The sequence below is a fragment of the Ixodes scapularis genome, unplaced genomic scaffold (genome assembly GCF_016920785.2).
Source record: "Ixodes scapularis isolate PalLabHiFi unplaced genomic scaffold, ASM1692078v2 PGA_scaffold1__304_contigs__length_218370807, whole genome shotgun sequence".
NCBI lineage: Eukaryota > Metazoa > Arthropoda > Arachnida > Ixodida > Ixodidae > Ixodes > Ixodes scapularis.
In genome coordinates, this window is record NW_024609846.1 from 39,510,431 (window position 1) to 39,654,609 (window position 144,179).

The 144,179-nt window shown below is 43.6% G+C and overlaps 2 protein-coding genes and 2 pseudogenes across 2 annotated transcripts; 1 reads left to right on the top strand and 3 right to left on the bottom strand.

Annotated features, from left to right (window-relative positions):
- The first annotated feature begins 51,144 nt into the window (after positions 1–51,144).
- Positions 51,145–66,961, top strand: LOC115317414. The gene is made up of 7 exons (XM_040214431.1): positions 51,145–51,187; positions 51,261–51,325; positions 58,205–58,303; positions 60,705–60,783; positions 63,636–63,709; positions 64,608–64,697; positions 66,857–66,961. The coding sequence occupies exons 1-7, from the start codon at positions 51,145–51,147 to the stop codon at positions 66,947–66,949; spliced, it is 543 nt and encodes a 180-aa protein (XP_040070365.1). The 3' UTR covers positions 66,950–66,961.
- A 14,699-nt stretch (positions 66,962–81,660) lies between these two features.
- Positions 81,661–100,861, bottom strand: LOC115317924 (annotated as a pseudogene).
- A 38,800-nt stretch (positions 100,862–139,661) lies between these two features.
- LOC115314038 lies at positions 139,662–140,486 on the bottom strand. Its single transcript, XM_040214430.1, has one exon. It carries the CDS (start codon positions 140,484–140,486, stop codon positions 139,662–139,664), a length of 825 nt encoding a protein of 274 aa, XP_040070364.1.
- A 30-nt stretch (positions 140,487–140,516) lies between these two features.
- The window catches only part of LOC115314036, a 19,943-nt pseudogene continuing 16,280 nt past the window's right edge, over positions 140,517–144,179 (bottom strand).

Below are 144,179 nucleotides of genomic sequence, written 5' to 3' on the forward strand. Positions count from 1 at the left end.
GCGATACACGAAATGTCCCTAATAAATTAGACCTCCCAGTTCTTTGTGCAAGGCTGTTGCAAGGAGGAGCACGAGAATTCCTTTTTAACGCGCTGCCTTTTTTCGTTAAAACGGCTTCAGGCATCAAGGCCAACAGTTCCAGCCACCGTTTCCGCGCCGCCGTCGCCGCTGCCGTCCCCGCTCCCCTGGTTCTCCGTTCGTCCGCGGGAGGGCGAGTGGCGCGCTGGAGTTGCGAATAGAGAATTCCATGAAGCAAATCGCCTGTTGTTGGGAACGCAGGTGTCACTGCCTAGCGTAAACAATATATTCGGCAAAAGCATGGGTCGCGTTACGAAGAATGGTCATTGTGTATCTCTTACAGTCGTGTAACTTTTTTTAATAAAAAAAATTGCTTATGTTACGTGTCACCGCGGCCTTCGCGTGTGCTTGGATTGCATGGATTGCACAAGAATACATGACTGTTTCACTTGCTGTAAACATGTTTCAAATGAAAGCAAGTTATGTTTGCTCAGGTTAAAGCAAATAGCTGAAAAATGCCTTGCGAGGAAAAAGCCTGTTTACTTATTTTCGTTTTTGATGAAAGGTTTAAGTTTAGTTGCACTATCTTACGTTGCCAATACTTGAATAAAAACATCCCACTCTTCCAACATCAGGCGTTTTCTTGCAGGCATGCAGGCATAGTTTCACTTGAGCCCCGTGAAAAATGAAAATGATGATGTACCATCGATCAGAATTGATAACGGAACAAGTTGCGTTTCAATTAATCGGGCCATAAGTGAGCTAAAGATATAATTAAAAAGGAAATGGGTTGTCAAAGTCCAACAGTTTGTTGCACTAAATTGCTCATTTACAGCATAGAGAGGCTCGTCACCAATTGAGGCAGACTAACTTAAGGATGTATGAACATGCACACAAACACACAGACACACACAAACACACAGACATACACCAATTACTGATTTGCATGTTCAATGTATAATGAATAAGTTTCTAACAAACCTGTCCTTGTGCCTCGGAACTCAAACAAATAAGTGTGAAACTTGTAACACTGTGAGAATACCGTTTCGAGTCGAATAGCACAGCGTCATTCCTATCTTTATCACAGTTAATAAGACCGGGTGTCGGGGCAGTCTTTTAAACTGGGATTTAAAAAAAAACAAAAAAACATGCAGTGCAATTTGATTCGAACCGGTAAAACCTTAGAGAATTGGCAAAGCGAAGTGTCCCTGTTTGGGCTCTTTGTATTACTTGTTTCCCATTTCATAAACATTTCTTTATTTTTTTTAGCTCAGGCATTGTCGAGTATCGCTTAGAGGGAATTATCGGCAGTTCGTCCTTCTTTCCCGTTATTTTTTTAATGTGGAAGAGAAATCATACTGGGAATCATTTCAAATCTAGGTTCCATCTTTTTTATACCCTTTCTGTCAGAAAAGAACGTCAGTTCTGCGATCGAAGAAACGCGAACAAGGACGGAATATCCCCACGTCGTTTGACTATAATACCGGGTTTCGGCTCGATTGTATCTGTGTTGTCCTTAAACGACTCTACTATTTAAAGATAATAACGTATCTTCACGGTGCGACTTAGTGCCGCGTAATAAGATGCCACTTGTTTTAATAAAAACTGGCAAAGTATGAGACGGGGAGAGAAGGCAAGAAAAGTAGTCCTTCGCCCTACAGATTATTGATCATATGTTTTTCATGCGCGAAAAGTAAATAAATCTCTCGAACTTTTTATGAAAAAAATGCGTGCGTGTGCTTGGAAAACGTTCTGAATGCAATTGAAGAACTATATATTAGGGTGATTTCATCTCAAATCGGGCAGGCTAAAAGTGTCTAATTTTTAATTTTCACGAAAAAAAATGTATGTTTTGGCGGCATTTTTCAAATGAAGGAGGGCGCAAACCGCATGTTCTCCCAATTTTTTGTTCTCGAGGTACGAGCCGTAGAAGCCGCAGTGGCAGAAACTAGTGTTTTTGCCTGCCGTCGCAGGTCGCGTGTTTGACACCCTCTGCTGAGGCTATTGTTTTCTCTACACCCTTTTAACTTTCCCCCCTCATTTAATAGGTATTATAAAGATACGTTGATGTATTCAAATATTTTCAGGAATTCGATTGTTTTTAAAACACATGTCAAACTCGTCACTCCGGTCGCTTTTTGCTCAAATTTGACAGGTCATTACTTTGTCTGTACTTAAGGTAAATTTTCTTTCTTTGGCTCTACCGAAAGCCCAAAGCAAGCCGATTATAGATATAATAATACCATTATGATCTGTCGACTAGCCGCTACGTTACCTTCACGTAAACGTTGTAAGAAATAACAAAAGTTGAAAGTTTGAGGTCGATTTTCTCAAAAACCCCATTTTTGTAAATTTCTATTTTTCAAATTCTTTCAGACATATTGGTCGACTACAAAAAAAAAATCTAGAAATGTAATATTTTGGTTGTATGTTCTCTGTTTGAGCCGCAATCGCGTGAAATGTGCGAACATTTGTTATTTTTTACAACGTTTACGTGAAGGTAGCGGAGCGGCTACTCGGCAGATAATAATGATATTATTATATCTACAATGGGCTTGCTTTGGGCTTTTTGTAGAGCCAAAGAAAGAAAATTTACCTTAAGTGCAGACAAAGTAATGACCTGTCAAATTTGACCGAAAAGCGACCGCAGTGACGAGTTTGACATGTTTTTTAGAAAACAATAAAATTCCTAAAAATATTTTAATACATCAAGGTATTTTTATAATACCTCTTAAATGAGGGGTAAAAGTTAAAAGGGTGTAGAGAAACCAATAGCGCCAGCAGAGGGTGTCAAACACGCGACCTCCGACGGCAGGCAAAAACACTAGTTTCTGCCACTGCGGCTTCTACGCTTCGTAACTGAAGAACAAAAAATCTGGGAAACATGAGGTTTGCGCCCTCCTTCATTTGAGAATTGCCACCAAAACATATATTTTTGTCGTGAAAATTAAAAATCAGACTTTTTTAGTCTGCCCGATTTCAGATAAAAGCACCCATATCGGGCAGGCTGAAAGGGTCCAGTTTTTAATTTTCACGAAAAAAATATATGTTTTAGGAGCTTTTCTCAAATGAATGAAAGCGCAAACCGCATGTTCCCCAGATTTTTTGTTCTCGAGTTACAAAGCGTAGAAGCCGCAGTGGCAGAAACTAGTGTTTTTGCCTCCCGTCGCAGGTCGCGTGTTTAACACCCTCTGCTGGCGCGAGTGTTTTTTCTACACCATTTTAACTTGTCCTCCTCGCTTAATAGGTACTATAGAAATACATTCACGTGTTTAAATATCTCTAATAGTTTGATTGTTGTCTAAAGAAAATGTCAAACTCGTCACTCAGGTCGATTTTTGGTCAACTTTGACAGGTCATTACTTTGTCTGTACTTAAGGTACATTTTATTTCTCGGGGTCTATAGAAAGCCCCAAGCATACCTAGTATAGATATAGTAATATCATTTTGATATAATGAGTAGCCGCTCCGCTACCTTCACGTAAACGTTGTAAAAAATAACAAGTGTTCACACATTTCACGCGATTGCGGCTCAACTAGAGGACATACAACCAAAATAGTACATTTCTAGATTGTTTTTCCTTGTAGTCGACTAAAATGTCTAAAAGAATTTAAAAAATAAAAATTTACAAAAATGGGGTTTTTGAGAAAATCGATCTCAAACTTTCAACATTTGTTATATCTTACAAAGTTTACGTGAAGGTAGCGGAGCGGCCAGTCGACAGATCACAATGATATTAGTATATCTATAATGGGCTTGCTTTGGGCTTTCCGAAGAACTAAAGAGAGAAAATTTACCTTAAGTACAGACAAAGTAATGACCTGTCAAAGTTGACCAAAAAGCGACCGGAGTGACGAGTTTTACACGTATTTTAGAAAACAATCAAATTCCTAAAAATACTTGAATACGTCAAGGTATCTTTATAATACCTATTAAATGAGGCGAAAATGTTAAAATGGTGTAGAAAAAAACACTGGCGCCAACAGAGGGTGTCAAACAGGCGACCTACGACGGCAGGCAAAAACACTAGTTTCTGCCACTGCGGCTTCTACGGCTTGTAACTCGAGAACAAAAAATCGGGAGAACATACGGTTTGCGCCCTCCTTCATTTGAAAAATGCCCCCCAAAACATATATTTTTTCGTGAAAATTAAAAATTAGACCCTTTTAGCCTGCCCGATTTGAGATGAAATCACCCATTAATGAAATTAGAGAAAAGCATAATAGACTAGGAAATACCTGGCCTCTAAAAGTAACTCCGAAGTAGAATCCGGGTTTAAGCGTTTTGACTATATTCATATCAATAAAAAACAAGATTGTTTTTTTACAATTCGTGGGTCATTAGGTCCTGCTTTTTGAAGTCATCTGTATTCAAACAAACGCTCTTTTATTTGAAAAAAAAAAGCTTCAGCCTAAATTGTTATTTAGATGATTTTTGTTTGGCGATATAAAGCACAAAAGTGTGCAATTAAAAACGAAAGGAATATATTTAACACAAAATCGCAAATATTTGTTTGTGCTGTTTAAAAAAAAATATATCAACTACTCACTTGAAAGGGAAGCTGAAACACTTCTTGAAAAAAAACGAGTTAGAGGTGAATTGTGGCGTATTTTTATCCCGTGAATCTGAATATCACTTTTGTTTTCCCCGAAGATGCAACTAAAAGCGAGAAAAAGCGAAAAAACATTCGACCAGTCGTGACGTCATACTAGGATCTTCGGGCCTCCAAGCGCGTGTCGCTCGTGTGTTCAGCGCGTGCAACGGCAAGCTTGCCAGGTATATTTCCCCGCACTGACACCAGTCGTGACGTCTCTTTCTAACCTTTCTGAAAATAGCAAGAGTGCGGGTGCATAGCTTTGACAGGCGCTGAAGATGCGCGAGAGCAGATATTCCGAACGCTCCTAGTGTGACGTCACGCCCCGGGAAGGAGGGGCTTCGGCGGTACTTTAAAAATTAATTTCTGAAGCCTCCGTGCACCAAATTGAAAAATAATCTTGATATTCCTGATCCTGGAGGTAGAATGAAGGCCATTGAAATGTTTTTTCTCAAATAGAGAACCGCTTCAGTTTCCCTTTGAAGAAGGGCGTCCGCCCGAAACGTCGTGTATACTTTCCTGTCCAAGTATGTTTTGAGTAGTACAACTATATATTTGCGATTTCGTGTTTAAGGTCGTTGTGCTCGGCAGCGCCGCATTCTCTTGGATAATATTATGAGCCAAGTAGTTAAAGATGCAGAATGAAAAAAAAGCTAGTTAAATTAGTAGGTTTACCCTTGCATTTAAAACATTGGCAAGAATAGAACCAGCAACTTAGCCTGCGCTGAACATACCTTGCATGGAAATGGATCAGCCACGTTTTAGAAGCAGGGTGAATATTTCGTGCGAAAATCGCCCACACCACAGGCATCAAAGTGCATTTGCTCCTCCACTCGCAAGCATCAGCCTCTTTCTGTATCCCGCGTTTTGTACATAAACTTTATGAGAAGGAGCTCGTACCGTTGTTCAGGTTTAATACCTATGCAGGAGACGAACATATCCGCTACTCCGAGGATAGATTTGGCGTCTACACCAATGGTCATTGCATGACCATTTCCTGTACAAAAAAAGTGGCATGAACAGTAGAGCTGCACACTACGAAGACAATGATTGTGTTTGCTGTAGCGCTTTGGTCAGCCATCTCTTGAACAGAAAGTAAAATCAACACTCGCTTCCACTTCTGGTAGAGCGTGCCTGCCGTGCCCTGAACGGATTTGGACAGGCGCACTGTTTTACCATTACGATTCGTCTGTCCTCCGTCTCTCTGCTAGAAGACGCCGCAGTTTCTTCAAGAGTATGACCACTTTTAAAACAAGAATATGGCGAGGACAAACACGAATGTTACGATGTGGGGACTGGTTTTTTGCGCTTAGGTGGGCGATGCCCTGTAGAATTTCGGCTCGATAATTTTTGGGGGTGCCTCGTTTTGAGGTTTGCAGGGCCGTTTAGCAGCATAGAGTTGACTGCACACTTGGTAACGCACGGACGATGTCCTGAGATTTCAATAACCCCTCCTTTGCTCACTTAGACGAGACCTTACGATTGGTGTTTTTGCTCTGTGGATTTCACAAACCATTAATTGGTGACCGATGTTTGGCAGCAGCCGCAAAGCACTATGGGTATTCTGCTTTCCTCTTTATAGCTACAGGCCGGAGCATGAACCTAGCGGCTATGGCAGCGTGTGCGGGTATTAAACCCCATCAATTCGAGCTACCCTATTTTTCTGCTGCCAGGCGAGTTACGAATTTTTGAGCGTCCGAAGTGGCTTCTACGGATATGTTAGGTAGGAATACGTACGCAGAAGCATCCAGAACGACCACGAAAGCGCCGAGTGCGGCCGGCAGCTAGCTGCGCTAGGGTCGCACTTTCCGTATCGTCGTATGACCATTGAAGCTAGCTTAGCTATTTTGTTTTCCTTTTAATCCAGCTTTCTTCATTGGGCTTCGCTTATTTTTGATGGTTAAGTTAGATCAGATCTTTGAATTAAATAGGTGTGACTGCGAATGCACGCCGTGGGACTCGGCTAGCTGAAATACTCGATTGGAGCATTGGCGTACATTTCTCGCGCGAACGAAACGGCACTTTCGTACTGAGGTTCGTTTGGACGACGGTGTGTCTGTACTCCGCGTAAGTCGTACCCCGTGTACCATGAACCGTATTGAAACATCTCAGTTGTAGGAGACATTTTTGTGTCGAATTCACACATATGAATCATACAAGATATATGAGAACATATAAGAACCATATAAGAACCATTTAAGAACTAAATAAGAACTATATAAGATATATAAGAACCCTTTAAGAAACTTGTGAAAAGTTACATATAAGTTTCTTGTATGGTTCTATATGTTCTAAAATATTTTATATAGTTATTATCTTGTTCTTATATGTTCTTATATATCTTGTATGATTCATAGGTGTTTATTGGACGCAAGAAAGTTCTCATACAAATGGCTTTTTCTCTGGGAAACCTCTTCCTGTACTTTTTTAAGGATGTCAAGTAAGATAACATGCATAAACGCACACAGATTTTGCCATGGGCTACGGAGGGTCACGCAGTGCATATAAACGAAATATTTTGCTTGAAGAGTCGCATTTGCTTGGGCCCCTATCATTTCTTCGACACTGACGTTTCATGGACACTCGTTACGGAAACCGCGCGGTGTTGCGACGTTTTGTCGCGCGTGTCTCACTTGGGCGCGAGCGTACAATGCAGCTCTGATCAGGCCCACACTTTACACCGCTTCGGGGCAACAGTCTCAGACAGCTCCTTACAGAAAAAGATAATCTGAGCTGTTGATGTAGGGAACTATAGATCATTAAATAGTCTGTCAATGAAACGGTCTGTCGACGAAACGTCGTGCTTTAAACTGATGGCCTGCGAGATCGCAGGCAATTTGACGTCTGCTCATTCCCTGTTCTTGCGGTTGCTTTGTACGAGAAGCAGTGCTCACCCCTTCGCAGGTTAGTCGATTCCTTTTTCATGTTGACATGAGATTTTGTTAGAAATTTTAATTTCGCGCGGCCCTTACCTGAAGAAAGCGAGAACACGTTGTACTGACCAGTTATAAATTGTGCCGGCCCTAAACCGGTACCGACGCTTGCTGAACCAGGACACCTCGCTTTGTTTTTCGTTCCAGGGAAACCCGAACATCTTATGTCGTAAATTGCTTGCATTAGAACAATGTACCCCGGAGCAGTGAACCATTTTCAAAGCGAATACTGCACGGCTGCCACATTTAGAAGTGCTCTCGATGCAGCTGAACGTACCATGACCGGCATTAGACGAACCGGAAGCCTCACGTGACGCCTCGTTTCGGATGACAAAACTTCCGTCTAAAACCCTGGTAACCTTTAGAGCAGGGGTGAGCAAACTTTTCCTGCAGCGGGACAAATCTCCGCTAAGCGGGGGCGTAGCAGGCCGGGCGGAGAAACGGAGATTGGGGGAGGGAAGGTGGGGGGTTATTTAGGAATTGAATTTAAGGAAACTATCAGATTCTAAGCGTGATATGGAAATATAAATATTGCTTGAGCCCCCTCACAATAAGATTTTTGGTGATCAATATTGCTTACCATGCTGAAAAATTCCCAATAAAATGCTTAACTAAAAGTTGTAGATCATTTTAGAGAAGCATATTTGTCATTTGCAAGACCCAGGTTTGCCTCCCCATCTTTTTCTTTAAGAAGTTCGCAGAAATATAGGCACTTGCTGTAGCAAATGCCTCGAGCAAGGCCACTCCGAGATTTTGCATATTTAAACAGTTTAATTCCGGGAGGCCAGCAGAAAACTCAGCAAAGTCGTTCGCTGTAAATGTATTCTTCAGGTTATTTTCTGTATCGAGACCCTCTGGTTAGTGAACTCTCTGAAATATTTCTTGATCTTGTTCAAAGTTACTACGTCCGGTTGCACCGAGTTCGCAAACAAAGATACCCTTGCAAAAACAACATTAACAATGAAAACAATGATGCCGCCAAACTCGGGGCGGTTTTGGGTAGCGTCCACAAGAGGCAAAGACACCGGCATGAGTGTCCCCAGGCTCCCTTTACCGAAATGTGTTTTTTTTTTTCTTTTCAAACCCATGGAGAGAAATACACTCATATTGTTTGGGGGGGGGGGGGGGGGGGGGGAGAGAAGGAGGTGAGGTGCGGTCGTTTCACTCAACAATTGGGTATTAATGAAAATCAGCAAAACAGATTATTCAATTAATTATTCAATCACAGCGCGACTATTATTCAGATTAAAATGTCATTCGACGCCTAACCCTTATATAAATATGTTTGTGAAACGTTGCTCAAACGTATCGCTTTGTCCATAGTGACACGTCCGAAGCAACTTAATTTTGATGTGCTTTGGACGTATCGTAGCTTGATGTCAATATCGTAACAGTGGATACCAGTGAATATACGAGTACACAAACATGCAGGTTTCAAAACTAAAAATAAAGATATCTTCATATCGAAAAGGAAGCAACACCCTAGATTCTACCTCTCTCTACCTCGCCATACCCCATATCCTTGAAGCGATATTACTAGAACGCAGACATGTCGATGTAAGTTTGTGTGTGCATTTTCATCACTCCGGTGCCCGGGGGCCTACCTTCCCACACCTCCAACATTCGGGGAACAGCTTCCAGTTCCGTGGCCTGCGGAGAGGCAGACAATGGTGTATGAAACGAACCCGTCGCCGGGAATATACAACTTAGCTCTTGAGAAAGTTGACATGTGAAACTCGTGTAGCGATAACCAACCTTGAGTGCCTTATGCACCAGGCCTCTGAGCAGGACGCAGTTCTGTCGGCGGTTTCCATGCCTAGGAGGAGGAAGCGAATCTGTAATGATAATAACAGTGACAACACTCTCCCTGATGACTACCTTAACGAAATACTTTCCTTTCTTTAATCCAATAAATCAAAGAATTAAAGTTTTCACGAATTGCCGGATGCCAAAATAACGGCGGAGCCAGGATTTGAACTCTGGGCTTCCCAATGTCCGGTCGGGTGTGCTAACCTCTACACAACTCCACCTTGACTTTCTGGCGTTTTCTATCTGTCTTATTAATGCACAAGAAACGAATTGTATCCAGTCTTGTACACGTTACTAAAAAAAGTAATTGATTGCAATTACTATTACTCTTGGCTAAAAGATATTCGATTAGATTACTTGATTACTCGACGGCAAAAGTAATCAATCAATCAATCAATCAATCAATCAATCAATGTTTATTAAAGTGTCCAGGAACAACCAATCGGTCTTAGTGCTGGCACACTAAAAAAAATTGAGCAAAAACGCACATACAAACACGCATACTCACGAGTGCAAAAGGAGAGCGTAGTTTTCCAGTCTGAGAATAAAAATATTAACAAGTATGACAGACACTCAGATCAACAAGGGAAATCAAAAGCACAAAACAGACATCACCAGGTGTGAGAGCAAAAAGCAAATACTACATCAACGCTTCAACTGATCAGCCCTTTTCCTGCAAGAGGAAGATTCGAACAGCATTTCCTAACTTGCTCCCGTATGAGTTAAAAATATCAATTGTGTCAGAGTAGCGATTATAACACTCAGCCAATCTTTGGATCGGGTTTAAGTGGCTAAAATGTCGAGCTATATAAAAGGATGATTGGAGCCGTGTAGGCACACGTAGAACTCTAATAATAATAATATTAATAATAATAATCAATCAATCAATCAATCAATGTTTATTAAGTGTCCAGGAACAACCAATCGGTCTTAGTGCTGGCACACTAAAAAAGATAAGCAAAAACACACACATACAAACACGCATACACACGAATGCAGAAGGAGAACGTAGTTCTCCAGTCTGAGAATAAAAATATTAACAAGTATGAAAGACACTCAGATCAACAAGGGAAATTAAAAGCACAAAACAGACCTCACCAGGTAAGAGAGCAAAAAGCAAATACTACATCAACGCTTCAACGGATCAGCCCTTTTACTGCAAGTGGAAGATTCGAACAGCATTTCCGAACTTGCTCCCGCATGAGTTAAAAATATTAATTGTGTCAGAGTAGCGATTATAACACTCAGCCGATGTTTGGATCGGGTTTAATTGGCTAAAATGTCGAGCTATATAAAAAGATGATTGTAGCCGCGTAGGCACACGTGGAACTCTGAGGCTCACTTCGGAGAGAAGGCTGGGAGAGTTAATCGAGCCGTGCAGGGTCTTAAACAAAAACAAATCTGCCTTCACCCGACGCTGCTGCAGGCTCAGCAAGTTGACAAGTTGCGAGTTAGACACCGTTTAGACAAGGATCACATTTCTCAAGGTAACGATATTTAAAGATAGAAATAAATTTGTTTTGGACTCGTTCGACCGATAAACTGTTAGTTTCGGAAATGCCGTTCCAAACAACCGAGGCGTACTCTAGCTGGGATCTAACTAAGGAACAATACAGCGTAAAAAAAACGGACGGGCTTTTGAATTCCTTCGTTATGCGAGACACGGCACCTAACGTGCCCAAGGCCGATTGAACCACTCTGATAACGTGAGTGTCAAATCTCAAGGTTGAATCAGACAACTCCAAGGTCCCTCAGTTCACTTACACGTGACAGAAGTTCGCCATGATAACTATATGGAAAGAGTATATCATGGGTCTTGCGAGAATATGTCATTACTTTTGTTTTAGAATGATTCAAACGGAGGTCATTGTCTAAACACCAACGACTGAAGGAATATGCGTCATTCTGAAGCGCGATGCAAACCTCTAAGGTCGATAGTTTTTTGTAAAGTTTTATATCATCAGCGTACTGCAGAAATGAAGAATTTAATATAACTCGAGAGACATCATTTACAAAAATATTAAAAAGGAAGGGGCTCAAGACAGATCCCTGAGGCACTCCGGAGCTTGCCTTGTACAAGGACGAGGTAGTATTGTTGACGCGTACGTAGGCTTGCCTATCACACAAATAGCTTTTTAACAAATTGTATACCGAACCACATACTCCGTAAGAGGAAAGCTTGTATAGGAGGACGTTGTGGTTGACTACGTCGAATGTCTTACTCAGGTCGAAATAAAAAACGTCAAGCTGACCTCTATTACAAACTGCTTCAAAGGCAGTAGACGTAAAAAATACGAGATTGGTGGATGTCGATCTGCCGGACATGAAACCATGCTGATTAGGAATGACTATACTACGAAACTTGAAGGAGAGGAATTGATAGATTACCATTTCAAAGAGTTTGGAAAAAGACGAGAGAAGAGAAATCGGTCTGTAATTAAGAACATCACCACTATTCCCAGATTTCAGGACCGGAACAGCCACTGCCAGTTTCCAGTCGTCAGGGAATATCCCTGACGTCAACGAGTTATTGAAAATTGTGCACAGTATAGGCGTAAGTAATTCATGATAACCCTTAACAATTGCAGCGGGTATCCCGTCATGACCTGCAGACAATGTGGGTTTCATTTTCTCAATACATAGCCTAACACATTCCTCATCGACAGCCACAGAACCAAATGAGTCACCAGTGCGTCCGAGTGAGGCAAAAGAGTTGAGGAGCAGTTATTATTACTAATGTAAACTGACGCAAAGTGATCCGCAAACAACTCAGACATGCCCTTCGCACTGCCGCTATGCTGATTCAAGATGATTTCGGACTCAATATTCTTCCCCAAGCGCGATTTAGCGTACCTCCAAAATTTCTTGGGATTTTTAACAAGATCTGATTCTACCGAGTCAGAATGCGCCTGGCGATCACGGTTTAAAATTTTCTTACATCGCTTTCTGCAAATTTTAAATTCAACTTCCCACTTTGGAAGACCACTTTTCTTAAACCTTCTGTGCAAAAAATCTTTCCGTTTTAAAAGCGTTCTGAGTTCACGAGAGAACCAGATAGGGAAGCGAGATTTTTTAGACGTTTTAAGAGGGATATATATGTCCATAGCCTCCTGAACAACCGTTGTGAGGAGATATACTTGGTCGTTGATATCAGACGACTCCAAAATAGAAGCCCAGTCAACACCCGAAAGATGTTGATACATTCCAGTGTAGTCCCCCGCTGAATACTTATACGATGTGTGTGGGGAAGGAGCATTAGAGGGAATGAGGACCGGAGGATCAAAAACAGAAAGAACTACATCAAGAGCAGGGTGATAGCAATCGTCAGGAACCATAGAAAGTTCACTTCGGGCCACATGTATACCATCCGTGTTTGAAAAGCATAAATCTAAAGCATTACCTTGATCATTTAGAATGTTATTGTGCTGTCTAAGATCTAAAAAGGAAGTAAAGTTGAGGAGATAGTTGCACTTTTGTTTACAATAAAAGTTGCCAGTAAGGACATTGAACTGTGTCCAGTTAATACCTGGAGCGTTAAAATCCCCCAAGATTAAGATATTTCTCCCCCGTGAATCATTAATTGTACTTTCAATGTCAGCGAGACACCTTTGGAAATCATCTGGTGTCGTCTGAGGAGGAAGGTAGAACAGACCCATTAAAATACGTTCTCTCCTAGAACACTCAATTTCCACCCACAGAGACTCGGGAAATCTCTCCAGATCCTCTCGTCTTCGTGAACTATATTGTTTGTTAACCGCGACCAATACACCGCCTCCTACTCGGCCCCGGGAAGAGAAATCACCATCGTGACGTTAGACATCAAAACAAGGCGGAAAGTAGTCGGAGGAACTAACACTAGGACATAACCAAGTTTCCGTTAAGCAAACAATTGAGTAATTAGAGAGAGTTATGTTGGCAAAGAAACATTCAGCTTTCGTCCGCAGGCCACGGACATTCTGGTAAAACAAATCGACGTTACTCATCTTTGTATTTAGTGTTGGGCTTGTCGGCTTCTTCAGACGAGTGAAGGAGTTCTTGACGAAGAGCGCTCTGAAAGGTTTAAAAAGAAACTCCTTCGGCCACAAAGCAGGGTCAGAGAGTTTCTCAAAATCTTCGGCAGCTACAGAGACGTGAAAAGAGGCATAGGTATTGTAGCGAGTCTTCAGGCAGTGGCACTTCAAGTTTTCCACATCGAGTGAACACAAATGCCCAACGATGTCAGCAGAGGTGGTGACCGGATGCAGCTTGGTCACAAACAATGCCCTCCGGCGGGAAGATGAGGGGGATAGCTATCACCCTGCTCTTGATGTAGTTCTTTCTGTTTTTGATCCTCCGGTCCTCAGTCCCTCTAATGCTCCTTCCCCACACACATCGTATAAGTATTCAGCGGACATTCCTTAAAGAAGTAATTGTTACTTTTCCGATTACTTTATTGTGTGAAGACACATCTTTAGCGCTCATAACAATGAACTACTTCCAACCTATATTTCACATTTGCACAAGTAATGAAGAAGAAAAACTGGCTTCCTCTTCGTCTTCGTTGCACCTTCACAATGCGGACAAAAGTAAAGAATTCGTTTGAAGAAGTTTAATGATTTGGGCGTTCGCCAGTGTGTGTGTGGGGGGGAGGGGGGGGTAGCGGAGGGGGTTCTAGATCTTGTTAAGCTTGAGCAAGGGTTGTCGCTCAAAGTTTGCCTCGCTCATTTTATTATTCACACGTGGATGAGCTCGCATGTTAAACAAAAGAGCAGCAGCTCCATGATTTGAAACAGATCCTGTGCAGTATCCATTAGCAAAAGAGATCGCCCCGACCACTTCTCAACTCGAAACATTGCTTGTCACAAAGACTACGTAGGGGAAATGGGGAAATATTTCAACTGCCTTTGTTATATTTTGCATCCGCTTTAGGCATTCTTCGGTTCTGCTTCTCCTACGGGCTGGGAGTTGGTACCCTAAGCAGGATTTTTTTTATTTTTTTTATTTCTGTGTGTGTGTGTGTATTCGTGAGGGGGCTAGTTTGAACGAAGGACTCACAAAGCCACATTCTGCTTCCTCAAACATCGCCCTGAATGACCTTTGTCACGCACTGTGGCTTCCCACTCCCAGTCCCAGCTCGAAAGAAAACAAACAAAAAAAAAAAAAAAACGGACATTCCACAGAAACTCTTAATAGAAAGATATTGACCTCGTTTCCTACAGCTCCGCAAAAATCTTTCTTTTTTTCCGTTCGAAAAAAAAAGCAAATTTTATTTTTGTCATTTCATAAAAAAAAGGCGTGTGCGGGAGGGGGGGCGGGGGTCCCGTGGACAAATTGTAACGGTTACAAGTAATTTTATTACTTCAAAAAGTAGTCAGATTACTCTTGTGATTACTGCCTAATAAAAATAATCAACTCATTACGAAATTACTCCAAAAAGTAATTGATTACAAGTAATCTGATTACTTCTAATGCGTACGGTACAAGTATGAATGTGTCCAATCGGAGGTGTTCTGGAAACACACGCCAACGCGTGGAACGCGGTACGACGCTTGGTGTCACGTGGTACGTGCTCCTTTGGGCTCCAGAAATCCTCCCACTGTTCTGTCTCGTCCCGTGTACATGTAGCATTCTTTGTTTATAGGCTTTAGAGACGCGGTATCATCATCATCTGCGAGAATCAAGAGCCATGTTATTGAATATACAACACGGGCACTTCCCACCATCGTAGGTGGTCTTTGAGAAGGATATAAACGAACATATGCAGATGAATGAACCGTACTTAATCTAATAAATCAAAGAATTAAAGTTTTCACGAATTGCCGGAAGCCAAAATAACGGCGGAGCCAGGATATTAACTCTGGGCCTCCCAATGTCCGGTCGGGTGTGCTAACCTCTACACCACTCCACCTTGACTTTCTGGCGTTTCCTATCTGTCTCATTAATGCACAAGAAACGAAATGTATCCAATCGGAGGTGTCCTGGAAATACACGCCTACGCGTGGAACGCGGTACGACGCTTGGTGTCACGTGGTACGTGCTCCTTTGGGCTCCAGAAATCCTCCCACTGTTCTGTCTCGTCCCGCGTACATGTAGCATTCTTTGTTTATGGGCTTTAGTGACACGCTACCATCAACACCTGCGAGAATCAAGAGCCACGTTATTGAATATACAACACGGGCACTTCCATCCATCGTACGTGGTCTCCGAGGAGGATATAAACGAACATATGCAGATTGATGCATATGTCCAAAATCAAAGTCAAATTCAAAAAAAGAAAAAGAATTGCTCAGATAAGATGTAGCAGACAATTGGTTTTGAGCTACATCCAGCTGAGTGATCAAGTAATTTTGGTTTTGTGTGTCAGCAAACGTCGACAACTTGACTCTAAAAAAAAGGGCTGTAGTCTTGCATCCTTGTGCACATATACCACCCTAAAAATCTCAGTTTTTCGTACAGCGCACTGACGTTTAACTAGCGGTACCAGCTTTTACGAGCGGCTTGATGACCGAGTAGGACAACTTGTCAAAATAGCATATTTAGTTGTTCCTCACTATACAAAACATATAATCGGGGTTTTCTTGGCCCTGCTCTAAATGCTCAGTTTTTGTTTTTCTAGTCTTTGCTACATGCTTTAGCTGTTTAATAAGTTATATCGCACCGTTATAAATCCCCTTGCAAATTTCGGGGCCGTCAGTTCGACGTCATTGCGCTGGACATCGAACGGAACTTTTGGGTGTTGGAAATGTGGCAAAAGGTGTAAAGCTACACCGTTTTATTAGAGTGACAATAAACAATCGGATGCTGGAGTTTAGGTAAAACTTACTCAACACTGTGGACAACTGTTTTCGCCAAAAGACCGCTAGAGGTTCGAAGAGCGTACATTGTATAAAATACGGTGGTACCTCGATTATTTATTTAGCAAAACAATCCACGTAGCTTCACTGTTGGTGTACTAACAATGCTTCCGCGATACATGTTGTCTCAGCCAGATATACAATGAAGATTGTTTATTTCACAGTCTTAAAATAAACAACTTACGTATGGAAGTGACGCTTGCTTGAACGTCAGTAAAATACTAAAACTCAAGAACAAGTATAAGACTCAAACAATGATCTCTCCTTACTCGACAATAGAAATGGATAGTAAAGCTCAGAACAAAATGGGATTTCATTCGTGGCAAAACAATACTTTTCCTTCTGGTGCATGTGTTCAGTTATCAAAAGTCGCGAATGTGGAAAATCTTCTTACATCTAACAATAAACAGAAAGAAAAGTTCCGAGTGCGGGAGGCTCCGTGTCCTGCGAAAGTATGACCTGCGACGTATGTTACTTTTTTTTTGTCTTTTTTTTATGTTTTTTGGTGTGAGGAATAACTTTGAAATAAACCCCTGCTGAGAATCGTTAGTTCGCCAATTATTAAGAAAATGCATACCCTAACCGTAACTTGAATTGGAAACATAATCTAAACATCATTTCATACAGAAAACAAAATCTTTTAAAGTCATACTAAAGGTGATTACAAAACAAATAAATTTATTCCTGATTCAGAAAACTAGAAATTGCTGGTAACGTTGCTTTCTGTTTAGTATAAATTACTAACTTTTAAAGCATGAAATGTTTTCAAACGCACCACCCTCCCCCCCCCCCCCCCTAGAAAAAAGATAAAAAAGTCTGTTTGTCGTATTGTTCGTTCATATTTTTGAAACATTTAGCGGGGAAATTGATTGCACGTGACAATTAGACTTTTAACGTTCCGTGACATCGGCGCTGCCATCTTGAAATTACGTGACGCGGCCACCATAATGTGGCTTCAACTCGTCGCTCCTCTGCCCTCTCCGCGCCTTGGAAAAATTGTTGTAATCGTGTTTTTACCTGCTTTACGAAGTTTGACTATTTTAACCGTCGGCGTACCGGATGCGTGTGAGGAATTGGGTCATGCAGCATTAGCACCGGCACACATTGACCATGTTGACGACTCTGAGAAACACGAGGGTTGAGATGCCAATTATTTATGACAGCGCGAATTTGCTTAGCTTGTAGTGGCTAAGTTATAGTGACGTAATAAAAAGCGCAAGCTATATTTATGTAGTATCACGAATTTATGATCTGAGATATCATAAGTGCCGTTTCTTGAAAGCATCGTGCTCTGCCTTTATAACAAATCCAACACAGTTGCTTTTGATTATATTGGGGAATTAATTTTGCAGTACAGATATTAGCTTCATTTGTTTATTGATGCATTTAATAATACAAAGTATGTGCTTGGGCTTAAGTCTGCTGTAATTCATTTTTTTCTAATATATCCAATTCAATTTATTTATTTGGACACAAAGCGTTAGGTTTCTCCGGGTGAAAAACGAGATACATACAGCTTTTGGGGGCATGACAAAAGCTCCTGATGCACGCAATGTGTGACGACGGAAAGATGTCGTCTGCATGAAAATATTTGTGTGGAGTGTTGTCGATGCCAAAATTACTCTCGACGCCGCAAAAAGTAAAAAAAAACAACTTGAAACGAAGAAATTTATGTTTACCCAAATCTATGAAGTGGTGACTGGCATTCTCCTTGAGCCAATCTTGATGGACGTCAATGCTCTTGCGCCATTTAGTTTTATTTTGCAAATTATACGGACACGGACGTCAGATTTCAATTAACGGCTTTGTCACTTATCTCATATTCTCAATATGTCGTAAAGAAATGTCCGTATAACAAACCGTTTGCTCAGCTCAACATTGTGAGATTATGCTAATAAATACTCCAGTATTGCTGATAGTTGAAAACGATTTAATGCTTGGCCAAGGTTGCACCACCAAAGCATACCTCGAGTACTTAATTTATTCAAAGAAACCGATGGAGACAAGATCGCTTCTTCTTTTATTGCATCCCTCTGCATCAATATACGAGAGTTTTCCGGTCGGGAATTTTGACAAAAGTTTGGAGGCCTGGAAAACCGAAAAGAGAGCATAAAACTAAGCGAATTCATGTGTTCTCTGCTATTCAGCACATTGTCAGTCAGGTCGTGGACCTGCTTTTCCCTCTGAATCTATGCCCTCGTCTCTTCATTAGTTTATTTTTATGAAAACAAACATCGGCGGATACGTCCAGTGAGGAGGTAGACATCCGTAAATCTCCCCCGGCATCACGTCAGTCATTTCGTCGCCGAACCTGAACGAACGAAGAACATAATCAAATGAAAGTGTTCGTAAGAACGTCCAGGGTTTAGGCTCGTAGCTACGTCGGAGTTCTCAAGAGGCCCCTTTACCACTGTATCATTGGTTCTGTACCACAAGAGATTCATTTATATGACAATTCAAAGGAAAACGACCGAACACACCAACGTAGCTGCGAGCCGGTGAAACCGAAACCTAGCAAATTAAAACCACTTTATGGTGGCTTCAATGCGCCTCGTGTGGCAACGCCCTCTATCCACCGGTCAACTACTGAGATGGTAATATTTATAAGCGAATTCAGATTCCCCTCTAAATTTAGTGTCAACTTGATGTTCACAGGCATAATGTGAACTTCTGCCATGTTTGTGTGTGGGCTCAATGTATATATTCAGCTGGTGCTAGTGGTATCTGTAATATATCTAGATATGTGTATAATAAAGGTGCCCGATGGACCCGAAACGCAATGGGGACGTGAGCAAATAAAAATATTTTTGTAGCAATTGAAATGGGCGGTACCTAGTTCCACCTAGACTAGCTACTTGCAAATACTCTTCCTGCCCCTTATCTGGTGGCAAGCGATTTAAACTTCTTTCACGCATCGCGATCATTTCCGGTTACAGCCAAGTAGGCTGCCTCACATTTGCTATTTTAAAAAGCAAAGTCGCGAATGTCCTACCACTTCTTCGTGATGTGCGGTTGACAAATGAATTGTGTATCGAGGAATTGCAAACGTAAGACGTAAAGTTCGCGAAGATGTAAAGTTCCCCAGCTCCGACGCATTTTCCCTCAACGGCTCCACGTATTTCCTGAAATACCGCAGGTCAAGAACCCGCCTCTCTTTGTAAACAGTCACGATAGACGGACAACGACACTGGGAACCCGATGAACCAAAGTCAGCCCAAGGTGGGCCAATATTTTCCGCTTTCTGGGTCTAAATTCATGAGGACCGACAGATAAGCCTAACGCTGAGGGCCGAGCCAAGCGCTGTGCGGCGCATCGGCGGCGGCGCTCCTTTAACGCGCCACTACCGGGGCAAAAACGAAAAGGCAACGCTCCGATTGTCTAGCCTAACAATGCAACCGCACGCCGAAACCGAAAAATTAATGACCATTTACCGTAAGACGAATAAGACGACTACCCCCCTCCCCCCCACTATTATTATACGACCCTCTGGACTGCAAATACTCACTGTTATGCCCTCTCAAGTTATGCATGCCATCGCCACAGCCGCTAGACTCACCCTCACCGAAACCAACGACACCATGGTGCCGACGTTCTGATGCGCCATCTTATAACAACTGGAGCCCCGACCATAACCGCCAGAATGATAGGACAGTCCTTATCCGCTATATTCACCTTTGAGGGAACGTACATTCCATACTACGTTCTCTACCAGCAAGCAGAGTACCGATGTCGTCCCCATCGCCCAAAGGCCCAAATATGCCAGCGATGCCACGGCATCGGACACCGGGCAGATATCTGCGCCAAACAAAGTGCACCACCCTTTATATGTGAAAAATGATGAACATTTCTTGAAGAGCAGAACCAACCACACGACTGCGATGCAAAATGCAAAAACTGCAGAGAGGCCGCACTCGCCATTGGACCCAACCTGGCCCACCCGCGTACAGGCGAACACTGCCGTGACGCAAGCCGCATACTGGAGGCGCCTCCGAACCCGACAGGACACAACACCACTCCAACAAGATCGGCGAGGATCGAGAACCCCGCGAAGATCTCGGTCCAGGAACCCGACGAGGTCTCGCTCAGGAACACCGGAATCGAGAAAGCAACCCTTGCCTCTACCTCCATGGTCGGAAGTCCGTATAATGCAACGCCCAACCTACGACCGAAGGAAACTACCCCCTGCCTCCCCCCCCCCCCCCGCCACCCAAGGTGAGCCAGCCATTTTGCAGTTCCACAACCCATTCTAACCCCATAACAACATCCCCATCATATCGCAATGCCCTAGCCCCCTCATTTATACCCTCAGACATTCCACAAACCATCCCTGAACTTTTTCACTTCATCAAAAATAAACTCGACCGCATGATGTCGATCCTTCAGGACCATAGTCACATAATCGAAGCCTTAGAACGGGCAATTCAGTCCCGACCACGTAAAATACCCAACCGGGTTATCAAACCGCAAGACACTTTTATCGCTGGCCAATCAATGGACGCGCAATGCCGCGACGCCGACAACGACGTGCTAAGAGCAAGCCCAGCCTCATAGCCTGGCAATGGAATTGCAGAGGAATCAAAACAATACTCGAGTCACTTAAAACCCTAGTCAACGTATCGCACAATCAACCTGACTTCATTATCTTAAAGGAAGGACGCCTCATACCGAGCATTCCAGGATGCGAACCACATTACAACATTTCAGCAAACAACCGCCCCACCGTAGTAACACTAATTAAAAAGCTCATAGCATGTTCGATCCTCGAAGACCAATCCAAGAAACACGAAAAGCTCGAAACATTAAGTCTAAAAATAAAACCACACCCGATGAAAAAGAAAGAAGTGGTGGTATCAAACATATACCACCGGCCCAACAAACCTACACCCGAGGTTTCAAATTTATTCGCCCAACAATCTCGCAAAAATACGGAATATTTAGTATTGGAGGATTTCAATTGCCAACGCGTAGCCTGGGGGTATCACAATACCACCACCGCAGGTAGGAAGCTGGAAGAGGCACAACATCAGGCTAAATACTAACTACTTAACGACATAACTCGACCCACCCGTTCTGGAAACTCCGTGCAGTGGCACACGAACCCAGACTTAGCTTTCTACAGAGATACGGCTAACCCGACGTGGGACAATATGGAGGAAAACCTAGGTAGCGATCACAATATCATAGCCATCTCAATACCCCTTAACACAACGGAAACTCACAAACCCCAACCAACAGCTATCACCGACTGGCACAAAAGCCGCCAGGAACCATCCCCAGCACTGAACCTTGACGACCCGGACAAATGGGCACAAGAAATCTTCGCACAGACCGAAAAACACACTACCTACATCAATACAACTCCAGATATCCCCTACGTTGACCACCACATCCTAACCGTATGGGAAACGAGACGGGCAGTTACCAAGAGATGGAAAAAAAGGAAAGCAGATCGGAATCTGAAGAAATGCATACGCCTCCTGACCGAACAGGCGCAAGAGTATGCCATACAATTAGCGTACCAAAACTGGTGGCCACTATGCGACTCATTAAATCCCCACATGTCAACCAAAAGAGCTTGGTCCCTACTCCGAAGCATGATTCAACCGACAATTCACCAAGACCCGTTAACTAAGATCAAAATCAACCAGTATTTATCAGCAAAACACCTAGAACTAAAACTCAGGGAGACTTACTTTCCGGAAAGCACAACAACCCCCCCAACCGTAACCGAGTCATCCTATCCTCCAACCACACGAAATGGATAGCCCGTTCACTCCAATGGAACTCCGCAAGGCACTGGCATCCATAAAACCCAGCACGACCCCAGGAAAAGACCTGATGACATACGAAGTTCTCAAAAATCTGAATGACGAAAACCTCACCAAACTCCTCGACATATACAATCACGTGTGGTCGATCGGAAAACTACCAAACCAATGGAAACAGGCCGAAATTTCTTTCATCCCCAAAGCCGGCGAAACCCCAACAATTGAGGGTCTGAGACCCATCTCCCTAACTTTCTGCCCTGGGAAGCTTATGGAAAAAATGGTCTTAACTCGCTTGGATTGGCACCACGAATCAAGAAACGACCTGGCCTCAACACAAACTGGTTTCAGAAAGCACATTTGCATGCAAGATACACTTATAGCCATACAACACGACGTATACAATCCCAACACAGTTTCACTCAGAGGCATGGTAGCACTCGACAATCACAAATCATAAGATAACCTGAAACACGAAACCATCCTGTCCAAGCTCGCCAAGCGTGGATGGGGACAACGCATGCGCAGCTATGTGCAGGATTTCCTCACAAACCGGACGGCCTCCATAAACAAGCACAACGAAACAACTCCCACCTTCTTTCTCAATAGGGGAACACCGCAAGGGTCAATTATATCGCCCACAGTTTTCAACCTCGACATGGCAGATCTACCAAGATACCTAAACGAAATTCCCGATCTCCATCACTCAATTTATGCGGACGATAGTACGTTATAGACAGCACAAAGAACCCCGGACAAATCGAAGCAACTCTTCAACGGGCCTGTGATGCGGTCGAAGTCTACACCTCCACAATAGGACTCACCTTATCTCCCTCCAAAATTCAACTACTGGTCACATCCTCCAAGAGAGGACCCGACCCCGACCGAAAACTTATAAAAATCAAGCTACAGGATAAGAAAATTCAAAAAGTTGATCAAATCAAAATTCTAGGAGTAGTATTCCAATTCAACGGTAAACCGGAAGGATCACTCAACCGCCTTGACGCCCAAATCAATCAGATCGCAGACCTGATACGACGAACCACAAATCACAGAACCGGACTCAAAGACCATAATCTACTCATATCATCGACGCCTTCGTCATATCTCGTCTCCCATACACACAACCGTACCTCACGACAATATGTACCCAAATCAAAAAGCTCGAAGCCAGTCTCCGTAAACTGTACCGACTCGCCTTGGGGGTGCCGCGCCACGCGTCCAGCGAACGCCTTCTCAACACGGGAACTTTCAACACCATTACAGAACGCATACAAATGCACAAAGACGGACAGATATTACGACTCTCTACCTCAAACCAAGGGCGAACAATTTTGCACACACTAGATATCAGCACAGATTCACTTCCCCCAATCTCCATACCTCCCCCTCCATGGAAAAGTGCCAACCCAAATGTTACAGTGTAACCCCTACCGAAAAACATGAACCCCGACAACAACCCCGAGAGACGAAAACTCCGCGCCAAAGCCCACGAAAAGCGAATACACTACCTACATGAGACGGATCACGATACGTATTTTGCTGATGCCAGTCACAAGGTCACGCATGGCAAAATAGCTTTCGTCAACACACTCACTAAAACACATTACTCCGAAACCTTTACAGAACCCCCAACGATTGACGATTTGGAAGAATACGCCATCGCCAAAGCCATGGAACACGCAGCCTAACAACCTAACACTAATCCCAGGCTAATCTTCACGGACCCACAGCGCGCCCTGCGAAACTACACCGACAACACCTAACACTTTATGACGGATAACCTAGTCCGCGAAATACATGTCCGCTACCCGGACAAAAAATTCCGCCTCGTATGTACGCCTGGCCACCAAGGCGTGAAGGGAAATAAGACAGCCCATCATCTCACCCGCGAAAACTCCCCGGGTCCCGTCACGCCATAGCCGGCTATCTACTCGGTAGGCGCAACCAGGAACGCTCACCGAGCCCTGCGGAAGTCGAGGTTAAAAGAAAAACGTGAAGAGCGGACCATTTAGCCTCACCCTCCAAAGACCATGATTAGGCAACAATCCTCCCTCGTCCAGGCAAGCCCAGACCAACTCTCTTCCATCGCACCACATCTTCCACCACATCTACAAACGACCCGACTCCCCCACCTGCCCAAAATGCGGAAAATACCCTTCCATCCCTCACACATACTGGTCTTGTAACCCACCCACACTTCCCCCAACCTTCTCACACATCATTTCTTGGGAGGAATGGATGGCTCCCCCCATGGGCACCGACATACCCACCGCACTAGAAGCACTAATTAATCACTCCGGTCCCCTTGCGGAATCCATCCGCGAGACGTGGGCCGGACGGGCCGTCCGGACCAGGACGTAGGCCCTTACACAAAATAAAGTTCTGCTTGCTTGCTTGATCACAGTGGGGCAATAATGCTTAGCGTTTCTGAAGTTGAAGAGTTGGAGGAAGTGGTAAGATATCTAAGTCAGTCACCCGACATAATAGAGGTCTAGCTGACTTAAGAAAAACCAGAATCGAGTTGTTTAGTTTGCCGAACCCATGAAAAACTGTAAACGCGTAGCTGACGTTGCCTAGAATCAGTCTCGTACTTTTACGAAATGTATTACGCTATTTGCTAGCCATGTATAATGATGATTTTTGATTGGGTCGTATGTACATCATAAATAATGGTATATGAAATGCAAAGAAAAATTCTTGATAAAAGAACACTTCAGCGTAGCTTTGTGCTAACGCGCTCACTTTACACACAGTGAACCCAAGTTCGAATCCCGGGAACACCGCAGTGGCCGGCGATTTGTTAAAAGCATTTGGCGATATCGACGACGGTTGCTTACGCCCATTTACACAAACTAAAACATCATCTAGAACAAAAAGCAGATATGATAGCCAGTGAAGAGAAGAGCGCCACACTGTAAAACAAGGCAGGAAAACAAGTAAGGTTCCGCTCGAGAAGTCTCGGTCTCGAAGTGCGTCCTGCACGCGTACGCGGCCTACGAGGAGCTCTTGTGGCCTGCTGTCTCAAGCAAAGCCCTTCAGTACAGAATGAATACCGAGGAGAGGCTTCAGGCCACTCCACTTCGAGCAAACATTAACCGGTATTCCGACCACAACATCACTTTTGTCGTCATGAAGCGGCATCACACGGAACTACCCAAGAACGCAAAGCGCGGGGAACACCTGCCGCTATAGCTATCCTAGTAGAGAAATCTCTACTTTAAATGGATCATTAGCTGATTTTTTACCTTATTTCTTCTCACAAATCCTCAACTCAAGGGGGTACACGCATCACGTACCGGGTTTTGAAACTTAAACATACGACTGTCAGCCGTTCTCAGAGCAAACCGAATGTTCGGAGGCATATGAGAGAACCATACCTGCTTCCATAAAAATCTATGAAATATTTTAGAAAGAATACATCAGCTTCTTAACGTTCTAAACAATATAAAACAAGATCAATTAAGGTTTCGTAACATACGTATCGCCTTATTTATGATTTGTATGCGATATGTGTGTAACCGATCATTATTGCATAGGAGGTTGCATCCGAGGGTGTTATTGCAATCATAGATTACCGTGCAGCTGATTGCGACGCAGAAACTAGACAAAGGTGCCACGCTTCAAAACTAAATACATACTGCTTCGAAGGCGTCATTTCAGTAGACAAACTATTCATTAACGCCAGCGAAATCGGGTGAAGACACTGTAGGGCCAGCATGAAGGAGAAGAAGAAGAACCGGGGGCTTGAGACAGAGAGCTCGAGACCGAGGACACGATCACGAACTGCCGATGGAGATTGAATGTACATATAAGTAAATATATAAAGGGCAGATGAACACCCTTCATATGGTGACCCGGACGTGATCGGGACCTCAGCAAACTGAAATACACACCTCACAGGACTACGCAACGGGAAGTCACCGTCGTTTTCTCCTCACAGTTCTTCCCACAGTACCCGACATAGCTGACGCTAACGCCGGAGGTGAACAGCCGACCACCGTACAATTGGTCCACCGACTCGGCATTGTCAGCCGCCGACTACCCACATTCTGGCCTGCGGATACGGAATTGTGGTTCGCGCAAGTAGAGCAGGTGTTTGCCCGTAGAAACATCACCGCACAAATGACAAAAGTTCGTGAGATCGTCACGTCCTTGTCGTCTGCAGAGGCAATGGAAGTGAGAGACATCGTGATTTCACCGCCAGAACAAGAGCCCTATGAGCACCTGAAACGAGAGTTGATCCGGATAACCACCGCGGCTGAACAGCGACGCCTGCAACAATTGCTCACGGCTGAGGAACTTGGAGACCGCAAGTCGTCGCAGCTCCTACGACGCATGACACCACTTTTTGGGCAGTCAAGCCTCAAGCCTTCTACGAGAATTCTTTTTGCAGCGTCTGCCTTCGGATGTCCGCAGGATCCTGGCAACATCCAGCAATATTCCTCCCGACGACCTCGCCGAACTCGCTGACAAGATTCTAGATACGGCCCCACCTATGATGCAGGCGACCACTTACCCCACAAGTGGCCACCCGCTACCTGCGACAGAGGCATCTCCCTTTGATTGCAAAGGCTGCACGATGACGTAGCCCATTTGATAACTGAGGTGGCTGCTCTTCGACAAAATCGTCTTAACCTGCCTGAACCACATCACATGAGACGCTGTTTTTCAAAAGGCCGAGCAGACACACCACCCGTTTGCTGGTACCACCGTACCTACGGACCCCGTGCGCACAACTGCTCTCCCCCTTGCAGCTGGCCGAAGGAAAACCCCAGAAGCACTTACTGAAGGTGACAAGTCAAGTGCTTCCTCCCTCTCCAGGTCCCCTTTCCTTTATCGTAAAACAGAACACAAAAGTGAAATTTGAAATTGGCACCGGAGCCCAAGTAAGCGTAGTACCACAGTCTCCCACAGAACGGTAATCTAAAAATGTCACTTCGAGCTTAAAGCAATAAATGGATCCGGCATAGCTACATACGGACAGAAGTCGCTCACTCTGAATCTTGGGTTTCCTCGAATTTTTCGCTGGATTTTTCTTATTGCTGATGTCCACCATTCCATCTTGGGAGCAGATTTTTTGTCATATTTTGGCCTCTGCGTCGATGTACGTCATTCACGTCTTTTTGACACCACAACCCGACAAACCGTTACAAGGGCCATCACAAAGGCATCTCTGTCACCCTCACCGGCTCTTCACAGCACCACTTCTATCTATGATAACTTACTGAGAGAATTTCCAGACCTGGCTAGACCAAGCAACATTATGCGGCCTTTAAAGCATAATGTTACACACCATATTGTAACCTCCGGGCCACCGGTTTACGCTCGAGCTCGAAGACTAGCTCTGGAACGCCTTCAGATCGCCCGTCAAGAATTTGACCACATGCTGGAACTTGGCATCATCCGACCATCTTCGATTTCGTGGTCTTCTCCACTTCACGTGGTGCCTAAGGTGACTCCAGGTGATTGGCGTCCTTGTGGCGATTATCGCGCTTTAAACAACGTAGCACAAGCTAATCAATACCCCGTGCCTGACATTCAAGACTTCTCAAGCAAACTCCACGGGATGAAAGTGTTCTCTAAAATAGATTTAATCAAGGCTTACCACCAAATTCCCATCGAACCAAGTGGCATTCCCAAAACGGCTAATACCACTCCATTTGAACTTTACGAATTTATCCGTATGCCATTTGGACTTCGAAACGCTGCACAAACATTCCAGCGATTTATTGACCAGGTTACAAGAGGACTCGATTTTTGTTTTCCCTACCTGGACGATCTCCTCGTTGCAAGCAGAAATCAAGAAGAACACCTGGAGCACCTCGGCCTTCTCATGACACGTCTGGAGGAGAACGGCGTCATCATCAACCTAAAGAAATGCCAGTTCGGCGTTCAGGAATTGATTTTCCTTGGGCATCGCCTTGACACCAACGGCATTGGACCACTACCGGATAAAGTAGACGCGATTATTCGTTTTCCGAAGCCCCAGAATCTCAAGAAATTGAGAGAATTCCTGGGATTCATAAATTTTTTCCGCCGTTTCCTTCCTAACTGTGCGACTACTATCCAGCCTCTTACAGAGACCCTGTCTCCTAAGAACAGCAAAGACCAAGACATCATCTGGATGGATCGCAGAGTCCTCGCATTTGAGAAGATTAAGAACGACGTCGCGAGTGCCACGATGTTGGTTCAACCGGTGCCTAACGCTCCAACGCGTGTCTGAAGAAGGCGTCGGGGCTGTTTTAAAACAGAACATTGAAATGGCAACCTCTCTCCTTCTTTTCTCAGAAACTACGCCAATCAGAAAAGAAGTATAGTACTTTTGGAAGAGAACTCTTGGCAATACATCTCGCACTGAAACATTTTCGATACTTCCTCGAAGGACGCTCCTTTCACATAGTCACCGATCACAAGCCCTTGACTTATGCCTTAACAACCAGTGGACATACATACTCTCCTCAAGAAATCAGGCAAATGGCGTTCATTATAGAATTCGCAACCGATATCAGATACGTCAAAGGTTCTCGCAACAACGCAGCCGACGCTCTCTCCCGCGTTGATATACAGTCGTTGGAAGGAACCTTCTTTAATACCGTCGATTTTCATCAGATGGCGCGATCCCAACAGTCAGACCAAGAACTTCAAAATCTACGCTCTGGACACACCGCGCTCAGGTTCGAAGATCTTCATCTTCCATGGTGCAGTGCCACTCTAACGTGCGACATCTCTACAGGCACACCACGGCCGTTTGTTCCTCAGCAGTTCCGTCGTCAAAACTTCACGGCTCTGCACTCACTCGCACATCCTGGCATTCGGGCCACACAACGCCTAGTCGCATCACGATTTGTCTGGCCCAAAATGAATGTCGACGTTCGCACATGAACACGTACTTGTCAGCAGTGCCAAAGGCAAAGATTAATTGCCATACCGTTGCGCCAGTCGCCAGGTTCTAGCTCCCAGATACCAGATTTTCCGAAGTTCATATCGACCTCGTTAGACCATTACCACCTTCTGATGGATTTACGTACGTTCTCACGTGCGTTGGTCGAGTTATACGCTGGCCAGAAGCAACACCGCCAACCAATATCACAGCAGAAGGGGTCGCCCAAGCCTTCATGACAATATGGGTCTCACGCTTCGGCGTACCAGAAAAAATCACAACTGACAGAGGCCGTCAGTTTGAGTCCCGCCTTTTTGCACAACTCCTACGGATTTTAGGAGCAACGCGAATTCGCACCACGTCCTATCACCCGACCTCATATGGTCTAGTGGAACGGTTTCATCGGCAACTGAAGACATCGCTAAAGGCCTGCAAAAATCCAACAAACTGGTCAGAAGCACTCCCACTTGTTCTACTGGGTCTTCGTTCGGTCTACAAATCAGACCTCTCCTCCACACCGGCTGAACTCGTTTATGGTACGACCCTAATGCTGCCAGACGAGTTTTTCCATACTCTCGAAGAAGAAGCGGTGCCAGACATGCAGAACTATGTATCAAGACTCAAGACGACGATGAAAGCTTTGCTCCGACCACCTACACGACAACCGCTTAACATGAAAGTTTTCATGAGCAAAGGCTTTGATACGTGTACACACGTTTTTGTTCGCAGAGATGCAGTGCGGACACCTCTGCAGGCCCCTTATGACGGACCATTTTCCGTCATTCAACGGGGCCCCAAGGCTTTCCTTTTAGACCTAGGAAACAGACGCGACATGGTGTCTGTTGATCGCATGAAACCCGCGTACATTGAGAGGGTACAGGTTTCGCCACAGACATCATTGAACTCATCATTCCGACACCCTCCACGACTTCCGACCAAGTCATCAATTTGCCGACATGTGCATTGGCAAACCGCTTCTTGGCCTTCCCGGAGGGGGGAGTAATGTAGGGCCAACATGAAGGAGAAGAAAAAGAACCGGGGGCTTGAGACAGAGAGCTCGAGACCGAGGACACGATCACGAACTGCCGATGGAGGTCGAATGTACATATAAGTAAATATATGAAGGGCAGATGAACACCCTTCAACACTAACTATGCTGATGGTTCACTCATGCCCATCCCGTACATACTACTACATTTATAAAGATGATTTTGGTGACTCCTGCATTTTAACGTTGATCCACGGAAATCAACACGCATTAAAACCGATGCCGTCACACTGTTGAGACGTAATCTGAGGCAGACAGAAGCAGACGGCGTCCGAAGTACGATGATAAGCCTTACGCCCACATCGAACTTTTAGATTTCAATATCATCGCTGGATTCTCAAGCGGTCGCACAGAACCAAAATCGAAAAAAAAAGTGGACGAGGGTACCACCTAGCGATGTACGCTCGTGTAAGTGTAAAACAGCGGTAAACTGCAGAATAAATGCTGCAAGAAGCTGGAGTCGCAGAAAATGTGCCCGGCGGCGATACTGAAAATATTCCTTGGAAAGAAGAAGATTGGTTGCGGAGGAAGATTTCTTTTCAGGTGCATTTTCCATTGCATTTTTGACTGGTAACCGACCATAGCGACGATTACGACCGGAGCGGGATGAAAACAATGATGCCACAAAACTCGGGGCGTTTTTGGGCGGCGTCCGCAAGAGGCAAGGACGCCGACACGAGTGTCCCCAGGTCCCTAGTTCGCTCACGAAGCTTGATCTGACTCACTTTTCCAAAATGTTTTGTTGAATTTTTTTTTTTTTTTCAATTCCAAGGAGAGAAGTACACGAATATTGTCTGGGGGGGGGGGGGGGGGGAGGGGAGAGAAACAGGAGGAGGTGAGGTGGCGTTCGTTTCAATCAACAATTGGGTTTTAGAGGAAAATCAGCAAAACAGAATAATCAATTAATTTTTCAATCAAAGTGCGCCGATTATTCAGATTGAAATGTCACTCGACGCCGAACCCTTCAATACACATTTTTTTGAAACGTTGCTCAAACGTATCGCTTTGTCCATAGTGAAAATTCCGAAGCAGATTAATTTTGATGTGCTTTGGACGCATCGTAACTTGATGTGAATATCGTAACAGTGGAACCCAATGAATCTACGAGTACACATACATGCACGTTCGAAAACTAAAAATCAAGATATCTTCATATCGAAAAGGAAGCAACACCACAGATTCTACCTCTCTCTACCTCGCCATACCCCATATCTTTGAAGCGATATCACTAGAACGCTGATACGTTGATGTAAGTTCGTGTGTGCATTTTCATCACTCCGGTGCCGGGAGGCCTGCCTTCCCGCGCCTCCAACCTTCGGGGTACAGCTTCCAGTGCCGTGGCCTGTGGAGAAGCAGACAATGGTGTATGAAAGAAACCCGTCGCCGGGTAGATACAACCTCGCACTTAAGAAAGTTGACATGTGACACTCGTGTACCGATTACCAACCTTGAGTGCATTATGCACCAGGCCTCTGAGCAGGACGCAGTTCTGACGGCGGTTCCCGTGCCTAGGTGGAGGAAGCGAATCTGTAATGATAGTAACAGTGACAACCCTCTCCCTGATGACTAGCGTAACGAAATACTTTCCTTTCTTTGAAGACAAACTGCTTATCATGAGTTTGAAGAAACACCTTCTAAAAAATGCTACCACGTTAAGCTACCACGGGCCCTCGAGATGCTACCACGGGCCCTCGAGACTAATCGGGCCCGTTTGTATTGAATTATAGGATAACTGTCATAAGCACTTGGAACAGGAAAGAATAAAACACATAGGGACGAACACGCACAGACAGGACAGTTCTTTCATCTCCTGTTTGTGTGTGTCCGTCCCCATGTGTTGCAATATTTCTGTTTTAAAGTCACCTGTTCCAACCTGCTCTGGGTTCATGTTGTCATAAGCAGCTAGCCGGCGAAGTTTTTAAAAGAAACTCTCAAACAGCATGTTTTTTTGTTGATTGGAGAACAGTTTGAATGTTCCTGGTGTTAAGGTAAATTTTATTGTAGCCGGAACCAATTTTTTAAGAGTAAAAGATAAACTTTATTACATATATAAATCTATCTATCTATCTATCTATCTATCTATATATATATATATATATATATATATATATATATATATATATATATACTAGCTATTACAGTAATATTAGTACATGGTAGGGTACTCTAAAATCCCATTCCATTATCTTGTGCTGTAGCAATACGATATTCTCGTCTGGTAAATCGTATGGTTTGAAAATTTACTCCATATGATTTCATTCAGTGATCCTCAAGTGCACCCTTTTGAGAGGAATCACTAAAAGAAAGCAATTACATAGGTTACAGTCTAATAAAACAAAGTGCGGAAAATGACGTAAAATATTCGCACTCCCGTAGAAAATAACATAACACACTATAAGCGTCATTATAAATAGCTAAATGCAGGATAATCACATTTTAAAAATCACTTAATGAGTAAATAAACGATTGACCCGGACAGTAATTTCTGCACAAAATTTCGAATGTTATGGAATGATTTTTCTTTTGTGTGTCTGTAGAGTCGGAGATGCCTTTGATATTAAAATAGTTCTTGAAGCGACAAAATGATTGCGGGGCATATACAACAGATCAAGGAGCAAGAAATGACTATTACAGTGACAACTGTAACAAGTGTGCGTAAGCAGAGACGCGCTGCTCCTTCGAGTGCTTTAAAAAATATTTGTTTCAGATCGTTATCGCTGAGGCGAATCTAGCGGTATAATGGTACTCAGATAAGATGTAGCAGACAATTGGTTTTGGGCTACATCAAGCTGAGTGATCAAGTAATTTTGGTTTTTGATTAAAGAGTGTGTCAGAAAATGTCGACAACTTATGACTCTAAAACTAGGGGTGTAGTCTTACATCCTTTGCCACATATACCACCCTAAAAACTTCAGTTTTTCGTACAGCGCACTGACGTTTAACTTGTGGTACCAGCTTTTACGAGCGGCTTGATAACCAAGTGGGACAACCTATCAGAATAGCATATGTACTTGTTCCTGACTACAAAACAAATAATCTGAGTTTTTTTGGCCCACCTGCAAATGCTCAGTTTTTTCTTCTAGCCTTTGCTACATACTTTAGCTGTTTAATAAGTTATATCGCACTGTTATCAATCCCCTCGAAAATTTTGCGGCCGTCAGTTTGACGTCATTGCGCTGGACGTCGAAAGGAATCTTTCGGTGTTGTAAATGTGGCAAAAGGTGTAAAGCTACACCTTTTTATTAGAGTGACAATAAACAATCAGATGCCACGGTTTAGGTAAAGCTTACTCAACACTGTGGGCAACTGTTTTCAAAAAAGACTGCTAGAGGTTCGAAGAACGTTCATTGTACAAAGTACGGTGGTACCACGATTATTGTTTTAGCAAAGCAATCCGCGCTTGCTTCACTGTAGGTGTACGAACAATGCTTCCACGATACATGTTGTCTCAGCCAGATATACAATGAACATTGTTTATTTTACAGTCTTGCAATAAACAACTTACGTATGGAAGTGACGCTTGCTTGAACGTCAGTAAAATAATGGAACTCAAGAACAAGTTTAAGACTCAAAATTTAAACTCTCCTTACTGAACAATAGAAATGGATAGGAAGGCTCAGAACAAAATGGGATTTCATTCGTGGCAAAACAAAACGTTTCCTTCTGGTGCATGTGTTCAGTTATCAAAAGTCGCGAATTTGGAAAAGCTTCTTACATCTAACAATAACCAGAAAGAAAAGTTCCAAGTGCCGGAGTCTCCATGTCCTGCGAAAGTATGACCTGCAATGAACTCGCAGGTCGTACTTTTCTGGTGTGAGGAATAACTTCGAAATTAACCCCTGTTGAGAATCGTTAATTCCCCTATTATTAAGAAAGAGCATACCCTAACCGTAACCTGATTTGGGAACATAATCTCAACATCATTCCATACAGAAAAAAAAGAACCTGTGAAGTCATATTAAAGGTGATTACAAAGCAAATAAATTTATTCCTGATTCAACAAACCAGAAATTGCTGGTAACGTTGCTTTCTGTTTAGTATTAATTTCTGACTTTTAAAGCATGAAATGTTTTTAAACGCACCACCCTCCCCCCCCCCAAAAAAAAAAAAAAAAAAAAAGATAAAAAATCTGTCCGTTTGTTCGTTCATTTTTTTAAACATTAAGCTGGGAAATTGATTGCACGTGGCAAATAGACTTTTAACGTTCCGTGGCATCGGCGCTGCCATCTTGGAATCACGTGACGTGGCCACCATAATGTGGCCTCAACTCGTCGCTCCTCTCTCCCTTTCGCGCCTTGGTAGAATTGTTGTAATCGTGTTTTTACCTGCTTTACGAAGTTTAGTCTGTTGGCTCTTTTTGCTACCTAACTGCTTGCCATTATTATGTGCACAACGCCTTCATTTGGTTTTATAAAATGTTTTGACTATTTGCACCGTCGGCGTACCGGATGCGTGTGAGGAATTGGGTCATGCAGCATTAAAGGCACCGGCACACGTTGAGCATGTTGACGACTCTAAGACACACGAGGGCTGATACGCCAATTATTTATGACAGCGCGAATTTGCTTTGGTTGTAGTGGTTAAGTGATAGTGAAGCAATAAAAAGCGCAAGGTATATTTATGTAGTATAAGGAATTTATGATCTGAGAGATCCTAAGTGCCCGTTTCTTGAAAGCATCGTGCTGTGCCTCTATAAGAAATCCAACACAGTTGCTTTTGATTACATTGGGGAATTAATTTTGCAGTATAGATATTCACTTGATTTGTTTATTCATAGATTTATAAATACAAAATATATGCTCGGTCTCGTGTCTGCAGTAATTCCATATTTTTAACATATCCAATTCAATTTATTTATTTAGACACAAAGCGTTAGGTTTCTCCGGGTGAAAAACGTGATATATACAGCTTTTGGGGGCCTGACAAAAGCTCCCCAGCACGCAATGTGAGACGCCGGAAAAAAACCGTCTGCATGGAAATATTTTGAGTGGAGCGTTGTCGATGCCAAATTTACTCTGGACGCCGCTAAAGTAAAAAAAAAAAAAAATATTGAACAAAAGAAATATATGTTTACCCAAATCCATGAAGTGGTGACTGGCATTCTCCATGAGCCGAGCTTGTTGGAGGTCAATGCTCTTGAGCCATTTAGTTTTATTTCGCAAATTATACTGAACACGGACGTCAGATTTCAATTGACGGCTTTATCACTCAAATGATATTCTCAATACGTCGTAAAGAAATAACTGTGTAACAAACCGTTTTCTCAGCTCAACATTGTGAGATTCTGCTAATAAATACTCCAGTATTGCTGATAGTAGAAAACGATTTGATACTTGGCCAAGGTTGCACCTCCAAGCAAACCCGAGTACTTAATTTATTCAAAGATAACGATGGAGACAAGATCGCTTCTTCTTCTTTTGCATTCCTCCGCATCAATATACGACAGTTTCCCGGTCGGCAATTTTCACAAAACTTTGGAATCCTGGAAAACCGAATAGTGAGCACAAAACTTGCGAAAAAATGTGTTGTTTGAAGAAATGACTTATGTTGATGTTTGTGGTGGTCGAAAATTATTTGGATTTATTGTCGAACGGTATGGTTCCGTGTTTTCGGATATAACCTAACAACACTCGCGGGTTAATCTTTTTTACATGAACTCTTATTTTGAGGTCACGATAGCAATTAAGAAATGAAGACAATAAAGCTTAAAAAACAGGGCTAAGTGTACTTAAAAAAAGACTTACTTTGTTAATATTGTCAAATGAGGATTTTTTTTCTTTTTTACTGAATATACTAAAACCCGAGATGGGGGCAAACAAAAAAACATACACAACTTAAGATGTTTTGTTAGTCCTTTTTTTGGGTTGTCTTTCGGAAGTTGTATGAATTATGCTGCGACTCCTATTCTGAAGGCATTCACTACAGAAAGGTATGAACTTGGGCGAGCTGGTGGTATATTATAGATAATTAAAAGCTCTAAAAGCACGAAGTACGAGTAGACGAAGGAGGTACACGACAAAGCGCTGCTTTCAACTGGCTTAATTTTTTTCTAAAAAAAAAAAGACATACGTACCGCAATAAAAAAACAACACATCGTTTAATCTTTACCACCCAATCGTGTATCACTGCTCCTTTAAACCTTGAACAACCGCAAAATGGCAACTCTTAATCAAACAAATTTATCCAGGGGGCACTTACAAATGTACCTTGCTTCAGATTACAAAAAGGAAGCCCTTTTCCTGCATGTAAACTGGAGGAAAGGGGCTTCTCTCTTATGTGTGTATTAGGCGACAGTAGATAGCCAGAAAAAATAATCTTCGGGATGAAAGGAGAACGGGGGAGCGTGAAAAGGCAAAAGTCCAAACAGTCGTTACGCCGAATGTGCCTAACATCAGCCAAAGCTTAAGAAACGTGGAAAACAAAAACATGAAATTCCGGTTCTGCTCTCTGCTCCACAAGAACTGAGTGAATTATGTGGGAGGATAAAACGGGGATATCAACGAGTAGGCGTATTTCAGAAAAAATTGGCAAATTGCTCGGCAATTCTGTTGGATGCGCGAAACGTTCTAGCATCAAAAGCTTTTAGGGATAGCAGCACCTCGTGGCTGCACCGATATGCAATCGGTGTCACTATATGTATATTTCCCTCCTAAATTTGGCGGGAATGCTGAAATTGTGTATAAGTCGCGTGACATCAGTTCACGTGACGTAAATTTCCCAACTAAATTCAGCGGGGAAACTGAACGTATGTGTAGGTGAAGTGACATCATTTTTCCCGCTAAATCTATCGAAGAAACCGAATTGATGTTAAGATCACTTGACCTCAATTTTCCTGCTAAATCTACCGGGAAATTTAATCCGGATTTATGAAATCCGGAACGACTATTCTTTGTCTCACCGAAAACCGTGCAGTGCAGCCAAAACTACAGCGGAGAGAGCTAGTGTGCCTCGGCCTGCTCAAGAAGAGGGAAAAGAGGAACGGAGGAGTCCCAGCCATCTTCTACCCTTTTTCCTTTCCCTTCTTTTGAACAGGTTGGCCTACGCTCTCTCCGTGTAACTTTGGATGCGCTGCATGGTTTTAGTGAGACTGAGTTTAGCGACGTGACATGAAGTCATCTGACATAATTGTCCCCGCTATATTTAGCGGGTGAATCGAATTGGCAATCAGTATGCATAACGTGAATTTTTCCGCTAAATATAGCAGAAAAACTGATTTTGTGAAGAGGTCACGTGAAATCAGATCACGTAACGTCAAACTTCCCCGCTAAATATAACAGGTAAAGTGAATTTGTGAAGGTCCTGTGACGTGAATTTTCTCGCTAAATCTAGCGGTGAATCTGAATCTGTGTATAAGTTGCGTAACACGAAGAAATCTGACATAAGAGACTTATACGAATTCAACTTTCCCACTAAATTTAGCGGAGAACCTGAATTGGAGTTTAGGTCTCTGACGTCAAATTATGCAACATTGTGCTTTGCATTATAGGCTGACTTGGTGTTGAGGTCTCTTGACCTCAATTTTCCCGCTAAATCTAGTAGCGAAATTTAATCCGGAATCATTTAATCTGGTTTCGCTTAATCCGAATTCGCGTAATCCAGCTTCACTTAAAGAGAGACTCCAGCAATCTTTTGTAATCTTCGATTTTGCTATAAATTGGAAGTCCCCATCAATAGCAAATTTTCAACTGAAAGCCAAAATATCTTATAAAAATAAAATGCTTACGTGAAGTTATTATATTTTCAAGGTACGCCGGCCACGAAGGTTCCAGGAGGCGAACCTCTACTGGCAACAATGAAAAACCCCTACTTTCTTTCCCTACCCGTGTATGTCACCGGCGGGCGGGCGGACGAGCGACACGGGCAGCCGCAAAGCGCTTTTTCCGGGCACCAACGATCAAGACTCTTTTTTCATAGGTTCATGGCTGAAAGTTCCTTTACAACGGGTAGCAATCTGTGCTTCGTGGGGCTACAAAGGGTACTGGGGACTGCTTCTTTTTTACCCTTGGTTTCGTGGCACAAACAAATGCGGTCTTCGGCAGCAGTGGAGCCTAGCCATGTCGAGGTGCTTTCGCGCGAGCAGTGTGCCGAGAGATCTAGTGCTACATGGAACATTCTCCTGTAAGCTCGGAATACTTTATATCCGCGTGCTGCAACTTGAGTATCCTTTTGGAGCTCGAACAGCTTCAAGCTCAGACTCAAGCCGGCTTTGGCCACTACAATAGCCGTCCAAACAAGAACGCTAACAATATCTTGAAAAAAAAAAGGTTACCTTTCTAGTACTACAGTCGACACTTGGCGCAGTCGAATTTGTTGCTCACAATCGCTTCAAGGATTTTTTTTTTTTCAGAAACATTATTTTTTTTTGATGACATCAAATTTAGTTCGGGCTACTCTTAGAGTTCCACTCACGCTCCCGATCCGTTGAAGACGAGAAGTGAAACCTCTAAACAAAGTTCAAATCTGAGTTTATACCTGATTTTTGACTTAGTGCTCTTCGTGTCTGATATTAAAGAGGTTTAGGGAGAAGATGTTGAGGCTCCGTTCAGCGTCTTTAATATAGGATAGAGTAATGGCCTGGTGTGTCAACTCACAAAAGAGGTGAAAACGTTCTTATTTTAATGCGAAAGAACTAACTGTTCCATTAAGCGAACCGACGTCATCGGCTTTGAAGCCGCGCCAAGCGGCACCCTCCCTTGTCCCAATGAAGCGAAGCCTGTCGTTTGTAGCTGGAATCTGATGGATAGGCTCCCATTGGCTGGCGCGCGTCATCAAGAATCGAAGCTCCCATTGGTTCTCGTAGTTCCAAGGACGCCACCAGAGAAGCCCTCTCCATGGCGGCTCAGCCCACGCAGCGGCCCGGCCGTCGGTAAGAGGTGTGGCGGTGCGAGCCTTGGCGCACAGCCCGTTCGTGCAAACTCCGGAGAGGCTGAACGGCGGAGATCAGCACGGCGCGGCCACTTCACGAGAGCCCGCGCTCGGACGTCCACGCCACGACGCCAGAGACGTACTAAGGGAGCGGAACAACAACATTCATGCTTTCGCATTCACAACTCGTATGATGTGCTTATCTGTCCTCGGACTTCAATTTCATTGCGGGGATATTATATAGGACTCAACAGTTTTAAAACCATGAAAATATTAATGTCGTCCAGGAAAGAGGCGTACAAATTTACAGCTGATGGAAGCTGTTCAAAATCAAAACATAATTAGTAAAAACAAATCTTATATAGATTATCCCCCCTTCCATGTGCACTCGTGGATAAGTGTTTGAGCACGCTGCGCTCTACTCCAAACGTAAAAAAGAATGTTACCTTATTTTGAATTTAACATTTTATCAGACATTTTTGTACTTTAGGCATTATTTCAAGCAAAATATTCTTTTTCTTCTTCGTCTTCAATATGCGTTAAAAATGATAAATGGAGATGTTAGTCATTCTAAGGCTTGACCGACTACTCCATTAACCAAATATTCTTTATTTGAAGATTAATATTGTATTTGTGTATTTCATATGCCTTTCACTGCACCTTCTGAATGGCTTGGCGTTTGCGGAGTTTTTTTTTTAAATTTTAGCACGATCTTCGTAAATAGTAACCTGCCATTTGGCCTACACGTTTGCAGTTCATTCCATTCTATGCATTCCAATGTTTACGAGGATCACAGCCTACATGTGTTAGGTCTCAACCCAGCTCGTGCATGTTCGTCGCTTTGAAGGCGAGCAAAGTACGCACCCCACGCAGGGACACTGAAAGTGACACCGACCTCAAGCGCTTTTCTGGAAAGATTTATAGATATTTTGCTGAATAACAAAGCACCAAGGACAAAATGCATACTACAAGGGTAGTTACACGTGCAATCGTCTCCAGCAGTAACTTTTCTAAATAAATTTTAAAACAGTTGGCACGCTCTTTCCGGTAAGTCGAGTATGTGGGGCAGCTGTCACCACATTCCCAACATTCTCTTTGGTGCTTAGGTAATTTGCAAAAAATGTATTGCGCGACTCTTCGGCTCTTCTTTGCCAGGGTTACTGCCAGCTTGTGATAGAATGAAATCACATTTTCTAGTGATTTCAAGAAACTAGCGAGCCGCGGCTTGAGCGTGCCGAATTGCAAAAACGATTTTCTTAAATCCCAATTACTTCCGTCTTTTTCTTTTTTTAAACTTTTTTATAGTTTCGCACGTAGGCCACGGTCATACTTTGTGCAGAAAAGGATTATTATGAACTTCAAATAGTACGAACGTCCCTGTTTTCTCGCTTTTAGACGCGAGAAAGGCATGTGCGAGCGTACCCGATTGACGGCCGCACGCATCGCTGCCCGCCGGTAACGTCACGTTTTGGGTGGCGGAAAAAACTGGGGATAAACTAGGGAGAACGGTGTTTCGGTTTCGGCAGGGAACAAAATATCACTTTTTTATTTAACTAGAGTGAGTCTGGAGGAACGAGATAGCATTTTGAAATCAAGGAGCAATGCGCATTCAGATGATGCCTTTGAATTTGGTAGCTCAGAATACCTGCGAAGTTACCCTTTAATCCGGAAAAACTAGCCAAAGCACGTTTCCCGTTAAAAGCACGCGAAAATGCATGTAGGTTGCAAGGTGGGCATGGTATACAGAATGCCATAAACCAAATGGCACGTTGTTGGGAACGCAGGTGTAACAGCTTCGCGTAAACAATATATTCGGCACAAACAAGGGTCGGGTTAGGAAGAATGGCCATTGTGTATATCTTACGATCCTGTAACTTTCGCTATTAAAAAAAAAAAGAAAAAGCTTATTGTTACGTCAAAACGCAGCCTTTGCGTGTGCTCGGATTCGGTACTCACGAAAACACATGATTGTTTCACTTGGTGGAAACATATTTTATGAAAAGCAAGCTATGCTTGCTCAGATTTAAAAAAAAAATAGCTAAGAAAAATCTTGCGACGAATGGGACTTTCCACTTATGCATGTTTTTCTTAATGATTTAAGTTTAGTTGCACTACCTTACGTCGCAAATCGCTGAATAAAAACATTCCACCCTTCCAACATCATGCGTTTATTTATTTATTTATTTAAATACCGTCAAGACCAATCGGCACTAAAAGGGGGGGGGGGGGGTGGGATTAACGAAATAAGACACAAAAAGAAATAAAAGGGCAGAGTTTTAGGGACGAAAGGATAGTAGAAATGTGTTGGTATTACATTTACAAATTCCAACTTGGAGCGGATGAACGATGCGAGGTGAAATGGTAGAACGGTGGGATGAACAAACGTTGCCTTAAGTACGGGTTAGCATATTAGATCTTGTGAAAAAGACACAAACGAGCAACTTTACTTCGGAGAGAGAGGTTAGGCAGGGTCAAAATGAGTTTCATGGAGCTTACACTGGCATGCAGGCAAAGTTTCACTGCAGCACTCTGAAGAACAAAAATTAAAAAGTACCATCTATCGCTCTTGCTAACGGAACAAGAAGCGTTTAAATTAATCGTGCCATAAGTGAGCTAAAGATATATTTATGAATGGAAATTCTTGGTGCAAGTGCAACAGTTAGTTCCACTAAATTGCTCATCTACGACTAAGAGACTCGTTGTCAAATGAGGTGACTAACTTAAGGCTGTATGAACATCCACACAAACACACACACACACACACACACACCAATTACTGATTTGCATGTTCAATAGATAATATTTAAGTGGCTAAGAAACTTGTCATTGTGCCTCGGCACTCAAACAACGGAGTGTGGAAATTGTAACACAGTGGGAATACCGGTTTGAGACAAATTGCGTCGCGTCATTCTTATCTTTAGAGTTAAGAAGACCGGTTGTGGTGGCTGTCTTTTCCACTATTGCTATTTTATTGTAACCGTGCTATTTGATCAAACCCGGGACTCTCACACCATTAGAGAATTGGCGAAACGAAGGAGTACACCCGTTTGGGCCCATTTTATTACTTGTTTCATATTTCATAAACATTGCTGTATTTTTCTGCACTCATGCTTTGTTCAATATCGCTTAGACGGAATTCTTGGCAGGTCGTCCTTCTTTATGAGCCTTCTCTTTATTAGAATGAATATAGAAGATAATTGATACTGGGAATTGTTTTAAAACTAGTTTCCAGCCTTTTAATAGAGTTTCTGTCGAAACAGAAGGTCAGTTTTGCGATCGAAGAGACGCGAACGAGAACGGAATGTCCGCACGTCGTTGGACTATAATACCGGGTTTCAGTTCGATTGTTTCTGGGTTGTCCCTAAACGGCTCAACTATTTTGAGGAAGTAGCGTATCTTTCCAACACGACTGATTGGGGCGTAATAGAATGGCATTTTTAATAAAAAAATGGCAATATATGAGACGTGGAAAGCAGGCGGGAAAAGTAGTCCATCGCCCTACAGAGCATTGGCCATAGGTTTTTTCATGAACGTAGAGTAAAGAAAACTCTCGATATTTTTCTGAAAATATGCGTGCGTGTGCTTGCAAAACGTTCATAATGTAATTAGATAACTATTTTTTAAATAAAATTATAAACAGCATAGTATGTTAGGAATTACTTGGCCTCTAAAAGTAACTCCTAAGTAGATTCAGGATTCAAGCGTTTTAAATATATTCATATCAGCAAAAAACAAGAATTTTTTAACAATTGGCGGGCCATTAGGTCGTGCGTTATGAAAGGATCTGTATTCAAACAAAACGAATTTTTATTTTAGAGAAAAAACACTTCAGGCTAAAATGTTATTTCGATGAATTTTGTTTGGCGATATAAAGCACAAAAAAGCGAAATAAAAATAAGAGAATGGGATAGTATAGGAGCTAAGTAGCTAAAGACGCAGAATGAAAATAATGAAGTTAAATTAGTATGTGCACCCTTGCATTTAAAACATTGGCAAGAATAGAACCAGCACATTAGGCTGCTGTGGATATCCCTTTCATAAAAAATATCAGTCACGTTTTAGAAACAGGGTAGATATTTCGGGAAAATGTCGCCCACACCCCAGGCATCAAAGTGCATGCGCTCCTCCACTAGCAGGCATCCACTTTTTTCTGTACCCCGCGTTTTGTACATAACCTTTGTGAGAAGCAGCTCGTACCGTTGTTCAGCTTCAATTCCCATGCACGAGACGAGCATATCCGCTATTCCGAGGATAGAATTGGCCTCTACACCAGTGTCAGGTGCATTGCAGTTCCTTGTACAAAAAGTGTCGTGAATAGTAGAGCTGCACACTACGAACAAAAGGATTCTGTTTGCTGTGAACGCCTGGCCAGGCATCTTTTGAACGGAAAGTAAAAGCACCACTCGCTTCCGACCCTGGCAGAGCATGCAAGCAGTGCCAAGAACGCATTTGGACAGGCGCACTGTTTTACCATTGTGATCAGTCTGTTCTCTGTCTCTCTGCTAGAAGACGCCACAGTTTCTTTAAAAGTATAACCATTTTTCAACGAAGACTATGGCGGTGACGAACACGTGCTGCGATGTGAAGTCTACTTTTTAGCGTTTAAGTGGCCGATGCCCTGTAGAATTCACACTCGATATTTTTGTGGGGTGCCTCGTTCTGAGGTATGCAGGGCCGTTTAGCAGCATGCTGGGGACAGCACCTTTGGAAAAGCACGGACTATTTCTTGAGACTTCTATAACCTCTCCATTGTTCGCCTGGGCGAGACCTTACGCTTGATATGTTTTTCTCTGTGGAATTCACAAACCACCAATTGGTGAGCGGCGTTTGGCAGCAGCCGCGAAATACTATGGGTATTCTCACTTCCGGTTCGCAGCGAGCAGCCGGCACAGCACCATGGCGACCATGGAAGCGTGTGCGGTTGTTGTATTCGATCAATTCAAGCCACCTTCCTCTGCTGCTGGGCGAGTCACGAATGTCTGAGCGTCTGAAGTTTCTTCTACGGATATGTTAAGTAGGAATAGGTACGCAGAAGCCTTCCTCTGCTGCTGGGCGAGTCACGAATGTCTGAGCGTCCGAAGTTACTTCTACGGATATGTTAAGTAGGAATAGGTACGCAGAAGCATTGAGAACGGCCATGAAAGCCAGGAACACGGTCGGCCGCAAGCTGCACTCGCGTCGCACTCTCCGTAACGACTTATGAAAATTCAGTCTAGGTTAGCTATTTTGTTTTCCTTTTAAGCCAGCGTTCTTCATTCGGAGTGTCTATTTTTAATGGTTACGTTAAATGGCGCGACTGGCTGAAATAGGCGCGACTGCGAATCTAGGGATGGGACTTGGCTAGCTGAAATGCCCGATCGGAGCGTTAGCGTACATTTCTCCCGCGATCGAAACGCCCCTTTCTTACAAAGGTTAGCTTGGACAACATTGGAATACGCGAGAGCCCTTGGTTTTAAACAATCACTTTTTTATACTTCAAGTAGGTTGTCCCCCATGTACCATGACCCTCTTCCCGCACTTTTTTTTCAAGAATGTCGGGTAAGAATTAATGCATAAATGTGCACAGATTTTAATAAGGCTACACAGGTTGGTGTAGTGCATGTAATATAAATATTTTCCGTAAAGAATAGCCTTTACGTAGACCCCTTCTGTTTTTTCGACACGCGTTTTGTCAACACTGACATTTCACGGACACTCGTTACGGAAACCGCACGCTGTGATCGGTTCGGCAGCTCTGATCCGGCCAACCCGTTCACGCCGTGTCGCGGCAAATTACTCTGGCGGCTTCTTACAAAAAAAGCTCACCTGAGCTTCTCGATGTAACAAACTATCGATAAAACGGTCTGTCGACGAATTTCCTGCGAGTTTGCAGGAAATTCGACGTCTACTCATTTATGATATTTATCGAACGTGATTCTTCCAACTACTAGCAACCTTCATTCTTGATTTAATTAAGATTATCTCGACACAAGAAATTAAACATACGAGTTCGACATACGAATTCGAACAACAAATTGAACATAGACGAGTTCGAATATTTCCGTGTCGCTCATATTTCATGCGTGCCGCGCACGTGGACCAGCTGCATTCTCTCCCTGTCGCGCATGTGAAGTTTGTGTAGCGCAGTAGCTGTGTCCCACTCCTGGAACTTTTATAATCTATGCTTCCAAGGTTAACTAAAATGTTTCCCCGCCAAAAAAGACCAACGCTTTCTTAAGAGGACACTACGCAGAAGCTGAATAACAAAGGTGACCGAACGGTAAGAAAGATTGTACGCGGAAAACAAGATCTTCAATCCTTATCACCGATTTTTCGACAAGTTGTCCCAGTGACGGATCGCGCTATGTGACGAATGGCCCTGCTACAGTTTGCCCTATTACAAAGTGTCTTTCACAGAACGGCCCGCATTCCCTTTTGGATGACGTATGAGCAGTGTGACCCCAGCTTAACACGCACAAAGGTTGAGAGGCCAATTATTCATGGCAGCGCAAGTTTACTTATGTGAAAGTGGCGGAATAAAAAGAGCAAGGTATGTTTTTGATCACGCATTTATGATATAGGCAAATGTAGTCAACGCAATGAGTTACCATGTGTGCTTCTTGAAATCATCATGCCCTGACTTCATAACAAATAAAAATCACTTGATATTGATTATATGGGGGAATAATTGTTGTGTTCTGAACATTCGCTTTATATGTTTATTTAGAAATTTAAATTAACGATACATTGTGCTCGGTCTCACGTCTTCTGTCATTCAATTTTCTTAAGATATGCGAGTCTACGATTTATTTAGACACAAAGGGTTGGGCTTTCCGGGTAAAAAACGTGTCAAATTTAGCTTATGAGGGACGCCATATGTGACGCCGGAGAGAAGCCGTCCGCATTGAAGTAACTAGAGCACTGGTTCTTAAGTGGGGATCCGCGAAGTCATTTAAGGGGTCCGAGAAGCGCTGTCTCATTCGTGAAAACCGGCAATAAAAGTTGTCTTTTTGCAGATTGAGAAGAAACGTTGCAATTTTTGGCTGCTTTTTATCATGTGTATGCCAATGAGAGAAGTGTACTTCACACTAGCACTGTTATATTAAATTATTAAATTTTTTGTCATAAGTAATCGATACACTTCTCTTCCACCTCCCACTTCCACAAACGGGGGCCTCCATCATTTCCGCCGATCTACAAGGGGTCCGCGAAACATCAATAGGTGAGAACTAGTGCAGTAGAGTGTAGCGTTTTCAATGGCGGATATACTCTCGAGGCTGCTGAAAGTAACACGCGAATCTGTTCAAGCAAATAAAGATATGTCTACACAAATCCATGAAGTGATGCCTTGCATGTGACTTGAGCCAAACTTGCTGGAGGTCAATCCTCTTGCTACATCTAATTTTATTTTGAAAGTCGTATGGAAGGCAGACCTCAGACTTCATTTAACGGGTTTGTCCCTTATCTCACACTCGGAATACGTTTTAAGGAAATGTTCGTACAACAAATAGTTTTTGGGGTGAACTTGGTAAAATACTGATAATAAATATTTCTACCGGGCTGATAGTTGGAAAAAATTTCCTAGGCGGCCTAGGCTGGACCATTAAACCATCTCCCGAGTGCTTAATTTCGATAAAGGGGTCATGAAACAATATCGGGTTGAAATATTTATTACTTTACAGAGGCGTGCTGGTCCTAGTCTGGCTCAAGTATACACGCTCAGACCGTCACTGATTCAGAAGCTTCTTTGTCGCGGTGAAGTTGCGAGGATGAAAGGGGACTATTTCTCTCAGGCTTGCCTTCGCAAAGCTTGAAGACTAACTGTGGGACCGAAACCACCCGTCTGACGACTGTCGAGCATGGCTCATGGTTTGGGCACGAGAACTGCATGAGCACTCGGTTTCGGCTCGCAACAATGAAATCCTCGGTGGATACTCTTGTAGTGAGTACCTTGTGTTTAACCACTGCGGTGATGAGAATAGCCGAATTCTAACGATACCTGGAGCTCCTCGCACGTGTTCTACTTTGCCAACCCAAGGGCGTGACTATGATAGACCCCCTTCGAAACTGGGCCCTTTATTGGATGTTGCGTAATCCACGCACAATGAGAGACAACAGGGAGAGCTTCTTGGGTTCGAATGCGTCCCGGGTTACGAGTCTTCGTGCAGTGGCAACCCAAGTCGACGCTACCCGCTCACTCTACTTGCACGTTCAGCGATGTCGGTTGTTTTACCATTGTGCAGTAGATCTGATTTATTTTTATGAATTGGCACGCGACTTCTGAAAGGCACCAGGCCACGTGGCCGCTAGTTCTGGCTACCAGTTGAGTGGACGAACGACGCTCATATTGCTCGGATTTTCTTGGCGACTGCCATCGCCTCGAACGAAAAACTAAGGCAAGTTTTTTTCAGTTCGTAAGGTTAGAGAGTGATTGTAAGTAGTATTTAGCGAAAATAGAAAAATCGTTTCTTGGCAGCTTGAAAGAAACAGAATGAAACAATATTGAAACAATTGACGATCGATGAGGCGACGAATCACTGAATAAAACTGACACCCGTATTCACCAAGCGCGAGTAGCGCCTGTTTAACCACTGACTACCGACGTCATCGACAAAAAGGATCACGCGGAGGGCGATAGTCGCCGCTAAGTGAGCGATTGGTTTTCACCGCTCGTGTTTAGGGCCTAGTCGCCCCACGCGACTAAGAAGTCGACTAGCAAACCTTAATCATGGGATAAGGCTAGTTTAGCCCGTGTTTAGCGGGTGACTGACGGCTCAACGACATGGCCGACTTGTATCACCGCTGACCGTCAGCGGTAACAAAACACTTACTGTCTCGGCACGCTAGGGGAAACATGCAGAAAGAATTCGAGGAGCAAATATTGTGTAAACAGCCATATTCAACGGTCAGAGATACCGCTAAAAAGATCTCGGCAAGGTGCTGGACGACGAGAAAAAAAAACGCATTTACGGGCGCTTCCAGACTTGTTTATGTCACTGGCAACGTGGCTGCCGTGTTTCTCTCTTGCGTTTTTTTAAGTTCTTCTTTGTAAAATCCTCCCTCGGACAATTAGACTCTCATTGTAACTTTTTTATCCTGATATACATGTAAATATTAGTTTTGATGCGATAAAATACCCATTTATGCGGCGGCGTTTAAGTACGCGTAAGCGTGACCCATCTTTTTATTTCACATACGCTTGTTAGTTCTGATTAGATAGTCACCAGCTCACTTCGCGCTCGTGAATACCGCGGAACTAGTCGATCCTTAGTCGCTGAATTTTTCTCTTCGTTCGCGACTACTTAGAGGCGGTACTAACTTTAAAACAGCACTAGTTAGTCACGACTTTTGAATACGGCTGTGAATCTTTAATGGGGCGAACATGTGCCAAGACAAAATAAACCTTAGCGGGAATAACAGTCGTCGATGGCGGCGTATCTGGAGGACCAAGCGCAGTCGAAAGACTGACTCCCGACCGCCACGCGGAGCACCTTCTGTACCCGAAAGGGTTTCTGGAACATTCGACGTATAACCCTGGACCCGTAGAACATCTGTAATTCGATCAGACGGCAGGATTCTCCAACTTACGAGAACTCTGAATTGAAAGAATGAATGAAAGAATCGTCCTTTCTCCTGGGATCAAACCTAGGGCCTCCGCGCAAAAGCCAAGCCCTGAATCCATACTGCCACGTACCATTTTTTTTTTAATATCTTTATTCAGAATACGAACTCATGCCTGCATGTATTTACGCATTATTTACACTTCTAAAATGAGGAAGCACAGTGCACATGGGCGGCGGTGATTAAAGTTCCTTCATGCGTGAGAGGCTATCATACAATCCAATCCACTGAGGCGGGTATTCGCTCTGTCCATTAACACTATTTCCCTGTACAACATAATCAGTAAAGAAAATACGCGCTGACTTGCAGAAATGCTCTGCGTGTCTCACCATCATCCGCGACTTTCCACACGCTAAATAACCCAAGAACCATAATCATATCTAGCGGACGAGTCTCGTTCGCCCCGATGGGTAGAAAACGGAAAGAATGGGGTGTTCGGCGTAGGTCTTATTTTAATGTTCGCTGCACGATATCCAAAAAAAAGGACACTTTGTCCCAGCAGTATAGAAAGCTATGTTCGATAGTTTCGGAGATTCGGCCACGCACAAGCTCGGTCGGTGATGCGCGTGGCAATATCGCTTCCTTTTTGCCTTCCATCGTCATTACAGGAGGATTTCCCTATCGGCAATTTTAGCAAAACTTTGGCGTCCTCGAAAACCGAACAGTGAGCGCTAAATTTGCCAGTTCACCTGTTCTCTGTGATTCAGCACATTGTCAGTCAGGTCGTTGACCTGCATTATGTCTGTGCCTCCATATACTAGTCTTAGTTTATTTTTTTTTTTAAACAGGTATCAGCAGACACGTCCAGTACGGCCGCAGGCATACGTAACCTTCCCCCGGTATTATGCCAGTTCTTTCACCGGCGAACCTGACCGAACGAAGAACATAATCAAATAAAGGTGTTCGTAAGAACGTCCAAAATTTAGGCTCGTAACAACGTTTTTAGTTCACAAGGTGGCCCATTGCCTCTATATTATTGGGTGTGTACAACGAGGGACACATATGTATTACAAAGCTAAGCGAATACGACCAACCGAATTGAAGCCACGTTATGTGTCAACGCCCTCTGTCCACCGGCCAGGTAACTACAGAGATGGAAAAGTCTATAGACATGGTTCAATTAAAAACTTGCTAAGCGTCATCGAAAACCACTAAATAAATCAATTTTAGAAATAGTTCGAGCGCGTGGGAAGCGTAGTACTGCACTAAAAGTACTACTTCTACAACAGGTACCAAGGCTTCTTACATCTGCAACAGGTTACCAAGGTATGATAAGAAACGGAAAACGTCGCGCAGACACGTCATCGCTCCGGCAGCTGTGATCCTGCTGCACGAACGATTACTTTAGCGCACAACTGCGCCTCTCACCCGCTCAAAATATGTCTCAAAATTATTGATACAGTGGAGTTTGATGCCGCTCAGCTAGTTTTCTTTTTATTGGAGCCATGTGTCTATTTTCACGAATTACGAGCTAATTAACCAACGAATTTCACCTAATTAGCCGACCGATCGCTACGATTAGCCTTCATATTATGTCCCCCTGGAAGTATAACTCGCCTGAACAAATCGCATAAGTGTAACTTTCAAGGATATCTTTAAAACAAATATGTTAATCTTACAAAGACACGCTGTGCAAAGGAGACGCGTCCAAATAAAATTTGCAGCCGAGTTTTGTAGACGTTATTTTGTTTCCCCCTTTTGTATCTTAAATGCCAGTTGTTGTTTTTTTTTCACTATGTTCGTTAGACAAGTAAATCTTTAAATATTTCATACATGTCAGATAGAAAAAAAAGTAGCTTTTACACTAACTGCCTCCATTTGTTAGCCCGCATGAGTCGTGTTTGGCGCTATTTTAATAGCCAACTCCGTACGCGGTTACAATCTAAAACATTGGTCACTGTTCCAAACAGGATAGCAAGAGCTGCTTCTTCGCCGACAGGTCAGTTCCCGAGTTGCGGAAAATTGTTCAATACTGTTGGTGGTCCGTTAGAGCATTACGTTTGACGGAGACTGTACACCATGGTACCTTGTACTTGAATTGCAATATTTTACACAGAAATCCGTAGGCTTCAGTATTGCCAAAATTAGGGTGTGAATTCTGCAAATATAAGAATTGATTATATTCATAAGAATTCTACAATAAATGCTCATCGTACATTCTTTCACGAATGATAGCATGGCTAAAATAATAGACCAAACAATCAATCCTTTCCATCGCTTTTGTAGGAAAAAATGTTCTTCCTTACGATATTTCTAGAACGCTGTTTCGACAGGTACTATTGCAAAGCGTATATTCTACATGTTTTTTTTTTCTTTACGTAATAGTGTTAAAGTTCCTCATACAAGGAATTTCGCTTGGCACAAGGTCTTTTTACAAACTTAGCTCTTGCTACAGTGTTTTCTATTTTTTTTTCCTTTTTTTTTTGAGCGTGCATGTTTTTCAGGCACATTTCTTTAGCTTCACAAACAACCATTGTTGTCGTGCCTTTCAACAGGTCCAAGTGTCCGAGCTGAATTGTTCGGAGTAAGATCACGCATAGCAGGTGTTGGAACGTCAACCCATTACAGATCTCTTCACTTTCGCAAGTCATATTATAAGGCGAACGACGCGCTCTCTTTGTCCATTGTTGTTATAGGTACACGCGTCTTCACTCACATAACCTCATATATAAAAAGGGGGATTACCTACCACTTGCAGACAGAGACAGCGTTAGCCTTTTCCTCAGCACGTACCTCAGGCTGATATCGAGCTAGTTTACCGTTCTTTATATTTCAATTCCTTGCGAGAACTGATAATGCCGGCCGCAAGTCTTTTCATCGTAATCGTCGCTTGTTTAGGTAAGCCCTCAAATATTATAACTTATTGCTTCACGTGAGTTTTATCTTGGCATATTTGTGCTCCACTCAGCAGGGAAAATAACGTGCGCTGAACTCGATCCTAATTTGAAGAGATGTCCAGACGACCATTTCCAGGATGTAAGTGATTTCTCACTGCCTATGAGTAATCGCAGTGTAGTCAATTTCTTGTTTTAATGAGCTGTGTTTCTACATCGTTAAGCGCAGTTTTCTGCGTAAGCTACAACTTCGTGTTTAATTGTTGTAGATATTGTACACTGAGCGGCAAAGTTATCATAAAGGACAGTATGAGCACGGTGTATTTTTTTTAGAGAAAAAAGAAACAACGTCAATGGGACGACTTTATCACTCTCGATAGAGCAAAAGAAATGAACTGACGGAACTTCACTGCTTGTTTATGGCAGATTTTTCGATGTAAGGGAAACTTAAAAACCATTGCAGTATTCTCTCAATAACTGAATATGGTTCAAGATATCAGAGGTAAAGCACAGTGTCAAAGCCCATCGCACTTTTATTTGAACCGTCTGGAATAATCTGAAACTAGAAACAAACTGGCCTAAGGGTTCGTGTTTATTACTCAAAACTGCCTCTAATCTCAAACGTAGCACAGAGCGATCGCAGTCCATAGGCATTTAGAAACTTCTGAAACTTATTTTTAGTGTTTCTGAAACCTATTTTCGTTAGTATCAAAAGATGTGGGTGTGTTGCCCTGTTTTAATTGTTTTATTCTTTCTTCATCCATGACCTAAACCAACACGCTCTTCTCCCAAGCATCTATACTATGTTGTGTGAATTAAAGCGCCGAAAAAGAACCGGCAAGCAATCCGATAAAGCGCCTAAAAAGCACCGGCATGCAGTCCTTTATGGCGTAATTTCTTTTGGCGGTTTAATCTCTACAGCTTGCAGTTACAAATAGCCCAAAAGCATACCCTTCTAGACAGTTCTTGTCCCTTTTTTATGAAAATATAATTAATGTAAAGCTACACCTCATGCTTTTTTTTCTGGATATTTTCAAACATTGCTATATTTCTTTTACATTGCTTTGCATTCTTCGTTTCTCTTTTTCTTTTTTTTTACGCGACAATCATCAAATGATTTTCAAGGCAGATTTTATTTTGTCCAATGATGTTTTGTTTTCAAAGGCACAGTCTAATAACGAGTGGACGTCTGATACCAATGCCTTGCTGTTATTAATTTATAACTTTTGTTATTCTTTTGGCATCAGGTAGAAATTAAACATTTATTTTCTTTATGTGACTCACATTAATTGAACGCTCAAATACCGCTGTCTCTTAACGCTTTCTCCACTAAATTTGATTTTTATTTCAGAATTAGCGTAAATATATATATATATTTTTTATACAATAGCTTCCACCGACCCTGGAAAAGATACGTCTGCTGCTTGAATGTAACCCGTACAGCTACAGTGACCACGCCCTCAACGTTTTCTTTTATTTATTGTTCTCTAAAATATGCCTGGCGTTTTGCGTTTTAAGATGTTTTATCCTCTATATCCTGACGTACACAAAGAGGATCAAAGGGTGATTCGTAATCTAGGCACTCTCATCGACTTGGAAGAACGGTTCTAGAATAAGCATCAATTAACTTAACAACCGCACTATATGTTTCTACGAATACGAACTAAAGTAGAATGAAAAGATGCCTTTCGAAAACATTGGCATAGAAAAAAAAAAAAAATCAAGAGCAAAATATATTGTTTGTGTGGACCAAGCGGTGGCCATTTTTGAGAGCATGACTTGAATACAAATTAATATCAGATAATACACATTACCTCCAAAATCCAATATAACTGTTCACTATTTGGATTATGGAACAAGAAATCTAACTCGCAATGTTTTTGGAAACATAAAGTCCAGATAGAATCCAATAATATTTCTTCTTCTACAATCTAAATAGAGAAAGTTTGTAATGTGCTTTGCCAGATTATTCCCTTTTTTTCTGGCAAGAGGCGGAACTAAGTTATTAAAAGTTAGAGGGAAAAGCGATGCGGCGTACGATAAAGGACCTAAACTGTTGTCGAGATAAAAGATAGGGATCTTTATTTCTTTATTCGTCTATACTGCCAGCATCTTTATTTAAACGCCAATGCAGAAAGAACCGAAAAAAAATGACTAAAACAGAACACACCAATGCAATACAGGGAGACTAACTGACTAAAAAAATTTGAGTAGCGCGTTGTTATAGATGGTCAGTAATTCTGATTCGAAAACACTTTTAGGAAGATTATTCTATTCGCCCATTGTGTTAGGGAAGAAGGACGGTTTAAAGAAAGTTCATGTTTTGATAAAGAAAGTTCGTATACTGATCAAAAACGGTTAATCGTCATTAACGTCCTATTTTGACAATTTTTTTTTGTAAATATAGTAATATCAGAGTGACTATCGATGACAAAGCTGCATATCTCTTTCTTTTATGGCATGAAGCATCGAACGTTTCCAAAACTAAAAATATGACGCTGCTATTTTTTAGTTTAGCTAGAACAGCAGGTTGGAGGTGGGTTCCGGGCCTTCTTATAATCATTTAGCTATGCGCTAAGATTCATTGCGTATTCTTTTACCGGACCGTCGACGTAACGCTTCTTATTGATGAGGAGCTTGTCTCAGCAAATCTTGAAGGGTGTGTGAAAATCGAAATAGCTTTCCACACGTAAGGCCGAGATGATTTGGTATATTTCTTTATCATCACGAATGCGTTGTGTTTCATTGTGTGACCAGACGCCAAAATATGTTCCGTAATTTTAAATCAAAACAAATTTGCGACAATTCGGCTTTTTTTTAGCGACCTATACTATATGATATTCTGAGTTTCGAGGGGTTAAAATCAACTCGAAATTGTGCGAGAAAAATCTAATTATATTCCTTTCGCATCTCACCCACGTTTATGACTGAGATTAGACTGATATTTTAGATCGCACACTTAGTTGTGTTCGGAGATTAGTGTTTGTCCTTTCTGCACCTTGTTTTGGTTCTCCAGATATCTGTATCCAGGCCGATAGAAGAACGGCGGTCTGGCAGGTAGGGCCACCGCATGGATAGATACTGGAGTACCTGAAGTAGAGAGGTTGATCGCTTGGCAGTTCCGACATGCTGTGCCTAAACTGGAAGACGGATCACGCGGGCTTCTGTAGATCCTGACGCGAGTCACATCCCATACCTAGTTGCCAGACGCCAATGAAGTTGCGTACTAGGTGCTACTGCTTGCAGTGTGGGCCGGCTTGTAGAAGCCTTCTACTCAGTAGATCCAGCAATGGAACAATCCAGTCAGCTCGGTATACAGGGAAATCTATATCGAGACTGATAGAAGAACAGAGGGCTGTCAGATGGGGCCACCTCGAGGATTGCAGCCAGGAGTACCTGAAGTGGAAATGTGCATGGCTTGACAGTTCCTATGGTAATACCGTGCCCCAACTAGAAGATGGATTGGGTGGGCTCTAGAAGATCCTGATGCGTCACATGACGTCCCTAGTTGCCCTCTGGCAACTAGGTGAGGTTCCGTACTAAGCTCAGCTTGTCGCAAAGTGTGCTCGCTTATAGCTACCATATATCCAGTGCATCCCATAACGGAACAATCTAGGCAGGTCTGTATTCCACAGCCCAGCAGACAAAAATGGCAACGCACAGAAGGCGATTTTTGCAAAGGTGTGTACAGGCAGATCTGTATCCAGACTGGTAAAAGAACGGTGGGCTGGCAGGTACAGCCACCGCGAGAGTAGTAGACAGGAGTACCTCAAGTAGCAGGGTGAATTGCATGACATTTCAAACGTTAATGCCATGCCCCTTCCTCTGTAACCGTTGCCTTTACCACAGGCTTGACATAGGCAGTAGTTACGCAGACCGTGATGCGTTATTGAGAAGAAACTGTGTACACATGGGGAGAATGGTTGGCGCGAGAGGAAACGTCAGCAATTTATTTGTTTAAAATAACATGAAGGGGCTAAAGTGGTGTGCACCACTAATAACAGTGCAACTGAAACACTGCACCGTGGACAGAACCCAGGTGCCACCTCGCAACAAAAGTGAACCAAACAGCGTCCGCTTTCCCTTTTCTGATTTTCTGTCGTCACATGCGATATTTTTCTGTGAGGCGTGGAGCGTGCTTATTGCACGGAAAAGAGCACCGCTGTCTGCTTGAACACATAATATTTGATCCTCGCCTGGATTAACACGGATGTACACTTGGAAGGCGTTCGGCTTACATATATGTCCAATAAGTGAGACGAACGCTTCTCAACGTTCGGCAGCCAGTCGGCATTTTGACTTCCGTTCCTGGTTTCCGAACGCAAATGGTTACGTACCTGTCATATACCACATTCTGTATTAAATATATACCACTCTTAGAGTACCTGGAAAATCCTATTTTATCTCCGTTTAGATAGTCATCAAAGTCCTAAACGAAAGCATAAGCACCTCTACACATAGTTGAAACACACAAAAGAACAGACGTATTAAAACACCCTACGCATTGTGCTTTTTTTTTTTTGGCCGATAGTCTTCTGCGTTGAATATGTGAGAAAGTATGGCCACCTGTTTACTAATTTTTTCACTTTTTATCTTGCTTTCGAGGCCGGATCCCGCGTCTCGTTTGTTCCTCAGCGCGTCACCGCACGATAATCGCACTACTCTGCTGCGCATTAAAGATGCGCATTTGCACGCAGCCTTCTTTACTCATATTATAACTACATATCTTACGTCATTTGTCAATGCCACATACAATAAAATTAGCCAAGGAGCGAAAGAGCTACATTTTGCCTCTGCGCTACAAACGGATATGGCCCATTCGACTAATATCTATATTTCCGGGCGAAATGAAAAAGTGTCACTTGCGCTAACTACAAAATGCAATCACACGTCATCGTATCATGACTATTCCAAACCTCACATAACTAATCTTTGCATGTAAGTTTGAGCAGCCGGCGTCAGAGCGTCCTGGCAGGCGGCGAGCACTCCGGCGTCCGGCATGTAGAGGTGGACTAATTTCGAAACCCCATAAAGGCAGCCTGCCCTATCATTATTAAAGAACACCTCTAACCGGAATTTTCGCTCTTCTGAACTGGCTATGCCTGCGTCTCTATAACTTTTATCATTCAACCTGTTCTCACCATTTCTAGTGATCGGGCTTTTCAATGCGCATAGTTTTGTTCCTTTTAGAATTGTCTCCGAATGTCTTCTTCGTTTAGCTAAACCGCCAACAACAGCACCAACATTCTTGCTAAAGCGTGTTTAAAAAAAAAGTTAAACAAATGGGGGAGGCATAACTTTGCCTTATTTTTCCTCCAGCAAGTGCATAAATATAGCAGATATATCCCAAACATTGTTGTCTTCCATTACTTTACAGGAAATAGTGTACCCGTCTAAATTACAGTGTGTCTGACACCATTTTAACCGTCAATGTCTAATTTTCATGTTTTAATTTTTCAAAAAAACACCTCCATGAGTGCCATCCTAAGTAAAACACTTTTAGCTAACTGAACAGCCTCAGTTACACCAGTACAGGCATACAGATTCACGTTATATAGCCTGTTGCAAGCTTAACACTGCGCAGACGTACTATATTCGTGTATGCCTAAAATTACTAGAAATACTTCTCAATATTTTATTGAGGCTACTTCTTTCTTGAATACAATGTTTGTCACACCTTCTGTTTTACTGTGTATGTTTGTATACGCCAAGTAAGTTCGTCTGCTCCTTGGATCGGCAGTGCAGTGAAGTCACAGCGCAAGCTCTGATTTCAAGATACAGTTGGTGGCGTATGTTCTTATACGCGGCAAAAGCCTGTCAGCTGTTCGTGCAAACGCTGCAGCTGCGTCGGGGCTCTAAGCTCCCACATTCTCTGTTACCGTATTCATAGCTGCCTCGTCTTTTTGTAGCGTGAGCTACACTGGCCCAGGTTGAGCAGTTTTGCTTTGCTCGCATAATTAGCCGTGCTCAGTAAAGCGCATGCGCGAGGAGCAGTGACGTCACACGGCGCACAGCTGGCGCGCCGGAGCCACCACCTCCGCGCCCTCGGCCGCCGCCGCGCCCGCCTCGCCGGTCTGTGCATTCCAGAGGAGTGACGTCATAACCACGGCAAACGCACTGGCGCCGCAGCGTGCACAGCTGTGCGCCTCCGTTGCCCACTCGACAGGTCTGACGCTGCACCGGAGCCGCTTGATCGCGCCCCTCCTTTTTGTCCGCATAAGCTCACGCTACGTATATCCTGGCATAGCCGAGCTGAGCCACCGCAATTTTTTACGCCTGTCGCAAATTCGCCGATAGTCTGAGAACTTTCTGTTTCTGTTATCTGCACTCGAGAAGAGAAACAGAAACGGGTTCAAAGAGAATGTTGCTCTTTGCCAAAATGCAACCACCAGGAACGACGCGGAAAATCGAAGTCGAGGTGGTTGCTAAACAACCACAAATAATGACGTGAGGGGGCGGCGTTTTGTTGCACACGTGATCAGTGCCTCTTGTAGATTCTCGCCTCCTCTCTCACGCACAGAGAGACATGTCTTGTTTATTTTGCTAGCCCTATAGTTTCTGGTCTTTTGTGCTCATTTGCCTTATATTTAACAACGGATACGAATAGCTTTCATGGAGAACAAATAACTTTAGTAAACACAGGTGAATACCTGAATGCCATAATTATTCAAATTTCTGACCTTATATCGACAACAAATTTACCTTTATGGCAACTTCGCGTTAAACGTCAATCGAAATCTTGATAGCTTAATGTTAAAATTGTTAAAAGAACGGAGCTTCTAAAACAAAAGCTGTTTATTTAATCTCTGTACCTGTTTTTCTGGATTTCTGTTCACTGCACTTTTTTGCGTGGATTAATTAACAACTTCTCTCTTTCTTATTCCGCTAGATACTGAAGTATTAAGGCAAATACATATCAAGATTGTTTTATATAAATTAAAATGTTCTCTTTGTTTTTTCGATTTTTGTATAATTTCATTTTATAATATATTTATTAAACATTTTTTTTCATGTAAACTAGCCGGGATATTCGCCAGGCTGCACTTACACCTGCAAAAATGGAAAACCGGACGATGATAAAAATTATTGGGGTGATTATACAGATTCTACCCCCTGCGTTGTAAGTATAGCTTCACAATTACTATGATCTTGCTTACCCCTATCCCCTTCATTTGTAACCTGTAAACGCATGTACAAGGCATAACAGTGCCATACATATTTGAGTTCAAGATTACTGCATAACGTAATGGCATTTATTATCAAATTTATTGACTCGTTATTTATATTGCGAGTCACTTGTTCAAATGAGATTATACACTTCATTGATACGAACAAATAAAAATATTACTTAAATCAAACGTGTTGGCCCCTATTGGAGGCAGTGCGACAACTCATTTAACCTTTTTTGTAGTAATAATTTGGCATGAACACTTGAACCTATAAAATTGAAGTTTATTGTACAATCCTCAAGCATTGAGCGCAGCTCATTTAAACGAATAATTTTGTAATGTGGAGTGTATTATTATATTCTGACAGAAAAGTATACATATTTATGAGTATTATTTCTAATATGAGAAATTATCTTAATGGATGTCTTTGTTTGAGAATGTTACCTTGACGATCGTATGAAAAGTTACGGATTCATACGTTTCATATAACTGCTGACTAAAATGAGTTCCTCAATCTCGATAATACTTCAGCGCAAACATTTCTTAACTTACTTATTTGTTACATAAGACCAATGACCTCCGATGTATTTATTTCTTTAGAAGACTATAACTCGTCTCAAGAAAAGTTGTTCAGTTCTTCTTCCACGTTCATCACTGTTGTTGGAAAACATAAAATAATGTCGAGTCCAACAGAAAACTCCCAATGCACTGGAAATCGAAAATCCAGGGAATTCCTTATAAGCTCTCACTCAACATCAAGCAGTTTGCTGTAATTATTATCTGAGTGCTGTATTTTTGTAATCTTGCAAGCTGTCAAAAATATACCATGCGATGGCAAGGTAAAAACACGGTCATTGTTTCAACAAGCACGTTACTCAGTTTAAAACGGGCTCCACTTTTTCGTTTCCAAAATTCCGCTAAGTTGTGGGCAGGGGTACACAGTACAAAGCGGCGATGTTTCAATTAAAACAGTTTTGGAATTATAACTTTGGTTCGCACCTGCAATGCACGCAAGTTTGTCACAGAGTTGTCACAAACAGCTCGTCGACGGTCACGCATCTTTTAAAATTAAAAAGAAAAATCTTAAAGCGTTTTTATTTTTTTATGTCCTCACGAGTGCGTTGGCACGCCATAATTTTTTTCTATTTTTTTTATTACGAGTTTGTTTTATTTCTTGTTACTTTCTTTTTGAAACCGAGCGTTCTGAGATATCTATTGTTATGGGCGTAAATATGTTAGATTTTTACTGTTGTCAGTAGCAAAGTAGGCGGGTGTACAGCTTGAACAAAATTTCGATTAAACCAGCTGAATACTAGCATCCCTCCGTGTTGCGTGTGTCTGTTTCTCACCCGACTTTTTAGCTGTTCCAAAATAATTAAATGAAGCACCGTAACGTAGTTCCAAGCTACTTTTCTGAACTTTCTGTCTTTCTTTACAGGGCTACGGCTTCTTTATATGCTCGATAATAAATTTAGCTGCAGAAGACTGAAAAAAAAACGTTTCTGAGCCCTACTAAGTTAATAAGATATTTGGTCAAGAAGTAAACTTACCCTCGCACTAGGGTTGTGATATTCCATAACATTGAATGATATTCTTTCAAGAATTATAATTACGCAAGCTACTATCTATAGCTCATTTACGAAAAAAAAAGTTGCAACAGCACAAAGCAAATTATCCCCGACAGTTTTTTTTCTGCACCTGCGTATATGTTGATTCATAGGTTCTATATTCTTCCATAAAGCGTGACTCAATCAGAACTAAAGTGGTATTAACTAACGAATGAATAACTAGGTTCCTAGGCACAAGTATGTATAAAATAAAAATGTAAGCCCATGTTTCAGCGCCTAATTTACATCGCAAGCCGAGTAGGAATGCGTGCTAAAAAAAAATATCATGCTCCAATCGATTTCCCGTCGCTATAGTAAAAAAAAAATCTATATTTTGTAAAAATCAAGGTTGTTCAAGACAATCAAAGTTTTGTCTAAGCATATTCTAGAAAAACCTACCTGTTGATCAAATTTTCGGAAACTTTTAAGATAACGATTGCGATTCTCATTTTAATGAAGGTGCTCTATAAGCGTCAATCATAATACATCGCCTCTGAGCACTTTTAATCACGGTAGCCTAGACGTATTTCAGCAGCCATGTTTCCTACCCGTAATACGCTATTCCTTTATACAAAGGGACCGCGGTATATTATAATGTATTCGAATTACCCTGGTTTTCCAATACATGTGTGTTGCCGTACAAATTCAACCCCGGAAGCTTGGGTTTTTAGAATGTATATTTTTACTATATGAATCAATATTGTTGTGTTATATGTGAATTTAAGAGACAACGTTTTCATTGCAGGCTCTTACAAATGCTAACAGTACACAGTTCACACACATTGGGACTTGCAAGAACGGAAAATGCGTTCAATATAATGAATGTAAGAAGACTTGCATTTAATTTTTATATCTAAAATGTCGAGAATAACACAATTAGCGATTTTAATAATGATTTGTATTGCACTTAGCTCTTTGCCAAGTATTGTTACCCATCTAACATGCTGCATCGCCAATACCTCAAGAAGGCACTCGTTAACAGTTTTCGATCCGAGTTTTTGTGTAAACTTCCTTTATGCAGTCATCTTTGCACATTTTATATATTGGAGACCTTGTCAAGGTGTAGCACGATCAGCCAAAAAACGTGGCACAATATAAATGAACGACACAAAATACATTGTCCTAAGGCACGAAGTTCAGTGCTTTATATATCCTTATAACTACTGCTATACTATTAGTTGGAATGCTCCGCTGCGTGTTCCATTCGGAGGAAGGACAGAAAGCGATGATTTTAGCTTAGGAACAAATACTTTATTTCATTTGACGAGACGAGGAACGAAGCATTGTGGTAGGATGGATGTTTGGGCCAGTTAGTGAATCATACTCCACGGTAACAGCGCAGAGAAACAGTCACTTTCCCGTAACTCAGAAAGACAAGCACACGCGCTGAACTTACAACATTCGTGTATTCAACTACTTCGTTCTTCTATTAAACGTCTGGATTGGTTTTCTAGAACGTGATAAGCAGAAGATATAGCGCAAAATACAAAAAGACGAAAGGCAAGACAAAAAAGAAGAAAAAAGAAATAAACGTAAAAATAAGGATACAAAAAAAAAAGGATTCGATTTTCTCGTTTCGGTTTTTTTTCGTATTTATTGCTTTTCTTTTCTTTTGTCCGGTTTTTTTCCTTTTTTCTAGTATTTTGTGCTATTTCTTCTGCTTATCACCTTCTGGAAAGTCAACCGAGACGTTGAAGAGAAGAACAAAGTAGTCTAATACACGAGAGTGGTAAGTTTAGGGCGTGTGCTTGTCTTTCTGAGCATCTGGTGTGGGATTGTTTCTCTCCGCTGTCACCATAGAGTTTGCGAAGCATCAACATAAACAGAATGGCCATGGAGCGCGAAAGGAGCGCAAAATCGCTCGCGGGGAGCTGTCACCGGCCAGCAGGCACGTACACTCGTGAACCATTAGAAGGTGAAAAGCCCTCTTCTTGTTTTTGACGCTCCTGCAATTCTTGGAACGAGTTCTGTTCCAGAAGAGGACTATAAGGTAAAGTTTAGACACCAAGTCACCTACCATTTGAGACGTTCAGAGCAGAGCTAATATACCATTAGGGAGCTGTAAAACAGGCAATGAACCAGGTAAGGTGTTCACCTTCATATTGCCGGCAGGTGCGCATACGGTCATCTGGTTCCAAGTTTATAGGGCAACATTGGAAAATGCAAAACACAATTGCTTGGACTAGCAAAAGGGCTCTGCAACTGAAGCAACAAAAAATCACGTTTGTAACTCTCCTGAACTAAGGCCTTCGTGCAGTGCGTGGTAACTTCTGAATAAAGATTAAAGAAATTAAGAAAGGACAAGACTGAGAAGCAACACTGGTGGCTCCAGCAGTATCTCCTTCTCAGCTCTTGTTGTCGTTCCTTCGGACGGGACTTTGACCTGTTAGTGTGGAGGATTCCAGGCAAAGGTTTCCCTCGAGATGTATTTGATATTTGAGAAGGGTAAAAAAATAAGCACCTCCCCGAAGGTCCCATGGGGAGTCACAACAGTGTTTCACAACAAAACAAAGTTAAGCTGTAGCGCGTAACAATTCACGTAACATTGGTCCCAGAAGAATATCTGTTCAGATATGCTCATGACATGTACCCTCAGGAAAGTGAGAAAAACCATGTCAAAGGCTTTTTTCATTGCGTCAACCACACTCCAGTTAAGCCTGATGTAACACAATCACGATTATAAAGCATCATAGAGTTTCACCGCGTCGTCAAGATGATTGTGGTTGATAAGCAGCAGTAGTGCATAATGCCGGTATTGGTCAGGTGGAACTGAAGAAAGAAATATGAAAACTAATTCCTAATTAAGCTGGCTATCACTATATGAGAAACCTTATAAGTACCTTGTCTTATCCGTGGAGACCCGCAAATTAAATATTATGAGAAGATTGCGTGGTATGGCCTTATTAATTCACCAAAAACGTTTTTCTTGAGCAAAATTAACGGAACTTCGAATTTTAGTCCATTTATCAGGCGATGGGTACAGCATCGGATATTGTAGTTTTGTAGGAATCACATAACTTACGGTGTTCCACAATCAAGTAGGCGTGACGCAGAAAGATGCAGTGGAGTGCCAACGGAGCAGATGGCGTTTTATTTCGTAAAACCGCAATGCGGCAGCCGTTCGAAAGATACATTGGCAGCGGATTTTGTTTATCTCAGATAGTTGCTTTTGCTGAATGTCTACATTATCCCCGACAGTGGAAGTTTAGGGACCAATTTGTGTAACGTTCCACACACAACCATAAAACTATTAATTTGTATACAAACAACACCTTTCAAGTTTGGTTCTCAAACTACATAAAACAAATTCATATTCCGTTTTTAAGTTATTTATATTTGTACCTCGATTTTTCCCCTCGAGAAAACATTGCCATTTCAACAGGATCATAAAATACTGAAAGTTAATTTTTAGTACATAGAGTTATTTTCAAAGTAAAACATTTCTTAGACAGTGTTTCACTAGCCCAACCACTGAAAGGAACAAGCGACGTTAATAAACTGAGAATAATATCAATAAAACGATCCAGCTTTATGTTTCAATACCCGAGTTCCTCCAGCATACCATTTTTAATTCTTTTTTAAGGAATTTGTTATAAACTACACGTTCCAAGGGTTCCTCTTTAGCCATGTCTAATACCGCGCAAAACTGATATTTCATACATTTCCATTACGACAGCGAACATTCAACAAGTATGGAGCCAACTTCCTGAGTTGCAAGCCCAGTTTCATAATTGCGACACCATTTCAAGCGTGAGTTACGAAACATATAAATATAGTTATGAAACTTAATACAAGCCGGACGTACAGTAGAAATTATATTATTGTTTAACTTTCTTCCCCAATTTTCATATTTTGTTATTTAGGCACAACAGCTCATTGGCAAGTTAATAAAAATTCTACAGTGAACAGGCGACTCAATATTGAGCTATAAAACTAAGTGCATGGATTTGTTAAATCCTTTTTCATAGAAACCATAGGTAGTGCGTTTGAGGTAGTTTGTGGCAACGTATCAAAATATATGATGCACGCTACGCGTCTCGAACCAATGCAGAATTGTTCACAGACTTTTTAGGCGATCGCAGATATTTTGGCGATGTGCTTAAGTGCCTACTTAAAATAAATTAACTACCTAATCTTTGAAAACAAAGGTTTGTGTGCAAATTGTCCAATGCAAAGTATGTGGAGCACATTTAGAAACATATCGTGTCATTTTAGTTAGTTTTGAGGTGTTCTTAAACCTCGTAATTCTCGCGAGATACTTAAAAAGGTCCCACGTGCACATACAATTTGTTTTTTAGATGTCGCCATTTTATATGTTTAAAACCATTAGACAGAATAGGACCTTCAGTAAAAACGGCGCTATTTCATTATTTTAACGCGCTTTACAACTTCTGTATTAGATGGTGTGTGTACAAAAGTAATGTTTAATAGTTAGCGATTTATTGTTTGTTAATTAGCCACTTGTGTTTATCACAAAAGTTTCATGACTCCCTCAATAACACTGTAAGAACTACTTCGTTGTTTCGACATATGAAGCATGAAGAAGCTATTTTTATTTATTTGCGTTATTTACCTGAAACTCCCCGTATATCTATCCCATTGATGCTGTTGTTGTGAGTCATTGCGCATTGTAACATTCCTTCTTCAGAACAATTCTGTGGAAAACTGCCTGTATATTTGCAAGACAAATTCCTCTGGATATTCCTACGGAGTTTACCAGGATCGTAACAAATGCACAGTGAGTACTATTAAACATGCACCAGTAAGGGCCCAGATGCATTGTTTCAAATACATAATAGATTGGGTTAAGGCTAAGCTAGATAAACGCTGGTCTACATATTTGCGTCTAATTGTGGCTGACTGCGTTCCAATTGAATTTGACTGTTTACAACGAGTTATTACGCTTGCATGCTGGCGTGCAGGCGTGTAAGTAGACTGAAGGTTTGACCGTATCTAGGAGACCAAATCTATCCACTCTTCATGAGCACTGGTCGCTTAATACATTGTCAAGAATATTTAGGTACTAAACTAATGGTGACTAAGCAGAAACAAATATACGCAAAAGCACGTGACATTATCTCCAACAAAATTTCACTGCGAAAACAAAATTGTAAAATTATAGCGGGAGGAAGAGCCCGTAAAGAATCCACGTCCGCCTTCCCGAATCCGACTCTTTCTTGCTTAATTCATTTATTTGCGTGATAACGTAGAAGGTGACGGCATTTTTTTTAGATATCTAGAGATGTCGCAAGTTGCACATCTGTGTAACAATTGTTAGTAACGTTATACCGCTGAATTTGAAATGTAAAAACTTGTAGCCCGAAAGTAGTGCTGAAGAGTCATATGCCGTTCCTTGGTTTATATTGATAACGTGTTTAGAAAGTGCAGCGGAACACCACGGAAACCGCTACGAAATGCGTAACTTGTGCTTAAGATAATAATCTGTACGAAACAAAACATAATTAACAAGTGGTAATTATTGGATAAGAAAGAACAAAATCCTAAACGCCCCACGAAAGGAATCGAACCGACGACACTACGATTTTGGAACCGAAACTCAACGACTGCGCCGTGAAGATTTTTCTTTCACCTTATTTCGCGTTAAATAACTTTTATGTTTTTGGATACGCCAAAGGGGTAGGGCAGACTATTGGCGCCAAAGGAATTGTTGCGGACGTGAACGCGCAGTGTCCCACGCCGGCCTTCGGCGTTTTCACGCGTTAGAAAAACAAAGGCATAGAAAGATATAGCTTTACGTCCTTTCTTATTTATTGCCACAATGCTTGCAGAGCAGAGAAAAGCCATGCAGGCTAACATTTTGCTAACACACAAGCCGAGTTACGGCCAACACTGATTGACTAGAAGGATCTTAAAGCAACCAGCCTGTCGAGGACAGGAAACCAATCTGGGACATCTCCCAGAGCCTGATACACCTCTCGAATTTGTATGATACTCCAAAAAAAAGAAAAACGGCTTGCAGGTTGTACATTACACTGGCATGCCGCGCTACCCTACGGCTCTTACAGATACAGTGTAATCCGACCAACATAATGATATCATATGGTAGAGTGTCTGCTGAGTCAACGGGCAGAAAGCGTACCTCATGTGCAGTTTAAGGAAAGTCCTTCAGATAACAATGTAGTACATCCGAGTACCAACAATCTAAGAACTAGCTTTGCATTTATTCAATAATCTTTCTGATCAGAGTGTTGTGATTCTAAAATCCTCGCATGCTCTTATATCCTCCTCTTCCTTCCCTTGGCCGCATTCGAGCTGCAGCGACAAAGCGGGGATTCACAATCCAAAAAATTATTACAGAGATCACTGAGTGTCACTACGACAATTATATACTTTGGAAGCCTGGATACCTTATTAGGAAAAGCTAGAGAACCACCAATAACCTGTTTGTTTATTGTGATAAGGAGTAGTTGTTATATGCTTTTTTCTTTTATATGTAAACATGAGAAATGGTTGTTCCTCGGCTACAATTTGCCGTTTTATTGCTAAAGGCCTACGAAATAAGAGTAAATAATTTAATAATTAAGACTTTATACAATTTAAGACAAAATTGGGGGTGATAATAATATTTTCTTTCTGTAAAATATTACCTTGAAATTCAATATTTGCTAGTGCCTTAAGTATATTTTATGTATTGTAGTAAACACTGCAAACTAATATGATGATTTGCGGTTGGGGATGACCTATCTTTTAAGATATATTTTTTTTGTCACACATTTAATTATTTATTTAGCGAAAGATGCGAAGCAACGTATGTTCAGTTATGGCTCGTGCCGCAGAAAAGTGTCGTGTTAAACGTTATTTAGCTCTGTGTCCACCAATTTGTTACATTTTATTAAGGAACCAAATGTTCACCGAAACACGTCTCTTCTCTTTTAGCCCAAAAATGGCGGGGTCGGCATCTGCTTGAGTGGATTTTGCCACGGAAAAGAATACTTTCCGAAAATTGATGACGATTCCCTGAAACCTTAGTAAATAAAATAATCTTGGGCTCTAAATTGCGTTTACTGCTGCTAAGCACGAGACTTTGGGAATTGTATCTCCGGGTACTGCTTCTATTTCATGTACGGAATATTCATTTGTTCTTGTCCTCCAAATATTTGAAGATAAAAAAATTAACAATATAGTTCTATTTACTTTGTCACTATAAGTGACAACCAAATAACTTCCTATCCTGCAGGATCAACTATTTTCGAGGTTATGGGAGGGAGGTTGTATAAACAAGCATGTTTGATGCTTTAAGAAAAAAAAAGCTTTTTGCAATACGAAAAACTGCCAAAATGCCTTGGTGGAATTGGCTTTAATTTAAAACAACACCATGACTAGGACACACCTGTGTTTCTATAAATTTTGTCATACTTGGCTCAAGGTTTGCTTTTTTTTTAAATTTATCTTTCTGAAAGATCAGGTTGTAAAATCTCAAGATCGTAAGCTGAATCACACGATATACTGAAATTAGACATTTGAGTGTGTGGGACATCATTGTTTCCCTTTTATAAATACTTGAATACATAAGTGAATTCTTATATCAATCAATATATTAATTATATTTATTGTGCCCAGAAACAGCTTCAGGCTTAAGGAGGGCTGGAAGTTCATGATCAATACAAATGGCGCCCCTTAGCGAAAAACCGGGGCTCTTAAAGCATACCTTATTTGCAGTTCCAAAAGTATGCTTGATGCTCTAAATTGGCCGGTTTTTAGTATACTTTTCACGTACTTCATAAGTAACGTTTCGCCATCCTTGTAGGATACTTCTAAGCGTACCCGTAAGAGGCGTTTTAGTATACTTCTTACGCACTTCAAAAGTAACATTTTGCTATCCTTTTAGGATACTTCTAAGCATACCGGTAAAAGGCATTTTAGTACACTTCTTACGCACTTCAGAAGTAACATTTCGCCATCCTTTTAGGATACTTCTTCTAGTACACTTCTGAGCAGAATTTTAGTATGCTTTTATGCAGGCCTTTAGTACTATAAATTGTACCCCGAATTAAACTGGGAAGCAGGCTTCCAAATATAGTCGGGAGTACACTTAGTAAACCTTTTAATGCATTTCCCCAATTTATTCCTGACCAATTCCAGATAGGATATGTAGAAAATTATATCGATTTAGCAATTGCAGTGTTTTGCATTTATCGAAAATAAAATGCATTACGTTACAGGCTTTAATGCAGACGAGTTCAAAGTGATGACAAATTAAAGTAAGAACTTTTTATTAAACATTTTTCAATAGAACGAACACATGTTGGCTACAACGAACACACTTACGATGGAACCAAAAAAAACAATACTTTTACTGGCTTACAAATATCAAAGATGCACTTAAAGCTTTAAACATGCTCTTATTAGAAGAAAAAAAAATTACAAACTATCATGCTGAAGAAATACGAGTAAAAAGTATTGCACCTGTTAAAATCAAACCTACAATATTTATCATCGACCATGACTGAAGTAACATCAGCTACATGACTGAAGTAAAATGAATGAAAAAAGTTAATGCACTTGTTAATAAAATCTAAAATATTAATCGCTAGTGAAATTGGAGAGAGAAAAAAGAAGCGAATGTACAAAATGAATGAAACTGAAAGCTAATTTTTTCTCTCATCCTGCAGTTTTCTTCTGTGTGTTCGAGGCTTTCTTGTGAGTGTAGGAAGTACTGCTGCACTTCCTTCATTAGTATCATTTCACAGACTTCCGAGTTTCCCCAGGGAATTTGGCAATAACAATAGCTGAAAAGAGAAGACAATAGACAATTAAGAAACTTGCCTTGAAACTCCATATTTAGTTATTACTACTTAATTATACTTTATGTCCACATAATTTTAGAAAATTTCACAAAGAGGAACCAACAACAAAAAGTGAATCATCTAAATATATTGAGCACGGGGACCAATGACTAAGTTTATTGGCACTTGTGAAATATTGCTGCTGTGAACTAATCTAAAACGAGGCATTTCGGAAATTTGCAATTCGTTAAAGGGATCATGAAACAATTATACTGTGGAAAGAGTCTGGAGATCGTTAATTTTATTTCTCTTACCTTATCACAAGTACGAGAAAATACACCATGATCCGTCAAAATGTTGAGAGTGAGCTGCGTAATCAAAAAGGAAAGAAAGGTCAATTTTCCATCAGGCAGCTTATGGTGGCCACATGAACTACTGGCATGGCGCCAATAGTGGTTGAGTTTGCGAGTTGAGCAGGTATCTGCCCAATTTGAAGCTAAGGTTTTTATAAATGTTGTCATTCACTCATTTGGCCCCCATTCATGTCACACGCACGTGACCTGGATATGACTTTAAAGGATGAGGGGCCCCCCAAACATGAGTCTATTTTCTTAAATAAAACTAGTGCACCTTGTCAAAAATTGTTTTCTGATCTTCACTGCACATGTGACGGTGAGCCGCTGCCGCACTTAATTAGCCGAAGTCTGAAGACCACTTCATAACCCCCTAAAAGCCTGGAAACAAAACATTCCTTGCGGCAGAGACTCTCAAACTTTCTCATATCAGCGAACAAAAATTTATTGTTATTGTTAGGCGAGGAGCCCCTTCCACTGTTGGCATTGTTGCAATTGAGTGTATGACAATGGTGTATGAACGATTGAGGAAGTTCAGGTGCTGAGAGATCCCTAAAGATACTGTACTAGGAACCCTGTTTGAGAACCCATGCTTCAGGATATTTGGCTAGAAAGTCGGAGATAGCGTAGGCTAGACAATAATTTTAAACACACAGCTGACCACATTTTTTTAAATTTTGATTCTGACATCTATTTTACGTTATAATTCAGAGTTTACTGATGCAAAACCAATTGTGGCCATACTGTACCAAACAATAACTTTAAAAACAACTGAACAAGCTGAAGGTTTTGAAAGATTCAGCAGCCTAAGCTGGGGTAAAATGTCAGCTGTCTTCAGAAAATTGTACACAAATGTAAACAATACTGAAGGTTCGTTAAGTTTAATCGCTGATATTCATCGGCGATCAAAATTAAGCAGAAAGAACATCACAGTGAATTTTAGTCTAGGCAAAAATAAAGTATGCTAAAACCGGGGCACATTATTGGAAACCAGAGGTGTAGCGCAAGACATAATGCCACAAAAAGACAAATACCTCAACATAAGCAAAAAAAAAACATCTATGAGCACGGAGACACAAGTCCAATGGTAACCAGACAAAAGCTCACCGCAAAGCTCACCGAACAAAAGCTCGCCCGTTTTTTTTTTCGCACACCATTTTTTTTTTGGCTACCCGGTGAATCACGAGCTGGGCCAAAGTGCGGACGCAATGGACATTGCACTATTTTTAGAAGAAGTGGTACCCCATCTCATGCAACGGTATCAACAGGTAAGCCATAACAGGAACAGAAGCAACGAGTTGAGACCAAAGCTTAGGTCACCAAACTGAGTGGAGCTGAAGCTGATAAGATCGATCTGGGTTGACTCAAGGTATGCCAGAACCGTCTGGAAAATATTTTCACGGGGTTCCAGGTACATCGAGATCTACCAAGACAGCTGGAGGCAGTAGGAGTCTGCATTTGCTTCTAGCCAATCGATAAATAAACTTGTTTCCTCTAAAATCAACAAACCATGAGCCTATCAGATTTCATTCATCGTTGTGTTTTAGTGTTACACGCACGCACCTAAGTTGTCTGCGCTCGTTCTAAGACCAACATCAAATTTTTACCTGGTGAGCTTTTGACCGGTGAGCTTCTGTACGGTGAGCTTTTGTCCAGGATTTAAGTCAAAAAGAGTAGACTTAGCATTTGTTCCTGTTAAGTTTAATTGCAACAGTGCCTTGTCATTTCTTCTTTACTGCAATTTACTCACCCACCAAGTCCTTAACTCCCTCTTTAGGAAGCTTTTCTTTCATTGCCGACCCAGTAGGGCAGCCGTTTGTCAGGGCCTCAGTTCCAAATACCATGACCGCGAGTTCCTGGCCATAAATGAACGGCTGCTTCGTGTCGACATGCTTCAACTGCGCTTCAGGAACCGCAATGTCTCGAAAGGTTATCTAAAACATAAAAATAGAACCAAATACGGTGATTACATCCATATGAATGCCTTTTAGATGAGCGCATATGCACGAGTGGCTGTGACATGCTGGTGGTAAGGAAGTGTTTGATGAACAGAGATAGGTAATAGTAATACGGGTAATTAGGCTAGTTTGTTAATTGTATTAGAGGTTTAAAGGCACCAAAAACAACAACGACGAAGATGAAGGTAGACAACACAAGGTACATTCGCAACTCTTGTTTATTTGTAAAGAACATTTAGTATATAGGGTCCATCGGCCAGCCTAGTAATCACCACTTCGGCGCAAAGCATCTTTGTTTAATAGGGCGATTGACGCCTCACTTGCACACTCGTTTCCTTTTTCCCGAATTTCATATTCCTCATGCAGTTCTCTGCTTGTTTTGTCATTGCATCTGCGAGAATCTTAACATAATGCAATTCCGGGAACCAGGGGCATCTGCTGCAGCGAATGGCAAGGTGGCCAGACAGGCTGGCTCGCGTGGCAGCCACGTGCTCACGGGCACGGTCATTCACACACCTGCTCATCTGGCCAATATACATTGCTCCTCACAATATTGCAGCGATGTGATTGGCCTAAGTTGTTTTGGAGCACCTTTTGGAGCAGCCAAAACAGCATTTTGGAGCAGCAAAAGTGGCTTTTGGAGCAGCTAAAACAGTGTTTCAGAGCAGCAAAAGTGGCTTTTGAAGCAGATATTCTTACCAAAAAAAATTGTTTCAAGTGCAGGACAAACCAAGGGCACTTTCCTTGCCGCAATAAACAAATTATAGTCAAGTTAGACCACCTGGAAGTCTTTCAACACGTAACTGAAATGCCAATGACATGACACATTTTGCAAAGCTTCAGTTAAATGATACGTATATATGTACCCGCTGTAGGTAAATAAGTACCGAAGTGCACATATTAAAATTTATTTGAAAATGGCCAACTCAGTATAAATAGCACAGCATTAGGTTGCTAGTGATAAAATAAATGAAAGCAGTCTCCAACTGATGAAACACGTAACTACTTACTGCAGTGCAATGCGAAATTGTCGCGCGGGTGGAGATGGCTGTTCGATTAAAACCATGCCACTCTGCTCCGTCGCCAACTCGTTCCCAAAATTGTATGCAAAATGTAACTGTCCAGCATACCACAAAAAACAGTCCAGCGACACGTGCTTGCCAGGCCGGCAGGCGAGGTACAAGCTAAGCACGCAGAAAAGAAAAAAAAAAGAACCTGAGCACATCGATGCAAGACATCACGAGCGAGGGTCAAAAAGTTCTTGGAGCGCTTCGTGCAACGACTGAACTCGAGAGAAACATGCGCACTGTGCGGATTCAGCGTGCAGACATTGCCTTCTTTTTTCTTAGCTCACTTCTCTTCACCAAGTTTCTTTCGCGGCAGATTTTTTCACGTACCGGGGTCGCTCCCTGAAGGAAGCCTACCGAGAAAAGCCTAGGTAATCAATACTTCGACACAGAAGTCTTTGACCTAAAGAGGGATTCTTGTAGTAGTGAATTAAAAAAAGAACAGGAATGATGATGAACATGCGGCGGTATTTCGTTTCATTTTAGAAAGCGCCATATCTGCAGCGACGTGGGGACGTCAACACCCGACGGCAACGCCCGACGTCGCGCGACCATGGTGACTGGCAGGCAGGGACCAAATATAATTTTCCCACGGCCGGGGTACCAGCCATGCATAACGGCATGGCTGGTACCCCAGCACGTTAGCGTCGGAGCGCGGCACACGCCCGCGTCTATCGTTAAAAAAAAGTTAAAAATTAAAAAAAAGAACGCGAAACGATTAGGACGCGGAACAAGACATGACGGGATGAGACCGGATGAACGACTGATGCAGGCTACTTTGTGCCTGGCGGCCGCATGCGCCACCTAGCTCACCGCGTGCTCTATTACTGTACTCAGTTTAGTTTCGGTTTAGAAAGGCGACCAAAATTGGTCCTTCGGCGCAGGCTTGGCGCAGATTACCCATATCTTGGCAAAATGTAGCAGGATGCAGCTGGGTTAGCCTCTTGGCGCAGTTTGGCGCAATCGGCGCAGTAATCACATCACCGATATTGGTATCTGATGCACGTTGCCCAAGGCACACCCAGCAATTTTATCCTTGCGTTTTATGCTGCAAGGCTAAGACAGCGGCTTGGGCCTGTTGATTCTGTGGCAGAGCTGAGCCATCGTATTGTGTGCCGAGAACATGACAGTAATGCGGTACCGCTGACCGACTTCCTTGAATTGTGTGACATTGAGTGTAAGTATGGTAACACATCTGGTCTCACATTGAGCCTCTCACGAGCGGGTTTGTTTATGCCTCAACTTTTTTTAACAGGCTTTTGGCGACCTGAACAATACACATCTGCAGGTAGCTTGCCTCTGCATAAACAAACCCGCTCGTGAGAGGTCCAATGTAAGGCTAGCTGTGATACCATACTTACACTCAGTGTCACACAATTAAGGGAAGTCGGTCAGCGCTACCGCATTCCTGTGGTGTTCTTGGCACCCAAGAAGATAGCTCGGCTCTGCCACAGAATCAACAGCTCGGAGCAGCCGTCTGAGCCTTGCAGCATAAAACGCAAGAATAAATTTGTTGAGTGTGCCTTAGGCATTGTGTACCAGATACCGCTATTGTGAGGAGCAGTGTATATTGGCCAAATGGGCAGGCGTATGAATGAACGTGCCTGTAAGCACGCAGCTGCCACGCGAGCTAGCCTGTCTGGCCACCTCGCCATTCACTGCAAAAGATGCCCCTGTTCCTTGGTGTTGCACGATGCTAAGATTCTTGCCAGATAAAATCACAAAACAAGCAGAGAACTGCATGAGGAATATGATATTCAGGAAAAAGGAAAAGAGTGTGTAAGTGAGTCATCAATTGCCCTATTATACAAAAATGCTTTGCGCGAAGTGATGATGATTAGCCTGGCCGAAGGGGCTTATATAGTAGATTTTCTTTCCAAATAAACAACAGTCGCGAGTGTGCCAAGGCTAATAGTAATTAATGGTATTGATTCCCTATTGAAAATTCCATCAAGGTACGTACGTCATTTGGGACACTGACTACCAGTCAGCAGCCTTGGTGGAACGTGATGGACCATCAGACGTCATCTGATGGTCCATCAGATGACGTCTGACTGCCACTGCCAAGGGAATTTCATCAACAAGGGCAGTATTTATATAAGAGGAAAGCTATAAGCACTCATAAATATCGCCAAATGCCTCGATAAAACAAAATGTTCGAGAAAAAAAAAAAAAGAAAAAAGCAGGGCCACCGCGCATCGAACCCGCGACCACTTGCGTACAAATCGGGCACCTTAACCCCTCTGCTATGCCACCGTTATAGAATTTGACTATTCGTTTTATACGAGATGCTTCGGCTGCAAATGCAGTTAAGCCGTCAGCATGTTATGCAAAGCACTCGTACATCACTCGCCGTACTTCAGTTCTACTCACCTGCCATGTAGAGTACTTTCGCGTCGTAGAACGATCCTTTTGTTCGCGCGTCACCGGCCCAGTAGACCTGGTACACCTTGTCGTCTTCAACTACACCGCTAAGGTCCCTTACATCGTCGGAACTCACAACAGGCTGGGTCTTGTCGAGTAGAAATTCTACTAAAAAATAAGACATTGTAGAGCCCGGGCAGGATCGACAGGTTGGAGCAAGCGGGCAAACAAAACGAGTCGAGAGCGATCGTTTATGAAAGCTCGGCGAAGCCTCTATGGGCGAAGCGAAGTGCGAAGTGTCGTGTTCGGCGCTTCGGTGGGCTTCTGATCAAGGTTGTCGGTCGGTTGCGTGTCCTATCTCTAACGTCAGCGGTTTTATGGGCTCACGTCCCGAAATCGTTTTCTCGTGCATAGATTACTTTTCGTATTCATAGATTTGACGAAATAGTGGTATCCGAACGAACTTTACGTCCTTTGACCGTACGTCTGTCTGCACGTCAAAGCTTTTTGACGTACAGTCAGAGACAATCATACTTGGGTAGTAATTCAATTACAGTAATTAAATTACTGTAATTTAATTACTTTTCCTAGTAATTTGTATTTGTAATAATTACTTTTGGCTAAAAGGAATTGTAATTGTAATTTAATTACTTTCTAGCGTCAGTAATTGCTAAATTTCAGGCACAATTACAATTACTTTTGCAAGATCTTGCGGCGGTGGCGCTTTTCCCCCCTGGCCACGGAGACGAGAGCACAACCGAAGCAATAAAGGGAGAGTCTCCCAACCTGCTCAAAAAAAGGGGAAAAGAGGGATGGGAAAGAGAGGCTGGGATAGAACGGAATGAAGGATTTTGTAGACTGTAAAACGATTTAATGAAGAATTTGAGAAATAATTTGATAAATGAGGGCATCATTCGCGTCCGTTTTCGTTCCTGTCGTAGTTGAATCTGACTCTTCGTTTCGTTCGCTTCCTGTTGCTCCTGTTTCTAGGGGTCTTTCTTACTTCTCATTCCCACACGGGGGCATGGGGGTCAAAGTCGAGCTGGTTGGCTCCGATCACATCATCCGGTCGAGGCGGGGAGGTTCGAGGTTCTCCTTACGCGTCTTCGCCGCTAGCATATTCGCTTACATATTTCAGTCAAGTTTGGGGACTTTTTTGTTCATGAAATTATTCTCTTTTCTTTATGAGTTTTTCACGTCTTTCTCCTCTATCTCGTATGTTGGTACCACTAACAGCGGGTCGTGCTACTCTAACATCGAGGCGAAGAAGCGCAGTGTAGCAACAACAGTTGGAAGTAAGGCAGGGTGAGTCGTGTTAATGAGACCTGCTGCTTCTTTGCTTCTTCGCCTGACATGACGATCCTAAATTTATTATATATCTCAGGAGCTTTTTTTTTGGGTGTTAAGGCCTGTTCACACATACAGCGGAGCGCTAAGTTAGCGCTACGTGAGCGCTCCAAGGAGCGCTCATGTGGCGCTTCCTGGCGCGTGACTTAGTTCTAACACAGCGCGCGATTAGCGCTTCTGTAGCGCTTTGTTAGCGCTCCAGTAGCGCCTTGTTAGCGCTCCAGTAGCGCCTTGTTAGCGCTCCAGTAGCGCCTTGTTAGCGCTCCAGCAGCGCCTTGTTAGCGCTTCAGTAGCGCCGTGTTAGCGCTTTAGTAGCGCTTCTTGTACCGCGGTGCTGCGGATTAGCGCGTGCACTGCGGTTCCGGTTCCTGTGCTTGGGTGTGAATCAGCAGCACAACGGCGGACATGTGGGATGCTGAAATAGAAATGCGACCAATGCTCTTACATACGCGATTAGTGCATATGTGTGTGGACGGCTTAACGCCCAGAAGAGCCTTCTGGGTGCGCTACATCTTTCGCCACCGAGATACCGACAGGTATACCTAGTGAACCTTGTTCCTAGGCTGAGGGACCGAGACACAGAGCTCTTTCGAAGGCGATTATTTTTACCTGCATGTCTTTGAAACCAGGGTCACGCATATCGAATAGAAAGCGATGAGGTCGTACCCAATCAATTAGTCGCTCAAAGTCCGTGACACTGGGTCGCCTGCCCGACCCTTTGCTTGGGGAGCGGCTGTTTTACTTCCTCTTCTTTCAATGCCAAAGGAAAAACAACAACAAAGGAATTGCCGTGCACGCGCTGTTCCCCAGTAGCAAGCATGTCACAAGGAGCGTGCAGAGCGCTAACAGAGCGCTTCTGTAGCGCTAACAGAGCGCTAACAAAGCGCTTCTGTAGCGCTAACAGAGCGCTAACAAAGCGCTTCTGAAGCGCTAACAGAGCGCTACTGAAGCGCTAAGCGAGCGCTACTGAAGCGCTAACCGAGCGCTACATCACGCGCTAGGAAGCGCCACATGAGCGCTCCTTGGAGCGCTCACGTAGCGCTAACTTAGCGCTCCGCTGCATGTGTGAACCGGCCTTTACCGTGCACTGAATTAACCCAGAATCCCTGGCAAGAGAGTTGCTGCTATTGTGACACTAGCTTTGTGGGAGCGACAGCAGTTCGGTTACCCACATCCGGCATGTTACAAGTCCACAGACAGGGAGAGGCAGCGAATCATCGAGTTTTATGATGCCAGTACTGTCGCATATTTGTTTCCTTGTATTTTTTTTAAGTTTATTTTTTGTTGGTTTGACTTGAATACCATTTGCACAAGCTCTAAGGAGATTCACCTCGCACCTGTGAGTTTTGTCGCCATTTATTTTTATTTTTTGAGAATATAAGAAATCAGGAGTTCATTACTCCAAACTATTAAGTTCTATAATCCATTTAACAGATTTCATAAAAGGAAAGTACAATGCGTGACATTTATACAGCGGCCATATAACTCGTTTACAGTTATATGGCCCAAGGTGGGTAACTCTCAGAAATAAGTAATTGTAAAGTAATTGAATTACTTTTAAAAAGTAATTTGTAATTGCAATGAACTACTTTCGCGTAGTAGTAATTGTAATTGTAGTTAAACTACTTTGGGAGCTAAGTAATTGTAATTGTAATTAAATTACATTTTGAAAGTAATTTACCCATGTATGGAGACAATCGACGTACAGTCAGAATCGCCACCAAGACATCCTGATGACATTTCGCGGCGGCCGACTGCCACCCGGAAACCATCAAAAAGCCGACAAGCGGAGTCTGACTGGAGTTTGACTGTCGGTCAGAGTAACTTGTTGGCCAATCAGACATGATTGACGTACAGTCAGGCACAGTCAGCGGTCCACTAGAAAACATTGACTGCCAAACAGGGTTACATTGATGGATTTTTCCTTCGGGTTACTCTTAGCTATTAGAGGTGTAAAAGCGCCGAAAACAACAGACTAAGACGAAGGTAGACAATTGTCTACCTTCGCCTTAGTCTCCCAATAGCTAATAGTAATCAATATCTCCAACAGCCATGCAAGTGTCCCTTTAAGAGAACTTGCACATGGACTGTAGTATATGCCTCCCACTATAATTACGCTTCTCCACTCTGTAATTGCAGCCTCCGGAAGTTCTGAATCGGCAATCTTGCAACATGCAGCACTCTACTGGGGAAATATTATCGAAGCTGAAGAAAACATCCGCTGTCGAGCACATTCCAGGCTTGATCTGCGTCGTTTATTGAAGCAGTTTCCTGTTTTTTTTATTTTTAAATTGCTAGTCCTTAAAGGCAACGCCCAGAAATTTTTAAGAAACGTCTATACATTATGCGATCGAGCATGAAATGTGTCCCACAGTGGATACAGTTTACGCACGACTGGACGAGTCAGCAGAAACTTACTGATTTCTTTTGAAATTCCAAGGTGATAATAAAGATTGATTGGCACCTCTATTACACGATTTCTAGGTTGCATTCATATTTGTGTGAGGGTTCCAGCTTCTTCAGATTCCAGCAGATTAGCAGCTTAAAGGCTATTAAGAAGTTCTGTATATCTTTGTCACATGAGGCTGAGCATCGTAATTGTTTTTTTTTTTTTGGATTATCCAATGTTTTCGCGCAGTCTCCTGAAAGTCATATAATCGAGGCACCACTGTATCCTCCAGCTTTGAAAATGCCTCACCCGGTTGAATGCTGAGCGCCCTAAAGTGGCTGAATGAGGACTTCCGGTGGCCGCATTCGCGGAGTGCGGCTGCATCACTCGGAAAATAATCGAAAGATAGTCAACCTAATACACTATTTCCATCCAGTTCCCAGAATTCATAAGGCGTGCTTAGAGGCAAAATATTGGTTATGGGGGTATTTATACAGCGTGTAGTTGGTCAGCCATTAAAGTTGCGGCGAGACAGACGCTGGTGTTTAGAGGCAATGAGGGATATATCTCTGTTGCATATAATTGCTCCTTGGGTTCTAACAGAATTATATTTAGGTTACGAACATGATCAGCAGAAAGAAGTCCTGACATTGTTCGGATGGCCTAAGCCTGCATGAACAGACATATACAGCATTTAATAAAAAAAGATAACCTTTTAAAAAACAAAGATGGGCCTGCTGAAACCTTGCAAACCATTAAAAAAGCAAATCACAGAGATTGAAGGACAGGACAGAAACAGGGACAACACGACACAATTCATAAGTGAAACCAATGAAAGAGTTAGCACTGTTTAAAGAACCATTCCCTATCTATGCCTTAACAATTCTAAGTTTCTTTTATAGATTCGAATGCCTACCTCTTCACACATCCTGGTGGAATGTGGACACTTAGGTCTCACATTATAAGGGCAGTAAGTATAGCTATGGTTCTAATGATTGAACCTCTCTAATAGGCACATTTTTGCAAGAACTTATAGTTCGTTCACACTTCTAAAAAGCAGTCTTGCTGCCAACCGAATTTGCTCACCAAAAAAAGACCAAACTGTTCAGGCTTACTACCCCCTGTCCCGCCCGTATGATGTACCTGGGACATCAGTTTCCCTAGTACAACTCTGCCGTGCCAGTGCGCGTCGGCGGACGAAGTTAGGAGGTCAGCTTTTAACAAACACCATGTATTATTTAGAGTAGGTTATCTATGCTCATTGCTCAGTGACAACCAAGAAATATGCGAGCATCGAACGGAAGCCGTCCACAGCACGGTGTCTGATTTTCGTCTTTTCGAGAGTGAAGGAGCTAAAAGACTGTTTGCAAACATGCTGCCTGCCAGTGCGAGAAAAAGAAAAGTATGGGGAGTCAACGCACTGGATCTCCTGTGACCAAGGGGGGACCGAGCAGAGCACAGATTTGAAGATTAAACATTAGTGAAGCATCATATTTCAGGTGCGACTCGTGTTCTTACCTATTGGGCAGTCAAGGCTGACATGACACACGCGTTCAATCCGCGCTTCGCACTGTCTCCTTTTCGGTGACATGGAAAATCGGTGTAAGGCCACTAGTTCGTCTAGGTTTTGTTGGTTTCGCCTGCCATGAAGTGTCAATCACCGACGAAAACACAACAAAAAAGACATTGATGTATCGTCTGCTAAGCAATATTTATAATGATCTGTGAACGTCTGCTATATCACAAAGGATGCAATAGACCTTTTTTAAAAGCTGCACCTGCCTCCGCTGGCACCAAAAGGCAGTGTGCTGTCGCAAACCGGCTGTAGCTGACAGCAGAAAAAGGCCGAGCAAGGTAAGGGAAACAAGCGGCCAGGCCATTGCAAGCTGAGGAGGCACGTGACAGAGCCTTGCACGAGACTTCCTCGCGTTGCCGAAATTCGTTTTCCTGCTGTACATAAGCTGGCATTGCCGGGTGTGACATCTGGCAATACAATTGTTGCCTTCCGTTCTAATTAAAAAGTTCCCCCCCCCCCCCAGAAAAAAAAAAACGGTCAAAAAGGTTGTTGATCGATCCACTTGCCACCGGATATTTCACACACAGACTTCTGACGCCCAGCATCAAAGGTCTGCAATTGTGGTTCGAGCATCAAAATAATCTGCTCGAATTTCGGTGTGAATGGGTTAGGAAAACGACAAGATAAAAAATTCACACCTTTAGCCGCAATGTGAAGAAAGAAAATTGTTACATTCCATGTTCTCCAGAACATCCTCTTGAACCCCAGGGCCTGCCACTCCACGAGTCTCCATAGCCGCAACAAGGCGTGGCACACCTGCCGGTAGGAAGCATCAAATTATGAGCAAATTACTGGTTAACAACAGTCAACACTGGCATCATAGGCCCATTAAAGTTACACTCAAGTGACACCTCGTTTAACATTAAGGAAAATTGAAAGTGCACAAGATTGAAGCAGACACTGCACCAAACTTGCTCCTAGACTTCAAACTTTTAATGAATGGTGGGAAAGCATGAGGCTGTCAAATCCAAGCCTGAAATCTCATACTGGACATGTGTATACTCACCATAAAGAAACCATTTGTGAAATTATCCAAGCCCTTTAACTTGCACTAGAAATATTGCTCTCCCTTCAGACTGCTTCGCACCCCAATACCTCTCAAATCTCATTCCCTGACCTTAGTCAGCTCAGTTCAGTGACTGTCACTTTTGTTTTCAAACATTCTCTTCTAATGCACATTCAATATTTTTGCGCATATTTCACTGCTTTCGACACAGGCACTCACTGTCAACACTCCGCTTCGCAAACAGCTCCCAAATCGAGACGACTGCTGCTGCCACTCCATATCATACTATGAGCCGCCTCATTTCACCTATGTATAGCTGCAACTTTAAAGAGCAATGCACATGCTATTCCTGTAAGCAGAACAGCAAATTGAGACATAAAATTGACACCGTGTGGAAACATAAAGACAGTAAAACTTCAAACCCAAGCAGGGTCGGCTCTCGCACCACAATTCAGTGCGTCACCGTCACAGGTATTGCCTATCCTGATTTCAAAGAAGTCTTTCCTGTATCAGCATTCAGTTTAAATAAAAAAAAAAACTAACAGAATCACAAAGAACGGTAGCAGCAGTAGCTCTCATTTCGGGATACGAAGAAGCTTGTTAACCATTTAACCCAGGAAATTAATGCAATGTGCTCATAAAAAATGTTTTAAACTTTATTTTTTGCTTTGTATACATGTTTGTAAGTACAGTCTACGGGTGCCGCCATCTTGCTTGCCGGTGGTATTTAAGTGCACTGTGGGCCACGCCATAATCCGACTTCAACGCCGTCTTAAGGCATCGTAATTGGATTATGGCGCAGCTCACGCGCTCTCCAGCTAGGAAGATGGCAGCGCCCAGAGGACGTACCTGCAAATGTGTATCTGTATTCGATTACTAAAGTTAGTTTTGGTGCAAATGAACTTCTAAGCAAGAAATCTTTTATGTCGCGAATTCGCGATATCGGGCAGTTAGGCCTGAACAAATAGGTTATACTGCTTGACATTACGTACGGATAGAGACGACGCTACTTTACAGCCTCGACTTCCTGTGCTCTGGCCTCGGCCGCCCTAGCCTCAGCGTCCCCCAGTCAGGTCTGTCCTGGTCTCAACCTGCTCCATCCTGGCTTCAGCCTCAGTGGCATTGGCTTCGGCCACGTTGGCCCTGGCTTCCACCTCATTGTCATGGCCCTGGCTTTAGCCTCGTTGACCCTGGCGTTGACCTTAGTGGCCCTGGCTTCGGCCCAAGCCTCAGGCTCGCTGGCCCTGGTCTTGACATTGTTGGCCAGGGTCTCGCTGGCCCTGGTCTTGCCCTCCTTTATCCGGGCCTCCTTGGACCTAGCTTCGGCCTCTTCAGCAGAAGCCAGGGCAGGTACAGCGAAGACAGGCCCTTGAGCTTGTGATGCAACGTCCTCAGGGTCCCCAGAAGATGCACCGAGCTATAAACAGCAAATATAAGCAGTAATGATAGATTATCAGAGATGTACAACAAAGTATAACATTGAAAGTCCTAAGCAACCGCTTCCCAGGAGTGACCTCTGACAAACCCGCAAAGTTGCATTCTCGTTGTCCACCCACTTTTTCTAATGCTGAGGAAGATAACATCATATGTCATCTGCCCTCACAGTATATCTGCAGTCTCCAATTACTTCAGTGGTCTGAACAGCTTGCAGTTGGCATGAATGAATAATTGATAAGTACACTTGAAAAAGCAACAATGACATTGATAAAAATATATCTAACCAAGCACCAAAATGGCAACATTATATTAATACTGATGTGCTCTCTATAAAACTAACGCTTTCTGAAGAAATCTTTTTATACAAACCCTGTGACCTTTCAACTCCTGGCAAAGCTTTTTCAGAAGCTTGTCCTCCATAGTTTTTTTTTTCTTGTGGGCTGCTTCTTCTGCAACGAGAGATTTCAAGAAAAAAAATCAGCAAGTTTTTTGCAAACTTTTGCAAGACATTGCGAGCGACGCTGCTTGAAGCCGCAGGATCACAGCGTGGTTCATGCTCCGAAGTTCCGCAATTATAAGACTGCGCCATTGTAAACTCATTTTCTTGACGTCACACTTCGAGCAGATGAAGCTCTTGTCGAAAAAATAATCAGCGACGGACTCACCCGGTCTGTGTCCGCCGGAGCATCATCTCGTAGAGTGCGAATCGTCGTCGTCGGAGTTCTTCCGCCCATTTCGACCAAGTTTCCAGTAGCTTCCGGGTCGTTGGATGCCACTCAAGCCGTCCCGCTCACCTTCGATGAGGCAACAGCGAGCGTCAATCCATCGCTCCACCCGGACTGCGCTGCGCCGCCAGCGTGTTCTGTTGATATATGTGTGATGCACTTCCCCCCGCGCACTTCCTCATGGCGCTCGCTGCCGACGACGAGTCAGAGGAGGCGGGAATGGACGCCGTCAAGTCCTGCAACGCGGTCACCGATGCGATGCCCGGTTGCGACGCTAGGGTCCGTACGAGCTCACGGTCCGTAGCCACGGCTGTGCTCCCTCGTCAAGTCAACGGGAACACTGGCTGTGCTTCCTCGATGGCGGAAGCAATGTACGCGCACCACCGCCCGTGAAGAAGACTCACGTTCGTCGGCGTGAACGTGGCTGTCACAGCCACCACTGTTCCGGGAAGGCTCAACGGTAATCCCACTTCTGAATGCTAAAGATTTCGAAGTAACATCATCGAACGTTCAGAAACAAACTAGTTTATTTGAAGACAACAAAACTGACGGCTGATCAAGCCGCCGCCATCTTGATGATTGAATGGATACTACACTCTAAGAAAAAAAGGGTGTATACGGATACTCCTCTCAGGGGAGTTAGACCGTGTCCCATATGTGACTCCCCTGGGGTGTTTGTGGTATCCTCTCAAGTTGAGGATTTCAAGTACTCCCCAGATAGACGGGATCACTTAGCACCCCCTCAAAGTCCACGGGCCTCAATCGACACCCCTTACTTCGGGTGCTGTTTGGCACCCTCTGTTACATTCAGCTACTTATGTTACACCGCTAATTAGAGGAATTATTTGGAACCATTTTCAACTCTCAGGGAGTCAACAGATCCCTTCTGAATAGGGTGCTTTTTGACGCCTTTTGTTACACCCAGGTACTCATGTGACACACGTAAATTCAGGCATTATTTAGTGCCACTTACAACTCTCAGGGAATCACTTGATCCCCCCTAAACTGGGTGCTTTTTGGTGCCATTTTTTACACCTAGAGGCTCGCGTGATCCCCATAATTACGAGTGCCGTCGGACACTATACACAACTCCCGAGATTTTCCGCGACTCCCCACTTTTGGGGTCGCTTTTGTACACCATGGATCTTGCGGAGCTCCAAATACCGAGGGCACTTTTTCAGAACCCGAGACTCAGCTAACTGGCTTGTTCAGGTGTGCTGGAGGACCGATGATTCCTGAGGTCAGCTGTCATGCGAGAGTGTTCTGAATTCTTTGCGTCTCAAGTTCCTTAAGGAGGCACTTCGAAGAGGTTTCAGGGATAAGAGAATAATACTCACGGGCAACGTGACGGCATCAAAATCTAACTGAAAACTTCTAGAAACACACAACCCAGAAATTAAAAAAAAGTCCTGCCAGTCATGTCAGCCAACAATATTGTCAACCACGTGTTTATTGTAAAATCAAAAACTTGAGACAGGTCAAAATCTTTAAAAAAAATAATTAGTAAAATCTTGTAGCCCGCCAAGAAGCTTCAGGCCAACCCTTTCCAGGGGTGTTTTTTTCAGCTCGATCGTGCGTTCAAAGAGAGCCAAGGCGGACTTGACCCCCTTGCATATTGAATATCAAAAGTCCAATAGATTATGAGGCTGAAGCCATGGATGAGTTTATCTTTCTCCTGGAACGTGCAATATAATCAAGTACCACAACTAAAAAAAAGTATGCAAACATGGGTCATGATTATACGTTCTATTATTTTTCATATTTAGATATAATATTCAGAGATTGCCTGCTTCCGTATGCTGTGTGAGTGCATAATTTTTCTTTTAATGTCACGTAATGATTTCGATGTTCGCAGCCATTAACTTTGCATAGACTATTGAGGCCTTTCACGAAATGGTCACATATCACAAGATGAAGTGAACAGGTAGTGTTTAAGTTATTTTAACATAAATGTGTCTAGTACGAAGCGAAGAAATGTTTAGGTGATGCATACATTCGAATAAGAATTTAGCTCAATTTGACCCAATTAGTGCAACGTCAATTCTCGAAACGCCGCACAAGATTTGGTCATGTACTAAGCTAGAAAACTGGGCCAGTTAAACTTCGTAATTTGTCAGGACTCATAAGGAACCCGCCCAGGCACGCGCAGGAAAAGAAAATAATGTCCTGCGCAGATCGCGTTTTCGATTTAAACAGTGCTATAAGCCGCGTCATTCGCTTGGAGAGCTTTGTAGATGAAAGTGATCAACCCACCACGTATTCTGTGAGGACGTCGACACAAATTTCGCTGCATTTTTGTGATGGGTAGGTTTTCTTGATCGGTTGCTTTAGCTACTCAGCTCCAGCTGCCCATGTCTGAGGAATAGCGGGACGTCCTTCGTGAGCCCACCTTCTCCATGTGCAGTTCGAGGATCTGCTAGGACTTTCGCTAGAAAAATACAGTGAGGCTTTCATTGGGCATCTTATCACTGCGCTGCTGAAATTTGTTGAGAATCTGTGGAAACAAAAATGATTGTCTGAAATTAATATTGTTCTTAGAAATAATTAGTATAAATTTGAAGAAGCGTAAAAGGTTGAATATAGTAGATGTTAAGCATAGAAAAAACAAGGACCCTAGTGAATAAAACAACAGCCTCTTCGCATTCCCTCAAAGTCCTGAAGAGGTCAACAATGATAGACACTTGTTTGCCGTAATGCAAGTGGAAGTTATACGTGTCCCAGCAACGTTCAGCCACTGGCGAGAGTCCGTTTAGCGCATAATCAAAGCACTTCGCTATTGCCGGAGAATATGAATGAACCTCTTTGCCTCCGTGGCTGGATTAAAGCGCGAAACACATATACGACGAAACCGTCCGATCCGACGTCCGACCGCGCAATACGACGGTCGGAGGCGAGGGTTTTCAACGCTCTCCGATGCTACGAAAACCCTCTCCCCCCAAGGTCATTCCGGCAGTCCGCACGTCGGATCGGAAGGTTTTCGTCGTACATGTTTCTCCCGCTTTATAAATTGGAAGTGTGAGAGCCTTTTGGCTGATCTCAACTACACATCAAGGTTGATTTAACATCCTGAATTGTATATTGCGCCGTTTATAACAATATTCAGCGAAAGCAAAATATATCATTTTGACTTTTTTAATCTATTATTCATGGTAATAAACGAAACCGATTAATCAATTAATAGAATAAGAAAATATTTAATCGTGTAAACATTTTTTATCGAAGTTTAGCCCTACTAGTAACTAAGCGATTGAGATGCTTTTAAAAACTAATGCATGAATTGTTTAATGAATTTCCCCTGAGAGCTCTTTCATTTTGTAGTCTTTTTATTTAAGCAAGAATTTTCTAGACAAGCCAATATCTATGTCAATATTCGGTATTTAACATTTGTCAACTTAAATAAATATTCCGGGAATATTCCTGCTTGCAACATGAGCTCGCCAATTTCGGCAAGCCGTTTACTATGTGACTTTTGCTTTCGAGCACGAATTATTCCACTATAACACCAGTCGACTGCAGACTATTCCGATGGCCTTAAATATAATTTGACAGGAAACAGCACGCTTTTAGCAATTTTCACTAAGAGAAATATGAAGCGCCACATCTTACCTGAATCATCAGTCTCGATGACGAGCTCCTTGAGGGCCGATTCTAAAAACGCTTGGCGTACTCCTTTCTCTGTTCGACTGTCACCAACAACGATAATTTTTTGACGATGTCTTGTAAGTCACGAACAAGTGACACTGGCGCACGCCATTGAAGGTAGGACGGGAGGAGGAAGCAGACGAATTGCTGGAGAAGAGAGGAGGGAACATCCCCTCTCTCTACCATTTCGCCTGCTTCCCCCTCCCCAGCGTACTTTTGCCTCGCCCTGAACCTCTAGTTGTTTTTTCTTTTATTTTTTATAAGCTTTTCGTTTTTTTTTACAACACCCGTCGCCGTACCACGTCGCCGGTGACGCCATTCGGGTACGGGATGATACGGCTGTGAACCGGACTTTAGAGGAAAGTAAATGGCCATCCAAGGGCAGAAGGGAACAACAAACCTGTCGAGTCCGTCCTTCCCCTAGCTTAGCGAAATCGGGTTAGAGGACGTAAGGGATTGTAAGGAGCGGCCGGGTGCTGGCGCACCTGCCTCCATTGTGAGCGTACGCTGGGAAGGCTTCACCGAAAACATTTTAGAGCCTCGGGAGAAATCACCTTGACGTTAATTAAGGCCGCGCTCTGTATTCTCGATCGCGATTTTATGGGAGAGCAGAGCAATTAATAAAACATTGACCAGACTTGTTCTGACGTCCTGCATATTTAACCCCGTCTTGTTTATAAAAAAAATTTTAAAAAGCTCCTGCTTCGAGAAACGAATATGTATGGAAGTTTTTAAAATTATTTTAAGCTTCTCACTTTAAGTCGTAATATTGCTGATATAATGGGAAGAAAGGTTCTTCAATTTTTCTAGAATTAGTGAGTTAGATCATGGCCACTGCCCGATTGGATTCGGATTATCATCGTACAGGAGTGCGATAAAGGGACAATAAAACTGTTCTCCTACTATCGTAAGATGCCCCCAGTTTATAACCTCCTATCAAACACTTATTATCGTTTCTGGCCACGCCCGAGTAGTCGCAGAAAATGTTTAATAAAAACAACTTGCTCTTGCACTTTGGACAGAAAAAGCGGCCACGAGATTGAGACTATGAGCAGTGCTGTCTGTTTTTTTTCTATTCTCTCCGTCCCAGGGTTTACAAATACAGCGTGTTATTTTTTCTACCAGCTCGCCTGCACTATGTATTTCTTGCTGATGATGTGCCGCGAATGATCATTACAGCAATGCGCAGTGGTTGTCAATGAACGGTGCACGCGCCGCACTCCGCACTCCGTACGCACTCCCCACTCCGTACATTTGGCTGTTCCGGCCGTCACTGCAGTGATTGAGCTCGAGCCAAAATTTGAATGTCCCGCAAGACATCGACTGTGGCTAAGTCTAAGTGCAGTGCCAACGCAGTGCTCGAGTCCAACACATGACCCCCATTCAAATATCAGTCACGACAGTTCAGAAGGTATACACGTGGTATATCAACATCGTGGTTTCCCGAAACTGCGTCAGCAGGCTTTGCGTAGGAGCGACTGCAAGAGGAGTTCGCTTGTACTTTGAAAACTATACGAAAAAAAAACCGCACAGTTCAGAGGCATTGCATGTGAGCATAAAGTTCACATACTTCTGTCAGCAATCTTTTTCGAAGTGCTTAATCTTTACATTCAGTATCGTTTCATGGCAAAATTTATTATTGATGAACGTTAAGATCCCACGTTAGCTTCCGCACTGCGGTGGCAAAACTATCCGTCTACAGTAGGGACAGTTTTAATCCAGAACAACTTTTGACTGCCTAGACCTCCTCACAGAAAATATGTACCTTTGAGTTTGTGACATGTCAAATAGAGTGAGTGCATTGCAGCAAACACCCTAAAACATAAACTGAATTTGTTAAACTTAATCACGGTGTTGTTTTTGTTTTGTTTTTGGAGCATGTGTTTCGAACTTTCGATGAATGCGTGGGATTAATAGATTGCTGTAAAACAAGCATCTGAATAACCGGTCATCGCACTAAAGCGATATGTTCTAAAAATAAAGGCGTAAAGCGCGCCGAAAACATTACGTCATCCAAATTGTTCCCTTTCAGCGAAAACATAAGAAGTCGTTTTTCTTATAATGAACGGCGTGTAAATATTCTGATATTTCCCATCTCTTTTGACAGCTTATACCACCAGAAATAATAGCCGAAATAAAGTAGTAGTGTATGAAACTCAGAAGTCGTACAAAATTAGGTGATTTTATTTGTATTTTAACATGGCTGTTTATGGGGTTCTTTGAGTAGCAGAAAGAAAGCATGGGACAGCCCAGTACCTCAGATGAAATAATAATCAATATATTGCCCACAAGCAGTGCCCATAATGGACGGAGTGACGTTGATCAGTCGCTACAGGCTGCATCTCTCCCGAAAGCAGTTCTCAAAAATGTGAGCTTGACCCACTTCGGCCTTTATGCTAAGCAGGTGCTGGACAGATGCGCAGTGCATTCTGCATTGTTCATAGAGGCTGGAGGGCCCCTCGCCCGTTCCCCCCAGGCGACGGGAGAATACAAGTCTGAGCCGAACGCTCACTCAGCGGTCGGGTATGTCATCCGAGCGCTGCGTCATTTTCGTTGTCCCCATCGGTGTAGTTCTAAAGTAAGCCACTAGGGAAAATACCCGCATTATTATTTACCCACACGGTAATTATATCGTGGTTGTAAACACATATGACCTTGAAATACCTTATCTGAGTCAAGAGGTGTCCTCACTGAACAGGACAGTCTTCAACTTTCCTCCGGATTTTTTTTTTCCTCTTCACTGGTGCGTACGCAAAGCGGAACGACGTCCAGGCTTGAAATCTTTTATGGCAAAAGTCAGAATAAACTGTATTCTGTGTCGACATTTTTTTTTTTTACGCGAGACACCAAATCCTAGTAAATACGACATGTAAAACTGTTTTCTTTTTTTTGCTTCGGGAAGATGCCATCGCTTGAGTATTTGTAGTAGATTGAGGTTTTATGGCGCAAAAGCAACATCGCTTGAGAGTTTGAGCAATTCAGACAAATGTGATATGTGCGAAAATCCTCCAATCTAGAAATAACTGGTGCAACCTGACCGAAAACGAGGTTCGGGGATTTTCAGGACGAAACAATGCTCTCATTAGAAAGGAGAAGAAAGAAGCGTCTTAGAACGACCTCGGGGGCCAAAGATAGCCAATAATAAGCACAAAGGGATGTTGGGGGTCACTGCAGCTCAATGGAGCCAATTGGATCTAGCTTTCATAATCGAGGGAGTGCCCGCGGTCGCTTGAACACGTACTTACATAGGTATCTCTTGAACCGGCGATTTTACAAAATGGTCTGCTGCGGAATACGTCTACAACTGTTGAAACCATTGCAATTTTCAATAATTAAAAATAATCATATTTCTTATCTTGGTTGCAACACCACAGCAAAGAGTTTGCCCGTTGTAGAGGTCAAACTTAGTGATGGGTTCCTAGTTAATGTGACTTGGAGATTATTCATGAGCAGCCTGCTCCCCGACTCGATGAGGAAGGGCGTTCTGCTAACGTTATAATATTGAACGGGACGCAGAAAAGACGGTGGGCGGACATGAACGCCAGAGAAGCGGGGAAAAGTGAACTTGCGGGACTCGGGCCCTTTGTTTCTCTTGGGGAATGTCTGCCTGCAGGCCACCTTCTATCGTTGAGGAGCGCCCTCCCTGTGCTGCATGCCGTGCCCCTTCCCGATAACTTGCGTCATTAAACCCTAAACCTAGTACAACACGTTGTAAGCCAATTTTCTAACCGTGACGCATCAAAAACTTAGAGAAACAAGCCCTAACAGACGCCGGAATCATGAAGCAAAAAAATAAAAACACAACCCTGCAGAAAAAAAAGTCATGTTTTGCATTTTGGACACTTTATTCCCTAACAAGAGCCCCAACTACAACTTCAGAGTTGTTCGTGAACACGTTTAGCTATTTCAGAGGTCGTTGTATTGGTGTTGGCATTCCTTTTATGCTCATTTAATCTGTCGTTAATGCGTCTTTATGTTTGAACTACATACGTAGACCCACAAGCTAGAGATGTTTCATACACGACACTGTTACAACAAACTGATTTTTCAAGATGAGCCTTTTGCACTCATTCGTACCCGTGTGGAATGGAGTCATCCTGTTCTACTTGAAAACCGAAATAGACAGAGGTATCTACACCAAAGTCATTCGCATAAAAGCGGGAGCACAGGTTTAACCTGTGTGTCTGGGTTCTGTAAATAGTATTTTTAAGGTCGAGCCCCCTTTCATCTTCCCTTTTGTGTCTGAACGTGTGTGTGTTCGCATTCTTTCACCGCAGCATCATAGGGAATGGTTTTGTGCGCCTCTTGCAGATGGCGTCACAAAAACTCACCCAGATGTACCCTCACACCGGCCGCCGCGCGTGGTTTAAAGACCCGAGATATTACCGTTCTTTGCTTTGCATTTTACGAAACGAAATCGCGATATTTATTAAAAAAAATAGACGTGATTTCTATCTCCTTTTTAAGATAAACGATACAAAAATTACAAGCTGCAAATTCCTCCAGGATTAAAATCATTGCATCGCCCCTTTGAATATTCTTGTTTTCGATCCACCGCCCAGCCCGTCACACGTTGTATTGTTACCTCTATTCGGTCGGATCTCTCGTATAACAGGGACATAATAAACGAAAACGACCTAAACTTCGCTCGCAGTTTACGCCAGGGGCGTAAGCTTGTCGAAACTGGAACACACAAAATTTAATCTACGGAATGGCGTCTCGGCCCACGAGGCAGTGCGCCAGCGCCGTACATGAAGCAGTCAAGAACTTTTCAAACTGACAAAATAAGAAAGAAAGATGGCTCCCAGAAGTTTTTACCCTAAAATACCCTAACGCGAACAGAGAGGGTCATCATACCAAGTGAAAAATTCCGACGATGTCCTGACTCCTCAGCACTAATATCTTCGGTTGAGCGAGTTAGGGCGCTGTGTAACAAAAACTTTGAGAAAAGTTGTGCCCTGAATGAGTATGTTCGCGGGCTTTTTATTTCGCAATTTATTTGTACAATATATAAAACGCGGCATAAATTTAATATTGGGTAAACTTTGAGAGTTCGCAAAACGTCGTGCCCGCGGAACTTCAAATGTAGAATAAATGCTGTCTTCACGCTTTCTCCACGATTTTATCTTTTTGCTATATATTTTTAAGTTAAAAGTTTTTCGGTCGCCAGTGCGTGCAGCTGACTAAATTGGTTGTCACCGGAATGCACCTTTCAGTGTGTTGCCACCGCTAAACAAAATAATGGCGAGATATTTTTATTATCGAGGACACAAACCAATGTGAGACAATCTGGGTAGCTAACCCAGATTGTCTCACAATGGTTTGTGTCCTCTATCTTACCGGAGCAGACCTGCTACAAAGACATTTGTATCAGAAGCGTAAACAAGACCGATCTAAACCTCCTTTGAAGGTTACATGCTCAACCGTAAGCTTGTAAAAACTCAATCTCGCAAAATGTAAGCCACGGCATGGTGTGTCGGTCTGTCGATCTGCCCGCAAGCGCCCTCCATGAAACAGTCAGGTAACTTTTCGAACTCGGAAGTAAATAGGAAAAACGTAAAGAAGAAAACGAATGAAAAGGGAACGTCAGCAATTTCAAAGAATCTGTGAAGCAAAAAAGAAAAAAGAAGTAAAGTAAAAGCATAAACTCCAGGATCGGATTTAACTTTCACAAGGCTAGTCATCCACGTTCCCCCTTCGCAAAGGAGGCCTGGCCCGAGGGCAGGCTTCCCCTTCCCATAATCCTTTCGAATCCCCAGGGGACTCTTGAAGCACCCCATTCTCTTTCCCCTTGCTCGCTCCTTCTATTTGAGAGAGGATATTCCTCCCGAAGGGGTGCTAGCGCACGCTGTAGGTGTTGTCACGCCGTCTAACTCCCTCGAACTCCCCTAATTTCTTAGAGTGTACTGCGGCACCTTGCAACGCACTTTGTAACGGGCGGTGGCTTGCGCCACCTAGCTTAACCCCTCAAGAGCCAAATATTTTTTTTTTCCAAAAGTGACCGAAAAGTGCTAGATTTTTTTTTATTTTGAATTCTTATGCTTCTAGTATTACACATAAAATTTGAAAAGATTATTACGCAAAAATCAGCAAAGGCGAAAAAAATATTTGCCAGCTAACACGAGTGCTGCCATCTATGATCAGCGCCGCAAAACTACTCGGACGAGCTGAGCTCGTCCGTGGAATTGAGGGCAATTAAAAAAAACACTGGACGAGCTGAGCTCGTCCACGGCATTTTTAGCCAGAAAGTGTCCGACGAGCTCGGGTCGTCCAAGGCACTTAAAGACCGACCAACGAAACCATTTTCCGCAAGGTGGGAAAATGCCCCTCGCGCCCTCCTCTTTTCACCCTCTCCCAAAAGTCACGTGACGGCAGGGGCTTCTTTTGTGTCGGCTTTTTCAGTAGGGACAATCCTAAAAAGCCGCGGAATGAGCGGCTAGCTGCAAGCGCCACAACGGCCTTGAGACGTCCAGGTGTCTTCCCTCGTTGACGCGTTCACGCGAGATTTAGGAAGCCAGCGCGACCGAACGCTTTTTTCCATGAGCTGCAGGTCCGAGGCCGCTCGGTCGGTGGAGATCGAGGGGTCGTGGTATGCTGGGTTCGTTCCAGCAGCCGCTCTCTGGCATCGCGAGGCTGCTGGAACCATTCCCGTGTCTGCACAAGGATTGGCTTGCGCAATAAACGGTTCAGGTCATCGATAATACATTTATTTCCTAAACTTATAAATCAAGTGGCTTTCCCTAATCTCTTCATTACTGTTTGAAACACATCTCCTCTCATATATATATATCTATAGGTTGTTCACCCCATCTTGGACTCTCTTACGTATTTATCCGTCCTTACCTCTGGTTGATGACTGCTTTATAACTTGATAAAAACCTTTAAATATTGGCGCGGGCTTGCGCGATCAACGATTTACCGAATTTATCCAAAATTGGAAAGATTGGCGCCAGGAGGGGCTGAAGAAGCAAACCGAAATTCTTGCTTCTAATGAAGACGGCACAATCGTAAGAGAGGTCTTTGCTTCACTTGCCTCCACAACGCCCCATTGTTTGCACTATCGCAACTTTTCAGTAACATAGCTGTGTACCACATTTTACTCATAGTTACTATAGATGTGGCCCCACAGGCTTTCCCGTTATGAGCGAGTCGACTTTTTAACGACCGGCGACTCTCCTGAGTGAGAATAAATATTACCACCTTCCCACAACATCCACACCTTTCTCTCCCCCCCCCTCCCCTCCCTTTCCCGAGTTGGGGAGATATCAGGCAACTCCAGGGAAGCAGCCTGCAGACTGCGCTTTTCGGCTACTCATTCTCAACACATTCGAACCTGGAAGTAAACACATCGCATGAACGACGCCCTGTTTACTTGCCATCTATATAATGGGGCTTTACTGTTGGGGTCCAATCAATTTCATCATCAATCATTATTTGTTACGAGTTCATGGTGAAAGTGTGTTCGTCGTGATGCCACAAAAATGTTCGATTCAAAGGGAGAAACAGATGATTTGCAATTTTCCCAAGCGCCCCGGCCCGCGCACGAGGAATTGTGGGAGAGACTGTCCCTCGCCTGGCCACTCTGCCTTGAGATCGCATTGCCTTTTCGCTTGCCTCTTAATCCTCTGTTTTTCGGTTCCATTACCTATTTTTATCTATTCCAGTGTATTTTTTATTGCTTCTAAGTGTTTCTATTTTATTCTGCGCGCGACATTTCTTGTATATTTGATGTGAAGGTGTACTTGGCTATGGCATTATTCGTTTAGGAATCAAGCGAAACTTTGTATCGGATCATTATACGTCTACGTTCACTCCCATTCGATGATTATCATGTTTTCGACTATGTACACGGGGTGGTTTTCAGCGGTAGGTTTTTAATCTGATTGCCCGCCGGAGCGCGAGCCAGAGCGCACTAGGGCCGCGGGCCGTCGCGCTCTTCTCCTTCTTCTCTGGATCAATATACAATCAAAGACGCGGGCGGAGCCGTCAATCGTGCTGGTGTTGGGAACCAGTAAGTCTGACCCTTGAAATGCAGGCGTGACGCAAAACCCAGAGGCGTCTCGTTCGCCCACTTACGTTCTTACCAGGCGGCGGACGGTGCCGTTTACAGGGGATTATCTTCTGAACGGATCCAAGTTACTCGAGCAAACTCGCATTCTGCTCCCAAAGCCCAGCCGCCACCTTCCCAACTACTTCTCCGCTTCCGTAAATTTTGAAAGTTGTAGGTTGGTCCAGTGGCTTAGAGCTCACTTTTTGAAAGGAACCGAAAAAAAACAACAAAAAAAAACGGACCAGTATGTGGCAAGTCGGGTCAATCGGATCATAATTTTTCATCCCTTTTTTAAAGGCTCCGGAAAAACAAGAAACCAGGAAAAGCTGAGTGACGCAAGGCGCCTTGTATTGTTCAGGTTGTCCCGGTTTTTTATGTCCTTTCGGCGCACCTCAAAACGCACAGTGTTCGGATTCTAAACGCGCTGTTTTTATTTTTGCACAGAAATAAAACAAAAATCCGTAATAATTTTACACACCAGTGCAATGTAATAGAGACTTCTATTTTCAGCAAGCTGCTTTCCGTCATGCTTCCATGTCATCCTCCAGGCCGCGAATGTTTGTACACACTGATCAAACTATTTACATGTAGATTGATATGCACTAGAAATCTGGCACTTTCTTTTAGAAGTAGCATGTTAGTGCACATAAATGTCCCCAGCGTCTTTCCTTCGAATGGCCTGGAAGGAAAATAGAAATATCCCGGGCATGATTCGTGCAGAAGGCTAGATTCAATGGTCGCCCATTATTTCTACAAACTCCTTCGCAGATTCACTACCCTAGAGCCTGGTGTCCTTTCTCCAAAAAGCGAGGTTTTGATAGAATTTCGTTGCTCGGCCGCTATTTTTTGAAGTGGCGCGAAAAAGAGAGAGAGAGGGGGAGGAGCAACAATGTTCGCAAGCTGTTTTTTTTTTTTTTTTTTTTTTTGCCATTGCGATATTTTGTTGTCTTTTGGTGTGCTTTTGTGGTGTAAACAATTTTACGCACTTCCCACAAATATTTCATCGTCTACGACAGTTTTAAAGTATTACGCACTGCCTCGGGTGCGTTGACCTCACGCACTAGAGCATCACAGGAGCGAGTATTTCCGCAAAATAAATACGAGGACCTATTTCTTTTTTTGAATCGACCACTTTTGTGGCATCACGACGAACACACTTTCACCATGAAATCATAAGAAATAATGATTGATGATGAAATTGATCGGGCCCCAACAGTAGAGCCACATTATTTAGGTTGCAAATAAACAGGGCGTCCTTCATGCGATGTGTTTACTTCCACGTTCGAATGTGTTGAGAATGAGTAGCCGAAAAGCGCAGTCTGCAGGCTGCTTCCTGGCTTGGAAGGTGATAATATTTATTCTCACTCAGGAGAGTCGCCGGTCGTTAAAATGTCGACTCGCTGGTAACGGGAAAGCCGGTGGGGCCCCATCTATAGTAACCATGAGTAAATAAAATGTGGTAAACAGCTATGTCACTCAGAAGTTGCGATAGTGCAAGCGATGGGGCGTTGTGGAGGCAAGTGAAGCAAAGACCTATCTTACGATTGTGCCGTCCTTATTAGAAGCAAGAATTTCGGTTTGCTTCTTCAACCCCTCCTGGAGCCAATCTTTCCAATTTTAAATAAATCCGGGACAGCGTTGATCGCGCAAGCCCGCGCCAATATTTAAATGTCTTTATCAAGTTATTTAACAGTCATCAAGCAGCGGTAAGGACGAATAAATACGTCAAAGAGTCCAAGATGGGATGAACAACCTATGAGAGGAGATGTGTTTCAAGAAGTAATGAAGAGATTAGGGAAAGCCACTTGATTTATAAGTTTCGGAAATAAATGTATTATCGACGACCTGAACTCTTTAGTGCGCAAGCCAATCCTTGTGCAGACACGGGAATGGTTCCAGCAGCCGCGCGATGCCAGAGGGCGGCTGCTGCAACGAACCCAACATACCACGACCCCTCGATCTCCACCGACCGAGCGGCCTCGGACCTGCAGCTCATGGAAAAAAGCGTTCGGTCGCGCTGGCTTCCTAAATCTCGCGTGCCCGCGTCAACGAGTGAAGACACCTGGACGCCTTAAGGCCGTTGTGGCGCTCGCATCTAGCCGCTCATTTCGCGGCTTTTGAGGATTATCCCTACACAAAAGGCCGACACAGAAGAAGACCCTGCCGTCACGTGATTTTTGGGAGAGGGTGAACAGAGGAGGGCGCGAGGGCCATTTTCCTACCTTGCGGAAAATGGTTTCGTTGGTCGGTCTTTAAGGGCTTAAGACTAAAACGCGACGTATTTGCAAACGTGGTCGGTCACACTCACGACTGATAGAAATGCCAAGAACTCAAACGCTTCACGACTGCAACAGACCCCAGATCATTCGAATTTTAACACCGCAATGAATCCACGCGGAGCACCCAGACGCAGGCACGATGGAGCTTGTTTTTTTCTGCGTCGACAAAGCTCAGGACTACCGATTTCGCGGCCCGGTGCACCAATACATGAACTGCACTCTTGCAGGCTGCTCACCACGTCCGTGTCACAAGAGCGAACTGGAAACGACAACTACTACGCTGACACTGCAGTGGCTACCTTTCACATTTCTGAAGATACCAACTGAACGTACCTTTCACAGTTGTTCTTGCGCTCCTGTGAGAGGTAACCACTGCGTCAATGCAACTATTGTTACCGTTTCCAGGCGGCTCATTTCTGGATCGCCACGCCGGGGAGCTGCGCGTCCACGGCGTGTACGCAGCGTATAATGGTCACTACACTCATTCTGGGACGGTGCCATCGCAAACGTACTCGGTCACGCTTGCCATCGCAACGCTGAGAACTTGATCACTTGATCAGACGGCTCGCGTACAGCACTGAAACACCACAGCGCACGAAACAACGCGAGCTGACGCAATTTCATGACCCAAAGACACAGCGACGAAGCCCAGTGTTGTCCTCATTTCATGGTGTCAGCTCACGTCGTAGCTAAGCATGCTTGGTGCAGGCTCCGATTATCCTTTCATCGCACTTCCACAGTAAACTTTTCGTTCACTAAAATAAACTTAAGGTAGGCAACTAAGTCACTGCACGAATGCTTACAAGTTCCTTCCAGCTTACTTCCATAAAGTTCTTCTAGTGCACTCTAAGATACCCAGGGGAGGCTACTAGTAAGACGGTTCGCATGAACTTAGGAGCTACTTAGGTCTTAACTAGTTTACTAAAAGAACACTACTACAGTACTTACTTCAAGCATACTAAGAAAGGGCACTAATAGTACAAGCCTACTTCTGGCTAACATCCTTTAATGACGATTTTAGTATTCTTCTTGGGAATTAGTACCTTAAAAGACCGTAAAGTATACTTAAAGTAACCTAGTTTTCGCTAAGAGGCGCAAGGCAATCATGGCTTAAAGTTCTGGATATCCTGAGTTATCCAAGTAACGCCATCGTTTTATCGTGCCGAGGGCAATCCTACTAGGTGCAGGCGACGCGCCGCATTTCGGCTTATGAGGTATCCTGCATACGAACGCGATTGCTCCTCCTATTCGTCTGCTGTGGCAGCCGCAGACTCGCAGCCCTTTTGAAAGCACGCTCCGGTTGGTCTAAACTAGATTACGTCACCGCGCCGCCGCGACACACTACATTGGCGTAGACGCGATTTTCGCCTCAAGTACGTCCCAGCATGTAACGGATTTGCGGTACTTTGAATCTTATTAAAATATATCCAGTGCTTTATTGCGGCTAAGTAAGTGACTTCTTGATTGCGCCCGCATGAATGCGTGAGCAAGTCCACGTCGTCGGCCACGTTTCTTGTGAAAAATTTATATAAGCTTGGTCACGCTGGCAAAGAGTTCAAAGCGGGATATGCGTGATAGGACTTACATCTATCGGTGCTCGTCTGCGGGGCCTACGGTAAAGGCTCTTCCTGTTGCTTTCGACGTTACATATGAGTATGAATAAATAATAATTTCTTGCGTTTCCGATGAGCTCGCATACGTCCTGCCGCCGTCTGCCTTGCAAGATCATATCCAAGGTGGAAGATAAGAGAGATGCGTCTCAGCGGCATCGCCTCGCCACGAAGCAAGTGTGCCGAAGACTCCCACCCATTTCCGAAAAAACGTCATGAAATGATGCAGCATGAGAGGAGTACGAGAAACCGTCCTCATTCTGGATGGAACCAGCTGAACATTCCTTAAATGTTCAGCTGGTTCCATCCATAATGTATCATAACCAACTAGCTCAACTCATTCCCGTAGTAACGTCCTCATTCGCAAACTGGTTTTTATGGCAGCATGACGTGCGACCGCGCCCACGAGGAGGTTTCCATTCTAGAGTACGTGAGAGCGAGTGCTCAACCAATCTTTTATTATTATATGCAATTAACGCAAATATGGCGAGGGCATTCACCTAGCCATCGGAACACTCATCCCCCCCCCCCCCCCCCCCCTCGATTTCGGTTTAAAAGAGAAAGTCACAATGCTCTGGCTTTCTAATCCGCATGCACCTATGCAAAGTTGGGGAAACCGTTTTGACCTGAGGTGGCTCGACGATTGCTTGTGAACCCACTGCTTGTGGTAATGGTTGTAGAGCTATTGGTGTTTAGTTTAGCGGCACCATTGTCTCTGTGTGAGATGACCGTATCTCACCAAGCGCCGAGATTATATTTCTTTTGGACTATTCTGTTGGGGGTATCGCGGTACTCGGCCATCAGGGCCTGATACGATTGCCGTGCCTGTGCCAATTGATTCAGTCTTTCAGTTGTACTTCGACAAAAGATGAACTTGTGGGTGTGATAACAGTAGCTAGTGCCCAAAACTGACCTGACTAGAATTTCTTTACAATCAGCTGTCAAGGCCTTGAAACTTCAGAACAACGTGCGTCTTTTGCTTGGAGTAGCTACCGTTTAAACTGTTTTACAATAAAATCGGTCCAAAAGTCCGAACACATATCTTAGTGACGCTTTGGTACCATTCAGCTGGACAAGAACCTGTCAGATTATGAGGGCGTCGTCGAGTACGCAAACAACCTGGCTATCTTGGGCCGTAAATTCGCCGGATACGGTCTTTTTCAACTTGTGGTTTACCAGCTGAACTCTTGCCTTATTTTTTATTTTTGATGCAGGATGATATTCTGACACCTTGGTTCTCCCGGTGTGATTTATTAAACAAAACTCGAGGAGTTGCGCAAATATAAATGCAGTACCATTATCAAATGCCATCTTATGGCAGAGACATCCTTGTCATCCGTACCCGGCCATCATCAGAATGTAAGCGAAATAGACTACGACATGGTTGGAACCTTGGAGTTTGGTTTACACCTCTCTCTACAAGATTGTAGGCGCCGTAGAAATCATCGATGAAAACCGTGTGTACTTGAAGTCCTTTGGCGAATCGATCTTGGTGCATTTTCTTGGCGCTGTATTGACGACGAAATGCTGATGGTTGTTCTTTAGGTTAACTCGGTAAATCTGGACGTACACCAGAAAGCTTCGTCCACTACTCCTCAATCTGGGAAATTCGGTATTGGTTCTGGACTGCATCAAGGTTCACAGACACCTTGCAGCCTCCGAAAATGCAAATGCGATCATATTTATTAAACACTTCGACGATCGGTGCTGACTAGTCGGAGGACATTACCCGTTCCAGGGCACACCCTCATTGTAGTCTTTGCAGTTTTCCAGGTATTTTGTCAAGTAAAGCGGAAGGTTCTGCTTTGGTGATTCACAGTTTTTTTTTCCTTTTTGGGTTGTCAGTTTCACCGAAAGTTTTTAAAATGTTCCTGGTTCATCAGAAACCTAGGCGGTGCGCTTATTTATGAGCAATTGAACATCATTGTCGGATGAGACATTTTTAACGCTGATGTTCTGCTCGTCTATTCAATCTCGTTCAGCAAGCGTAGCAGCATTCCCTTCGGCTACTATTAACAGGAGCTCAAAAGAAGTGATGCTTGTACTTTAAATTTACAGAAGCTTTTGAGAAAACAGGCTTCAGCTCCCTGGTTCTCATTTGAACCTTAAAACATTTAAGAGAAAATTTAAAAAAGAATTATGGAACCTTGCCTCTCGAATATTGGAATACTCCACTTTTGTTGAGGTTCATTTTCGTTGGTTTTTCTTGAAGCTCCAGCTGATCCCTTAATGAAATGGTCTTCCTAGGAACGTCTAATATCCACATACCATAGATTTCTGCTCTGCTGCGCGGAGGCTTTTCGCGTTCTGGTTGTTCAACGACGTGTACTGGAGCAGGATTTTAAAGCCCATTTTTTACATCCGTCCTCTTTTGAAGCAGACGTACGGTAAAAAGGGTCTGTACTTTTTTCTTCGTACATTGGCTGGGTGTTCTTTCAGTGAGTTCAAATGTCCCAAATGCGCGGCTGCTCTTTTGCAAAGGGACACTCGCAACATCGGTAGGAGCTCACGCTATTTTTTATTGGTACCCTTGACTTTTGAAACCGTTGGAAATGAAAATGTCACTACTCGTATAACTTCGACGTACCGCGTTTTACGGAATAAATTGCCAATGTAGGTTCCCCTCCGGACTCCAACGTGAGCTTGTGGTCTTCCTGCTGTCGAGTGTGCATGTGCGTGTCATTTATCTCGCAAATGATCAGGTTTCTCAGGAGATCATTGAGAAACGTACAAAATCCGCAGTGTTCTGATAGTTTCATCAGTGATCGCATGTAGTCACTGATCGATTCGTTCTCTTCGCGTAATCGGATAGTGATCTTGAAACCTACACCATGAGCTAGGAATTCAGCAAGAAGTAGTTGCTCAGCGTTTGTTAGTAGGGAGCCAACGTCGTTTCCGTCGGCTTGTGTGGTGCGAGAAAGCTTCGGCGGATAGAAAAAGTCAGTGACCCACAGCCGCTGAGTTAGACAGCGCGTTACTTGTCGGCTGAGATGTAATTCTCCGTAAAAAATGGCTCTGTTCGTTCACAGTGGTTTTGGAAAACTTAATTCTCGGAATTCAAAGGTTTCAGCGTACACTGTTTCGGCATCTTGTAAGATAGTTATACCTGTGCTTTACCTTCGTCGCCATAATTAAGAATATAAACATAAAAAAACAAGGGAAACAAAAAAGCTGGAAGCTCAGTCATCCTAAGTTACTGGAAGTGGTAAGCACAAATCATCCGGGTCTTGCAAACACTATATCTGAGCGCATAGCAGAAGGAGTCGAAGTAATCATGAATGGATTGCCTGCTCCGTGTCCAGAAAAATGTGAAAATCGAGAAACTCTATAAAAGGCGCTATTAAACTTTTTGTATAATTTTTGGTGGAATTACTTTTGGGCACACACTTAATTTTTATTAAATTTTTCAGGGCATAGCCTAGAGGGGTTTTACTTTTTCCCTTTCGCCACAGCTATCCTGGCATATTAGTTAGAGACACAGCTTTTAGTTTATTTGAACGAACGCTCTCATATATAAGACAAAATCTTCTCGACAAAAGATGAATCAAATCCTCTCCACTAGGTCACCAAAAACCGGACACTTAGACAGTCGGCGTGTCCGGCTTTCGGTTGACCAGTGGGTAGCAGGTGTTTCTTCTTTGGCGGAGAGGGTCCCGCCGTATATATAAGAGCGTTCGTTGTTCAAATAAACTAGAAGGTGTGTTGAAGACTTGTTGTTTTGTCTTTTTTTTACCGTTCCGTGTGTTCGGTTACTATGGAAGTTCTTCACCCAATTCTCCTGTGTTTTTTCCCTTTCTTAGATATTAGTGAGTCAGTACATTGAGTTTTGTTGAGGCGTGAATCCTTTTATCACTAATTGACATATTTGACCTGAAGAATAAACTCGAAACCATCTTCTTTCTTAGCCCTTTAACAAGTGAATTACGAGACATATGACTAGCAATTTATTTCTCGCTTTGTTCTTCATTATTTAAACCTAGGGAGTCTACAAGCGTTGGCACTTAAAATGCCAGAAAAGGAAAACATGTACCGTCGACAATCTTTTTTTATCTAACCAGGTATGAAACATGTCGAAAAATTGGGAAGGTTTTCATAACCTCCTCTCGGTGGTTCTCACAATCTCACATCTAAAGAAACGAAAAGAAGCAGTTCTTTCCCTTCTTAAGGCATAGGAACACTTTGCATATTGTGCACTAGAAGATAGAGACGTCTCAAGGGCGGTGTCAGATGTCCTCGAACATTTACTCAGGGTGATAGCTCCTTCCACTGCTCTTCAGCGGCAAATGCACTCTAAAATAAAGGAGTCGAGAATTGTCGACTCGACTCTTTTTGGAGAGTATCCGGGTTGTCGCAAACCATACTCGCTATGGAGAGTAACGGCTACTCTTCAACGATGAGTGTAAGTTTAACTCTCCCATGCGAGTGTTCACTTAACTCTTCTATAAAGAGTCATGCCAGTACTTTTACGAGTCAGGACTACTCTTTTGATGTGTAAGTGTGAGAATTAATTTCACTCCTTTGTGTGGAGTAAGTATAACTCTATAAGAAGTGTTGTCTAAACTCTTTGATGAGATTTAATATCACTCCTTTGTGTAGAGTGACTCTAACTTTATCGAAAGTATTGTCTAAAGTCCTTGTTAACGAGTTAAGGACGCTCTCCAGGCAGAGTTGCCTTCACTCCTTCATGTAGAGTAACTTCAACTCTATTAGAGTGTTGCTTCAACTCTGTATTGAAAAGTTACGCACACTCACCAGGAAGAGTTACCTTCACTCCATCGTGTAGAGTAACTAGAACTCCATTAGAAGTGTGGCCTAAACTCTGTATTCAAGAGTTAAACATGCTCTGTTGGAAGAGTTCACTTTTTTGTATAGAGTAATGAGAACTCCATTAAAGGTGTTGCCTAAACTATGTATTAAAGAGTTAAAAAAAAACTCTCCAGAAGGAGTTGATTTCACTTGTTAGAGAAACTACAACTCCATTAGAAGTGTTGCTTAAACTTTGTATTAAAGAATTAAGCATGCTCTCTAGGAAGAGTTGTGATAACCATTTTGTGGAGAGTAAATACAACTCCATTAGAAGTTTTACCTACACTCCATACTAACGAGTTAAGTATGCTCTCAAGCAAGGGTAATGTCAAATAACAGCACACTTGAACAATTTGTGTGACCCCTTCTCGGAGATTGCTTAACTCTTTAAAATAGTTAAATACTCTCCACAAAGAATTGTGCAAAGTACACCCCAGATTGAAGTGGTGCCTAAACTCTGTATAAAAGAATTAAGCACACTCTCCAGGAAGGGGTCACACAAACTCTGCTCAATTATACTGTTATATGTTGTTTTTGTTGTGTTTTTGAGTGCAAGTTAACCCAATAAAAAATAACAGAAACGCCTGAAAACAAAATTAGAAGAACAGAAGTGTAAAATTGGCTTTGTTAATAAAAAGTTTCCTAGAAAAAAATTAAAAAAACAACAACTCTACTGGCGATTGGCATTTCTAGCCAGTTGAAGTGCGACCACTGTACTTTTCTTTTTGCAATTGTCTTATGAATGTCAATACCTTTTGTGAGTTCACTATAATGTGGAATACTTTTGGCCTTATTGCAGAAGTTGTTGCATACAACTAGGGACAACTCAAGTATTTTGCAATGAACAGTAGACATAAAATCTAAAAGTGGCTATGTACATGTTCACAAGAAGATGGTTGCATAGGAAATGTGGAACGGCACATGGAGCGTGAGCCTGTACAGAGGCTATAGGTCTTCATGAAAAGTCACCATAGAAATAATAAAAACAGTAGAAAGGAGCTTAATAAACCAAGACTTTAATTTCAGCACATGGCAAAAAAAGCAAAACTGGCAACTAAATTCCCTCTTGCTAAAATTTTCTAACTTTGACATCAGATCCAAAGCCAAGAGAGACTTTATCTTGTACTTCAAACCAATGAAGTGCCCAATCACTGCGAGTGACCGGCTTGCTTTTTGACGGTAAGGTATGTCGTAGACCTAGCGCAGTGCAAGAACGAGCGCAGCACCAGCCACAATATCCGTCACCTAAAAGAAGTGGTCCTCCGACACCAGAGTTATGGCACTTGAGTCCTCTTCGTCAATGCGCATCACCGTACAGGTCGATCCGTCGTGCCCCTCCTCCTGCGAAGAATGAATGCTTAAATGTAAAGTCAGCAATATTAAAAAAAGAGGAAACAGCTTGCTAAGTGCCTTTAGTTAACACCAGCGCACTCATTTGCAAGACAATAGACCATTTTGGAATACCCCAGGAGCCATTCATACGATATACTCGAATAGTTGGCTGGGCCTTGCTTTCTTGCCGATTGAACAAGAGTACCAACCGAACACCCAAGCAGCACTCATGGCTAGCTTGCTCAGCCACAACCATCCAAAACATGAGCACGTAAGAGAAATATAATCAACATATCTCTCCCTCTCTCTCTATTTTCTCCTTTGTATGCAATGGCAGCCGTAAGCGGTTGCATTTATTTATGGCATCCCCAAGTTAGCACCCCCTGCCAGTGGCATTGGGACAAGGGTGCAAGGAGAAGGGGCAGTTGCCCCCCCCCCCCTTTTCCCTGACATTTGAAACAATTATAGCAGACAATATGGGAGAGGGGGACAGGGTTTAGCTTCCAAACGGTAGCAATTCAGCTGGCCTCTTCCCATAGTGGTGAAAGAAATAGCTCTATATTTATACAGACTTTCCCGATGGGTAGGATGAATATAATTTCTTAACATCTGGATTTGTCCAAGTGGGTTCGTCCAAGTTTTTAGAGATTAATTAGTGTGAACAATGTATTGCGTTTCAGTGCTGACTGCCGTATATTATAGTTTATTTTACAACTTTGCAAAAAAAAAAATCTAGCGAATGCATGTAACATCTGTTTGGGGAGACCATTAATTAAATGTAATTTCAGCTCTACAAGGAGGTAATTTGCAATAAAGTACCACTTAACCTTAATAAAAAAACAATTATATATACTAAAATGCACAAATATTCTAAATATATATATATATATATATATATATATATATATATATATATATATATATATATATATATAAGTAGCCGAACCCAAGAACAGACAGGTTTTGATTCGCAAGTGTTAAAATAATTCATAAATGTGCCACATGTTAAAACAAAGAATGCATCGTGGCAAGCTTAAGCTCTGCCACATCCGACACTACTAGATAGTCAGAAAGCTGTTCATGTGGGCCACTTCATCATGCAGCAAGCTGACCGATAGTTGTGGGCTCTAAATTTCTCGTGGCATGCAGGGGTGAGACAGGTGAAACAGGTTTTGGAGCAGAAAAATCTGGATTTCGGAGCAGTTCAGGAGCACAAAATTCTTGTTCTGGAGCAACACTTTATGCATTTTGGAGCAACTTCGAAGCACAAAAGTCTACAGTTTGGAGCAGATTAGGAGCAGAAAATGTTAGAGCAGCTTATCAGCAATTTAAATCATAAAAAATCTAATATAAATCACATAAATCAGACTTTTTTTAATCATTATTTTTGTTCACCTTGGTTCTAATAAATTGTCAGAGCCGATACGCACCAAGATAAAATATATCAATAAAAGTTTAAAAGAAACGGAAAAGGCAAACGCGAGTTTCGTGCGCATAGATGAGGACAGGAAACGCGGGCTTTCTGCAAAGTTAGGTGGGCGCCAGGTACCTCAAGCTTATACGAACTGGTGCCACAGCGCAATTGTAGTGCAAACTTTTTAAAGCCGTGATTCGAGAACATGAACAGGGAAACACGGTTTACTACAACATCTATGCACGCTCGTAGAAAGCACGTGCAGAAAGAAAAAAAAAAAAAAACTTCCCACAAAAATGAGTCACAAGTTAAATAGTGAATTGGTAGAAAAACTATGAGCACCACATGCACGCTAAATACGGGTGTGTGACCGATTCATTCGATTGCTCACGCACTGGAAGCAAGTCTGTGATAACCGAAAGTACTCGCGGCGACGGCGCCATTCGTTTTCACGAGATAACGGACACGAATGAACAATTAAACAATGGAGGCGCTCAATAGCACTTTTAAGAAAAGGTTTACTCTCAAAACGAAACAGATACTTAAGTTTTCTGAACTTGAGAGCCTGTTTGTCGTACCCCCCACGGCCAGACAGCGAGAGCGCGTGACAGCGCAACGGTAGCATGCAGCCACAAATGACAGTGGAAAGTAGTAGGGAAATCGGGAAAAGACCACATATCATAAGTATAAAAGGGTGCTAAAGCTGAAACCTTCGAATCTGGCGGTTGCTTGCGCTACCCGGTGCCCGTGCCTTGTACTTTACTACGACGAGATTGAATGTTACCAACCAAGCTCTCGTTTCTCGCTAAATCTAGCGTCGCCGCAAACTTTTTTTTTTTCCGTTTTCGAGTTACTTTGGCGCAGTGTGGCGCAATTTCGACTGATTTAACGTTTTGGGCGCAACTAGGCGCAGAAAATTGGGTTTGTATCACAATGGCGCGATTGGCGCAGATGTCACACCCCTGGGCATGTCAATGAACTGGTTGCACTCTGAATGCAGGTGCAGGCACATGCATTGCAAGGTCAAATTTAGAGCGCTTGTTTCTTTTTTTTTTTAAATTGTAGGAAGGTAAATCTATAAATTGCTTAGTCCTACTCTTGCAACATCAGTGACCCTCAACCCTTCATCTAGCCTAAAAGGCCTCTGAAAAAAAATAAAGTTTCTTTTAAGCAGTTTGGTTGAGACGCGCGTGTTAAATACATTTATGCGAAAAAAATATTTAGAGCAATATTGGCGACAACAGACTGATTTGAAATTATGCGGGCAAAGTCCATGACATCACAGAATGGTCATTTTCTCTTTCCACGTCAACGAGATGGCCATTCGTTCTTTCCACCTCAACGTGAAGGCGAAGCCGATCCACCTCTCCTCCACACGCCCGAATTCCGAGAGAAAAGCAGCTGAAAGGAGGTGACTACCGACTAAATTGCGAGAAACCTCGCGCCATCGATATTTCTCTAATATATATATTTTTTTTTATTTGAGAGAATGTTTTAAGAGTTACGGTATTTGCGGCACAGAAACACGTAGTCATAAATGTACCCATATTGCCTCCATATTATTTACAAGTTAAAAATCAAACCGCTGGCTTCCCTCTTCAGCTCACCAGTGTCAAATGTACTACTAAATTAGCAGTCCAATAGATACCCTGTTATACGAAAGAACATGACAGTTGAACACAACATGACATTAGAATGAATCAAGAATTTAAAATACACCACTCACATAAAAAAAACTTGTCGAGTAAACACAATTACTGGCAAATATATTCACATATCACGGTGACGTAACTGACACTCCACTCGCGCCCAACAAGCCGAACCTCGGCAATTAAGGACTACTCAACGCTCTGTGGCATTCGACTTTGGACCTACTGGGAGGACTTTACTACTGCACACATCTACCGCCAAGAAGACAGCCATATTTTAACAGCAAAAATGAAATAAACATGACTTCGAACACAAAAATAACCAATCAGAACGTCTCTCACGGACTATTAAAATAAAAAGTACTCACAAATAGCGCTGTGCAGGGCCTTTCGCCATGAATTACACGCTGGACTCGTCGGAGATTCCTGGCCCAGAGTGAGACACAATCCACGCTCATTGGATCCTGACAAAAAGTACATTCACTGTAAAAACAAAATTCCGTCAAATTAATAGAAATTGCCAGCTAATTTTAGATGCCGGTACAATTACCGTCGTCTTGCATCACAGTCACAGCAATAACTATGTACTACGTGCATGACAGTAATGAGGCCCTACTGTTTTCCACATAACTTGACCCATAGAAGCATGGGAGAAAACTGTAACTCTCAGTCACTGTACTGCACGTGATGCACGGATACGGGCATTGTTCCGGCATCAAAAATTAGCTTCCATGTTGTTTGTAACTTGCGACGGCAGAAAACCGCTACTCTCAATCACCGAGTTGCATGTGACGCACGACGATGGGAATCGTTTAAATTAGCTGGCGTGTTGTTCGCAACATGCAGCGACGGCCAGAGCCTTTTGAACTGCTAGCTGCAGTGACTTAACAAAATGGAAGTCTCAGTGAACAATAAATATAGCATTTTACTAATATAATTATTGTTCACTGAGATGTCCGTCTTATTAGATCATTGTAGCTAGCAGTTCAACAGGCTCTAGCGATTGCTTCAATGTGTGGACAACACGGCAGCTAATTTTTAATGTCGGAATGATTCCCGTTGTCACGCATGACGTGCAGCTCAGTGATTGAGAGTCGCAGCTTTCTGCCGCCGCAAGTTACGGACAACACGCCAACTAATGTTTGATGAGGGAAGGATTCAAATTAAATATCTAGCGCCCATGAAATGGGATTAGGTTTCGGGCCCAAGCTACTTTCAGGAGTTAACGCCAGCTGCGCATCCCAGCGGTTAGCAGGTGCTTAAAAACTGTGTTAGAAATTTGAAGCAAGTGCGCACAAGATACAGTACTAGGTAAAACCTGTTCATACCTTTTTTTCTTAAGAAATAATTTCTGGGCCATTTCCAGCTTTCATGTGGAAGGCAATCTCTAATTTTCAGAGCAATCACGTCCACATGAAGAACTACAGATCCTGGAATAGCAAAACAGAAAACATGGAATGTGATTAGATTATTAACAGACTACGATGACAGAATAAACCTCCCAATTTCTGCAAGCTATGAGTTATAAATAAGCGCAGTGCAGGAGCCTTAGCCTAACTCTGGCGGGCACTAGACAGCGAAACCAACTTGTGACTTATGCTACGAAACCTTTTTAAGGGAAGTCCAAAAATGCCTTTGAAGGCAAAATTGCTGCAATGGATGAGTTTCTTCAAGCATGCTGTCACAAGTTAATTTCAGAAGTTACTGCAAACTGTGCCTCTCAGAGATAATTAAACACAGTGTTAGTAAGACATTTCAAGCAAGTGCACATAAGATGTAGTTCGGAATAAAACATGTTCATACCTTTCTTCTTGAGAAATAATTAGTGGGCCCCGTCCAGCTTTCATGTGGAAGGCAATCTCTAACTTACAGAGCAATCAAGTCTATATGGAGAACTAGAGAACCTGGAAAACAACAAAAAATGTGGAATGTGATTAGGTTCTGAACAGAATGCAATGACAAACTAAACCTCCCGATTTCTGCAAACTATGAGTTATGCATAACCGCAGTGCAGGAAACTCAGATTCATTTTGGCAGGCACTGGACAGTGAAACCAACTTGTGACTTATGCTATGAAACCATTTTAACAAGGCAAGTTCGAAAAATACCTTTCAAAATGAAACTTCCACATTCAACGAGTTTCTTCAAGCCTGCTGTCACAAGTTAATTTCAGAGGTTACTGCCAAGTGCACCTCCCAGAGATAGGTGTTTGAACACCGTGTTAGTAAGAAATTTCAAGTGCACACAAGATGCAACACTGAGTAAAACATGTTTGTACCTTTATTTTTGAAAAATAATTAGTAGGTTACGTCCAGGTTTCAAGTGGAAGGCACTGTTCGTAACTTGGAGAGCAATCAAGTCTATATGAACAACTACAGAACCTCAAAAACAAAGAAAAACAAAAAAATGTAGAATGTGGTTAGGTTCTGAACAGAATGCAATGACAAACTAAACCACCCAATGAGTTGCATGTAAGTGCACTGCAGGTGCCAGTGTGATTTAAGAAATCTGCAAACCCAAATGAAATTACTTGAAAGGGGCCGAGACACAGAAATGATTCGTTACATGATAGCACCATAGGTTACTGGACATACAGAAAACGTTTCAGAATATTTAACGCTCCAATCATTACAAAAATTAATTTTTTAATGTTTCTGGTTTTTATCTGGTGACCAGGGTACCTGGGTGACCGGGCGATGCCTGAACATCGGACTCGGAGAACACCAAAGCTCATTGCAAGAGACCGCATACTAGCATTTAGTGGTGCACTGTCGAGACTGCGAGTGCAAAATGCAGTTCTCCAACACCATCGTATTGAACTGAAGGAAACCTATTACATAATAAGAAACAGACCATCTTGAGTGAGCCAACCTTCACTGACTCCAACGAACAGTGAGATTCATTTTCTGGATTTTGGTTAGCATGTGAGTGTGAAATGAAGAAGAAAGCAGTGCAAAATCCACGGTGTGCCCAATGCCCGAGCGAACATAGTGCCGTCTTCACTTTCCAATGAAAAATCAGTTGTTAGTCAGCGCTTATCCTGTGTAGTGCTTCCTTTTTGTCCTTGTCCCTTTCCTGCTGTTTTTCACAAAGAGAATTTCGAATCCATGATAAAGTGGGAGAATCAAGATTCGGTGAGGAAAGTTTTGATATTAAACGACAGTGAGATACATGATCACAAGGAATATGGTGTCATATTTGGGGGTTAGTGTCCATATTAACATGAATATCATGGGTGAACTCCAGCAACTGCCTCTTGCATGAATATCTTTTACGAAACCTGCACTGATTTTGGAAGAAAAAGTTGTTAGTAAATTCCAGATCCGATACTATATGAGAAAATATTTTGAGTTCTAATAACTTCTATACAACGCTGGTTAATGATACGAGACGGTAGTTTCCCACAGAGTGACGGTCGCCACTTTTGCAGATTGAAACGACCTTCCCAACCTTCCACTCACGTGGGATGCAACCAGTGGACGAATGCTGGAAAAGTAGACTGCATATTATGCTTAGGGGTAGCCCAGTGTGCACCGCGCCCGACTGTCATGTAGAGGTCCCGGATTTGAATCCTGGGGCCGGAAGATGTTTTTATTTACTCCTAAGACGATGCTTCTAGAAACTTTGAGAAGGCCGTGGTTAGTTCTAGAACAGAATGTTCTAGTACGGAATGTTCGAGTACAGAATGTTCTGGAATGGAGATTGCTATAAAAGAAGCCCCGCATGGCCTTATGCAGTCAGTTCTCGATTGCGCTCGATTCTATTGTATTTAACACGCTCGACGTCTCTGACGTGCTGTTATTTCCCTTTAATTTGGGCAAAGTTCGCGCCATTAAACGTTCATTTTGATGTTTTTCTTTGCCCCGTCACCTATTTTTTGTGACAATATTTCACTGGTTACATACACCCTTGGTATTTTTTAGAATTTTTTGTATTAACTGCGTCGACACCAGCCGATCTGAGAATTTGTGAGGTTATCATTAATATCGCAATTACGGACGGTGTTATAGAAATAGGGTCCATATACATAAAATCGACGTCTGGTACAAAAGGTAAGAAGGAAATATCTCCATCAGTAAAAGTAGACTAAAAGCAATTGTTCAAAACCATAAGACATTCAGCGTCCGAAATAACACTGCCATCATTGTTCATCAAGAGTATTGAACGGGATGACTGATATGGGAAAATAAGTTTCCAAATCGTTTTTGGTTATTCTTTAATTTTGAAGACAGGTCACAATTATAAAATTTGTCTTCGAAGAAATGCATACGTTCGATACAGAGTTTGGCCCAAGAGTTACATTTGGTCCAGGCTGCCTCAAAATTGGAGTTTTGGCTATCTTAAATAGTCTTTTCTTTGTGTTGCCCTAGTTTTCAAAATCTTCGTGTACCGGGGATTAGTGCTGTCTAACCAAATACGGATGCATGGAACAAAGGCGAGAATAAACTCTAGTAACTTTTGTTTTGAAAAGTAACTAGTTGCCATTAATTGTACAACCTAAACAAAATTTACAACACAATTGTCACAAAATATAGAGAGAGCTGTGTTAAATTTGGCATGTCCGCCTTATTATAAACCAGTATAAATTTAAGTGATTTTTGTTTGAGGCGAGAGTGATACGTTCATGTGAATCGGTGCTAAATCCGACAATGAATGAGACCGACGTCACAATTTCAGGATCAGAGGCTACACAGAGATCAAGAATGTTCTCAAAACAAGTGGGTTGATCAATAATTTGAACAAGATCAAAGTCAAGAGTAAAGTCGATAAATATTTGCGTGTCCTGTGAAGGTGAACTTAAAGTAGGCCAGTCAGCGCTGGGAAAATAAAACTCGCCGAAGAGCAACATCTTGTTGTTAGTAAAATCCTTTTTCAATACAGATAACACATTCTGCAATTCACTACAGGACATTCCATCACAATCAGGAGGCATATAACACGCACCAAAATGACACAATGAAGGCTGAAGATATACTAATGAATGATACTTCTAAATGGCTATCTACGTGGACAACGCTTGTAAATGAGTTTTTCTTTGTCGCAATCAACATGCCTTCCCAAGATAAAGAGAGGGCCTTCATCTTGGCGGTCCTGACGATAGATTTCGATGTTGGAACTGATATTGCGTATTTCATTGTCAGTAGGTTCAGGTTTCAGCCATGTTTTGGTTAACACGATATCTGTTTTGCTATCGGTTATAAAACCACTTAGTTGGTCACGCTTAGAAATAACGATAACACTTCGTATGTTAGTGTAAAACACTGAGAGAGCTTGTACACGCCTTGCATTGGCGGTGAAAGACCGTGCAAAATGTGTGGGATTAGGACTGCCTTTGCATTGCCATTTGGATTGCCTGATGCAATCTAATTCGCTGTCATTTTCGAAATCTTTATGTATTTTTAGCTTGTCGAAACAAAAGTTTAAGGGGAACCTGTTTTTCTTTCACGTATTCGAGTAGTTTACTTCTTGCCTAACGAACCTTTAAGGAAAAATCCTCTCTGATGGCAAAGGTAGCCCTTTAGCCATGCCCCAACCCCAGTATGCCTTCCTTGTCTTTGAAATCGCAAGAATTTAACAATGATGGGACGATCTTTGCTTGATAGAAATTTGCCCAAGCAATGCGCTCTATCGATGAGGTCTGTAGTAATGTCAATTCCAAGCTGCGTTGAGGCGGGAACATTCCATGGTTAATTGGTATTGTCTCTGATACCGTAAAACAGTAGGTTACAGCATCTAATCCTATTTGCAGCATCATCGCAATGGGATTGTACATTGTGAATTTGAGATGCAACAGCACTCTCAGTTCGTACGGCATTAGCCGCAGCCACTAGGTTTTTAGAAATGTCGCCCTCAATGGCGGTCACCCCCGAGGATAACTGCTGCACAGTATAATCTGTCGCTTTTTATTTTTCCCGGGGCTCCTTTATTTTGGAAAGTATATATGACACCCTGGCCCCGCTCTTTCCTTTAAACTGTAGCAAAAACATTTGCGAAAAGGTCTCCCATGGGCACTGTCACAAGAGCGCAGTGGCGTACCAACTTGTTTTTGAGTGGGGGGGCAAACCCGACCCTCTTCCCCCCCTCCCTTAATCGAAAATTCGGCGAAACTTTTGTCGAAGTTTTCTAAAGATGTGGCAATGATTCGGCAAAATTACAACGTTACCAGACTTAACATTGATATTTTGTTTTTTCTCACGAAAAAAATTTTGCTTATTCTTGTTAAAATAAATACAACTTGTAGTGCCTATTGAAACAGTTATGATTAAATAAGGTGATATTCTACAAGATAATTGTATCGATGTCGCTTTTGTGTGTTTACTGGCAATTTTAGTGTTTGCTTGCAGAAAGTGGCGTGACAACGAGGTTGGGTAGTAGACGGAGCAGTCACGAATCACACTACGAGAGTTTTGATTTTGAGGCTTCATCAGCGCACGCCTGCAAGTGTGTTTACATTGTTAAAATAAAGACAATCACTGCGTTCTTACTTTCTCTGGGAGTCACCATTTCGTGCGCGAAAACGGATGCAACGGTTGTTTAGCCTTCACCAGAAGAGATAACAATACTGTAAATATGCATGTTTTTCGATTTGGGTCACTTGACGTCAGCTTTGCATGAAAGTGCGCGTTCCATATTCGCAACGTGCCGTTTTTAACCTTTAAAATTCCGGTTTCTGGTGTTAGGACACACACGGACGTTTAGGAAGATGGGGAGAGTTAGGAATGTCGGATGTGCAACGTCGAGCATGATAGTTCTGTGTTTAACGAATACTTTTCATCAGTGTTTACTTACGAGTGCTTGGACTTCGTCCCCACTCTCCCTGAAGAGCTTTACGAGCACATGCATCCTATTAACGTTAACTCCGCTGGTATTAAAACATTGATTGATAAACTAAAACTTACTTCGTCCGCTGGAACCAATAACATCAACCCTCAAATTTAAAAGAAACACCCGTGTTATTTCTAGTGAGTATTTGAAACTCATCTTCATTCAGTCCTCATCTCAAAGCTGCCTTCCATCTGACCAAAAGGTGGGAAGGGTAATTCCCAGTCTTTAAACAGGGCAGCCGCTCTTCCGCATCTAATTATCGCCCTAATTCATTGACTTCAATTTCTTGCAAACTACTTGAGCATATCCTCTACTCCAATATCATGAGGCACCTATCATCCCATTTCTTTTCTTTAAACACCAGCACGGTTTTCAAAAGGTACTTTCCTGCGAAACGCAACTCTGCGACTTCATCCATGACTTGCACACTAACCTTAAATGTCACGTCCAAACTGACGCAGTTTTTTTTTTTTTTTTTTTTTTTTTTTTTTTTAAAGCGTTCGGCCGTGTCCTCCATCAACGCCTTCTTTCAAGCTATCATCTTTTTGCCTCGACCAATAACCGTTTGCATGGATTCGTGACTTTCTTTTTTCCTGTGTACAGGTCACGTCCATGATGATCATGAATCTTCCTTAATAAATGTATCTCCTGGTGTTCCCCTGGGGTTCGTACTTGGGCCCTTACTCTTTTTAATATTTATTAATGACATTCCCATTGGGATTTCTTCAAAAAAACGCTTTTTCGCCGACGACTGCGTCATCCATAACAAAGTAACTTGTGTGCAAAATAATAACCAGCTTCAGGAAGATCTAGATAAAATTAACAATTGGTGCAAAGAGTGGATTATGTCACCAAACAACTATAAACGCAAACTAATCCACTTCACCAAGAAAAAAACCACTCTGTCATTTAATTACTTCTTGGACTCCGATCTGATTGAGACCGCTACTGTGTATAAATACCTTGGTGTAAGACTAACATCTGACCTTCCCTGGAATAACCACATTGAAGTCATTACCGCCGATTCATCTGGAACTCTTGGACTAAGCAGACGTAACTTAAAAAATCGCTCCACCCTTTGTCCCTAAGCTAACCTTTAACACGTACGTCAGACCAAAAATAGAATATGCTTCAACCATCTGGAATACCCATCAACTGTACCTCATCAATACGCTGTAGAGACAGTTCAGAACAGAGCTGCTCGCTTCATTTCATCCACTTATGCCTTTTCTTTCAGTGTCTCGGCGCTAAAAACTGAACTAACCATGTCCTCTTTGCAGCTTCGCAGGAAAGTCTCTCAGCTGTGCCTTATTCACAAAATCTACTACCACATTCCCGACCTCAAAACCACTTTGTTATTACCCCTCGACCGAACATCTTCTCGCCTCAACAACGTCTGCACCATCAAACACACTTCTGGCTCTACGAACGCTTTCAATTGGTCATTCCTTTCTCAAGCCATCAGCCACTGGAACAGTCCCCCATCCTCCATTGTCACCATCTTGGACCCTGCTGATTTCTCCTCTGCAGTAAAACTACACCTTTCTTGGCCCATGTGATGGTGTGCGGGGCTAGGCAGATCAGTGAAAACACTTACGCAGAGCGCTTGCCAGGCCAGACTTGTACGTAGTTCAACTACTTTACTCAAGTTACTGTAGTTTAACTACTTTTCTGGGTAGTTTAGTAACTTTTAATTACATTTCTATTCTAGTAATCAGTAGTTTACTTTAACTACTTTTCCGAGTGACTTCCACTGAAATTACAAATTACTTTCTAATTTTAGTGGTTGTTTTACCTATCAACAGAGAACAGAGGTCGGAAGGTCAGCTGATATTTGCAGAGGGGGAAGCATGCGTAGTAGAAAAGGGGGGGATGGGAAGGAAGAAAGTGATTTAGATAGTCCAAAAAACCCCAAAATTTTAACGAGCCCCCCCACTGCAACAACACTGCTACCAGGCGCGGGGAGCGAACAGACATGACGCAAGAGAGGTCGAGTAACTGTGGGATTAGCTCCGAATAGTGGCGTTTCTTTGTATTCCGAAGCTCAAGGAGACTTGACGCATTTGAAGAAAGGGCTTGTCCCCGCTTCTCTCCAATGTAGGAATTCTTGCCCACTACAGGAGGTGCACACACTGCTCCTTTTACGGTGCAGGCGATAGAACCCCTAACAACGACGCTCACGCCGGATGGGCTGCTCGTGTATCACTCAAAGCGCGTTAACCCACCCCCGCGCCTGCGTTCACGCCGCTTTGCGGTGACGGTGTGCGGCTGCTAATTACAAATCTATTAACCCGCCTAGCCCCCCCACCCCCCGTACACGCCGCTTTGCGGCGTCCGGTCGGCAACCCAAGCCCCGCTGCCCCCCATGCACTTCCGTAAATAGAGTCGATACGATTTAGTTTAGCGATGTTTCGTCAACAACATTCGTTTTTTTAGTGTTAATGGTAAAAAAGAAATGTAAATATCGCCAAATGCCTCGACAAAACAAAATGTTCGAGAAAAAAAATAAAAAGAAGTAAGCCGGCCCACACCATAAATAGAACCCGGGTCTGACACGTATGAGGCAGACATCTCACCACTAAGTTACGCTACCTCTTCGGAAACTCGCATTGCATCCGCTGCCTGTGTTGACGGCGGCAGCGCCTATCTCCAAGCAAGCAAGCAAAACTTTATTTTGTGTAAGGGCCTACGTCCTGGTCTGGACGGCCCGTCCGGCCCATGTCTCGCGGATGGATTCCGTTAGGTTACCGTGTAGCCTTGTTCGTGGGGCAAGGCTCCACAAACCAGCCAATCCGGCGTGCGTGAGCACCGTTGCTAGGGTTTGTATCGCCTGCGCGTTAAAAATATGCCCGCGCGGGTCGGGGGGCAGTGCCCTTGGTATTCCTTGGGCGCCGCCGGCCTGTGTCTGCTCTGCCCAGTGGCGGCCGTTTCAGGGGGGGCAAAACGCATGCCTTGCCCCCCCACTCTGAGAACTGGGGGGGCAAGTGCCCCCCTTGCCCCCCCGGTTGGTACGCCCATGCAAGAGCGTCATTGTCAGGTCCGGGGTTTGATTCCACATCATCCCTATTGGAAAACCCCAATATGAACAACGTATTATGGATATTGGTAAACAATATCGTTTTATTGTAATACAATACGACATGGACAGTGTATTGGATACATTACATTTATTGTATCCTATTACACTGAGGGTTTGTTATGGGATTCCAATATCCATACTATGCTGAAAACATTGGAATCCAATATCGTATAAACCCTTATTGGATCCCCATAGACACATGGGGATCCAATAAGGGTTTACGATTCCAGTGTACTTAGCGTATTATGGATATTGGAATCCAATATATTATATCGGCTACCAATAAAACTATATGCGAGTTGGAATATCACGTTCAGCACGACATTTCTTTGAAACGCAGTCTCTTCTTGTGTGTATTTCTGAGTGATAAAATAAAAAATGTTGCTGTTGTCAAATTATGAATAAAGAAGCAAAACACTGGGCTTATCCATACCGAATATATTTAACATATCCCTGAACTGGAGGATCTGGCATTTACTGCAAAAGAAAGTTAATTGTTTAGGACGCTCATTCAAAAACTTGCTGTTTGAAAACAGAATGTGAAATCCTCACCTTCTAATGAAAACAGCACCTGCTAGCTGTAGCCATATAGAAACTGCAAAATAAAAATTGTGATTAGTTCGCAACAAGTAGGAATCCTTCACTAAGCCGGATAGATTCAAAATTATGTCTGCGTTTGATTGCGAAAAATAAGCTTCCATTCCACTGTCACGGGTCATTCTGGGCTCGGTCAATTAAATATACCTATCCGCTCGTCTGGCTTCACAGTTCCTGCTTTGCACCTAACTAAAGTATCTGAAATGCTCACCTTTAAGGAAAAACGAACTGGTGCTTGCTTGCTTGTAAGCCATGGAAACTGGGAGAGATTTGCAATTAGTTGCGTTCAAGTAGCAATTACATTGAGTAGCTCCGTAAAGTACACTAAGTCGGAAAGATGAAAAAAATTACATGCGCGGAACATCGATAACCTTTGCGACGTAACTGGGCATACGTCAATGTCGCTCGCGTGTATTACAGAAAATAAGCTTCAATGCAGGAGCCCCCAGTCGTTCTGAGCTTCTTCAATTAAAAATGGTGTACCGGTCGTCTGGCTTCAGTATTCCTGCTTCGGGAATCTGGAATTCTCACCTCTGAGGAAAAACAAACTGGGACCTGCTGGCTCTTAGGCCTTCGAAACGGCCAGAAAGATTTGCGATTAGTTGCGTCCAAGTACCAATTTCTTTGACCAGCAACCAACAGCACACTAAGCCGGATAAAATCAAAATTACATGTGCGTGACATAATATGCCCCTTGTGAAAAAAACTGGGCACATGTTTTGTCGCCTACAGCAACGCTGAAGCCAGACAGACAAGCGATACGGCATATTTAATTGACGGAGCTTAGAACGACTGGGGACGCTTTCACTGAAGCTTGTTTTTCTGCAATACACGCGTGTATTGCAGCAAAACAAGCTTCAGTGAAAGCGTCTCCAGTCGTTCTGAGTTCTGTCAATTAAATATGCCGTACCGCTTGTCTGGCTTCAGTATTGCTGCTTCAGAGAAATCTAGAAAATCTAGAATTCTCACCTTTGAACAAGAATGATCTGGCGCCTGTTGGCTTGTAGGCCTTGAAAACTGCAAGAGATTTGCGATTAGTTACGTCCAAGTAACAATATTTTTGTGTAGCCAACTACAGCACACTCAAAATTATATGCACGAGACATAGATGCCTCATGCGACGAACTTCCTTCATCCTTGTTTTCTGTTAACTCTGCTCACCTTCACCACCCGCCTCGAATTTCTGCGCTACTTCTTTAATCTCGATTCCGTGGTTCCCAAAGGCCATGCCATGGCTTGTGCCAGTCACGGGTCTGTCAGCTCTGCAACCGGCGCCATTGTGGCAAAGACGCCACAGCACCTGGAACTTGATGTCTTTTAATATTTTGAGCATGGCTCAAAACAGGTGGATGGTTGTCTGGTATGCTGTTTGCTTATTTGCGGATCGCTTCGAATCAGAGGGTAGGCGCTTCTGCGATCTGAGTGCATGCTCGGTATTTTACAATAGTTGAAATTGAACTCTGCAGGAATCTTCGATCATAACAAACAGAATGTGCATGCCAAAAGGCATAGCAAATTAAACATCCACCGTCTATCTATTTTCGATTCTTGTCCGCAAGAAGCTGTCATATATGTAGCCTCCCTTGCTTAAGCCGCTCCTCCCTAATGTCCCGGTTGGGTCTAGTCCTGATGGATCGTCGGTGGAGACCTGAGGTGCGATCAACATCAGATTAGACCTTTTGAGACAGAACCATATACTTGCTGGGAAGTACACCCAAACGAATTTTAGGCATGTCATTTATAGGGAGCTTTAAAATGAAAGGCCTGATGTAAAATGAGACGTCAATACTGACGCACCCCTTTTGCGAACCTAAAATTTTGAAGGTCTTGTCCCCTTCGGTAGGGAACAAGGCACATGAATCCCGGCATGTGGATGAAATTTTTCCCTTAACGTCCCGACTCAATGCCCATCCCCGAATATTCGACCACCACATTTTTAGAAAAATATAACTTTTTAGAAAACACCGGGTCATCGACCACCCCTACAAAAGCCTGAACTAAGCCTACTCGTACAGTGGCTTGTTTGCTCTGTGCCACCCCCGAGTTGATTCGGGCTGACGATGATTTTTTTTTGTTTTTTTTTTTTTTTTTTCAAACGGAACCCACATTTTTAGTTTCGGTTTCACTTGTAGAGGAAGGTGGATACTTTTGTAAAGCTTCCTCCCTATGCGATTCCAAGTCAACTTTTTTGCAATGGCCTACCCCGGGCTTTGATTTTTGCGCTCCTTGACAAATGCTGAAACTCATATAGCAGTGATATGATTGGTCTAAGCCGTTTTGGAGCACCTTTTGGAGCAACCAAAACAGTGTTTTGGATCAGAAAAAGTGGTCCTTGGAGCAGCCAAAACAGTGTTTTGGAGCAGCAAAAGTAGCTTTGAAAGCAGATATTCTAATAAAAATAAAAATATTTGTTTTAAATGCTGGACACGCGAAGGAAATCTTGCTCGCCGAAATAAACCAATTATGGTCACGTTTGGCCACCTGGGAGTCTTTCGAGATGTAACTGAAATGCCAATGACATGACAAAGTTCTTTTTGCTTTTCGAAACATTCTGCAAGGCTGGAGCAAGCTTTGCTTTAGCTTAGGGTAGTAATGAATGTCTAATTTCAATGTCTCCAAAGAGACATTGCGACATCCCAGAAGTGTACAGTGCTGTAGGCGCTGCCAAGCAATTCCGAAAAACCGCTTGCCACCGTTTTACTGATTGCCGACGTGCCAGATTTTCGTCCAAAGTAAAGTAATTAAATGTAAAATAATGAATTGCAAGCGTCCAGGCTGGTGACTCTGTCGTGCAATTGTGTTCGCATCGTTGGTTCGCATGCACGTGAGGGCAACTCCGGCAGGCTTGCAGGTGCACGTGCTTCGTCGCGCGAGCGAAACGGCTGTTCGATCGAAACCGAAAACATGCCTCTCCGCTCCGTCGCCAACTGGTTGCCAAAAGTCTATGCAAAATGTAACTGCCCAGCATGCGACAAAAAAGAGTCCAGCGCCGCGTGCTTGCAAGGCTGGCAGGCGAGGTACGAGCTAAACACAGAAAAAAAGAACCTGAGCGCATTGATGCAAGACATCGCGAGCCAGGGTCGCTTTGTGCAACGACTGAACTCGAGACAAACAAGCGCGCTCTGCGGGTTCAGCGTGCAGACATTCCCTTCTTTGCTTTAGCTCACTTCAACTTTTCTTCGCGACACATTTTTCACGTACCGGGGTTCTTCTCGAAAGAAAGCCTACTAAGAGAAACCTAGGTAATCAATACTTCGACACAGCAGTCTTTGAGTTAGAGAGGGATTTTTGTAGCAGCGTATGCTTTAAACAAGAACATGAATGTTGATGAACATGCGGCGGTCCTTATGATTCAGTTTAGGAAGCTCCATATCTGCAACGTCGTGTGGCCGTTGATTTCAGGAGCGAGAGCTTTAGCTCAAAAGTAACTCCCGCCGCGCCGAAACATAGTTTCGTTTCACAGCGTCACGTCATGGCTGGTACCCAGCACGCTTGCGTCGCAGCACACACACACGCCGTCATCTATCGTTAAAAAAAAACAAAAAAAAAACGCGAGACGAGACTAACGCTTACGAGACGACGAGAGCGTGAAAGAAGAGACGGCATGGCGGAAAAAGCCATGCAAAAAAAACATCGACGATTAATGCAGGGTATTTTGTGTCGGGCGGCCGTTTGCGCTGCCTAGCTCATGCATGCTCAGTTACGGCACTTAGTTTAGTTTCGGTTTTGAAAGGCGACCAAAATTGGCCCTTTGGCGCACGCTTGGCGCAGATTACCCCTATTTTGGAAAAATGTAGCAGGATATAGCAGGGTTAGCCCCTTGGCGCAGTTTGGCGCAGCCATCACATCACTGATATAGGCGGGCAATAGCTCGCCTTGAAAATACTTGCTCTTGATGGCCGAGAGCAAACTCGTGTTCCTGATTGGCAGCCATTTGCTGCGAAGAATACCTGCACATAGACTAAAGAACCCAGTCTTAGTCCAATACAGATGCTTTGGCCGGACAGAGACACAAAAGACTGATACAAGACCACTATAAAGACAGGAAATAGAGTGTCTGTGAGGAATAAAACATACAACTCAGATAGGCATCAATCACTCACCTTGAAAACACTTGCGATGAGCGGCAAAGAGCAAACTTCTGGCCTTGATTGGCTGGTGCTTGCCACCAAGACCTGCATGTATAAGAAAGAACCCGGTCTTAATTAAACTTGGGTGTTTTTGAGGAAGAGGGACAACAAAACACTAATGCAAGACCATTACACATAGGAAATGGCATCCAAGAGGAATGAAACACTAAACGCAGTGTGTTAGTGTTGACTCTGTTTTTCCCCCAAGTCACCCGTTTTCTCGGGCGAGCCCCTGGGCTGGGTCCTTGGGCCACTTTTGTTTTTAATTTTTATTAATCATTTAAAGATACACCAGCCCAATGTACAAAGCCGATTTTTTGCTGACGATTGTGTTTTATTTGCTAAGGTAAACAACCCGTCTGATCAAGAAGAATTAAATTATTGTCTATCTTTGGTTCATGCATGGTGCATAAAATGGAATATGGTTCTGAACTGTAAAAAGTGTGTTCAAATGGCCCTGACGCGGAAGAACAACCCTTTGTTTTTTACATATTCTATCAAATGAGTACCACTCGATACTCTTAACCAATATCGATACCTCGGAGCTTTAATTACCTCTGATTTGTCATGGAGTGCACATATTGAGTTTATAGCTCGTAAAGCAATGCGGAAGCTCTGGTTTTTAAAACGAAATATTAACCTGTGTTCACCTGAAACTAAACTGAGTGCTTATAAAACCATCATACGACCAATGCTAGAGTATGCATGTATTGTATGGGACCCTCATACAAAGATGTCAATCAATATGTTAGGGACTGTGCAAAAAAAAAACAAAAAAAACATTGCGGTTTGTGTACAACCGCTATGGTTTTATGTCATCCGTTTCAGATTTGTACCCAAGATCGGGATTGAGTGATTTAGCAACCCGGAGAAAAACAGAACGGCTGAAGTTTCTTTATAATATGATACAGGGTAATTTGCAACTGCGTCTCTGTGATTACACTTTTTACCGAAACAAGGCCCACGAGAGGCAAACACCAATTAACACTTGTCGAACCATTGTGTCGAACCACTTTGTTCAAAGCATCCTTTTTTCCTAGAACCACGTGTGAGTGGAATAAGCGTCTTGAAAGTGTTGTAAATTTGAGATCATTAGATACTTTTAGTGAAGCACTGCTCTCGCACTTTGCTGAGTAGTGGCTCTGTCTGTTTGTTTGTTTGTACTACTTCCGCTTGTTTTTGAATATCGTTTTTGTACACCTCCTGCCTGGGCGTTCCACAGAATGCTGGCAATATCACCAAATAAATAAATAAATAAACAATAAATAAAATATAGGCGGGCAATAGCTCACCTTGAAAATACTTGCTCTTGGTGGCCGAGAACAAACTCGTGTTCCTGATTGGCAGCCATTTGCTGCGAAGAATACCTGCACATATCCTAAAGAAACCAGTCTTAGTCTAACACAGATGCTTTGGCCGGACAGAGACACAAAAGTCTGATACAAACCACAAAAAGCAGGAAATAGTGTCTACGAGAGATGAAAACAGACCCAGGTGGAGAGGCTCGTTCTGTTTCACCTTAGTCAAATAGTGTAGCTCATTTTGCTAAAACAATGCATATCTTCTACAAAATGTATATTATATATTTTGCCACATTTAGCAGAGTTTACTGCCAAGGGTACCTGCACACCAGAATAAGTCAGACTTAGTCAGTTTTGTTTTCTTTTGATGAGCGACAACAGAATCCTAAACGGGTGATGAAACAAAACATAAGCCTACCAAGCCAGACTAGTTTGCCTTGATGCAAGTGCAGTGCCTCGGCCGATAAATGAGGTTCTATTCTTGGTCACTTGTCATATTTGGGGGGAATAGTAAAGTAAATAAAAATAAGGCTATCTCTCTTGCAGCCGACAGCTGCAAACGAAATTCATATACCTCGATAAACGACCTAAAAATAAAATTGGGTGGTGGCCAAGTGGTTTGTGGTGTCAAATTTCAAATTTACAGACTCTGTAGTTCTGGTTTAAGTCCTCCTGGTGTATATTTCTATCCTTATTAATTATATTTAAATTGTTTTTGTTTTCTTTTTTTTCAGGCACTAGCACATAATTTAAACGCTAATTCACCTTTAGAAGCGTTTTAAGAATACTCCACGGCTTCCTAGTGCTCGTAATAAATTCTCAATAAGAGCGGCTTCCAATTTTTTCTTGCTCCTGCTGCTTGCTTCCTCACCCTCAAAATGCTGACAACTCGACACAAAAGTAATAAAAAAATGTGCTCCAAATGTGATGAAGATGAGCATTTCCAAGTTGTACCCCTGCTTCATGCCCTGACCATGCCACCATACCACAGCTGAATGCAGTGACGAATGGTTCCAGGTGCTGTGACCCGACCGTATATAGCCTTACGGTGTGGCGCGACTCATGCAGCCCCTATGCTTGATGATGGAGCCAGCGTGCGAGGTGCGACCTGCTAGAGCTGTGCAAGCCACAGCTTTACAGCCTGCAAAGGGTGGGAAGATGCCCCTACCTTTGCAGAGCTTGCAATAGCTCAGCAAGAAGCCATTTCAAGCACTAGGGAGCCACAGTGTGTGAATAAAAGCACTTCTGAATGTGAATTTGTGTGTAAATTATGCGTCTATACGTTAAAACAAACAAAAAAGTATTATTCATAAATATAAATATATATATATATATATATATATATATATATATATATATATATATATATATATATATATATATATTTATCGTAAACGACTAAATTTTCGCGAATTTCGCGAATTGCCTACAAACGCGAAAAATATGTCCCACGAACAACTCGGGCAATATGTCAACACTGCGGAAGCTACGCTCGATTCGCGAAAATTAGAACCCGCAAATAATTTCAAACTTTCAACCTTGGCCCGATTCGCGAAAATTTGAGCCCGCGAAAATTAAGTCGTTAACAGTATACTAAAAAAAAAACGCAAAAAGAAAAGAAACGTCTCCAGGTGGGTTTGAACCCAGAGCTCCACTGCCCTTGAGTTCAGTTCCCTAAGGCCCGCTTCAAACGGGGCAACTTTTCTAGCAACTTTGAGGTTGCTGGCGGGTTGTTCCCTAGGTTTTTCCAGATCAGCACGAATTTCTGAGATCAGGTTCGGCTCAAAACAGACAAGCAACTCGAACAAACTGGAGAAGTTTGAAGCGGCAGCAGCCAATCAGAGACGCAATATTTTCACGTGTCACTGTGGTGGTGAGGATGACAGCTGAAGACTTGGTCCTGGTTTGAAATGGATCGTTTTTGGAAATAAACTTTTTCAGAAACATGAGTGAGTATTCTCAACGCCACTCAAAGATATAAAAACATGTTTTTAGCCCGTAGTTGTGTGTCTATATAGTGCAAGAAAAATCAAATTTCACGATGATGATGGCAAGTCGTAGCAATTTGGTTGCAGCGTGTGAACGCAGGCGGCCCGTGTTGCTGGTGTTGCGACGTTAAGTTGCGGGGGAAATTGACCCGTCTGAAGTGGGCCTTAGGCTCGCTTCCACCGTTCACGCTCAGCGAGCAAGCCCGCTTCAACCGTTCGCACATTAAGGCAAGCTGGACAGCTACAAGCCACCTAAATGTCTACGGCCGCGTCCCCGGCCAGGTCGTGACGCGACATAACTTATTAAAAGTCTTGCTGTCACTGCCACGACCGGCCAGAGTGAAGTCGAGAAAGAATCATATAAATCATTTCGTAGCTTTCTTGGAACGACCCCCCTCAAGGGAGAGTCGTCCCTCCGCCCTTCGTCGATTGTTGGACTGACGCGAAGCAACTAGCCGTCTTGGCTCAGCAGTTACAAATCATAGTGCTCATTAACTCGCCTGCCAGCGTTCCCGGTGCCAACCTCAATTTCCGAAAGTTTACCCGACACCCGCTGACAATCTCGTCTGCCAGCGTTCCCGGTGTCAACTGCCATTTCCGCAATCTTTCCAACACCCACTGACAAAAACCCATCTGCACTCCAGGCCTCGACAAGCGCTTACTTGCCTACCGCATCACCCCAAGCCTAAATCCTAAATTTGCAATGAGTCCTGGCTGTTTCCCCTCCTGCCACTCGTTATCCTGCGTTCCAGCGAACATGCCGTGACTCTCCTCTGCCTCTGAAGACAACTTTCTTACAGCTTAACCGCGCTCCCCGTCTCCTGCCAACCACTATTCTGGGGTACCCGAGAAAGCGTGTCTGCAACCTCGTACTTCCAGCCCTTTAGGTACTCGATTCGAGGAGACATCTGCTGAGCTCTGTCGTGAGACAAGTCGCCAAAATTCCAACATATTTGTCTCAACGGGCATCGTAAGCGTCAGTGAACAACTCGCTCAACGAATCCGTCAGACTCCCTGGGGACGACTAGAAGCAGAGGCATACCGAACGAGCCCCACGTTGGATGTGCCATTTTAATGTTGGTTTCTTTATGGAGTTCGCTTAGCTACTAATAATCACCGCCCAATCGGTATGCGCTCCGCCCGTCACCCAGGGAGTGACATACAGCAACGAGAAGATAGCGAATAAGTTGACTTTACCTCACGGTTGCCCGTCGTTCAGAGCCGGCAGTCCAGGCACGCCGACCCTTGTTGTCGCCCGTCGATCAGAGCTCACAGTCGGAGTCAGTGTCCAGGCCTGCGGATCGTCCTTCCCACGCCAGCGCTGCGTAGGCTGGCTGTCCCGGGCTATCACTGCCCGAGTCTCTCTGCGGAACCACCCCGGGATCGTCGTGGCCTAGGCTAGATGGCCAGGACTCGCCGTTTCTACCGGTCCGGACTTCGAACCTCGCTGGTGGACCGCTCCGGGGTTCGGCATGGGCCAGGCCAGGCAGCCCGGCTCCGATGTTCCTGCCCAGCTCCAGCCTCGCTCAGCACGCACTGTCTCGCGCCAGCTCGTGACTTCTCCGCCGACCGCCTGTCGCGTGCCCTCTGCCTCGTCTTTCACCCTTGGCTTCCACAAAGTTAAGGAAAGGGAATGTACCATTATGTTCAGTGAAGTTCGGTGAGAAGACCCGGGACTCGAGCAGGAATGCCGTTATCCTTGGTGTGACCTCATGAGACTCTCTTGCTGCCTTTGCTGGGGTTTATCTAACTGAAGTATCTGTCTGAAATGTAGAAGAAACATATGTGCATAACACTCATTATTCACAAGAAAATTTGTCCACATCCAAAATGACCCATGGAAAAAATTATGCGAGGAATTTGTCGGCCACGTTGGCCGAGTCACCTCTCGTGGCCAATGTTTCATTGCAACTTTAATTGTAGTAAACAGTCATAGGGGTATATTACAAAGTGCAATTTGGTTTTGTGCGAACCTACAACACACAAAACAGCACTCTAATACAGTATGTAGAGGTAGCTCTAAACAAATTTCAGGGTTTCATGGAGCCTCCTTCAAATAACTGATGTTGAACATAAAATATGTGCACCAAGGAGTGAGCAAACAATGACTTCCAATTAGTCTCAAGCACCAGCGACATGTCGACAAGGATGCAATGTGTAGAATGTTGTCTGGAAGTGTGCAGCCATGATGAAAAGGCGAGATATAACGATATCAGAAGAAGATCAAACCAAAAAGGTTCCGTTACAATCTAGGCACATGTAATAAGTCAACGGACGTACAGCCGCGGTTCACTTTGCGTTGAGGTGAAACATGGCCAACAAAATATACAAAAAGCGTTTTTTGTTTTCTGTACACCATTTGCTTTGCGCCGTTGATAGAAGGACAGTTGGGTGGCGTCACTAAGTCACTCGCTAGCGTTTTTCAAATTCGTTCATCGGCACTCATGGTCTACCCGGGAGGAGAAAAGTACGAGCTCAGAGCCGAGCCCCCGAGCGTCGATTGCGACTTTCCTAAAGAGAAGCTCCGGTAACACTTCGGCGACTCGTCACCTTCAAACAACGCCTCTTCGAACGAGCCTGACGCGCCCGCGACTCCAATGCGCCGAACGGTCGCGGCAGAAAGCACGCCGGAAGGAAGGGGGCTGGAGGCTGAGTATCCGAAAGAGACGCGGCGCTGGTTTCTACGTCTATTTCGCACATGAGATAACAAACTGGCAAAGCTGGCCGAGTGTGAACACTGACTGACGTTACATTGAAGCACACGCAGTCGAAATCACGCCTGCAACAGAGCACAGCTAGAGGCTTTCAACAGGGGACACATGCGTTAAAAAAGGCCGCGATTTAAAAAACTTCGTCTCCTTTCTATCCTTCGGTGTTTACTTTGATCCGCGTACACCAAAGCACTCAATGCTGCAAGTAATAATACGTACCTTTCGAAGCAATTGAAAGTGTGTTGGTTTCGCTCGATGCCCACGAGCACAGAGTGCGACGAACGCCAATCACGCCGGCAGCGCGACGGCGCCGGCTGGCCGGGTCGCGCAACTGACGCCCGCCCGCAGCGTACTGCGCATGCTCGGCTTGGCGGCTCTCTCGGCCGCTCTGCTGGCTCGGCAGCACGCCAGCTCGCGGGCATCACGGGCTCGCCGGGCTCGCTGCCCTCGAAGTTCGAACAGTTCGAAGTTCAAACTGCTTCCGGAGCGCGAGCCTGCGCGCGCGCGCGCGGGTTGGCGATGGAAACTATCTTCTCGAAAAACGAGGCTGTAACGTATCGTTTGATGGCGCAAATGCACGTATTTTTCACGTCGTTTTTTGTACAGTGTGTGAATCTCGCGAAACAGGCGACGAAAAGTGGTGGGTGAAATGTGCTCGCATGTCGTCGTGGATTTTGTGTACACTCTAAGAAAAAAGTTGGCCTCAAGGGACTAACGGCAGCATTTGGTCCTCTGAACCTCCACTTGCCCCCCGTAAGGACCATCTGGTTCAAGCTAGGTACCGCGCGCAAAAGCTGGGGACTAACAGCGCTCGACTGGGACTAACCAATAGGCGTGCGCGAGCAAAAGCAGCCATTAGTCCCCCTCAGTCAGGGGGCATCTGTAGGATTTAGTCCCCGAAGGCAAACGCAATGTTCGCCGGGAGGCCGGATGATATTTCGCTCGTCTTGGGGATCGGCGAGACTCTGCCCAGCACGGCTGAAAGTGTTGACAAAATTTGGACGAAATTGGCGAATTTGTTTAATGTGCCACGAACGTTCAGACATTACATGGTAGAGCTTCACGCGTTGTTCGAATGCGAGTTAACGAAAATGTTGACTCTACTTCACCCTACTATCTCGTCAAAAATGATCTGTTGACATTTCACAAGTCCCATTCACGTAATTTGCCTTCGCGCAAAAAAAAAAAAAAAGAGCATTAATCCAAACGCAACACCTCCGAATACTAACACTTTTTTTTTTTTTTTTCTTAAATGAAAATTAAGAGTTTGCAGAAGACGCGCTTTCAACACCGGAGGCTCGCAGTCAGAATAAATGGCCACTTCACTCGCTAAAACTGAGTTACTGAGAACAGGTCGAGCCTCGTCTGTGCGTCTCCCCGTAACCAACCTTTTTGGTAGTCCAATGTCGAACTCAAAATCCGCACTGACACACTTGATGCACGGCACGTTCCACTCAAAAAGCACATTCAGGGGCAGTATCCAGACGCCTTCATGCCATCGTCGTCGATGGTTCTGATAACATTCCAGATGAACAGCGGAGAACGAACCGCGCCCGGACGTCATTCATGGCAACACCCTGCTAATACAAAACAAATGCGAAAAAAAAAAAAGTCCCCCGAGAAAATTGAAGAGAGAGAGAGAAAGAAAAACAAAAGCGTGCTTGCTCGTAGGTCACTTGACCGACATGTTGAAAATGGCGACCTTCGACGTTCTCCCGTGTCCGTGTGTAGTGGGAGAGGGAAATTCGGGGAAAAGAGATTTCCCTTTCCCCTCCCACCAACTCTTTACCCCGCATTCCTCGCTCTCGTGGGGGGTTGGCAGATGGAGGGCAGAGAGGGCCGTCGGGAAAATGGGAAGGGGTCTTTGTTTGAAAAGAACCTGTTTTTAGAATAGCCTTCGTCAGGACTTAGAAGCTGGTCGTCTCCGATCATTGCGGGATCCGGTTTGGAATCGCGGTGCTGCAACACTGCACTTGATCTGTTCTGAATTCACAAGACAAGGGAACTCGATTAAGGTATGTCAAAGTACTTCAGTTTATGGTATATTCATTAACTGCGGCGTCAGAAAGTGTTTTATTTTGAGCGCGTTCTCTAGCTTCCAAAGCACGCGCCATGCTCTATTCTTTTTGGCACCATGGTTGCTTATTTTGTTACGCAGCACAGAGACCTGATATTCAATCGTATTGAGCAAAACGCCAGTTCTACCCATCGCTTATTTTTTGTGCTTTGCAGACCTTGGCAGGATCGCTTTACCATAAAGGCCTCTTTACACATGCAGCTGAGAGCTACAAGCATAGCGCTGACCTAGCGCTAAACGCGTGCTGACGGGAGCTTTCACCAGCTGTGTATCGCACCGTCAAAACTGTTGCTCATGGCAGACGAAAAGCAGCTCAAGACACGTGAGCAGCGCTACTTCAGCGCTTCGCTGCGTGTGAGAACCGGCTTTAATGGAGACATTAATTCGATTGTACAGACTTTTGCGTTGATGGCGGGAGCTCGTTCCGTCACTTTGAAGCATAGTTTGAGCACGCACACGCTGGGTCTGTAATTCGCAGCGAACGGTCTACTAAAAATATAATATTGCGCTGGTCTGCTGTCAACAGATCGCATGTTAGATGTGAACCATTGTAGCACCTTTGTAGACTATTTGTTATTTCAATATGTGTGTGTTATATCTCATACTTTTGCTGAGCGATCGGGTATTTCACGCTGCCCCTGTTGCTAATAATCCAAATTCCTCGCAAGCAGGCAAGAAGCTGCAGGTGCCCAATAAACGGTGCTTGGACCACGACCGGTTTGGACAGCCGTCCGAGTGTTCAAGCCATCGTCGACGCAAGTGCACCTCTTCGGAATCTGGCCTTATCGTGGAGTCTACCGCTCAGGAACTTTGACTTCAGTCATCCTTGAATGCGATTTGTATTTACGAGGCAATAAAGCTACGTTTAACCTGAACTGCACGATTTCGTTTTGGAAATTTGTGGCTCGGGACCAAATGCAAAGGATAAACCTTTAGTCCCAAGGGTCTAAATCCAACGGCGCAACGTTTAGACCCAGGGGTTCAAGTGCAAGGGCCTAACAGTTGGTCCTTAGGGTTCATTTGAAACGGTGTAACAGTTAGTCCTTGGGGTCCAAGTGCAAGGGCCTAACAGTTCGTCCTCGGGGTTCAATTGAAACGGTGTAACAGTTGGTCCCAGGAGACCAAGTGTAAGGGCCTAACAGTTGGTCCTCGAGGTGCAATTGAAACGGTGTAACAGTTAGTCCTAACGGTGCTAGTGCGAGAGACTAATGGAGGGGCGCAACTGTTACTCCCCTTCCCGTTAGTCCCCGAGGGGACTAATGGTTGTGGCAACGCACTTGCTCCCTTCGGGGACTAAGTCGCGCTCCCCTTTTTCTTAGAGTGTACCACGTAGGATTACCCAGAAAGGTCGGTCAATATCGATAAATGTGCGCGTAAGAAGCAACTACATGCACGTGACCTGTCAAACCTATTCACCCTCATTATTTTACCGTGCGAACTGACATTGTCACGTATCGCGTTCGATTTCGGTCCCAACACTGGTAACTTCGAATAGTTTATCGTGTTTGATGCTGTATTTCTCACCGTCGGTAACTTCGTAATGATATCGTATTCGATGTGGTGGTTGTGTCCCAACACCGATAGTTTCTTGTATTGCGATGTTGTGTTGCAGCATCGAATTGTATCTCGGTGCGTTGGGTTTATCGTTTGACGATCAACTTTTGTTGCATTACAACTGCAATAAACATTTGTTGGAAAACGATCACTCCAATGAGAACGTCGTTATTGGGCTTTCTCATTAAAAGGTAGGTCGCGGCGGGTGTTCCGGATAGCTATTCTGGATGGTTTGGTGGTTGTCTAGTTTCAAGCGCGCGAGGCTGTGTGTACTGTGTGCCGTACTAACAGCTGTACATACTTGCACTGTCGATCAACGTTAATGTGTTCGCAACGCAGAACGTTTATGTTATGTGTGTATCCACACCCAATATATTTCTCGCGTATTGCCGTGTGGATATGCCAACGTAATTCATGTTGGTAACTTGGTATCCGCGTTCTGAGATATATGCACGCGATGTCATATTGTATTCTCCTTTGGTCCCATGATCGACGACCGATATTTGTATATCGTCTGGCCGTGCAGTATGTCCATGTCGGTCACCAATATGCACGCGATGTCGTATTCTATTCCAATAACCGTGTTTTATATCGGGGTATTGCGCTCCGATAAGAATTCCCATCGTGCGTATCGGGTTAATCGGATAACAATAGGTTTTTATTGGTTTCCATTATCTTCATTGGAATACAATATTTCCAATAAGCCGAGTTCATATTCGCCTTTTTCAATAGGGATTCGATTGCATTAAAACGGTGCAGCGCAAACTTGAGGGCATGACGTCCCAAAACCAAGAGCACACGCTACGAAAACGGCAGAACCAATCACTGGGCCACAATACCACTAGCAGACATTAGTTGCTAAAATGACAGCAAGCTCAAGTTTTCGAATAACCAACGTGCAGCAAAAAGATGTCCGAGTGCTCCATCACGGCTGTGGTAGCGTGCCCCGAATGATCGGCATGGGATAGCGGCTTTTGTAGAGGCATCGCAGCTGACGACCAGTGTTGGCAGGCTCCTAATGCTCCTAACTTGAAATCCACCAGGGCGGGTTCTGGGAGCCGCTGTTTGCCCGTGGTTGGCTCGAGAATGATCGGTTCAGTGGCGCCCCGTGGTCTGTCCAGCACATGGGCCCCGTCATTACTGGCGATGCTCAGAAGTATAGTCTGCAACAAACATATGCATGCGTGCTTCATCATGGCTGTGGTAGCGTGTCCCCCACCCTCCCATTTCAGCTTTTGGAGCAGGTGATTCTGGTTCATCACCTTGTAAAAAGTGATGCAAGTACTATGGAAAACCCCGCAGTTCCTCAAAGTGCCATAAAAGCTATTTTAACTGCGATTATAACACAGACAAATATTTCCAGCAAAAAGATTGTTGTTGAAAGTGTTGTAAAAGAAGGGCATAGAAAGCAAAAATACAAAACGCCTTTAAATCTCGATTTATTTCCTAAATCAGTTCAGTCTTCGACAACTGCAGGGCAACAAAACTATTTTAACAGAGCGAATAAACCACACGTCGCAACATGCATTTCTCTTTAAAGGGATGGTGAATCGAAATATGGATTTCATCAAACAATGCAGGAGCTGTAGGTGGGACGCTACAATCCCTACAACACTACTCGTAAGGCGATATTTCGAATGGTCGGCCGTATTTTTGGAAAAAGAGGTCGAGATTGAACGAGGCCGACGAGGCACGTGACGTAAACGTATCTGGTTTTCTCCTCTCTTCGCCCCATCAAGGCGGCGAGGCGTGGAAGACGCGAGACTGTTCCTCCTCCTTCTCGACTCTTCTCGGAAAAACAAGACCTCAACATATCTGTCAAATGCGCCTCCTTTTTTTTTTTTTTTAAAAATACGGTCGAGATATCGCTATATGGGTGATGTTTTGGTGTTTGTAGCATCCCGTTGCACGCTTTTGCCGCCGTGTTTTGTGGAATTCAAATTTTGGTTCAGCATGCCTTTAAAATGCGAATATAGCGAGGAAGAATTATACGAGTGTTCCTCAAGTAATCGGGGCCACTGAAACAATGACACCTCACTTCCTCCCACGCAAGGCATCAATAATCGTTCCAGCCAATGGGAAGCAACTATAAAGGGAAAGTAAAAGTCTAACACTCTTCTCGGGAAGTGGCTACTTTTCGCTCAAGCACATAGGTTAATAGTTTCTTTTACGTAGGGAAATATAAGCGAGTAACTTGCGGTTCCTTAATTTCATGAAAGGACGAAATTGTTTCCGTCTGTGGCAGGAGTGCTTGCTCAGCTCACCGTGGGACAGAAGTGGTTCGTGTACCTTAGTCCTATTTATTATCCAGCGGTAACACATCATATCTGCTGAAAATATTTAATAAATCATAGCGGCAAAAACAGGTGGCACGTCATCGTCTGCTTCCAGCCAGCATCTAATGACGTTGGTGGTGCCATCCTGCGGTACGTTATGCAAGCACGGTCGTCGTTCGCCCGATAGGCCTACCGCGAAACGAACACTGGGGGGGGGGGGGGGGGGGGGGGGGGGGGGGGGGCGTGCCGCCGCTTCCAATGCACCCTCCTCAGAATTTACGGCGCTCCGTGGGGGCCGCCATGTTAAAATTTGATACCAGTGTTGCTGCATCTGTAAGTCATCTTTAAGTTAGAGCTGACGGAGAAAATCTGGCCACGGCGCAACGCCGATGTACGCTGGAAGCTAGCGCCGTTTCGCTTTCGTTGTTTTTGTTGGGTGGGAGAAAGTCTAGCAACAACGCACGTTCAACATGGCGCCGGGATTGCTTCGGCAGCTTCGGTTTGACCCCGTTTGACGCGGTTTACGAGCACATGTAGCGAAGACGTGACCGGAGAAGGTGCCCCTGTGATGGTCCCGGAAGACGAAAAGTGTCATTCGTAATCGTCGGGTGTGCTTTGAAAGCGAAGAATCAGGGTCCACGAGTGCGCAACCACAAGCCAAGGTTCACGACAGCGCTCCGTTGACTTCGGCGATCTCGTTCTGTTTGGTGCATAGAGATAGGTTTGGTGCAACACGGCGATGCGACAAAGAGTTGAAACGTTCGTGGTGTGTGGTGCGGTGCATGGAGGTAGAAGCCCATACTAACACTAAGCGCAAATTGGTTATTGTGGGGTTGAAATTCAACAGGTTCAGTCTCGTCGTCGTCAGCTGATCCGGTCCAGCTGGCCCGGGAGGACGCAGCGAGCTCTTTTAAAAGAATCTTCCTTCGTTCCGTTTTAAAATGTGGAAAATTCTCGACGCATACCGTGAGTAAAAAGCTGCGGGCGTTTTCAACAATATTATGTCGTTTTAATTGAACAATGGACTCCAGATTCTTGTCCTAGACCTGCCGTTTTTGTTCTTCGTGTTATTGGCGTTTGCACAGCGACGCACACCGCCCGAGTAGATGATTCGGTCCTGCAAACGACCGGTCATACAAAACTTCAGGAAAACTTAAGTCACTACCAATATTTTCTTGTAAATTTCGTGTGAGTTTGTCGCGCTCGTCATGCGGTGTGAATAAATTAGGGCAAAGTTTCCTACCTGCCTGCGGATGCATGAACTGAGACCATTTTTTACGTAGTGAACATAGCGTTTTATTTTTTACTTTGGAAAGAGGTGTTGGGGAATTTGTCATGGTACAATCACTTGAGAGCTCAGAAATCGGAGAGAGCGAGCATGCTTTCCCAACTTTGTCTCTTTTCTCTCTGGCATTGCCCCTAGTTTCTAGTTGCAGTTTCAGTAGTCATATATGTCTACAGGTACAAACTAGCAGTTTGTACCTGCTAGTAGGTATACCTACTAGCAGGTACAAACTGCTCTAAAGCAGGTAAAAGACTGGTAAGCCAGGCGGTGCGGACTCCGTGTTTCGCGCTTTTCGCAAGGTGACTGGGTGAGTGCTTTTGCGAGGTATGCAGAATACGCAAACGATTTTGTTATGCCCGTCGGCTGCGTCTCTCCAGCAAAGCGAATAAGATGATCTACAAAGGCGCAATCACAAGCCAACATTTACGATAACAGTGCATTTGATTCGGTGGTCCGTGTACTTGTATTTCACCCTGCTTTCTGCAACGCCGTGTCATGGCGAAGAGCTGGAACGTTCACGGATTGTGCTGGGCTACCGGTTGACCCAGGGGCAAATCCAGAACTCCGTTTTCTTTTTTTTTTTGTTTGTTTGTTGTTGTTTTTTTGGGGGGGAGGGAAAATCTCAAGCAAGATGAACAGGACTCCGGTTGCGCCTTTTGTTTTAACCGCCGCAGAACCACACTGCGCCGACGGCCCCTAGATGTGCGCCGCTGCGCCGACTTTTGGTTCTAAGCCGTGCTTCCAAAACCGCCGCCGCTGTCTTCAGTCTCGGTTGAAGCGACGGAGTGGTTCTCCAAGTTCAGAGTACAAGTGTGCCTGCTAGGGTGCGACCTACTCTATTTCGAACCCTCGTCCTTGAGTACCGAGCCTTCTACCACCTGGCAGGCCGGTAGTTGGTTTTATTTCGGGGGATCCACCCATGTCAAATCGGCCTTCGAGAAGGAGGCAGGGGGGGAGAGGGTGTCGACTGTTTGGAGGGAGGGCGGCCGTCTCCGTCGCCCCCCCCCCCCCTCCCCCCCTCTTGGGTCCGCCCCTGGGTTGACAGAAGCCCGCGTCGCCCGCATCGGCATTGAGTGGACTTGGGCTGTTGAAGTGGCTCTAGGCTCTTGATGCTCAAGCCTTTCATCCGCGGCTTGCCGCCAGCTGACCCGGCTGTTCGACGGTGAGGAAGCGGCGAGAGTTACCTGTGAAGTAAATGTAAATCCTTGTTCATCCAGTTATCCGGTGTCAAAGTGTGGAAGGTGTCCAACGTGTATTGAGGGCGGGAACTACGAGCGTTTTGCCTTGCTTTCGTAATCGAAACCAGAACAGCGAGGTAACTGCCTTCCGTACTCGAAAATGATGGAAGCAATAAGTCGTCAAAAACCCGTTTTCAGGGTTTCAAACCAAGTAAGCAAGACAAATATAATTATATTTATATTTGCCTTGTTTGTCTGTATACAGGATGACTTATGTAACACAACAATACATTCTTTTTTCCAAAACGAAAAAGAAAGTAAAACTCAGTCCGCCGTATATAGCAGCAACTTCTCCACTGCAAAACCTATGCTGGCAACATAAGCGGTTTTAATATGGCAGCCTCCGCTTTGCACCGCGTTCCCTTTCCATCCTTGCCCCCCCCCCCCCCCCCCCCTGGAAACGAACGAACCACTAGTCTGTATAACAATTGCTGTATCGCACATCCCCGCTTGCTCGCTGCAGCACGTGTGCGGCCACCGAACGGCCTTCTTGCATGTCGAAAAATTGCGTTTTTGGAACGTGGCCGAGGCTGGCGGAAGCGAGCTGAAGAAATGTTTTCTACTCGTTCGTCGTCATTTGCCAAAGAAGTTCTTTAAAACTCTGTGTAAGCCGTGAAACTTGCCGTTGAGAAAACGTGGAAATTTTTACAGCAGCAGAGTGCCACAAGAAAAAGGCACAACTTGTCGAAAGCAAGTTTCGCCGGTCTAGCGACGTGATCAAAGCTCCCCTGGCCCGCAGAAGCGCTGTGTCACTGTGCCTTCGCATGCTCGGATAACGATCAAGAATCGACAACGTGTAAATGTGTTTGCGAGTGCAATGTGTGTGAAGCATATGTGCTTCTGGAGCAGCGTTTTACTTTACTTCGACAACTGTATTTGAATCTTCCGGCACTCGCGGTCCAGAAAGAGCTTGATCAGTGTCCAGTGACAACGAAAGAGGGTGGAAGGTACACATCACGACACTGTTAGCGCGAACACTACATGGCGCATTTTACTTCTAAATAGTATTAGCGAGCACGAAATGTTTTCGCTTACATTATATGAGCTCTTTCCGTAGCAATAATAACTTGGATGACATCCCTTGGTTTCAAAAAGAAAAACTGGAAAAACCAGCGATCACTTGTTCGCACTAACAGTGTCGCACTCAGTACGTTTTTTTTTCGTCGTTAGACGGTTTACAGAATATTGTGCACAACAGCTCCTCATCACTGATCAGTGCTGACTCATTATAAACCTACTCTATTGCACTTGAAGCTTGAGCGCGACTCGCCTGATTGTGATTGGCCGAGGGACTGCACACGACCGTATGTATCGCGCTTCAAAAAATTTTAATTCTCGCTGTCTTGTAGCTTTGCCTTCGAAAACACTGCTTGCTCCACAGCGTTGCTCTATTTGTGCTGCCATGTGATCCATTAAAGTAGATATAGTACATGGTTAATAGTGCATAAGCGCAACCGTACATATTGTTTTCCCCTTTATTGATAGCAACTCGCCGGAACAGATGGACGATCCAGAACTCCGTGGCCGATATATGGTACAAAAACATCTACGCGCGACACACCTACAAAACTTTGCCGCGGCGCCGATTCTTGATCGGTATCCAAGCGCGCGAAGGCAGAGAGACGCAGCGCTTCGGCGTGCCAAGGAAGCTTTGATCACGCCGCGGTAAACTTGATTTCGACGAGTTGTGCCTTTTTCCTGCGGCACTGCGCTTCCGTAGAGCTTTTCACGTGTTCTCAACGGCAAGTCTCACGGCTTACATAGGGTTTTAAATAATTTCTTTGGCGAAGGCCGACGAACGAGTAGAACACGCATCTTCAGCACGCTGCCGCCATCCTCCGCAACGCTCCAAAAACGCAATTTTTCGACATCTAACATCGCCGTCCGGTGACCGCATTCGCGGAGCGGGGATGCGCGATGTGAAACGAACACACTGCCTAAGACAAGAGCTTATATATATATATATTAAAGGAAACAGGACATGCTACATACTCTCTTAAATTTCAGCACGCGAGAGCGCCCATTATAATTATTCAACGAGCGCTGTTCAGTGTTTTTGATTTCTTCCGTTCTTCTTACGGCGCCCGAAAGCGAAAAGGTGCGAACAGGAAGTGTTCGGAAGAAAGCAGAGCAAACCAAACTCCCATGGCAATGAGCCCTTGTCCCGCACACGTCAATCAAGTCGAGGCTGATGCGAGGATGGGTTGCCCTCGTGCAACTGAGTGGGGAAAGCGGAAGCAACAAGGTTGAGCGCGTTTTTTTACACAAAACGCGCTATCGCGTTAAGTTACACGTCTTTCATTCCTTCTGCACTTCGACTATCTCTCGGGGCGCATGCGAAAATGAGCGACTTACCTTTTAAGTGCGGTTGAATGGTGACAGGTGATCGCAGCGACAGCCTCACCGCCTGTGGTGGTTCCCGCGCGAGCGAGCCTACGCAGCGGTGCCGACGGCAGTGATGACAACTATTTTTCGCGAGAAACCCTACGCTCACCCTTAATAATCCCTACATGCCCTACATCAGACACGAAAAGTCCCCGCATTTGTACCCTACGCAGAAAAAAAAGAAAACTTACGCGAAAACGCGCCGCAGGTCTCAAGCAGACGAATACAAAATGTTCAGGAAAAGTTGTTTAATAAAAAAAGTAATAGAACACGTGAAAATAAGCTAGGAATGCTTATAATGTGCATGACATAAATTATGGGATAAATTATACACAGACCAAGTGCACATAAAAGGAACACAAACTGAGAAATAATAAGTGGGGGCAAATGCTGCTCTTCATGCAGTTTTTTGTTTTTTTTCCAAGCTTGAAGAGTTTGACGTTACTGAAACTCAGTAAAAAATCTAGTCGTACATGTCCTTTTTAAACAACTTCATGTGCTTTTCCTACACTTTCATGTCCTTGCATGCCGTTCCTTTTGATGCCATGGCCGATTTCACGATCAACACAGCATTAATACTGCTCGGTCCCAGCTTGTTTCTTTTGGTTTTGACATCGCTCATCATGAAAAAGATTCTCTCCGTGTCCGCATTTGAGTGTGGCAGCGAAAGTATTAATTTTGCCAGAGTTGAGATGTCGGCGAACTCTTGCTTGCCATCAAAAGTCTGCAGCTTGGAGATGTCGCACCAAAACGCAGCTGAGGTCTTCGTCACGAGTTCTTTCTTCTTGTCCTCAGGGAAGTGGGCCGGAAGCATCCTCCACTCCTGTTGCACAGCCTCAGGGCAAGGTAACAGGTGCTTGTACCGCTCCTGCAGTAGAAGAAGCGCAGGCAGTTTTCGCCGAGCTTCGTAGCTCAGTGCCGTGGCAGGGCGGACGAAAGCAACATCTGTGAAGAATGGCGCAAATATTGGAAGTCGTTTTTGCACCTCAACCACAGCAGTCTGGTAAAACGATAAACAACGGAGCCTCAAGTTGTGCGCCTCCGATGGCTCCGTCGCTTGAAAGCCGTTTAGCACCTTTTTGCATTTCTCTCCCAGATAGACCTCCTCTAATGGTAGTAGTATACGAGGGTCCATAGGCTTGATGCTCGCCAAGTTCTGAAGTGCCTCTGGCTTGATGAAGTTTTGACGGAGACAACGAAGGAGGCGTTGGCTTTCTTCCTGTAGAATTCCGATCAAATTCTTCTTGCTCTGAAAGAGAGCATTCAGTTTGTTAAAAAGAGGAAGAACATACTCCAAGAACTGGAGGTATGCCTCGGTTACTGCAGTCATCGAGTTCTGGATATGCTCTGAAACCATAATCATGTCTTCAACTGATGCTTGCAGGAAATGCAGCCGCAGGGTCTCCCACTCCTGGAGGATGCGCTCCACGCACTGATGCAACGCAAGCCACCTCGTCTCGCTTGGACGTAGAATTTTACGCTTTTCTCCAGACATGTACTCCTGGAGCTCGGCCAGCTGGGATTGACGCTTGGAGCTGTGTCCAAAATAGCTGGCAATGTTGCGCGGAAGGTCTTCCAGATACCTCAGAAGCTGCATTGCGGCTCTGCTTGCAGCAATGTGGAGAGAGTGACAGATGCACTTGATAGTAACAAAGCTCTCATCAGCCTGCTCTCGGAGCCTCGTCATTACTGAGTTGCGTTCTCCGACCATGACACTGGCATTATCGCAAGCCAATTCGATTATGTTCGACGTTGGAATATTCTTGTCAGAAAGGCAGCGCACGACAGCAGCAGCTAAAGATTCTGAGGTGCAACTTGTGGCGTCCAGGGGAATTGCTTCAACGAGCTGCGTGACAACGCCGGCCCTCGCGTCGTCAAAGTACCGCACAACAAAGCACAGGAACTTGAGACTAGAAATATCTGTGCCCTCGTCCAGAAAAATGGAGAACTCCTTCTCTTTCAGAACTTCAGAAAGGCACTGAACCTCCACTTACGCCAGCGCATTCTTCACAATCGCAGTGCATTTCGTTCTGTGATCCTGTACATTTTTCGCAATCTCAGAGTCTAGAAAACACGTTTTCATTAGATCGCCGAGATGATCCATGGCTTTGAAATAAAGCGAGTGTTCGGCTATCAATGCCGACATTCGTATCTCCGCTGCCTTTACACTCCGCTCAAGGTTTTCCTTTTTTTTTTTACGATAAAACCACTCAAAAGCGGCTGCTTTTGGTAGCTTTCAACAGCACTCTTATGAGCGTCTCTTTCGGAGTGCTTCCGCAGTTCGCTGTGCCCCGCAGCCAAATTCGCGTTGGATACCTTGCACACCGCTCGAAACGGATCGCCTGGAACAGCAGTGAGCCAGTCCTTGATTTGTGCTTCCTGCTGCCATGCTTCCCGAAACCGTTGTTTGCGTGGAGCTTCTTTTTCTTTTCGGGGCAGTTCACCTCTCGCTCGTAGCTATTTTTTTTTTTTACGTCGACGCCGATGTGCCTTCACCGGCATCGCTATCAGAGTCAGATATTTCGGAAAGTTTGCCACTGCCGTAAAGTTTGGCGGACTTTTGACAAGACAAATAGACCCGAGGAACAAGACACGGAGCAGCTCGAGCGTTCAAAGTTCAAACGGTTTCAAATCGCCGCCAACGAACAAGCCTGAGCGCGTTCAAATCTGACTCAAATAGATCCGTGTTACACCGCCACGTTGTGTCACGTGACAACACAACTAGAGCAACGCTGTACGCGGGTAGGTTTTCGGACGCCAAGGTACAAAACCCTTACCCTGGAGTAAGATCGAGTCAATTTTGGAACACGGCACATTGCTGCCCTGCTCCCCTTGCGCCGAGAATGACGCAAGATAAGTCGAGAATAGACTAGCTGACGAAAAGGGCGAAGTGGATTGTAGCCGTACGGAGACGCAGGACTTTTAGCAACATTAGCAACAATAAACATGACGGCAAAAAAAAAAAAGCACACGCTCTTGCTAACAAAAAGTCCCTACGCCGCCATGGAACCTAGACAGGCCGTCCCTACGTCCCCACAAAGCACTTTTCAACACCAAATGTCCCTACGCGTAAAGACAAATCCCTGCGGTTGGCATCACTGGCCGACGGTGCGGCCAGTAAACATCACGTGACGGACGTCTTCGTCCGCGGGCTGAGTGCGCCGACTTTCGGGTGGGTCTCCCTCCGCCGCTCCGATGGCGAAATGCCCCAAAGCAAAGACATCTCGCCTCGATTGCGCTTTGCCGCGCGTGCCTCTCAAGGCTTTCTTCTCCTTTTTTCTCTTTTTTATTTTTTTTTACAGTGCGTGTGTTGTGCGGGCTGGACTCCGTCACACCGTCATCAGAATCATTTTTTTTTTTATTATCCGAAACGATTGAAACCGATGCCGTGACATTACCCTCAAAATTCGAAACTTGGGAATTCAGTATTTCTGAATTAAAAAAAAAAAAAAAGAAAAAACAATTTCCTAATGCCGAATTTGAAGTTCCCGCGTGATCCGCGCCAGTGCAGTGAGTCAAATTTTTCGGTCTCCTCCGACTTGACTTTCTTCGGGACCTCCGTTGGTACCGCGACCCGATGCGAAGAGGAGGTGACGAGGCGGGATAGAAGGGCGCCGGCACGGGAAAAATCCGGTTTCTTCCCCGACTCGCCGATGATCCTCTGCTCGAGCGCCGCCAAGTTTTCCGAGGGGGGATACAAGATACAAATCCAGGAAGCGACATCACACCGAAATCTGATTTTTGGTATTTCAAAAAGAGGGGCCGTAGTGCGTTTGCAATTGCGTTAAAAAACATGTTTTACGATTGCCGTTATTAAATGTTATAAAAATGTCGCCTACAAAGCTTCTAAATTTTCTTATTTTTGACGTCACCGATCAAAAGAAGCAATAAGGTGAGCGCGGGAAATATAAACGCCAAAAATAAAAAGGCGCGCGCGCGCGCGGGAACATTTTTTTTCGCGATGCGTTTGTTTTTTGCGTGTCTTTGACTATAACTTTCATCGTTTTAGACAATAAAAAATAATACGACCTTTGGGGTGTCAGTGCCCCTTGAAAGTGTAGAGGAAGCTAGGGGGTGCCCGGTGAACTAATCGCGCGTCTGTCTTTAATCACGTGACCACGTTCCCTCCCGTAACCAGGCGCAGAGAGCGGGGCAGGTGATAACTGGTCCGGGCGGGCGCTTAGCTCGCCGCCCGCACTGTCAGCTTAGGAATGAAGGGAGTCCTCCCTCAAAGACGCCGAGTCCTCTTCGCTCACAAGAGAAGAGATTTGGAAAAATTAGCAGTGTTGTACACGTCCTCAAAAAGAGGAACGGAAGCTCGTTCCTCGTTCCTCTTGATTTTTGGAACGCGTTCCCGTTACAAGTTCCATCTCCGAGAAAGGAACTCGTTCCCTTTACAGTTTAAAAAATGAAACGTATCTTTACATATGCGTTACATATTCAACTTACATTTGTATCTTGCTAATTACCATATTTACTTAGATCAAACTAAATTTTTTTTATCTATCCTATCAAATAGCAACATACGAATTTGAACGCCTTGATAGTAGGGCACCAGAAGAAGAGAACAAGCGAAAGCAAGGTTTCATTTGTTGATATATTCACTTCTAAAAATCTCAGCGTTTTGCCAAATTCATGTTTGTGGTGGGCTATGCAGACGAGCCAAATGTACTGTTGCATTGCAAGAGCGTTTTACAACAACCTCACACGTTTCAATCTAACAAACTCCCGTGTTCGAACTAAACAACGTTTGCTTCTCGATGTTACTGTCCGTAAGACGAGCAAGTGGAGAAGAGGGTAGGGCTTTTGGAAGGTCAGTCTTGAAAACCACCAGTCCCTCTTCGTGAAGGTTGAATTCGTTGTCCAGTTTGAAGGTGGGAGAAGAGGAGAGGGAATGAAGGTTAATTCTTGTGCTTCTGGCCAATGTTTGGGGTACAAGGCTGCATTTGATATTTGGTAACCTTGTCTTTTGTTGTAAAGACCGGTTCAGACACTTGCGTTTGAGTGCGTTTGACTGCGTTGC

Coding starts and splice junctions, on each gene's coding strand:
- LOC115317414 (XM_040214431.1), top strand. CDS start 51,145: ATGCCGGCCGCAAGTCTTTTCATCGTAATCGTCGCTTGTTTAG. Junction 51,188..51,260: donor CGTAATCGTCGCTTGTTTAG/GTAAGCCCTCAA, acceptor TCCACTCAGCAG/GGAAAATAACGTGCGCTGAA. Junction 51,326..58,204: donor CAGACGACCATTTCCAGGAT/GTAAGTGATTTC, acceptor CATGTAAACTAG/CCGGGATATTCGCCAGGCTG.
- LOC115314038 (XM_040214430.1), bottom strand. CDS start 140,486: ATGACTGCAGTAACCGAGGCATACCTCCAGTTCTTGGAGTATGTTCTT.